This window comes from Cornus florida, unplaced genomic scaffold, assembly GCF_030987335.1.
Source record: "Cornus florida cultivar Cherokee Brave unplaced genomic scaffold, ASM3098733v1 CherokeeBrave_3.0.0_Hap2_Chr06, whole genome shotgun sequence".
Classification (NCBI taxonomy): domain Eukaryota; kingdom Viridiplantae; phylum Streptophyta; class Magnoliopsida; order Cornales; family Cornaceae; genus Cornus; species Cornus florida.
This window is the reverse complement of record NW_026775576.1, coordinates 16,978,172-17,100,724: the sequence shown is the minus strand read 5'-3', so window position 1 is coordinate 17,100,724 and position 122,553 is coordinate 16,978,172. Positions and strand designations below refer to the sequence as shown.

At 37.5% G+C, this 122,553-nt stretch overlaps 1 pseudogene; it reads right to left on the bottom strand.

The window, feature by feature from the left end:
* Positions 1-19,976: 19,976 nt before the first annotated feature.
* LOC132311130 (uncharacterized) lies at positions 19,977-104,951 on the bottom strand (annotated as a pseudogene).
* Between the last annotated feature and the right edge of the window lie 17,602 nt (positions 104,952-122,553).

The window sequence follows — 122,553 nt, the reverse complement described above, 5'->3', positions numbered from 1 at the left end:
TTGAAAAAAGAAGAAGAAGAAGAAGAAGAAGAAGAAGAAGTTGCAAAGCAATAAAAAAGTGAGGACTTCTCCCAAAAGGTGAGAAGTGGGAAATGATTAGATGGAGGTTATCTTGATTTGTAGCCTAGTTGATTTGAGTTTGTAAGTCCTTAGGGGTGTTTGTACACCTAATGCCTTAAAGGCGTCCGGTTTGGGGGTCATTGACCTAACGCTCGACCTCATGGATTGCTAGAAAGCTTAATAGATCAACACATTGCACCATGCTTCCATCTTTAATCCTTAGGATAGTCTTAAAAAAAAAAAAAAAAAAAAAAAATTGGGTGAAAAGAATAAGCGCACCTAGATTAATAAAGCTTTAATAAAATGTCTACTATTTGTCTTGATGATCGGTACTAGATTTGTGTACTAGTTTGAGGGTAAGAATGTGATCATTTCTTTAGTGGGCTTAGATAGCAACATACTTGATGCCGATCCACTCAAAAAGGATTCTAGTGTTGTTTTGATTTGCATGATCATTTTCTTAATGTGTGGAGGACCATACTTGCTTGCTTGATGTTGAGATTTTGGGAGATTGCTTGGAAATGGTTAAAAAAATCCATACTTAAGGTAGTTTTCTCCCAATGCTTGTTTGCAATATTGGTGCCTCTTTTGTAAAATGAGTTTAATGTTTGTGGATATCATTTCTGGAAACCCTCACGAGACTCGTTCACTAGGGGTAACCTAGGGGTTTAAAAGGCTTGTTGCATACGCTAAATGTAATCGTGTACCCTACGAAAGTGGCGTTATCCATTTATTGCTTTCTAGTTCATAGTTGTATAGTTGTTCATTTTATTTCCTTACTTTGTAGTTCATTGCTAGGGACTAGCAATATTTAAGTTTGGGGATGTGATAACCGCTGAAAAGTGCGCATTTAAACCCCTTAAGCATAAGTATTCTAGGACCTTTATCTATCTTACTTTTCTATTTTAGACTAATTTCGTATTATTGCCCTTTTTGGGTACTTATCCCCAAAATAAGCTAATTCAGCCAAATAAGAGCTTAAAAGAAGCTAACTCAAGTTGGATGGAAGAAAGGAGCAAAGTAGAAGCAGATTGAAGCAAAGTATGGGATTCAGCAGGTTCAATCGATCACAAGTACACTTCGATCGATCGAAAGTTCATCGATCTAGACATTTCAAGATGGATCAAAGCTCTTTTGTCCTTGTCCAAAGATCCCACAAAGTTCGATCGATCCAACAATTCTCAGATTGATTGGAAAGATTTCATCTTATCTTGTTGTACCACCCTACCTACCACTTTTGTCTCATTCCCCAAAATATCTCAGATCTGTCCTTATCCAAAAAGGTGCCGCCATTGGAGGATCGATCCAGCTTAAATTCGATAAATCTCAGCCATGTTCAATCGAGCTCATCACAAGTTCGATCGATCGAACTTCCCCAAGTGCGAGAAAATTCAATTTCCAGCTTATTAAAAGTTGTCTCATATCCAATCATTGGGAGGAATATTGGTGTACAAGCTCAGGTCATTGGGGGTGACATTTAACCTACCTATATAAGGAATATGAGCCATTCTTGAGACATACTTGAAAGAGACTTTTGACACAATTTCCATATCATATTCTTAGTAAGGAAGAAAAGAAGAGAGGAGGCTAGAGACACAAGCTTGGAGTTCTTCCATCAACAAAGAAGATGAGCAATTTCTACCATGGAGTATGCCCTTGAGGGTTGGAGGACACTATCCATGAGTGGCTAGACATCCTCTTGGGGCTAGAGTTAGCCCTAAGCATGCTTTCTACATCTTGATTTATGTATTTTTAGGGGATTTGTATTGTTATATATGTTTTAACAGTTTTATATACATAGATTTTGTTTATTCAATGATTTGTGTGGTTTAATGCTTCCAATTGATCATTTCATTTTATCCATATGTCTATGTATGCTAGAATAGATATTCATGTATTTGTCTCTATATTTTGTGTTATTGATGTATGTCTATGTGTATTGATGTTATAGATCTAGAGATTGTCAAGACATAGTGCTTAATAGAATGCTCTTGTGGTTTATTTGATGGTTCATACTCATTTCTTGATGGATTGTGCCTCTCCCTTAGTTTAATTAGTTTAATTTCATGTCATTAACTTAATTGTAGTATAGTTGTAGTTTAGATATTAAATGGGCGGACAATCCATGCTTGTTGTTTGATGTTCCATACTTATGAAAACAAGTAGCATATGTCTCTAACCTTGTGATGTGTTTGAATTGTGAGCTTAAAGAAATGATTAATGGCTTAGTTTGATATATTGTGCTATCCACTATGTTGCTTGGACAATATATACTTAATTAGTCATCTATGCTTGTTGAAACAACCACACACACACATTATTGTTGCAATACATGTTTTTCCCCTCATTAATCATTCATTAAAGGTGTAGAAAAGCTATGCTTAGTGGTGATCTCCAAACCCCAAGATCTCTCTCTCTTATTTTCTCTCTATTACATTTAATTGTTTACTTTAGTTTAAATTGCATCTTAGTATAATTCAATCACCAACTAATCTTTTGATCACTCAACCTACTAACCCTAATCTTGATTCCACAACCTAATATGACCCACTAATCCCTTGGGACGATCCCTACTCGTCCTAACTATATTTTTAGTGAAAGGTAGTAGTGGCAAATTATAAATGTAAAACTTGGCCACACTTATCTTAGTCCACTTTACAAGCTTTCGGTGCTTGACGACGAGGCACCACCACCTTCTACTGAGCTATTGTGCTCATCCCTTATTTTTAATATTTTCAGGACACGGTAAAGAATTAGCGGATGACAATCCACCTTTAGCTTAGTCGGGTTGCAAGGGACTTGGGCATTTTGTTTGGGATCAATGTGTATATTGTCTTGTGTTGTAAATCATGTTAAATGACATTTTGTATACAAGTCGTGGTTAGAAATGGTTCGGAGACCATCTTCTTGCATCTTGTTGTCTAATTATGATTTTGAAATCCATGTAAGGCCTTAAGGCCATATTTTGATGTCTGACGGACTTGTTTAACTTTAATTGTGTAATGGACTCATATATTGTTTTATTTGAATGTAATGTTTCCTAGTTGTATTAATTTCACCATCAAATGAAATATTTGGGACCGGTTTGGACTTTAGCTAAGGTCACCAGGGGCCCAAAGGGGTGCCTTTATGCACAAGTTCATAGTTTTTCTGGGGCATTTTTAAGGTTCTGGGCATCTTGAACCGGTTCAGCCTCATTAAACCGGTTCAAAGGGGTGTATTTGGTTCATGGGTGGGCACACTGCCCATCTTAAACCGGTTCAGCCCCACTGGACCAGTTCAAGTCCCCCAATGCACCCTTTTGGCTTCCTCAGTTTGACAACTTGGATCACTTAATTTCGGGTGGTCATAACTTCTTCGTTCCGAACCCAAATTGGGTCATTCTTGAGTCCATTTTCAAGGATTTTGAGTTGGCTTTCTAATGAGATCAACCTTATCTTGAAATTCCATTCATGTTTAGAGTTATGGTTGTTTTAGTGTAACAGTGTCAGAATTTCCCTTTAACCGATTAAGGGTACTTTTGGGAAATCATAACCAATGACTGTAGAACCTCACCAAGCATCATAGAATGACTAGAATGATTGTTTTAAACTTTATTTGACTGGTTTAAGGATAGATTATCCTTTTATATTGTAAAATGATCATTTTACCCCTAGTGTGTCCTCGGGTTTGGTTAAGGACTCGGTTAGCGATTTAGACCCTCGGTTTAGGTCGTTACAAAAAAATTAGGAGGAAGAAATTGTTGACCCCAAAGACAGAGGAAACTATTTAAGTTGAAGCTATTTTTATACCTCAGCCACACAATATGCAAGAAAAGTTAGTTACTGATTTAGGTTACTTTGGCATCACTTCATTCAATAGGCCAGTGGCCAATACAACAACATCATCTATTGCTGCTCGAATACTTCATACCTTAGTGAATGATCCAGGTTAGAACTAGCCAAAACAAGAGAAGGTCAAAGGAAGAAATTCAGGTAATTCCAGTGACACCAGGACAGGGAGGCTTGGATGAAGAAAAAGGTAAAAAGGAAGCCAGAATTGGATATTGGAGAAGCTCACTTCTGTCCGGAAAAGTTAACTTCTGCACAGGGAGAGGAAAGACACAAATCTAACAAGCAGTTTCCCGGTCTTCTCCAGAAACCTAATCTTCATTCCGTTCCTCCCCCTCCTTCTCCTCCAAGCTTTGACCAACATGGCTGACGAGATGTAGCTCAATTATGAAGTTTACACCCCCGAGATATAATTCGTGTAACAAGTAATTTCCCGATCTTTGCTCCTCCCCCTCCTCCTCATCCTCTTACAAGCTTTGAACAACAGGGCTGATGTAATGTGGCTCAATTATGAAGTTTACACCCCTGAGATATAATTCGTGTAACATTATTAATATTTACTTCTTGGCGGCTTAATTCGTTCTGACCAAATGATATTCGTCTAGTTTTGTAAATAAATGTTGTTTTACATGCATTGTTGATCCAAATTTTATCTCGAATAGATTTATCACAAAGCTGTAATTAATTCTAAATGCAATGTGTATGCATATTATATGACTGGAATTTTCTTTTCATCCATCTCTTTCCATTCTCATTAATTAGGGGTATATGAATATGAATTATTGTGGAGATATAGTAGTCTTTACCCTAGAAAAGAACATGCATATTGAGAGTCCATATGTATACATGTATATATATATTTTCTTATTTGGCTATGTTCGGTTGCATGTAATTAGAATTGGTATCATTGAAAATTTTAGTTTAATATTCTATAATTTTGAATTTAACTTTTTTCCAATTTCATTAATTCCATGCAACTGATTCATTAAATAATTGTAAAATTGATTCACCAATGGAGAATTATGAATACACAAACAACAAACATTTTTTTTAGAAACTTGTTCTTTTTTTATAGAAGTTTTAATAAATGATTTTATAAAAACTTATACATGAATTAAGCCACCCAAAAACTAATTCAAATTTCCTAAATGGGCATAGTGGGAGAAACTCAAGAAAACTAAGCATTTCTATTCAAATTCACAGTTACCTTTGCTTGCATTGATGAGGAAAAAACTGTGTAATGCAATTGGAAAGTAGACGAAGGGTTTAGTGGCCTAGTGGTATTTTCTCTACTTCCCACGGTGGATGAGGAGTGTTCTTAAAGAGGCAAAGTGGAAGTGAGTGGGTGGGTATGCATGTGTTTTTTACCAATGAGAAAAAGAAAAAGAAATAGAAAATATGACAATGCCAATGACAAATCAGCGAAATCGTATCATTCTTCTTTCCCATCACTTGCAAACTGAATTTCTCTAAATGATTTAAATTACTTTTAATAAATTTCCTTTCCAAATAATTTAAAGACAAAATTCAACGGTTATGAACGTGTTATGTCATTAGTTTTGTTGGAATTAAATTGTAAAGCGATAACTTGATATATTCCCAACAATGCAAAACTTTAAATGTTGTATTGTACAGAATTGGAGAAGAAACCCACTGAAGTATATCCATTTCCTTTCTCAAAAATGTCAAAAAGAATTTGTTGATCAAATTGACTAAGATGGCCATCATAAAATATCAAAATTGACATATTTAGATGAAGAGAGGATAAATCACAACTTGACGGTAGTGTATTATTTAATTCAAAAGACCAATAATCCAAGTTGATACATTGTCGTTATTTTGTTATCAAATTTGTCCTCTCATCATCTAAATATGTTGATTTTGATCTTTTCTGATGGCCATCTTAGTCAATTTGATCAACAAATTCTTTCTGACATTTTTGAGAAAGGAAATGGATATAGTTCGGTGGGTTTCTTCTCTAAGTATGTACAATACAACATTCAAAGTTTTGCATGGTTGGGAATATATCAAGTTATCGTTTTACAATTTAATTCCAACAAAACTAATGACATGACACGTTCGTAACCATAGAATTTTGTCTTTAAAATATTTGGAGAGAAAATTTATCAAAAGTGATTTAAATCATTTCGAGAAATTCAGTTTGAAAGTGATGGGAAAGAAGAATGATACGATTTTGCTCATTTGTCATTGGCATTGTCATATATTATATTTCTTTTTCTTTTTCTTTTTCTCATTTGTAAGAAACATATGCAAACCCACACACTCACATCCACTTTGCCCCTTTAAGAACACTCCTCATCCACCTTGGGAAGTAGAGAAAATACCACTAGGCCACTAAGACCCTTCATTTATGTTCCAATTACATTACACGATTTTTTCCTCATCAATGCAAGCAAAGATAACTGTGAATTTGAATAGAAATGCTTAGTTTTCTTGAGTTGCTCCCACTATGCCCCTTTAGGAAATTTGAATTAGTTTTTGGGTGGCTTAATTCATGTATAAGTTTTTATAAAATCATTTATTAAAACTTCTATAAAAAAAGAAAAAGTTTCTAAAAAAAATGTTTGTCGTTTGTGTATTCATGATTCTCTATTGGTGAATCAATTTTACAATTATTTAATGAATCAGCTGCATGGAATTGATGAAATTGGAGAAAAGTTAAATTCAAAATTATAGAATATTGAACTAAAATTTTCAATAATTCCACCAATTCTAATTCTATGCAACCGAACATAGCCAAATTAGAAAATATATATATACATGTATACATATGGACTTTCAATGTGCATGTTCTTTTCTAAGGTAAAGACAATTATATCTCCACAATAATTCATATTCATACGCACCTAATTAATGAGAATGGAAAGAGATGGATGAAAAGAAAATTCCAGCCAAATGATATCCACACATTTCCCATAGAATTAATTACAGCTTTGTGATGAATCTATTCGAGATAAAATTTGGATCAACAATGCATGTCAAACAACATTTATTTACAAAACTAGACGAATATCATTTGATTAAAATAAATTAAGCCACTAAGAAGTAAATATTAACAATGTTACACGAATTATATCTCGGGGGTGTAAACTCCATAATTAAGCAACAACTCATCAGCCCAGTTATTCAAAGCTTGTAGGAAGATAAGGAGGAGGGGGAGGAGCAGACTGAAGATTAGGTTTCTGGAGAAAACCGGGAAACTGCTTAGTACACGAATTATATCTCGAGGGTTTACACTTCATAATTGAGCTACATCTCATCAACCCTGTTGTTCAAAGCTTGGAGGATGAGTAGTTGACTAAAGATTAGGTTTCTGGAGAAGACCGGGAAATCGCTTGTTAGATTTGTGTTTTTCCTCTCCTTGTGCAGAAGTTAACTTCTCTGGATGGAAATGAGCTTCTCCCACATCCAATTTTGGCTTCCTCTTTACCTTTTTCTTCGTCAAAGCCTCCCCCGTCCTGGTGTCACTGGAATTACCTGAATTTCCTCCTTTGACCTTCTCTTGTTTAGGTTGGTTTAAGCCCAGATCATTCACTAAGGTACTAGGTATTCGAGTAGCAATAGATGTTGTTGTTGTATTGGCCACTAGCCCATTGAGTGAAGTGATGTCAAGGTTACCTGAATGAGAAACCAACTTCTCTTGCATATCTTGTGGCTGAGGTATAGAACTAGCTTCAACTTGAATAGTCTCCTCTGTCTTTGGGGTCAACAATTTCTTCCTCCTGATTTTTTCTTGATCCTAAACATAACAGAAAAAATATAGCCATTAGATAACATGAAGATTGGGTTTTAGGGAAACTATACATGAAGTCTCACATATATAAGCATTTGCAAAGTGGTTCATTTCGAACCCCTCCAGCCCCACCCTAACCTCACATCAAACACAAATAAAAGAGCTCAGAAATTAGTATCTTTGCATATTAAATCCCCCCTCCACTCTAATTAACCCTTTTGTTCAATGTTAGTAGATTTTGGGACTTTTAACCCAAAATATTACTAAACAATTAGCAATTTTCTGATATTGAATAACTTTTAGTAAAATTTCAAGGCATATATGCCTTATATTAAAATTCATTCACTTAATTATTTTTAAGCAGAAAACTCAAAATGTGCTGCTCTGTTATTTTTTTTATTACTAAAGTGTATTATAAAGCGTTCAAAAGGGGAACGTATCCTAAGAGCTAAACAAAAGCTGAAGCCAAAAGGGGGAGTCCTATGGATCCAATGAACCCAAAAAATACACGATTTCATCTATAGATATACAATTTATCCCTATCACCCAATTAAAAAGAGAAAAAATAATAGAAAATATCAACGCCCCAATGGAGGATTCCTCCACATCAAAAGGGCTTCTATTCCGCTCTTTCCAAAGACTCCACCAAACACAGAAGGAGGTCGCCCTCTAAGTGTCAAGAGCGTGGATCCCCCAGCCTCTGGCCCCTCTAAGCGTCAATCAAATCTCTTGAAGCCCGAGGCATAACCCAATGTATGCCAAACAGACCAAAAATAAGATTCGTGAGCCACGGGGTAATGCAAAAGAAAGTGATATATAGACTCTCTACCATTTTTACACAGAACTTTACTGTGATTTTCTCTTTCTCAAATTGCCTAGAGTCAAAATCATGCCCTAAGCTGCAGTCCAAACAAAAAAAAACCACCCTAGGAGGAGCCTTCGAGCGCCAAACCGTTTTCCATGGGAAGTAGGAACCGTAAAACCCAGAAAGGCAAAGGAAAAAGGAACGGACCTGAAACATCCCCTGAGTAGAAAGCACCCAAATCACGAAATCCAAACCAATACCATCCACCTTTTGTCTATACAAAATCTCCAGCAAACCAGTTATATCGTCTAACTCTCAATCCTTAAATGATCACCGGAATCACACGTCCTAAGTACGCTAACCACTGTCAAGTCGATAACAGTTAGCTACCAAAACATGCCTATCAACAAGCTTAAACAACCTTGGGAACAAATAAGACAATGGGTGATCTTCGCACCAAACATCCTCTCAGAACCAGACGTTCCTTCCCTCCCGAACTCTGAATCTAATGTGCTTAGAGAACTTATCCCAGCCCTTCCGAATGATTTTTCACACCCCCACATCGAAAGCAAATCTAACCAGCCTAGATGTTCGTCCCCATCTCTCCTCCCCAAAACAACACGAAATAACCTTTTTTCATAACCGGTGTCTTTCGCTACTGAATCCCCACAACCACTTGCCAATGAGCGCTATGTTGAAAGGGGCTAACCTCCTAATCCCAAGACCGCCCAACTGAAGAGGCTTATAAACCTGCTTCCACTGGACAATTTGATACTTAAACTCCTCCCATGGGCCACCCCAAAGAAAGTTTCATTGAAGAATCTCGAGTCTTTCAGCAATAGATGAAGGAATCTAGAAAATCGAAAGATAATAAGTTGGGAGATTGGACAATGTACTCTTCACCAAAGTAACCTTCCCGCCCTTCAAAGATATTGGTTTTTCCACCCAGCTAACCCTATTTTGAATCACTCTATCACCGGATCCCAACTTCCAAACTCTCTTTGACGAATCACGCAATGACAAACCCAAATATAAAATAGGGAAGGAGCTCATTCGACACCCTAAAACCGCCGCAAGAGTAGGCTGTAGCCACCTCCTGAACCTCCCCCACAAGGATAAGCACACTCTTTCCCTTGTTAACTCTCAAACATGAAACTGCCTAAAAGCAAACCAGAACACATCTCAATTAGGACACCTCCGCTTCACAAAAAACCAAAGTGTTTTTGGGGTGGCTATTTGCATTGCATTGCATTTTTATTCTAAGTATACAAAATTGTATTAATGCTATTGATTGGATTGATATGTAATTGACGAGGTCGCTTGTAAACGCCAAACTAAATATAGTGAATGTGTGGTTCAAGAAAAGCCTTTTATGTCAAATTTAAATTTATAAAAACCACTACCAACACCACTACTAACGTAGCAAGAGTGAGTAGGGATCGTCCCAAGGGATTATACGTGTTGGAATTTCAACTTCGACTCTAGCGTACCAAATGATTGCAAAAGAGAGTTGGGTTGGTTGATTACTTCTAGAAAAGAATTAATTAAAATGCAATAAAAATAAAACTAAGTAGAGATAGGGATTTAAGAGATGAGAAGAGAGGACTTAGGGTGTTGGAATCACCACTAAGCTCATGTAATTAACCACTTGCGTTCCATTAATGGGGAATACATTGTTGTGAACAAAATTGGTTCGACTAGCAAAGGTGACTCAACAAGTGTATAATGTCTAAACAACATGTGAAAGGCCACAATATATCTATTGGAAGAGGAATGTATTGTCTAGACAACATGTGAAGAGAACAAAATATCAAATCAAGTCATTAAACCTTTCATTAAGCTCATAGTCCAAATAATTCACAAGGATGACTTAGTTAAACATGTATTGTCTAAACATCATGTGAGAGGCCACAATATATCTATTGGGAGGGGAATAAATTGTCTAAACACATGTGAAAGATACAACATATCGTAACTAGTCATTAATCCTTCATTAAGCTCAAAATTCCATTATACCACAATATTAGAGCATATGCTTCTTGCATTCAAAAGCATGGAACATCAAAGAACAAGCATGAATTGTCTCCCCATCTAACACTATATTACAACTACACTGCTAGCATGAAAATAAACTAAAGGAGAGGCACAATCCATCAAGGAATAAGTATGAACCATTAAGAGACATAATAAGAGCATTCCATTAAGCACTAATGTCTAGCCATCACTAGATTCTCAATTCACCACACATAGACATGCAATTAATATAGAAAAACTAGTGTAGAGATCAATTCCCCAAATAATCACACATAAGACAACATGTAATTAAAATAGAGAATCAATGGAAGAATTAACTCATATGAATCATGTGAGACATAATTCTTAATTTAATCACACATAGACATGTAAATAAACTAGAGAATTAATAGGAAGAATTAGACCATGGAAGTCATAGAAATATACCAAGATTCATGAAATTCACAAGGCTAGAACACTAATCACAACAATATATATAAAAATCCCCAAAAATAGAAATACAAGGGTTTAGATTACACAAGACTTAGGGCTCATCCAAGCCCTAAGTGTAGATCTAGTCAATCATGGAGGAGGTGGATGTAGTCATGGAATCAAGCTCCAAACATGGCTCCATCTTCTTCTTCCTCTTCTTCTTCTTCTTCTTTGAAGCTCTAGAGATGGAGAGATAGTGGATTTAGAGATGTGTTCTTGAGATGTGCCTCCACTTCTCTCTTTTCTTCTAACCCTAATCTCTAATTTTTCTAGAGAGAGAAATAAAAATTACAATGTAGAAAATAAAAATGATAAAAGCTAAAAATCCTCCTTTACAAAATGGGTTGCTTCCCTTTATATAGAAGGTCCTTTTTTTAGTCACTAAGTCTAGAATATATGCCTAAAAATATCTAATCCCGCAACTTTTTGGTAGGTGAACTTTTGGGCGCGCACAAAAAAAGTGACAGCTTGCTGCCAGCATGTCTAGTTCGATCGATCCAACTTATTTTCGATCGATCCAACTTTTTCGATCGATCCAACTTTTCTGATCGATCCAACTTATTTTCGATCGATCCAACTTTTTCTGCGATCCATCCAACTTTTCAGCATTTCAGTATCAGCCTCTTTTTGCTCTGGATCATCGCTAAGACTTAGTTTGACTCCAAAAAGGCCTTAAGAACTCATTTTTAGCCCATTTTAACATTATTGACCTGAAATAGACAAAAACACAAATAAGTACTAAAACGGGTAAATAAGATAGATAAAGGTTCTAGAATACTCAAGCTTAAGGGGTTTAAATGTGTACTTTTTAGCGCTCATCAGTAATTTAAATGCTATAAAATTCTCCTAAGTATGATCCCGATTTCTCTTAATCTCCAATTGTGATGTGTGGCTCAGGTGAGTCCAAAGTTGGTGCCTTAAGAATTTTCTATTGAGCCTCTGTGCTCACCCCTTCTTTTAACATTTTTTAGGTCACGGCAAAGATGTGGTTGATGACGTTCTTCCATAAGCGTAGTTCAAATTGACGAGTCATCTTTTGTAAACTTTTGTAAACAATGCCTAGTTAATAACTAATATTTTGTAATGTGACGATGGTTTGTTATTTTTGTAGTAAAGTGTTGTAATTATGACCTTAAGGGTCTTAAACTTGTATTTCTATTCTTTTGGACTATTTCGGTATAATTTGGGCATGTAATTGAATCCTTTAGTATATATATATTCTAGTATACGGACGTAATCAGTACCTTAGACATCTTCTACACTATGTTATAACCTGGTTGAAAAGCATTTTAATGATCTTCCATGAGACCTAAGAGGTGTCCATAACCCCTTGCACTTAAATTAGGTTTTTATGGGTCATTTTTATCATTCTGGCCATTTTGAATCGGTTCAACCCCCTTGAACCTGTTCAAAAGTGAAATTAGGTTCCCAACATGGGCACACTTCCCATGTTGAACTGGTTCAAGTCTGCCAGAATCATGTTGTCTTGGCAAAACTCTAGTTTTGGACCCCTATCTTTTAGTTGTCATAACTCCTTCATCTTAAATCCAAATGGGGTCATTCTTGAGCCCAAATTAAAGAATTTTTTGTTAGATTTCCAATGGTACCAAATTTATTCTTAGATTCCACCTATACTACTTACTTAGAGTCACATTATATCCTCTTTGATGTAAATTGACCATTTTACCCTTGTGTGACCTCGGGTCAGGTTAGGTACTGATTAGCGATCCGGACCCCGGGAATTTGGTTACTACAAATTCAATGTGTTAAATTCATGTTTTTGAGTGCTAATATGTATATATATGTTGTATATGAATTATGGAAATCAATTGGGACATAAAAGCATGCTTTAGGACCCTTAACGACAGATTTTAGGACTTAAAATGGACCTGCCGAGCTGGTTCTATGAACTAGAGCTCAAGCACTGTCAAAATCTAGAACCAGTGCTCTAACACTGTACTGTGCTGGTGTGCTTGGGCACTGTATACCTGATTTGTCCCCAAAGTATTCTGAATGACCCCGAATTGATTTGTAAAGGTCCCGAACATGTTTTAAGGTCTCGGGAATAGTGTTATATGATTTAAATAGCATAGAACTTAATTATGCCGTTTTGATTCGAGATTGGTTAACTATTAAGTTATAAATTGAACCTTTGAGTCATTTAAATTTTGTAACTTACTGTATAAGTATGATTTATGATTTTAATCATATTAGTTTATGTAATAATGATCTATAAGTATGATCCATGGCTGTACTTTATAGTTTACCATTGTTAGATATGGTTTGATGCGTTTAGCATATATTTGTAACGGGATCATTAAGATAGCTATTAAGTTAGGCTCCTTGATATTTTGTGCCATTGTTAGATATGGTCTGATGAATTGATGAGTATAGGTGGACTGACTAATAAGTTAATTAGATCTATTCTATTTTGTGCCAATATCGGGATATGGCTATGCGATGTGTGTAGTGTGGGTGAGTTGGCTAATAAGTTTAGACTCACTCTATGTTGTGCCATTGTCGGGATATGGCTATGATATTTTATATGTATGTGTGCCATTGTTGAGATATGGCTATGATATATATATATAAAAGGAAGAGCTCGACGAGCTCTCCGACTTTGCCTTAAGTGGTAATAGCAAATTCTCAAGGATGCGTGGAAGATCAAGCCTAAATGATGTAGAAAGAAAAGAGAAATGGAGAGAGAGAGAACCTGCCGAGTGAGAGACATAAATGGGTAAGGGCATCTGATGGCCTTAAGGCCATTAAAATGTTTAAATGGGGGGTTGGCCCCACAAGCACTAAATATCTCCTTTATATATATATATATATATATATATATATATATATATATATATACCAATTAAACCACAACCACACCATTTAATAAACAACTATAGGTCATGCACAACATAAAAATGTAAGGAATGCAATGGACCCGTGACATAACCCCAGTGCACAATAACCGCGGTAGCGGGTCCCACCTGGACCTTCCGGTCCGAAAAATCAAAAAAAATGCCGAAATGACAACCATTGCGTTTCCAAGAGTCTTGAACTCCAGGAAATGCTCCAATCAACTCATAGACACACCCAGCACACCCCACGGTGTCCGGCATGCAAAACGAGAAAAGACAAAAATACCCTCGAAAAATCAAAAAATTCTAAAAAATAGAAAATGGTAAAAATTGGAAACATTACATTTTTCCTGATCCTAAACATAACAGAAAAAATATAGCCATTAGAAAACATGAAGACCGGGTTTTAGGGAAACTATGCATGAAGCCTTACATATATAAGTATTTGCAAAGTGGGACTGAATCCAATGCATTTCATTTCAAACATCTCTACCCCTACCCCAACCTCACCCCAAATATAAATGAAAGAGTTATAAATTAATGTCTTTGCATATCAAATCCCCCCTCCACCCTAATCAACCATTTTCTTCTATGTTAGTAGATCTTGGGACTTTTAACCCAAAATATTACTACAAAATTAGCAATTTTCTGATATTGATTAACTTTTAGTAAAATTTCAAAGCATAAATGCCTTCTATTAAAATTCCTTGACACAATTATTTTCAAGCAGAAAACTCAAAATGGGCTGCTCCGTTATTTTTTTTATATAAGTAAAGTGTATTATAAAGCGTTAAAAAGGGGAATGCATCCCAAGAGCTAGACAAAAGCCGAAGCCAAAAGGTGAAGTCCTATGGATCCAAAAAACCCAAAAAATATATGGTTTCATCTATAAATATACAATTTATCCCTATCACCCAACTAAAAAGAGAAAAAATAATAGAAAATTTCAATGCTCTAATGGAGGATTCTTCCCCATCAAAAGGTCTTCTATTCCGCTCTTTCCAAAGACTCCACCAAACACAGAAGGGGGTCGCCCTCCAAGAGTTAAGTGCATGGGCCCCCACCCTCTGGCCCTCTAAGCGTCAATCAAATCTCTTGAAGCCCGACGCATAACTCAATGTATGCCAAACAGACCAAAAATAAGACTCGTGAGCCACGGGGCAATGCAAAAGAAGGTGATCTACAGACTCTCCATCATTTTTACATAGAACTTTATTGTGATCTTCTCTTTCTCAAATTGTCTAGAGTCAAAATCTTGCCCCAAGCTATGGTCCAAAAACAAAAAGCCACCCTAGGCGGATCCTTCTAGCGCTAAACCATTTTCCATGGGAAGTAGGATCTGTGAAACCCGGAGAGGCAGAGGAAAAAGGAACGAACCTGAAACATCCCCTGAGAAAAAAGCACCCAAATCAAGAAATCTGAACCAATACCATCTAAGTACCATCTACCTTCTGTCTATACAAAATCTCCAGCAAACCAGTCACGTCGTCTAACTCTCAGTCCTGAAATGATCATCGAAATCGCACATCCCAAGTAGGCCTACCGCTATCAAGCCGATAACAGTCAGCTACCAAACATGTCTATCAATAAGCTTGAACAACCTTGGGAACAAACAAGACAATGGGCGATCTTCACACCAAACATCCTCCCAGAACCGAATGTCCCTTCCCTCCCGAACTCTGAATCTAATATGCTTAGAGTACTCATCCCAGCCTTCCGAATGATTTTCCACACCCCCACACCGAAAGTAGATCTAACAAGCCTAGATGTCCATCCCCCTCTCTCCTCCCCAAAATGACACGAAATAACCCTCCTCAATAACCTATGTCTTTCGCTACTAAATCCCCACAACCACTTGCCAAGGAGCGCTATGTTGAAATGGGCCAACCTCTTAACCCCAAGATTACCCAATTGAAGAGGCCCATAAACCTGCTCTCACCAGACAAGATGATACTTAAACTCTTCCCCTGGCCCACCCCAAAGAATGTTTCATTGAAGACTCTCGAGTCTTTCAGCAATAGAGGAAGGAATCTAGAAAATTGAAAGATAATAAGTTAGAAGATTGGACAATGTACTCTTCACCAAAATAACCTTCTCCCACTTCGAAAGATAGTAGTTTTTCCACCTAGTCAACCCGATCTTGAATCGATCTATCACCGGGTCCCAACTTCCCACTCTCTTTGACGAATCACCTAATGGAAAACCCAAATACAAAAGAGGGAAGGAGCTCATTCGACACCCTAAAACTGCCGCAAGAGTAGGCTGTAGTCACTTCCTGAACCTCCCTCACAAGGACAAGCACACTCTTTCCCACGTTAACTCTCAAACATGAAACTGCCTGAAAGTAAACTAGAACATATCTCAAATATCTCAATTGGAACACCTCTACTTCATAAAAAAACCAAAGTGTTTTTGGGGTGGCCATTTGCATTGCATTGCATTTTCATTCTAAGTACGAAAAATTATACTAATGCTAGTGATTGGATTGATATGTGATTTGAATACTATAAAATTCCCTTGAGTATGATCCCGATTTCTGTTAATCTCCAATGTGTGATGTGTGGCTCAAAGGAGTCCAAAGTTGGTTCCTTAGGAATCTTCTACTGAGCCTCTGCGCTTACACCTTCCTTTAACATTTTTCAAGTCACGACAAAGATGTGTTGATGACGTTCTTCCACAAGCGTAGTTAAAGTTGACGAGTCATCTTTTGTAAACTTTTGTAAACAATGCCTAGTTGATAACTATTATTTTGTAAAGTGACGACGATTCGTTATTTTTTTAGTAAAGTGTTGTAATTATGACCTTAAGGGTCATAAACTTGTATTTCTATTCTTTTGGACTACTTTGGCATAATTTGGGCATGTAATTGAATCCTTTGGTATATATATATTCTAGTATACGGATGTAATCAGTACCTTATACATCTTCTACACCATGTTATAACCCGATTGAAAAGCATTTTAATGATCTTCTATGGAACCTAAGTGGTGTCCATAACCCTTTGCACTTAAATTAGGTTTTGCTAGGTCATTTTTATCATTCTGGCCATTTTGAACCGGTTCATGAACCTGTTCAAAAGTGAAATTAGGTTCCCAACATGGGCACACTTCCCATGTTGAACCAGTTCAAGTATCCTGAACTGGTTCAAGTCCCCCAGAATTAGGTTGCCTTGGCAACACTCCAGTATTGGACCCCTAACTTTAAGTAGTCATAACTCCTTCATCTTAAATCCAAATGGGGTCATTCTTGAGCCCAAATTGAAGAATTTTTTGTTAGATTTCCAATGGTAACAACTTCATTCTTAGATTTCACCTACATTGAGAGTTATATCTATTTTAGTGAAGTTGTGTCGCAAAATTCTCCAAACCGAGAAGGGGTAGTTGTGGGGAACCATGACTAACTCCCATTAAACCTATTTGAATGTCATGGAGTGACTAGAACGGATTGTATACATCTCATTTGACTTATTTAGAGTCACATTATATCCTCTTTGATGTAAATTGACCATTTTACCCTTGTGTAACCTCGGGTCGGGTTAGGACCTGGTTAGCGATCCGAATCCGGGATTTTGTTCGTTACAAATTCAATGTGTTAAATTCATGTTTTTGAGTGCTAGAGTGCTAATATGTATATATATGTTGTATATGAATTATGAAAATCAATTGGGACGTAAAAGCATGCTTTAAGACCCTTAACGATGGATTTTAGGACTTAAAAATGGACCTGCCGAGCTGGTTCTACAAACTAAAGCTCGAGCACTGTCAAAATCCAGAACCAGTGCTCGAGCAGTGCTCTAACACTGTACTGTGCTGGTGTGCTTGAGCACTGTATACCTGATTTGTTCCCAAAGTGTTCGGAATGACCCCGAATTGATTTGTAAAGGTCCTGAACATGTTTTAAGTTCTCGGGAACAATGTTATATGATTTAAATTGCATAGAACTTAATTATGTCGTTTTGATTCGAGGTTGATTAACTATTAAGTTATAAATTAAACCTTTGAGACCATTGAGACATTTAAATTTTGTAGTTAATTGAATTAGTATGATTTATGATTTTAATCATATTAGTTGATGTAATAATGATCTATAAGCATGATCCATGGCTGTACTTTATGGTTTACCATTGTTAGATATGGTTTGATGCATTTAGTGTATATTTGTAACGGGATCATTGATATGGCTATTAAGCTAGGCTCCTTGATATTTTATGTCATTGTTAGATATGGTCTAATGAATTGATGGGTATAGGTGGACTGACTAATAAGTTGGATCCATTCTATTTTGTGCCAATGTCGGGATATGGCTATGTGATGTGTGTAGTGTGGGTGAGCTGGCTAATATGTTTAGACTCACTCTTTGTTATGTCATTGTCGAGATATAGCTATGATATTTTATATGTATGTGTGCCATTGTTGGGATATGGCTATGATATATATATATATATATATATATATTTATATGTGTGCCCTGATACGAGCTTGAGGTCTCGGGATTAGTGGTTACGATTGAGGCATATATTGCTGGTTGAGATGAGTAGCTGGATATAGGAGATGTGTGTGCCCTGGTAGAAGGGGACTCTTGACCAACCCATGTGCGATTTTCATGATATTCTCACTATCCGGTTGAGACTACCCAATAGTCCATTGAAAGCCCATAGTATGAATATATATATATATTGACTATGTAGATATTGCATGAGTTGGCTAGGGATATATCTCTTATCGATTCTTTGATTGGGTCGTTATAGAAAGAACTTGTTCATGAGTTTTGACCCACCTTTGTTATATTTTTTAGGTGTCAATCGATTCCAGACTTAGATGTTGTTCGTGTTGATCAGAGAGCATTCATCTTCACTCTTCCGGAGTCATTGATGTAGGATCATCTTCGTTGGTTGATTTAGTTTGTTTATCTTTTGTTCAGTAGATTTGGACGTTATTTCAGTTATGGGTTTTATTTGGGGTCCATGATGTTTGCATTCCGATTTGTCCTTTGGAGATTATTGATATAAGAGGGTTTGAGATTTGTTTATTATTTTAGTTTTCCTGCGTTATTATTTATTTTATTATTTCCTCTTGTATTATTTGTTCGTTTATTACCTAATTATTTTTTATATCCCCAGGTCTTTGGGTGTGGGTCTAGCCAACCTACATGTGGAAATTCATAGGTAGCACACTCACACTCTTACACTAATTGTTGTCCATTGTCGTGAGTAACTTTACTTGAATTTTTCGCTTCCGAAACCAAGACTCAAATAAATGGAAATATTATAACTCGATTTGGACTTCGTTTTGTTCATCGAAATATGCCAATACCAGTTTTATATCTCACACTAGCTGTGGTCGATGAACTGTTTAGCTGTTGGTTTCTTTTGTGTTACTATTGAAGTTCTTTAATGGAGTACAAGTGGCAGTTGAATGAACACTTAGCTTGTCGAAGTTGTAACCATGTACAGTCGTGTGTTATGTAAATCTCTGTAAAATATCAACTTGGTCTTTTGATGTATAAAAGCTGTGATTTTCTAGTTATGTGTGTATGCTTGTGGCTGAATCATAGCAGGTTAGAGAACTTAAAGTGAGCATATAAGGGTGAATATGCTTGTGGCTGAATCATAGCAGGTTAGAGAACTTAAAGTGAGCATATAAGAGTGAACACAAAATAGGGTTAGAAAACTTAAAGTGAGCATGTAAGAGTGTCTTTACGGTCATCTGAAAAGATTTTAATAGAAAGCACATTGACCTCGTATTGAAGAACAGATTGGTTCGACTTGGGACTCTTAATAAGTTCATTTAATTCCCAAGAAGAAGGTGAACTTTTCATCTAAGTAAATCAGTTATTTTCCGAGTTCCCAATGGGGCATAAATAAGGTGCTTAATGCATAGACATACATTAACATTGTCACATATAACCATAACCATACCTCCTGACAATGGATCCATCTACGCTACTCTTGTTAACATGTTGGATTCAGGTGGTGTGTCGGCTTTGCTTAAAAGCAAATTGTGGATAACGTTCCAATTTATGAGTTCAAGAGCTATTTGAGTTCAAAAATGAATATAAAGTGCAACACTGAACAGAAAAATAAGTGATGCTTATGTGTGTGTGTGTTTGTGTGTTTGTGGGGGGTGGGGGGAAGGTGGGGTGGTGAAATTGAAATAAATTTTTGGAACTGATTTTCATTAGATGCTTACTAACAAGCTTACAATATTACATAAATGTTCTACAAACATGGCATTTGAAGGTACAAGCAATACAGTTGTGACAGTATCATCAACTCCCTAAAAGAACCCTTCCTTTTAAGGGCATTGGCATGTAAATCCTTCAAGCGATGAATGCAAAATGAGAAATTTTTACGCTGCACTGGCCAAAAGCAGTTGAAGAAACATCAATCAATCAGCGCATAGGATTCGGAAAGTGGAGAGCCAATTTCAAAGTTCAAAACCTTCACTTCAGCATGTTCTTTCACCAGCTTCCTCTGTGCTGGTAACCTTTGGTTTTTGCCTCTAGTTCTTTTGTCCAATTAAGAGATCTTGGGGGTTCAAGTCATGCTACTCCGCGTTCGGACCCTATCTATTATCATTTGCCTGCTAGACAAATCCTCTTCATAACCAACAACCTGCATTTGCAACACAGTGCAATCGTCATGTAAAATTGAATGGGATCAGATCGGTTTCGTCTCATTTTATTTACATTATTCCTTATCGAGGAGATGCATTTTTCACGCAATATGAAGGTTATGGAGAATTGCAGTTATAAAAAACAACCAAAAACAACCGCAAAAGATTAGATGAAACCTGAGATTCTGTTTGTGTTTCGCTAAAACCATCATAAACGCCGGGATTTAGATCTTCAGAACGATTGCGGATGTCGTCCGTTTTATCAGCCCTGAAGCAAATTAAGCCCAAAGACACAGTTGAAAGAAAATGAGCAAGAGAAAGCACATAAATGTTACTCATCTGATTTTGATGTTTTAGAACTAATTATTTTACTATTTCATGACTTAAGTTCTCGGTGCAAATAATCTCTAGTAAGGTTATGATGGAAAGTCAAATGATTTCGCTAGCAATAACAAAAAAGCATAAAAATGCCAATACCATTTAGCTTCAAACTTCTGTTATATTTTTTTTTGGTGTCTTTTGGACATAACATTACAAATAAAGTAACTGTTTATAGAAAAGATATTCAAAAGTAAAGATAACCAATAAATAATAAAATAAAATAAAAAAGTCACCTGTTTATCCAGTGCTTAGACAACCCAAAAGCAGACTGAGGATCTGTTGGATCTCGACCAATGATTGAACAATCAGATGAGAAAAGCTGTTTTACAGTCATGGATTGAAACTTGTGCAAATGCCAAATGTCAACACTATTAGAAAAGACATAATGATCAAAACTAAAAAGAACACAAGGATACACTTTTATCACATGCAGTCCCCCCTGGTGACTTCAGATCGTGAATCTAATACCAAAAACCGGACAATCGATAAGTCACCAATCAACAGACTCAATACAGTTGAGAAAAGTCGTCATCTTTTACCTTAGTCGTTTGCTCTAACAAATCCTCAATAGCAGAAGCTACATCAGGTATGGCATGAGAAACTTCCTCAATGTTTTCTGCTATGTTGTTTTCCGTGGAACTCATCCTCCAGATAGGATCATTTTGATTAACTCCACAAGATAGTAGACCCCTTTGGCTGTCATCTCCCAAAAGCCTTGTCTTCTTATTGCAAATACTTGAATGATTTAACTCTTCCCTAAAGCTGTCACTTCTGCTACCAATACCTTGAGTTTGAATTCTCGGGTCCTGGGACTGACTTGGAAACTGGGATGCATTATCTCCAGATATCATTTGAATGGCTTCTGAAGGATACTGGCTCATAGTGCAGAATCCTGCCTCTTGGTCTTTAGAAGTAACTTCTTTTGGGCAAAATGAACTTGGAGAAACACCTTCATTCTGCACCCACAGAGATGATGAACAAACTAGATGAAGATGAAGCAAACACATGCATAGGTACAAAGTAAAACACACACGTGCGCAAGCGCGCGCGAGCGCGCGCGCGCACACACACACACACAGAGACTAACTTGCTTAACACAATCATAAATCCACTCAGATGCAACTGAATGTATCCCCCATTTGCAAGCAGCCTCATATTTCGGGCTGCTGGTGAACTTACATAATAAATGAGTGACTTTTTTCGTCAATTTTTCAACAAATTTGGCTCCAAGAACGAAGCACAAATTTCTTAATAGCAGTCTATCTTTCTCATCATACTGTGAAACACAGAACCGAAAGCCTTTGAACCCAGGTAAAGGAATGTGGCATGGAAGTGGAGAATGTAGAATGTGACTGCTAACATCCAGCAAGCATCCATCCTTTCATCCAGCAAGCATCCATCCTTTCATAGAAATTTTTTGAATGTTAATTATGAGGCTTATTGAGGCCACAAAACTATATTACGACTACAAAAGTTAAAAAGCAGAATAAGTCTAAGGAGAACAGAAACAACATCAATAGTAACATTGTGTGTATAAATGTTCAACTTACATTATAAAAAGGTAAGAGTAACAAGAACCAGTGAAATTATCAATATTATTATTATTATAAAACTAATAATAATAATATAATAATAATAATTATTATTATTTTTTGACGGCGAAAAATTACAATCACTGTTTCTCTAAGAAAAGATAAAATTGGACACCATTCAATTTGCCAAAGGTAAAATACACATAATGTACACAGGAAAGTATATCAGCATGAGTACATGTTGCATTCATCCAGTTATGGCATCAGCTCTCATTTGGACTTCAAGAAATGAGAGCTTTTTTCATAGGACATGAAGGTGAATACATGAATAGAGAAGAAGCAAGAAAAACAGTTGGGGCATTAATAATTTACGGAAGAAAAAGAAAATGACAATATTATCATCCATAACTGTGTCCTCAAATTTTCAATATAAATTGAACTAAGACTATTCCTAATGTAACAGGGCCTTGGGGGCTTTTATACAGATAATTCAATGAATGTGAAGCTTCTAGCCTGTGAAGAAGTGTATTACTTTTTACTAAGTATTCCATCATGATATTTTCTTTCCGCAGTATTTCATTGTGTAAATTACATTTCTCTCCAAAATTCTATCATAAGTTATATATGGTGAGGAGGGTGGGGAACACCTCAGAGAATAAACAACCTTCTGAAAGAAAACAGGGAAAAAATAAATTAAAATGTACACCTCTCCTAAACAAACATTTTCTCAGTATTCCATCATGATATTTTCTTTCTACAGTATCCACCATGTAAATTACATTTCCTTCCAAAATTCCGTCATGAATTATAAACGAAAAGGTCAAAAAAGAAAACTAAGAGAGGATATGACCTCTGACAGAAAACAGGGACATAATGAATATATACACATCTCCAAGACAAACTTTGTAACCATTGTCTTTAATACCTCCAGACTTGAGACCTGAGTTCGGTTGGGTCACCTCATAATCAGTTCCCTTATAGTTCATGTGATGTTTCCGATTTTCAGCATTTTTCATTTTTCCGAAATTTTGTCCCCGCGAGGGCATTTCCGTCTTTTCACATTTTTCGTACGGGATTTTAGATGAGTCCATTTGCATTTCACACATTTTAATTTATGTGATTTGTGTAGCATTTGTATGGTGGTGCATTGCATGTGTTTGTGTGGTGTAGATTCCATTTGCATTTCACACATTTTAATTTATGTGATTTGTGTAGCATTTGTATGGTGGTGCATTGCATGTGTTTGTGTGGTGTAGATTAAATCAAAGGAAAAAGGAAAAGTCAAAGGTTGGTGGTGGGACCCACCACCATTGTTTAAGTGGTTTAGAGACCACATTTGGTTTCTCAAAATCCCTCACTCCCGTAACCCTCTCTCTCACTTCCCTTATCTTGCATTTTCTTTTTCTTTTTCAACCAAAACTTTGAATCAAGATTGCTTCTTCAATCCTTTGAGTTTTCGGAAGCCGTTTGCGGCAAATCGAAGCCCACGACAAGGCCTTCGAATCCACACCAACAATTTCAGCTTTGATTCTCCATAGGGATTTCGAAATTTGGAACCCATTTCGAGGCATGATTAGATTATGTAGACTCTAGCAAATTGTTAGTAGTTATGTTTATATGTTAATTGTGATCATGTGTATTAAATGACCTATGTGAAGAACATGCTTAATTGTTGAGTTTTAAATGTTTATCATGCTAGATCTTTGTTGTATAAAAGCATGTTATGACCTTCTTGATGATCCTTGCGAATTATGCCTTGTTAATCAAAATTTGTACTAGTTATGGGATGATAATTACATACATGGCATTAACGCATCTATGCATTGGCATTGGGCAAGAAATGGGAAGAATTGTTTTGAAATGAAAATGGGGAATTTTGGGAAAGTTTTGATGAATTGGTTTTACAAAAACCCGGTCGCCGCGGGGGTACCAAAGGGCCGGAGGGTTAATATAGCCTAGAGGGAATTAGGGAGATTGCCCTAGCGTGGTTGAGTTAGCTGGGCCCAAAATGACGCCGCGGGGGTACCAAGGGTCAGGGACACTAGCCAATCCTTCTCTCATGTCGTTGCGGGGTCACCAAAGGACGGGTTATATTAACCGTTTGAAAGTGATGGTTTTGAATGTTGAAATTGGGGAGTGACATCGGCATGCATTGCATTTCATTGCATTACATTGTTTATACTTGAGATTGATTAGTATGTTGCTATATCCCGACATGGTATGATCCCATTCCCATTGCTCTATTCTTTGTATGGATTCACGGGGACACAAGAAGCGTGTCTTAAGTGCCATCTGCTGAGCAATTTGCTAACCCCATTATACATATCATTTTTCAGGTCATGGAAAGGAATCAGCGGATGATAATCCACCGCAAGCTTGAAAGTTGTTAGAAGACCATCTTGCTATTTTGTACTTAGGCCATTCTTTTGTATGTCTATTGTTTTGGAAATGTAACTAAGTTAGCAGTCATGGCCTTGTAAATTAAATGATGAATTCTATCCCTTATTTGGTGTAAATGAAACTAATGTAATCACTGTGTATCTCTCCATGTAATTGTAGCAAATGATGTTGTAAGATGATTATGTGATAGTACTCATGTTCATGATCGTAGAATGTCTCATTTTGATGGTTTAGTTCAAGTATGAATCATTCTAAAGTCTCCGTTTTAGTTCCCCTCCATTTCTAAAGTGCAGCACTTCAGTTCCAGGATTCAGGGCTCAAAGGAGTCATTTCGGTCGACCGAAATGGCTCATCGGTCGACCGAACCAGTTGCTAACTCTCGGGATCTTCTGTTTTGGTTGACCGAAATAGGGTTCGGTCGACCAAACCATTCACATGCTCTCAGGATCTCTTGCTTCGGTCGACCGAAGGGAGGTTTCGGTCGACCGGTTTGGAAGGGTTTGCTTCGGCCGACCGAAGCTCCACTTCGGTCGACCGAAGTGAATCTGCTTGGTCCAATTTGCTCTTCTCGTCAATGTATCCTTCTCTTGAACCTCGGGAAATTGTTTTAAACCTCGTGAAAGCCTAATGACTATCTTAAAGGTGATGTCGTAACACTAGAAATGTCGAGTTTGACGTAGGTGACCTCGGGTTCAAGTAAGGACCCAGCTAACGGTTCGGACCTCCGGGTTCGAGTCGTCACAGTTCAACCCTTTTAGAACATACAATTTCAGATTTTGGATTGCAATAAATCAAAATTAAGTTGTGTTGGAAACTATGTCTCAAATTCCTAATCTATTTAGGTTTCTATTTTAAAGTTGCATTTGTTTAGGTAATTTCTTGTTTGGCAAGTCTGGGCTCCAAGGAAATGTAATCCTTGCCCAACAAGGAATTGAGTATGGAACTCTGTAAATAGGCACCTAGGTTTTGGGTTGAGGCTTATGAGACAGAGAGATGTACTCTCATGAGGGAGTTGATGGGTAGATATAATTTATGGGTTGGTAGAGTAGAAAAAACACTGATGACGCTGGTAGCAAGGAGGTAGGCTTGTGAAAAAGACATGTAGGTGGTGTTGGTACTCTATTGTTGTAATATCTCTACAAGTCAATGAGAAATCTCTTCTCATCCGTGGATGTAGCTCTAGTTTTGGGTGAAGCACATTATATCTTGTGTTTGTGTGTGATTGCTTTGTCGACTTTCATTGGATCTCGATGTTCGCGCATTTCCGTTATCCCAACAAGTTGCTTCCCTAAGGAAGACAATTCCAAAACCTGAAAGGAGGTCACTGACATTTCAAAAATCACAGCAAAAGGCAATAATATGTTCACAAAACCTCGAGAGGTTGTTCTTGAATCTTGATTTGTCCAGTAATTATGTTATATCATTCATGCGAACGTGCATGTATTTCTTCATATACAAGTGATCATTCAGATTGGGATACAAAATCAATATGCAAATGCAAGCATGCAGAGATCCAAACATCAAACATAATCCAAAAATAAAGATCAATAAGGATCCGATCATCCAATGAATTTCTCAATCTTTATTTCCTGTTCTTTTTTAGTAGGTAACTCAATGTCTCTCTATAAATATTGTTGGAAAGTATAAGATTTATTCCCTCCATAGGTGGATTCGTAAGGAATGTATTTTATGTGTATCATTGACTTTCCTAGAATCATGGGATAATAAGTTAGAAAATCCCAATAATATAGAAATTCATTCTAATTCATTTTTTAGGAAGGTTAGTTTCCTATTTTATCTTCCTGTGATTAGCTTTGTACAGGCTGTAATTTGTGTATATAAGCCGTGTATTGGCTTTCTCAATTACAATACAATTTTAATCTTTTCTCCTAAATTTGTCATGGTATCAGAGCACTAGGCTCTTTTCTGGGAATCACAGTCTCTTCAGCCTTAATTGCCAAAGAGAGATTATTTTTTCCTTATCTTTTTCAGGAAACGCCCTGGCCTTCATTGCCATTTTTTTTTCTCTGAGTTTATTCTTTTCTTAAACCCAATCCAATATGTCTGAGACCAAATCATCTTCTGAGGAAGTCATTTTGCATCAAGCATCCGGTGATTTGCAAAACATTCAAGTGGCATACAAACTGAATGGGAAGAATTTTTTGAAGTGGTCCCAATTTGTTCAAACCTATTTGAAGGGAAAAGGGAAGCTCAGCCATCTCCTAGGGACAGGTCCAAAGAAAGGAGATCCAAAGTTTGATGCGTGGGATGAAGCAGATTCCATGATCATGTCATGGTTGTGGAATTCAATGAATCCAGAAATCAGCGACACCTACATGTTCTTGTCCACTGCCAAAGAGGTTTGGGATGCTGTTCGACAGACTTATTCGAAGGTTCGTGATGCAGCGCAAGTGTACGAGATTAAAATCAAGACTGGTGCGATGAAACAAGGTGGAAAGTCAGTCACGGAGTATGCGAATTCACTGCAGAATCTGTGGCAGGAACTTGATCATTACCGGTGCATTAAGTCTAAATGTCCAGAAGATGCTGCAATCTTGAAGGGCTTTATCGAAAAAGATCGAGTCTACGATTTTCTCGCAGGACTCAATGCTGAGTTTGATTAAGTCAGGGTTCAGATTCTTGGCAAGGAGGAGGTACCATCTTTAAATGAGACCATCTCTTTGATCCAGGCAGAGGAGAGTCGCAGGGGGGTTATGCTTGAACCCCAAGCCCTAGAAGGATCAGCTATGGTGACGAAGACAGAACGGCCATCAATTCAAGAAAGTGGTAAGGCAGATTTGTCACGGTTTCAAGGAAAGGGCAGCAAGGATACTCTTTGGTGTACCTATTGCAAGAAACCAAGACACACTAGAGAGAAATGTTGGAAGTTGAATGGTAAACCACCAAGCAGAGAGTGGGAATACCGAGGAGGACAGCAGAGAAGCCAAGCCAACTTCATCACAAATCAGCCGAGCCATGAAAAGTCTCAAGAACAGAGTGGGTTCAATGATGAGGAGATCGAGAAGATAAGGGGGCTTCTGGGATCATTGGAGAAACCAAGTGGTGCATGCTCTCTCGCACTCTCAGGTAAGTTTTCTGTTTCTCACGGATTACATGTCTCAGATGAACCTATTAGGAATCTATGGGTTATTGACTCAGGAGCTACAGATCACATGACTCACTCTTCACTAAATTTTAGCACTTATAACCCCTGTCCAAGCAATCGAAAAATAGCTGTTGCAGATGGTTCTCTCACTACCGTAGCAGGTCTAGGGGATATCCATATCAGTCCATCTCTCACACTAAAAAATGTCCTTCATGTCCCTAAATTGTCCACCAACTTGATATCCATACAAAAACTCACTCATGACATGAACTGTAATGTTTTGTTTTATCCTTCTTACTATACATTTCAGGACCAGGATTCGGGGAGGAAGATTGGACTTGCTAAGGAGAAGAACGGGCTCTACTATCTTGAAGAAACAGGAAAATCTTATATTGTCAGGAATAAATTATCTCTGTCATTTCTTTCATCATCCAATAAAGACACTATTTGGCTTCATCATTTTAGACTAGGACATCCATCTTTTGGAATTTTGAAAACTATGTTTCCATTGCGATGTGTGCGAATTTGCAAAACACAAGCGTGTACCCTTTCCGGTTAGTGATAAAAGAAGTTCAATTCCATTTTATTTAATTCACAGTGATATATGGGGGCCTTCCACAGTTAAAAATGTGTCTGGCTCACGATGGTTTGTTTCCTTTATCGATGATTGCACTAGAGTCTCCTGGATCTTTCTTCTTAAATCTAAATCGGATGTAAGTAGTGTGCTTCCAAATTTCCATAACATGATTCAAAACCAGTTTGGGGTTAAAATAAAGAGATTTAGATCGGATAACGCAAGGGATTATTTCAATCAAACCTTATCTCCATACTTTCAAAAAGAGGGAATTATCCATGAATCCTCTTGTGTTAACACTCCACAACAAAACGGAGTGGCAGAGAGGAAGAATGGTCATTTATTAGCTACAACCCGAGCCTTTCTCTTCCATCAAAATGTCCCAAAAACTTTCTAGGGGGAAGCTGTGCTTACAGCTACATACATAATCAACAGATTACCTTTGAGGGTGCTGGGGTTTCAAACACCAATGGAGACACTAGCCCGTTTTTATCCAGATCTAAGAACAACAAACAACCTCATTCCAAGAATCTTTGGATGCACTACTTTTGTTCATGTCCATAGCGATAATAGAGGGAAGCTAGATCCAAGAGCCACCAAGTGTATTTTTGTGGGTTATTCGTCTACTCAAAAGGGTTACAAGTGTTACCATCCACCTACTAGGAAGTTCTTAGTCTCTATTGATGTCACTTTTGAAGAAAAAATTCCATATTTCACTCAACCTTATCTTCAGGGAGAGTCTTTGGCATTCATTGAAGATAAGGACAGAGACTTTCCACCTGTTCCATTGGACTCCAACCCAGTTTTTGTGCCAATTCAACCTATACCTCCTGAACCATCATCACAGATACCTCCTGAACCATCATCACAGCCCGTTTCTGTGTCAAATACTACTCCTATTCAAAGTCCAATGATAGGGAATAATGAACTTCGTGACTCTATGAGGTTTTCACAGGTGTATTCAAGACAAAGAGACCGGCGTCCTAATCCTGTGCAAGTCCAAGATTCAACGCCTAATCCTGAGAATGAGGTAAATACAACTCCAGAAACTCCACATGATCATGATATTCCCATTGCCATTAGGAAAGGCACAAGAGAATGCACTAAACACCCATTGTACCCTTTAGCGAAGTTTGTGTCATTTAAAAAATTCTCATAAGCACATAGGAGCTTCCTAGTCAGCCTAAACACTATTCATATTCCTGATACATTATTTGAGGCATTATCTGATGAGAAATGGAAAGATGCTATGAGAGAAGAGATGCAGGCACTAGAGAAGAATCAAACGTGGGAAATTGTCAACCTACCACCAGGAAAGAAGACTGTAGGATGCAAGTGGGTGTTTACAGTGAAGTACAGGTCAGATGGATCTTTGGAGAGGTACAAAGCCAGGCTCGTGGCAAAGGGATACACGTAAACCTATGGTGTTGACTATCAAGAGACATTTGCTCCGGTGGCTAAAATGAGTACGGTAAGAGTCTTGTTATCACTAGCAGCCAACTTCAATTGGTACTTGGAACAATTTGATGTAAAAAATGCTCTTCTTCACGGTAATTTAGAGGAGGAAATATACATGGATATCCCTTCAGGCTTCAAGGGAAATCTGAGTAGCAACAGGGTTTGCAAACTAAAGAAAGCGTTGTATGGCCTGAAGCAATCACCAAGGGCATGGTTTGGAAGATTTGCCAAAGTAATGCTTGCCACTGGATATAAACAGAGTCAAGGGTATCATACTCTCTTTATTAAACACTCAGATGCAGGGGGAGTCACGGCTCTTTTGGTATATGTCGATGACATAATTGTGACAGGAAATGATGAGAAGGAGAAGGAAGCCTTGAGAAAATGCCTAATCAGAGAATTTGAGATAAAAGAACTAGGAAGATTGAAGTACTTCCTAGGAATTGAAGTAGCCCATTCCAAAGAAGGCATTTTCATTTCACAACAGAAATATGTAACTGATCTTCTAAGGGAGACAGGGAAGCTAGCATGTAAACCAAACTCCACACCGATCGATCCAAATCACAAACTCGGGGAAGCAAGTGAAGATCCAGCCGTTGACAAGGAAAGGTACCAGAGATTAGTAGGGAAGCTTATATACCTTGCTCACACAAGGCCAGACATTGCATATACCGTGAGCGTGGTTAGCCAATTTATGCACAACCCAAGAGAAGTTCACCTACAGGCAGTCTACAAAGTACTACATTATCTAAAAACTAGTCCTGGCAAGGGAATTTTATTTAAAAGGAACACTGGATTAGTCTTAAAGGCATACACTGATGCAGATTATGCAGGCTCACTCATTGATAGACGTTCCACCACGGGTTATTGTACTTTCCTTGGAGGCAACCTTGTAACATGGAGAAGTAAGAAGCAGAATGTGGTAGCTAGATCGAGTGCGGAGGCAGAGTTTAGAGCAATGGCTCAAGGAGTATGCGAGTTATTATAGCTCAAGATAATTCTGGAAGATTTAAGAATCAAGTGGGAAGGACCAATGAGGTTATTTTGCGACAACAAGTCTGCCATTAGCATTGCTCACAATCCTGTTCAACATGAAAGAACAAAGCACGTGGAAGTAGATAGACAGTTCATAAAGGAGAAGTTGGATAGTGGCTTAATTTGTACTCCATACGTCTCAACCAATGGTCAACTTGCTGATGTGCTTACAAAAGGACTAGGAAGTGCAGCGTTTCAAGAATCTATTTCCATGCTGGGAATGAAAGATGCATATTCCCCAGCTTGAGGGGGAGTGTTGGAAAGTAGAAGATTTATTCCCTCCATAGGTGGATTCGTAAGGAATGTATTTTATGTGTATCATTGACTTTCCTAGAATCATGGGATAAGAAGTTAGAGAATCCCACTAATATAGAAATTCATTCTAATTCATTTTTTAGGAAGGTTAGTTTCCTATTTTATCTTCCTGTGATTAGCTTTGTACAGGCTGTAATTTGTGTATATAAGCCGTGTATTGGCTTTCTCAATTACAATACAATTTTAATCTTTTCTCCTAAATTTGTCAAATATATAGATAACATTAAAGAATTAGTTCTCCAAGAATAACCTATTTCACTCCGTGCGCACGCGTGTATTAACTTAGGGCATTAAATTTCTTGCTAACAGGACCATTAACTGCATCACACCACCATTAACCTCCCCCCAACACACCACCACAAAATATATATATGAAGCTCATAGTTCCATTCTGAAAGTGACTATAACAGTAGGTTGCTTTATATATATCTCTCTAGTAATAAAGGATTTCAGAAGGTCACAGCAGTAGGCTGCATATTGATTGAGTCTTACCTATTGACTAGTATAAAAATGAATTGGATGAATATACAAAAAGTTCAGGCACCATGGCACATAGTTAAGGCAATGGACACAAAATCTAACAAGAAACACATTCATAAACTTTATGATTCTAAGTCTCTTATTGTTGTTATTAACTGGTCTCTGCACTTCACAGTTAGATTACCGAGATTTTGAATGAAAATGGATGTCATCCAAAACATACAGTTAGATTACCAAGATTTCGAAGGAAAATGGATGTAATCCAAAACAGTCACTTAGATAGTAAAATTATTCCAAACATGGACCACACAAACATTAAAAAATAAAATAGATGCTCCAACAAAATGATTTTCTCAGATAAATTTATATCCAATAGATTTTGAAGACGTGTTATAAGCAGATATAATCATACCGTAAAAAAAAAAAAAAAAAGAAGAAGAAGATAATTGAAAAATATTTCATTCACAAATTAGACATAAGTACCTCTAAACAAGATCTAATCCAGTGACTTGATATACTGATACTTCTGGTAGCACCAGCCACACTAGGTACCACACCATGACACTGAATGGTGAAGTGCACATTCTGATCAATCTGATCATCCACTACTTCTCCTCCCCCTTGATTGACCAATTCAACAATTTCAGCTCTCTGGACAGACAAAGTATAAAAAATTTAAAATCGAATGTATTGGAAGACAAACAAAGGCTATAGATTAAATGATAAGAGGAATGGCTCTGTTGCAAAGCATAAAACGGAAGCGAAGAGATAAATAAAACAAGTAGCACACAGATATTACATGGTTCAGCCACTATGGCCTACATCCACGGCACAAAGAGCCCAAAGGGCTACATCACTTTTATAATACTCTCTCAATTCATATACAATAAAATGGTGGAGGCTCCTTTATATATATGAGAATGGAAAGAATTAAAAAATAGGAAACAAAGAGGATTTTTCTCCACCAATTCCTCTAGTAACACCAAATCTTCAATAATAGGAAACAACATCAATTACTGAAAGATTTCTCCATTGATTCCTCCATTAAATCTTCAATACTCCCCCTCAAGTTGGAGCATGAATGCCCAACTTGCCATTGAGATGACGAGTAACAACAAGTGTGAATGATGAAGAGAGAGAGAAGACGAAGAACAATGCTACCGAACACACGACAGCCCAAACAAGTCAACAAAAAATTGCCGGAGACATGGCAAAGGCAAGGACAATGCTACCGAACACACCAGCAGCCCAAATAAGTAGATAAAAATTACCGGAGACAAGGCAAAGACGAAAACAATACTACCGTACACATCGGCAGCCCAAACAAGTCAATAAAAAACTGTCGGAGACACGGCAAAGGTGAAGAACATTATTGGAACAAACCTGTAGCCCAAACAAGTCACAAATAGCACCGAGAAATCCTTAGCAACATTTCAAATGCTAAGGGAACACCCCAAAATAGGGGTCCGAACCTAGGAAGAAAAATTAGGCTCTAAAAACATGTTGTAAAGCATAAAACGGAAGCGAAGAGATAAATAAAACAAGTAAAACACACAGATATTACATGGTTCAGCCACTAGGGCCTACATCCACGGCATAAAGAGCCCATAGGGCTACATCACTTTTATAATACTCTCTCAATTCATATACAATATAATGGTGGAGGCTCCTTTATATTTATGATAATGGAAAGAATTAGAAAATAGGAAACAAGGAGGATTTTTCTCCACTAATTCCTCTAGTAACATCAAATCTTCAATAATAGGAAACAACATCAATTACTAAAAGATTTCTCCACCGATTCCTCCATTAAATCTTCAACAAGCTCAATAAAAATCAATACAAGAAGTAATTAAAAAAAATAAAGAGCACTTTAGACAAAACAAATGTTGCACTCCAGCATAGTGAACAAACAAACAAATGTTCAACAGACATATTTAAATTAATGTCTTGAAATATCAAATTGGATATTAAAATATTGAGTATGTGTAGTATATCTATAATCTATCCAATATCTTCAGAATTCAGGTTGATGTTTTATTTTTATTTATTTTTGGATATGTAGAAATCATGTGAATGATAGCAAGACTATTAATATGATCAACGACATTTTTACTTTTATGTGGTTTGATTATATATCTATCCAATACCTTCAGAATTCATGTTGATGTTTTATTTTTATTAATTTTTGGATATGTAGAAATCATGTGGATGATATCAAGACTTTTAATATGGTCAACGACATTTTCACTTTTATGTGGTTTGATTACATACCCTTACACCTCTTTGTTTGTTTTGCTTTGAAATGAATTGGTTTTATCAACTGCTGAATAAGTTTTGGAACTTCACCTAAGTATGCCTTCGGTACCTAGAACCCTTAACCATCACCTTGCCGAAGAAACCGGCAACATGAAGACTCCTCTTCTTCAGAAAGCAACGAAGCTACTCAAGATCAGATACAAAATACAAAGAAACTGCTACTGAGCGAGAGCGAAGTGAGTAAGCCTCTTTAGAGTTAGGGGCGAGCCAAAGAAAAGTTGTAGCAACGAGCTACTAAGGAGTAACTGTGTTGAAGCTTCAAACGTAGAGCTCGCAAACTCAACTGCTCCACAACTAACCATCCTCAAACTGATGGGCAGACAGAACATGTGAATGGTCTCTTAGAAGAACATTTGAGACATTTGATTGCAGTCAATCAACAAAACTGGGTTGATCTTTTGGCTTCTTTGATCTTCAAGGTTTATTCAGATAATAAAGCCACACGTAACAATGGACATTCTTAAAAGAATTTTTCTGCAGCTTTTGAACTTAGTAAACTTCCCTCATAGGCTATTGTTATAATTCATTACTACATATGGATGTATAAATGGCATTTTATTTTGTGTTTGATTAGCATGCTACATGGCATGTCCTCATCCGAAAGCCTTCTTTATTCTTGACAAATCAACATAGAGTAGTGATGTAGAGCATATAACAAGAGGCAAATTGGAAATGTCCTATCAAGCACAACAGGAACCTTTTCAAATCAAGTTTTGGTTAATCCATATCTTATGTAATGTTTATTTTAGGTTACTATGCTACTAGTTTTTTTTTATTTTTTTACTAGATTTTAAGACTAATAATATTCTGATACTTTTCAAATTACTGGACATGGGCTGTAGCAGGCCATGGGTCTAATTTTGGGTCATGTTACTGGTTTCTAAATGGAGTCCTTAGTAAGTATATAATGGTCTTTAGAATTCGGTTTCTTAGTCCTAGTGTAATTAAGAGTAATCCAACAGCCTACAAACATCTACATAATTTTTCAATTCAGCAGGGTTGAGTATATTGAATCTGAGGAAAGGTTATGAAACATGGTGTGATATGTGACCCTAGATGGTGGATTCCTAAAGAATTCTAGGTGGACTCTTTGATTCTTCTTCTTCTTCCCATCTTCTTCAACTAGACACTTTGAAACCTAATGCAATTTCAAATCCCTTTTGTCTTCAAACTCACACCCTTTCAATCCTAACTTCACAAGCTTTTCACAACCCTAATCCACAATAAGTCACTCCTGAGTAGCACGATTTTAAGTTTCCTAAAGCTTTCATTCAAGTAGAATCAAAGCTAATGCTACTGGGGCCTTTGCCAGTTGTCTCCAACATTGTACCAATGAGATAATAATAATAATAATAATAAGGGTTAAGTGCAAAAAAAACCCTCATGATATACAAAATGTGCAATTAACCCCCTATTGTTCGCAAAACCCCCCTACATTATACAATTTGTGCAAATAAGGAAATTAGGTCAATTTGGTCATTGAAATGTCTAAAATACCCAAAAAAACAAAATTAAAAAATATATAATAATAAAAATTGAAATGTCCTCTCTCCTTTTTTTTTGGAAGGCCTCCCTCTTTCTAGCGACTTCCAAATTTGTCTGTCTCTCTATCTTTTCTTTTTCTTTTGCAGCAACTTTCATATATTTATTGATCTTGTCATATATATATATATATATATATATATATATATATATATATATATATCATGAATTCACACAAATAAGCTCCATGGTCATAGACGAAAACTGAAGCAAATTGAGATGATGCCAAAACCAACACAACATTATCTTATTGTAAAAATTTGTATGTATATAGATTCAGGACATATTGAAAATACACATCTTGAGGGAATATCAGTAATCTATATATTTCAAGTTACACAAAATAAACACGTTCATTGTTCGTCCTCTCTGTGTCTTTACCAATTAAATACAATTAAATATTTTGTGGTGTTATTTTCATATTATATATATATATATATATAATCTTGAAATTTTATATTGTTTTTTCAAGTAATTTGCTTTAGAAATTACCTGAATACATAGCTTTTTATCAAAGTAGTAATTTTTCGGCGAGAATACACACACACACACACACACATATATATATATATATATATATATATATTTATATATTATCAAAGTAGTGATTTTCTGACGAGAGTTGATTGGTTGTTGTTGTGGTGATCTTCTATAATGTAGAGAGAGAGAGACTTACCGAAAATATATATAGAGAGAGAGAGAGCTGAGAGAGACGGTTTAGAGAGAGAAAGTAAAAAGAGATTTTCTTTTCTTCTCTTTTCTTTTTTTTTCCCTATATCAGCAAGGGCATTTTGGGGTTTTTATAAAAAAAAAATTGGTCAAAATTGATGATTAGGGAGTAACTTGCTCAAAAGGTTGATAATACAGGGATTTATATGCACTTAATTTTTAGTGAGGGTGTTTCTTGCACATTTTTTTTATAGCAAGGGAGTTTTTTGCACTTAACCCTAATAATAATAATAACAATAATAATCAGATTTATCTTCAACTTGCTTGCTCTCTAAGGTTGAAAAGAATTTCAAATCAGTTTCAGGATACCATGTTTCTTGAATAATTTGACATATATTTGTTTCGCTCTCTCTGTTTGAATAATTTGACTTGCTCTAGTACTCAACATGCTAGTTACATAGAACATGTGGATCTCTACAAAGGGAACTCTTAAATTGTATTTGTATTTATAGTGTTCAAAAGGCATTTCCTAATCACATTTTATATAGATGTACCGCTAATGTTTAATGTCAAATGTTTATGCTTCACAAAGACTTCAAAAGTTAAAAGAGAACAATTTCCAATTTCCATACCTCACGGAAACTTACTAGGACAATAATTAGATTTTGTCATTTGCAAGATATACAGCTCACCAAACTTCTAAAAAATATTCAAAGAAATTATGTAGCCTTCTAAGAGTCAATAAAATAGAGCACATTCAGTTTTAAAAGCCACAAGTTTTGTCCATACTCCATATAGGCATCTTTCAAATGTCAAGATGCAGGCTTGCTATCCCACAAAAACTCAAGTATATGGATGGAAACGATGATCATTCGCATGACACCAAAATCCAAGCATAATGGGCAAATGCATCACATTTGCTCACCTGCGAGCACTTCCACCATCTAAAATATCACATATATGTTACTGCATAAATTTCTTTTGCAACATTATAGGATATTATTGCCTTCAAATCTTGAAGACTATGAATGCTGTCAACTAATTTAAATGATTTTTCAAAAGACTTTGACATGTAAAATATGTTGTAAATATAACTTCAGCTTCTAAATTATCTGAATCTCACCCGGGAAATAATTGTTTAGTATCGAAAACTACCATCAACTTGAAACATTTCTACATCAAAAGCTTGCTAATTTATAAAAATAAAATAAAAAATTAAGAACTGAAGAGCTTACCCTATCTTCAGGAAAGGAACTTCAAAAGTGAAATAGCCTCCCCTTGAATACATTGGATGAATTGCCATCCCGAATTTCATTACTGGAACCATGTTTTATCTCCTGTTGACCCTTACCATTGCCATTTAGAACAGAATGCTGGCTTTGTTTGGCAGATACTACTGTTGAGGAAATACTTTTCATGATAACTTCTGGTTCTTTGCGTTTCTCTGATGACATTTCAGATCCGGAATTTATATTTCCCCATAATTGATTTTCTGGCACGATGGACTGAACACTAGAGGTTTTCACTTGTTTCATACCAGCCATGCCCACTGCAGCTCCCTTAATGGAAAATACTGTATCTATGAAATAGGAAATTCAGTTAACAAACAAAATGAGGGTGCCAAATAGAGAAGCACAAAACACATACTGACCACAAGTGCAAACTCACTGCCATATAACTAATGCTAATCAAGAGGCGAAATATAATCAACTTGAATTCAGGACCGCTATTCAAAATCTTAGTGAAAGACTGGATTTGTTATCTCATGTCTGCTTTTCATGAAAACATACAGCGACATCCATACCAATAGGGCAAAAACATTAATGCAGGGCAACAAATAAAACAAAATTATAAATTTCATGAAATGGTTGTCAAACCTTTTGGAAGAAGTGAATCATAAGCATTGTGCCTCTGGAGCACCAGAAGTTCTTTCTTTTCACGATCACAATCTTCAAGCCACGTGGTTCTGACCACATGAATGACACCCAAAGCTGCAAGGCCCCTTACCTCCTTCTTTTCACTGCATAATTGATTAAGCATGTGAGAATTGCTAAAATTTAAACAGGATGACCTTTGAGTCAGTGTTGGGCCGTTCGCACAAATGAAAGGTATATCCAAAAAACAACAAATGGTTGCAATTATACAATAATTGATTGTGTATCAGGTACAAGTACAATAATATTGTTAAAAAGACATTTCCCACAAAATAAAAAGTACCCAATTTCACTAGCTTAAGTCAGCAACACAAATCTGCTTCAAATTCCAGAATCCAAATGAATAAACAAACTAAGAAAGTCAAGCATCAGAAAATAATACGGATCTTAGTCAATATGTGGGCTACATCAGTAGGTAAGACTGCTCACCAAATCTAATCCTAAATCTAAACTACTCTCTGAGACAACTAAGGAAGTTTCATTTACCAACGCCAACCAATATGGTTGTTGGTGAGATTCAAGTCGAAGATCTATTCTAGCGAAACCCAATCATCTTCCTTTGTCAATGATGATTTTACAGACATTATCCCCACATTTTGATAAATGTGCAAAATATTATGGCACATTTCCAATCATCTTTTCCTAGATGGAATGCAATACATGACATTGCTTCCTTTCGATTTTTTGTTTTTTTATTTTTTTAAAAGAGGTGGGGCAAACCCAGTGCACAAGGCTCTCGCCATTGCAAGGTCTGGGGAGGTTAGATGTACGCAGCCTTTTCTCCGCATGCGATGAGGCTATTTCCTCGTTTCGAACCCATGACCTCCGGGTCACAATGGAGAAACCTTACTGTTGCACCAAGGCTCGGACCTCTCCATTTTATTTTTTTTGTGGCAAAAAAATAGTCCAATCTCATCTAAGTCATCTAAGTGTTCAGGTGCTTACCCACATTCTAAGATCCATGGACTTCTCCTAGTAGGATTCAGGATTGAACTTTCCCTAAAGTTGGTTTCTCTCATTTAAGGGAGGATGGTCTTGGAAAAGAGAAATTGTCATGGTGATCTCAAGACTGTAGACTCGACGTGACTATGCTGCTTGTTATCTGTGAGGTCCCATCCAAGTCTTGGGGGAAAAACAATGTCACCCCTGTTGTTCTCAATAGTACGTTTTCATATAAATGTGGTTGATGGGGTAAGAATCAAAACCATAGGCTCTGATTTAAAGTTAAGCAAGGTCCATGATCTAGACCTAGAGGGGGTGAATATATCTTGCTTCAGACTTTAACTAATTTTAAATGCTTTTTAAATCTCAATTAAAATTACCAGATTTTTAAATTCAATTAAAACTAATATTAAATATTATTCAATGCAACACGCTAATTAACATACCGATCAAGCAGTAATGGATTAAAGCAGTAAAAAGCATGAATTTGGACACCAAGACTTTTACGTGGAAAACCTAAGTGGGAAAAACCATGGACCTAGTTCAAGCAAACCAAATCCACTATGAGAAAGAAGTATTACAACCTGGTTAACAGTTCTCTAAGCCAAGAACATCCAGTTACCTCTTAACACAGACTAATCCACCAAACTCTCCATTCGAGTCTCCAGGCACATAATCCACTCGTCAACAGATCCGCCAATAACATGATCCAATTCCCCAACCAGTGATTCGATCTCCAATGACTAGTCATCCAATCCAATGTTGGTTTGAATGAATAGATGTTTGTGTTGAACTAGCTTGTATTTGCTCCGCAGCAACTCTGTCGTAAACACACTTTAATAACACTCACCAACTAATGCACATGATGGATGCTAAAAGAAAAATATGCACTCTATTGTTAACGATAATATACCTCTCATTGTATTCTCTGTTTATATAGGATTTGCCCTACAATAAGTGTATATATAGGCAAAATAGCATTGTAGAAAGAATAGGATTTTTCACTGTTTTAAGCAGAAAATGAAACTGCTATCTCACACTGCTCAATCAATCAAGAGACACATCGATCGATGGACGCAACTCTAGTGGACCTCAATCAATACCTCGATCAATCAGTTAATTTCCAAAACACTTTATATGCAAATTAATTAGGATTTTCCAAATCAAATCATGAATCTCAAAGTCCTAATGTATGAATCTGTGAACCCTAATTTTAGTGAGTGCTTAAAAGTGTCAATTTACCTTTATACCCTTGCTGTAGAAAATTATGCTTTTACCCTTGAATGAAACTTACATCATATTCAACCAAGACCAAGAGGTAACTACCAGCCACTAAATTAACTTTTAAAGATTTATCTAAACTAGAAATAAAAATAATAAATACAGACTTAAGTTTTGAGACACAAAATATGCCAACATAAGTCCTATTGACCAAGCCCATTTCAGCCATCTTCTCAAGGATGATGAATGATTGTACTTCGTGGAAATTTGGTAGCCCAATAGATAATTACAAGTACAAAGTGAGATGTGCCTTTTGTGGTAAAGCAATTAATAGTGAAGTCAGCAAATTCCTTCATCCAATCCAATCTTGGTTTAATGGAATAAAAGTTGGTGTAGATAATTACTGAATCACCCCCCTTTGAAAGGTAAATTGAAGTCCATAACAGCAATAAAATCGGGAAGTTCCTTCATTGGTCTCGAAGACCTTTGACAATCTAACTGTTCACATGGGTACAAAACCACACTAAAATCCCCTTTTATGCATCAAGACTATTCCATATTCTTTTCATTGCTCCTTAATTTCTCTAAAGATGCCTCTCCCTCCTCATTCTTCATGAGATCACTCATTGGAAGCTACCCTCCACAAACCTCAGGGTTCATTTGGTTAGATGGAAACTAATAGGGAAAAGTGAAAGTAAAAGAAAGTTAAATGAATGAAAGAAAATAAATTTTCCAACATGAATTAGATTAGCATGAAATTTTTCAATAAAGTTATGGAAAATTACTATTTCGTGTGAAGGGCATTACTGTAGATTCATAAAACTTTCTTAAGAAATCAAAACTTTCCTAGGTTGCTTATACGAAAATTTTATGGGAAAATTTTCCTCTTCATGCTATTCAAACTCCTAAAGTTTTTTAAAGAATTCCATTTCTTTCATTTCTTGCTATTTCAATCTAATCAAATGGAGCCTTAACAACACTTAAAAAGTACCCATCCAAGTATTCAACCTTGACACCGCCCTAGAATTCTACATCATCAAATTACCCATCCTTCCCACAATTTACCTTTTGTATCGTCAATACTAGTTTCATTCTAGATTGTTCTTCAGTACATAGCTGCTATATACATGTTTAGATATTTGAGAACATTATGTCTACCCCATTGTCCTATGTTGGAAACTACCATCTCAATTGGATGGTTAGGGTTCAGTTTTCAAATAGAATGTCAACATTGGACTTCATAAGCATGTAAACATGTGTGTTTACCGTTCGGGGAAAAAAATAAAAATGTGTTCCAACATACTTCGAGCATCAATTTTAGAAAACTTTCTCAAAAGAAGCATGAAAGAAGAATGTTAAGAAATGCACTGATAAACAAGAATTTACATAAATTCAGAAGATCTTACCTCTCTGACGGAGTTCCAACAACTATGTGTGTCAGTTTATCATTGAGTGACATATGACGGGAACCACAACCTCTTCGGACCATGTTGACTAGTTTAGGCATTTCACATGCATCAAATCCAACAAGCAAAATTCTGCATTCAGACAAGTACAAATCATTGTCTTCAGTTTGTGAGTCATTGGCAACACAACCATCAAAATTTGCATCATTTTTAGGCTGCATAGCTGGTGCACCACTATCATCCTTCGTGAAGATGGGAGCATCTGAAAATGTAGATGACTTGTTCTGGGAGAGTGTAGCTTCTAGATCTGGATCTGCACTCCCAGCACATAAAACATCTTGCAAATTTGAATCTGCAGCAACCGAGGAAGGGGCACATTGCAAATTTCCAATACTCTTGTCTTGGCTATTCTGTGTTGTCGACAAAATCTTTCTAGTATTGATCAAAGATGCAGAACCACCTTGTAGAGGATAGGACTCCTCATTAAGACATGCTACTCATCAGAAAAAAATAATAAGGTTAATACCATATTGAGAATTCCACATGAGAAATAAAAGTAATCTTGTTAAGAAATTCACACAAAACCATAAATTACAGTGTGCCATCAAAATAAAGCATTACCTCTTCGAGCAACAGACTGATCAAACCATTTGCGACTAACAATATGAATGTGATCCCATCTTTTGGCAACTTTGTATTTGTCACCTTCAGGAGCTTATTAAAAGTCAAGGAGAGAAATGTTTCCTATATTTACATAATATTGAAGGACCCTTAACTTCAAATATGACAGGAAAATGTACTCAGAAAAGTCTGTCATAAGATGATTTCAGAATGAAGAAAATATAATTTGTCTCATAACAAAGCACAAACATAGCCATTATAGAGAAAATTCAAAGAAATGCTTTTTAGGCAACCTTTTATCTGTCACTCAAAGGAGTGCAAGAGAATTAGAAAGTACAGAGATGACTCAGCAATATAGTAAAGTCATCTAAAAGAAGTAATGTTGAAGGATTTATATATTTAAGTTACACCCTCTCTAATAGCTTAAGCTTTTGGAGTAGATGGTCGTTAAAATGGTATCAGAGCCAAAGGTCTCAAGTTCAAACCTCACCATCACCCTAATTAAAAATTTGAAAACACGTGTAAATCAAAAGAAGGCCACACGTGAGGGGGCGCGATGAAGGATTTATATATTTAAGTTACACCCTCTCTAACAGCTTAAGCTTTTGGAGTAGATGGTTGTTAACAACTAACAATAGAGTAGTTGCAATAATCTAATTAAAGATTCATTCAGATATCAATAGTAAAACATAAGGCCCTACAAGTCCAAAAATGAAATTAAAAGTGTATCTAAAATTTGTGAAAATTTAACAAGAGAACTGAAGAATTCTAACACTTCAAATAATAATAGTAATAAAGAAGAAAATGGACACTAAAGCACATGAAGAATTACATTGAACACAAATTCTTGAAGCAAAATATGAACAGATAAGTCACCACCTATTCATAATTAAATTGCATCTACTTAGACTCATAATTTAGTCACGGTTCCATGGACTTATGTTTAGCACCAGTATACCAAGTTTATTTACAAAAACTAATAATAATAATAAAATAAAATAAAAACTAATTGTGACTCTTCTATCAAATAAAATGGTTTTTTTACTTATCAAAAAAAAAAAAAAAAAATGGTTTTGACACAGTAAGAAATTAAAAAATGAACTACTGTTGAAGAGCCTAGTTTTGGCAGGCTTAAATCTAAATCCCCCCCTTTTCAAACTAAGGATAAAGCAAATCAATGTTGAAAAAATGTTTGCTTCACAACTAGGGGTCATTGCTTGGTGAAATACCAAAACCTAGCACTGACAAGGATGAAAAGGAAGGTCCGAGTTTGAGAACATTTTTTTATTATGAATAGGCGGAGACTTTTGCAAAATATCACTCAATTTAAAAATTGAATGCCACAAAATAAGGGCAGGTGAAATTAGGATGGTGTGATGAATAACTGATATGAGAAAATAGAGTAGTAACAAAATGAAAACAAATATATTAGTAATATAAATAAAGGTACCATCAATATATGACAGGATGGTGGAAAGTTAACTAAGAAAAGTAGGTCTCATTCAACAAAGTCCAGTAGTCACACCAACAGTATATAGGAATATGGTTAGTGTTAAAGGTGCTACAAGGAAGAAAAAATCCTAAACAATCCTGAGGACTGTAGTAGTAAAAAGAATGACCAAATAATATTATATTTGGAAGGATGGAGATCGTATAGGAGAAGTGGGGAGTGAAAAGGGGAAGGAGATCTCCCTTGTTTGATTAAGTGAAATATTCAAGGGAAAGGAAAGGCGAAGGAAGGATGTCTCCTCTGGACCCACCAAAAAGCTTTTGCTCAAAAGTGGATGGAGAAGAGAAGAGAAAAGCATATTCCTTCATTCTTTTACTTCTTACACATTCACAAACAAGTTTTCATTCTATTTTATAATTATTATGGTTGTCGAAAGGTGTATTGGTCAAGTCACATTACTATCTCTTCATTCATTCTTAATTTCTTCTCTACTCAATTAAGCAACATGAAGGAAAGGCTCCTTCCTTTCCCTAATGATACCTCTTCCATCTTCCCTTCCATCTCTTCGTTCCAATTTTACATCTTTTTGTATCAGAGCATAAACTATGACCATTGATAAAATAATGTGTAGGATATATCACAGACTAAATGTGAGCACTTCTTGGTCAGCTCAGCAGAATATTTGCCACCATTTTCTATGATAATCTTCTCCATCTCCTTCCGTTCATCTGAAGAGAAACAGGCACATTAACCTTACAAGAAACAATAACATATATTAATCAACACCAGAAGATTGATAATATTGATCCATTAATTTCAAAAACTACTATCTAACTTGTCAACCTGCAGGAATTCTGGTGACGCAAATTGCCAATCCAGAAAAAGGAAGAACCCTGTACGGGTCCTGAGGAACAACACGGTGCTCTTTCCAGCACTGATATAACCAATTTATTGTGACAACTGGTTTCTTTAGAATGTTTGAAGCCCACTGCAAATTGAATGTATAAAAAATCAGACAAACATTTAGGGTCCGATTGAAGTAAGAAAAGGAGAAAGAAAAAGTAAGAAGCAAATATATAAGACCATAATATGTATGCCTACCAGCTAAGAATACTTAGCTGTATGGTCAACATAAGAATCATTCAAATGTCAAGGAGAAAACAACAAAGAAGAGCTAAAGACCCTATTAGTAGAAAGACTCCAAGACTATCATACACCATACTGACAATAGGAAAAATGAACAACAAGTCCCACTTTTAGGTGATTACAAAAGGATTTCCAAAATTCCACAATGGATTTGAAGAAAGGGGGAGGGGGCTCAAAAAGGCTTAGTCATTTCCTAGCAACACAAGACAGACAAGAAAAGTGAGAGGGGCTATAAGATCGGTTTGGGGGAGGGATTTGGAGGGTTTAAATACCTCGTTTGAACCCAAACTAACAAGGTGTTATTTAAAAAACCACATGTGAGGAATTGAGCAGTGAAACCATTGATAAACCAACCACCATAATAAAAAAAATCGGTGTGGCCACCACCAACCAAACTGCCATTTTCACCAGGCTCCACCGCTATCAAGCAATCATCTGACCCTAAGAAGCATAGCCACAGACACCATGCCATAGACATAATGGTGTAGCAAATAGCAAATCTAAAAAATGTAAGAAAGGGCATGGCAACAACACAACTACATACAAGATATATTATTTCATAATAAGTAGATTTAATATTCCAGATTCCAGAACCAGAACGTGAAACTTTTTTTTTTTTTTTTTGATAAGTAAAAATATATTAACAAACGCACTCAGTGGGGAGTGAACTCTTAACAAAGCAAGCAAAATACGCAAAGTGCGTCATTACAACGATAAGTTGTCAACAAAATCCAAAAACCTATCTACAGGTGAGCAATTTTTCCCATTAACCCAAGAAAAAAGAGAATTCAAAAATATTCGCCTTGATAATCCACACCAGCGACTCCTGTCCTTCGAAAGATCTCCTATTCCGCTTGTGCCACAACCCCCACCAACTACAAAGAGGTGTAACCCTCCACGCCTTCCTAACCCAACTTCCCACTCGTCTCCCTCTCCAAGCTTCTAACAAACACCACCCAATCCACCCCAAAAACATTCAGGACCAAACTCCAAACATCCGCTGCCACTCTACAGTGCAGCAAGAGATGATTACCCGACTCACCCGCCTTCTTACACATGCAACACCAATTAACTGTTATTTGGCGTCTTTTTCTGAGATTGTCCAAAGTAAGAATGCTGCCAAGCACCGCTGTCCACGTGAAAAAAGCCACCTTTAGTGGAGCTGAAGTCCTCCAAACAGCCTTCCAAGGAAACCCGTTACTTATCAAATTCGTAAGACTTTTATAAAACAGCCTTACCTTAAACACCCCTCTAGAATCCCCCATCCACACCATCTCATCCCTTCCTTCCCCCTCCACCACTTGACTATTAATTAATCCCATTAAATCGGTAAACTCCAACAACTCTCAATCATTAAAGTTCCTGCGAAATCTCACATCCCAACTAGCTCTGCAACCTAAAATAATCTGCCATCACCGCATGCCTCTCCTCAACCATCCTATAAAGTCTAGGAAACCTACAAGCCAACGCCACATCCCCACACCAAACATCCGTCCAAAACCTCACATAACGACCATCCCTAACTCGAAACCGTATCCGCTTAGAGAATTCGTCCTACCGCCTCCTAATACCTTTCCATGAACCCATACCTGCTGATGAAGTCACACCTCTAGACACCCAACCTCCCTCCTCTTCCCCAAACCGACAAGCAATAACACGCCTCCAAAGCATAGACTTTTCGCACCCAAATCTCCATAGCCATTTCCCTAACTGAGCTTTGTTAAACATTTTCAACCTGCGAAGTCCCAAGCCGCCTCCTTGAATCGGGGTGCACACTTTCTCCCATTTCACAAGGTGGTATTTAAATCCTCCCCTGTACCCCACCACAAAAAGTTCCCCTGAATCTTATTAAGTCTACAAATCACTGTTTTATGGTTTGGAAACAAAGACATGAAATATGTAGGAAGATTAGATAGGGTACTCTTCAGCAATGGAAGTTTACCCTCTTTCGACAAGTATTGCTTCTTCCACCCAGATAACCTCCTTTGAAAACGTTCCACCACTGGATCCCAAACAGCAAATCTCCTCGAGGAAGCACTCAAAGGCAGCCCCAAATAAGAAAAGGGAAAAGCCTCCACTCCACAACCCAAGCTGCCTACTCATGAATATGATCCACATCCCCTTACTGGAACAATCACACTCTTCCCAATATTAATCTTCAACCCCGAAACCACTTGAAAACAGGCCAAAACACACCTCAAGTATCTCACTTGATTCACACTCGCATCACAAAAAACAATAGTGTTATCAGCAAACAGCAAGTGAGATGTAACAATCTGATTTGGTACACGGCCCACTGCAAAACCTTGAATAAAGCCCAGAACCTCTGCCATTTTCATGAGTCTACTAAAAGCTTCCATTACAATAATGAATAAAATGGGGGACAATGGGTCCCCCTGACATAAACCTCTCGAACTGGCAAAGAAGCCTGCTGGTGACCCATTCACTAAGATAGAAAACTGAGCGGTCGAAATACATTGATGAATCCACCCCTTCCATTTGGTACCAAACCCCATCCTCTCCAACACATATAATAAGAACGCCCAATTCACATGATCATATGCTTTCTCTATGTCCAATTTACACACAATCCCCGGTTCACCACTCTTAACTCTTGCATCAATACATTCACTAGCAATAAGAACCGGGTCGAGAATTTGCCTTCCTCCAACAAACGCATTTTGAGACTCCGAAATGACCCCATCCATCACTTTCCTTAACCTAGTAGCTAGAATCTTCGCAATAATCTTATAAACCGCACCCACCAAACTAATTGGTCTGAAGTCCTTAGCATCAACCGCTCCACCCTTCTTAGGTATAAGAGTAATGAAAGTGGCATTCAAACTCTTCTTAAAACACCCTTCCTCGAAAAAAGCATGCATAACTGCCATCAGATCCTCTCTCACCACCTCCCAGTTCTTTTGAAAAAATGCAATTGTAAACCCATCAGGCCTTGAAGCTTTATCTCCCCATCACAACTCCTAAGAGCTTCCAACACTTCCTCCTCCCCAAACTGCCTCTCCAAATCCCCTCTATCCTCATCAGAAATTGTATCAAACTCAATATCATCCATCCCCGGCCTTCAAGAGACGGACTCCGTGAACAGCTCCTGATAATATGCCACAAACCCTGTCCGGATCTCCTCTTCAGTTTCAGCCATGACACCATCAAAACTTATCCTCCCAATGTTGTTCCCTCTTCCATAAGCATTAGCTAATCGGTGAAAAACTGAGTTTTTTGGTCACCTTCTTTAAGCCACAAGACTCTCAACTTCTGTCTCCACAAAACTTCCTCCATCACTGCAATCTCTTCAAACTCAACCATGAACTCCTCCCTTCTACTCCTCTCCAACACTGAAATCCCCTCAGCCCCTTCTTTCCTATCCAACTCTGAAATCTCCAAAAGTAACTGATTCTTCCTCCACTCCAACTTACCAAACACCTCCTTATTCCAGACCTTAATATCACCCTTTAAGTATCTCAGCTTATTTGCCAATTGGAAGCTTGGATTACCCCTAACATCATAAGCACCCCAGTTCATAACCCTTTCTTTGAAGTCATCCACTCGTAGCCACATGTTTTCAAACTTGAAAGGGGTTCTTCCGGAATTGCCCACAATCAAGCAAAATATGAATATGATCAGAAATTGCCGGCACATACGCCACTTGAGCCACTTCCGGGAATTTCTCCTCCATCTCTACTGAAATAAGAAATCTGTCCAGCCTAGAAAAAGGAGGATCCCGCCCACCCGACCATATAAATGCGCCTCCCACCATGGGAAGGTCCAACAATCTGTTAACTTCCACAAACTCAGAAAAGTCAGCCATTGCTCCATCCCACGCACCCCTGGAAGATCTCTCATTCGTGTTAAGGACAGCATTAAAGTCCCCCCCAACACACCACGGAACCCCCCATCTGCTTCTAATTGTACCCAATTCCACCCACATCACTCTACGCTCCACATCACCTACAGGCCCATAGACCCCCGAAAAACCCCACTTTGACCCATCTTCCTCAAACTCAAACAATAATGATAATGAATGTCTCCCTTTCCAAACATCAACCTTCGACACCCATCTCCTATCCCAAAGAACAACAATTCCCCCTGCAGTCCCCACTACATCAATAACCTCCCAATCCACAAATCTACACCCCCCCCCCCCCCCCCCCCCCAACAAACTTTTCATAACCTTAGCCTCCTCCACATCCAATTTGGTCTCCTGCAAGCAAACCACATGCACCCTCCATTTCCGAATCAAGGCCTTCACCACCTTCCTCTTCCTCAGGTCATTCAGTCCCCGAACGTTCCAAGACACTATATTGAGCTTCACTGACAACCAGTGAGTCTTCCACTCCCCCTCCTTCCCCCACTCCTCTTCACTCTCCCTGCTCCACTCCTTCCCTCATAATTCACTTCAGAAAATAGGCCTTTCAGCTTTCTCACCCCTTTCAATACAGTCAAGATCTTCTCCTTCTTCCTCACCCATTCATCCTCCACTGCTTAAAACAACTCCTTCACTTGTATATCCTCCCCTTTCCACGTCAACCCCAACAGCTTACTTTCCTCTTCAAAACCCTTTATAAACCAGTTCTCATCAACACCATCCAACTCCGAGAGTCTCTGACCATCTCTGATCACTGCCAAAGGAGTATGAAATCCCACTATACTCTCTCCACCCTCATCCCCGGTGTCCCATAACGGATACGAGTTCTCCACAACAACCTCATTAACATCTAACTCATCCTTTTCACTGTCTACTCTGAACTCTGGTCTCAAATGTTCAGAGCCTACATCATCACTCAACATACAACTACACCCCACCCTAAGATAAACATTCCTCTGTTCAATAGCATTCGCCAACAACTTGATCAAACCCACTCCATGACTGAAGATACTAAACCACTCCCTTCACCATCCACTTCTGGTATCGTCGCAAGTCTCTGGACCACCGGTGACCTCCCCCTTCCCTCCCTCTCACCCACTATCCTCACCACCCCAGAAGGAGTAGAAGAAAAAGAAGCATGTGTAGAGAGAGGAGTTCTCCGAGTTTAAGGCAGAGAACATACCTAAGCCACCACCTCCAGCAACAACCCATTTCCGTTTTTGAACTCTCGACCACTTTTTGCCTATCAACCGGCTACGAACTTGAAATTCACGGCGTGATCAGACATGGTGACCTGATGCCTCGCCTCTTTCCTCTTGCCCTTCACACCCCGACTTGGCCAATCTTTGCGTATAATCCTTCACTGTACCCATTCCTTCTGATAATATAACTGTATCCCTAAAATTACTTCCGTATTGGTCCAGGCCGAAATACTGAGCCCCCATTTGTACATCAACAAGCCCATTACCATGGACCTCCCCTACAGGCCCACTCTCATTAACCCTAGATAACCCAAATGACTTCACCCCCACTCCCCCAAACCTTGGCCCATACAGCTGGCCCATAATATTCAAATTGCCTTTTTGACCCACTTGTGTAAACCCATCCTTATATCTCTCCCCATCCCTCACCTGGCCCATCCGCCCATTAATAGGCCTCAACCCAAACTTCCTCCTCACCATGGGCTCATCTCGAGCCCTCCCTACCAACCTCTGGCCCAAACTACCACCTTCCCTAGCTCGTTTAAATATAGCATCATGGTCACGCGCCCACCTAACCTTATCAGCTAAAGATAAGGGGATGCAATCTGGCATAGCACCTCTACGTTCTCCACGTTGATCCTTACTCCACTCCTTCCTCACTCTCCTGTCCGGCGCATGACTCCCCCGTCTTCTTCCTCCCACATACCTAACTGCTCTTTGCCTCTCCCTTTCCTTTAACCATTCTTGAGAAGAAACAATATTTGTCGAAGGCGGGGAAAGTTATTCGGAAGGGTTGGGATGTTTTTTCCTCACACATCAGATTCAAGGTTCATATTGGAAGGCGTGTTCGCTTCTGGGAGGATTTATGGCGCGGAGATCAGTTGTTGTCTTATTCCTTTCTTAGACTTTATAGTATTGCTGAAAATAGACACATTTACATAGCTGACTGTTATCAGCTTGATAGCAGTGAGGTTACGTGGGATGTGCGGTTTAGGCGTTCTTTTCAAGATTGAGAGATGGACGAGGTATGTGTTTTTTTGGATTTATTGTATCAGCAGAAGGATGTTGGCAGAGGTAGTGATGACATTTTGTGGGTCCCTTCCACTCATGGTAGATTTGGTGTTTGGTCCATGTTCTCTTGTTTGTACAATTTCGATAGTCATGATTTCCCGTGGAAGACTATATGGCATTCTAAGGCTCCACTTAGAGTCACATTCTTTGTTTGGACTGCCGTATGGGGTAAGATTTTAGCGTTGGATAATTTGAGAAAGAGGGGCAACACTATCGTTAATTGGTGCTGCCTATGTAAAATAGATGGTGAGTCTGTGGATCACATTCTTATGCATTTCCATATGGCATACGATTGTTGAAACCTCATCTTTGGCATTTTTGGAGTACAATGGGTAATGCCTCGGTCCTCTATAGGACTGATTAACGCGTGGAGAAGATGCCCAATGAAAAACCAAGCTCGTGACTATTGGAGGATACTTCCACACTGAGTTTGGTGGTGCATATGGAGAGAGGAACAACAGAAATTTCGAAGGAATCGAATCGTCTTTGGCGACCTTGAAAATTCATATTCTTCGTTCTATTTTTTGTTATGTAAAAGGGAGCACTTACTCCTCGACTGATTACTTAGTTGATCTTTTGGACTCTATCGGTCCTTAGGTTCAATTTTCATTTTTTTTAAACGCTCTTGTAATCAACTTTTACTTATCAAAAAAAATAAAATAAAATAACCCCTTTCTCTCCTTTACTAAGAATCCTAATCCACTCTTCCTCCGTCGTAAGATGAGCCCTATCGCTGCCTTCTAAGCTTTCCGTTGTGGGAACAAGCTCCGGCATCACCTCTCCCCAAATCGGAACTCTGTAACAAAAACTATTATCATGTATGAACACAAATTTTGGACAATTTGTTCCAATTTTCACTATAATCCTTACACTTTCAGCATCCCTCATTTCATCCGCCTCCGCACTGACAAAACCACCACATAAATCCCCCACTTTGACAAACAGTGCCTGACACTAGAGATGCAACGGAAGCTCGAACAGCCGAATCCGCTTAAGCCCTCTGTCCTTAAGCACCTCACAACAACCGACCCGAAAAGACCATACATCAATCCTTAGTGTAGAAGATCCCCACTGTCGCCGTCCTTCCTTCAGCACCCTTCACGCCTCCGCCGGGGATGGAAACCTGAACAGAAGGAGAGAATCCGATAATGGTGTCACACCCACCCCACACGACGTATTCCACGCCCTTGCCGCCCACTCCTCAATTCGACCACAACCTCCAACCTCTTTATCAAAATGTCCTACCAAGCAGAACTAGAACGTGAAATTTGTAACGTATAACTCATATAATTGGCCAAAGATTACGCTTAACAAGATGGACATCCTAGTTTCAATTATTGTCCCTTGGAACCAACCTGCATTAGTTGTTTCTGTATTTAACCCAGAACAGCAATTAAGGGTATGTTGTGTACCCTAGGAAGACTAACTTGACCCGAGAGGCTAGGATACCAAACGGTATCAAATACATGTGTGTACAAAACTTTTATAACAAAATAAATATTATATTGGTAAAATATTTCACCCAAATAAAAATGTTTTGACCAAGATATTGAGAAATTCAAGTATACATTGGCACATTAACTTCAAACCCACATTGTTGTACCAACTTGTTTGAAGTGGTGGAGCCAGAAATTTACATTCGTGGGGCCGACCATGAACAATAGTACGATAAAAAATAATAAATAAATAAATAATTGAACCAAAACAATAAATTATCCAATTTAAACATTAATTTTAATATTTCCATTCAATACATTTATAACTATCCTAAATGACTTTTCACCAGTTGAACGTATTGCATTATATCTCATTATCAATGTCATTAAATGTTTTCTTATTACATACAATCAACAATCTATTGATTTTTTTTTTTTTTTAAAAAGTAAATGTAGAATAGAAAAGAAAGGAGCGTTCAAAAGGGGAACGCATCCAGAATATAAAAGCAAAGCCAAAACCTAAGGACCCAGAGAATCCAAGAAATCCACGAAATCATCATTAGAAGAACAGTAACTCCCTCCCCTTCACCCAGCTAAAGATGGAGCGAAGAATATAAAGTTTCAGAGTCGCCATGGAAGACTCCTTTCCTTCAAAAAATCTGTTGTTTTGCTCTTTCCAAATGCACCACTAAACACAATGCAGGACAGTCGTCCAAGAGTCACAGGAAAGACCCCCCACATAGCATCCCCTCCACACATTAATCAAACCCCTTGAAGACCGTAGCATTACCCAATAAATACCGAATAACCCAAAGATAAGGTTCCAGCAATCATACGCAGGGTAGTGCATGAGGAGATGATCCATAGACTCACCATCTTTTTTGCATAGGCAACACCAATTGACAATAATATTGCCTCTCCTCCTCAGATTGTCCAACGTCAAATCCTTACCCCAAACGGCTGTCCATACAAAGAATGCCACTCTAAGGGGAACCTTAAAGCGCCAAATTGTCTTCCAAGGGAAATCAAAGCTAGTAAAATTGGAGAGGCTCAAGAACATGGACCGGACATCGAATCTACCGTGGGAAGAGGGAACCCACAGGAGATCAACAATCTATTGATGTTAACAGAATCCTAATCCAATTTTCTTTTTTTCCCAAAATTAAAAATCTTATTTTGTAAAAAGAACAATATTGGATAAAAAAGTCGATTAGGGTTTCTAGCTTACGATCAAGAACTCTATTGAATTTATATATACATACATACATATATATAGATATATTTCTCACTCTGTGTTCTGCTTTGGATAGAAATTGAGAGATTAAGGAGAGAAATCAATGTTCGAAATAGAGAAGAGAAACTTTGTGTGATCACGAGATTGATTGGTATGGAGAATTTGGCAAAGCAATAGTGTGGAAAGGTCTAGGTTGAATTGTTAGGAAATTAGTTAGGGAGGATTTTTAGGAATTATGCATAGTTAGATAGTTGACTTTTTTAAAATTATAATCTGTATATATCTTTTCCTTAGATAGATTTTGTAATACACTTCTATATATATAGGCCTGTAAACTAACATACGATCTATGAAAAGAGACTATCAGAACTTATTCTTTTCACCATTGTGTCCATGGTATCAGAGCCGCCCTCACAAGGACGGTAAATTACTCCATTATTCTGCTAATTATCCTATAAAATCAGCAAATATTCATCGTTAATTGTAGTCATTTATACCAGAATTATAGAAGACTTATTCTTCTATTTCCCTTCATCATTTCTGGACGATTTCTTTGGTTAAATCCGCGATGTTTGGAATCTCCACTAAAGAAGTTTCGGTCGATTCTTCAAATGCTCGGAAATCCCAGATCACTTCATCCGGTTCAGGTGACAACCCAATCCTCCAAATTACCACTCATCGACTGATTGGACAGAATTTTCTACAGTGGTCTCAATTTTGTAAAGTTGTTCGTCCAAGGGCAGGGGAAGATTGGTTATTTAACTGGTGCAAAGCAGGCCCCAAAGGAAGATGATCCAGCATATGCCTTTTGGGATGCAGAAAATTCCATGATTATGTCATGGCTAGTGAACTCCATGGAATCGGAGATAGGCCAGACATTTATGTATCTCTCCATCTCTCCACTGCCAAAGAATTCTGGGACGCAGTGAGTGAGACATACTCAGACTTATAGCAATTCCGCAGAAGTCTATGAAATTAAAACAAGGATCCAAGAAACAAGACCAGGAGATCAGACTGTTACAAAGTATTACAACATATTACAAGGTTTGTGGCAAGAACTTGACCTCTTTTATGATTTTGAATGGAAGTGTGCAAGTGATAGTACCCAATTCAAGAAAACAGTTGAGAAGGACCGTGTTTTTGAATTTTTGGCTGGACTCAATGCTGAGTTAGACGAAGTGAGAGGACGTATTCTATGCAAAGAGCCACTGCCTACCACTAGAGAAGTCTTCTCGGAAATTAAGAGGGAAGAAAGCCGCAGGTTAGTGATGATGGGAAAGAAATCTTCTAGCACTCATAGTGAGAATTCTGCACTCAATGTAACAGCCACTGAAATGGCAATAGTTGTAGTTAATCCAAAACCAACAAATCACCCACAGCGGAAGATTGAAGAGAAAACCAAGATCTGGTGTGATTTCTGTAACAAACCAAGGCACACGCAAGAAACATGCTGGAAACTACATGGAAAACCAGCAAATTGGAAGGTAGGCGGATTTGGAGATAAGAATGGGCGTGGAATGCAGGCTTCTACTAAAACCGAGACATCTCCATTCAGTAAGGAACAGTTTGATCATCTCTCCAAACTGCTGAACCAAACTCAGGTTTCAAGTGTCTCCTCAGGTTCTCTTGCCCAAAAAGGTAGCTCTTTAAGTGCTCTCACTAGTTCTTTAAATCTGGCACCTTGGATCATTGATTCTGGTGCATCTGATCACATGACTAGTTTATCACATTTGTTTAGTACATATTTTCCAAATTCTGGTCACTTAAAAATTCGTATTGCTGATGGTAGTTTGTCTCCAGTTGCAGGAAAAGGTTCTATAGTTTCTCAGAAAACCTTGTTTTAAAATCTGTCCTCCATGTGCCTAACTTTTCATGCAATCTTTTATCAGTTAGTAAACTCACCAAAAATTCTAACTGTGTTGTCAAATTTCTTGATTCTCACTGTGAATTTCAGGACCTATATTCGAGGAAGATGATTGGTGGTGCTAGGATGGTTAATGGACTCTATTATTTTGATAATGAAATCTTTAAGAGTGGACAAGCTCAAGTTGCAAGTAGTAGTGATATTTCTATTTCTGTTAAAAGTCAAATAATGTTATATCACTATAGGTTAGGCCATCCCAGTTTCTCTTACTTAAAACATTTGTTTCCATCCCTGTTCAAAAATTTAAATCCTTTGTTATTTCAATGTGAATCTTGTCAATTATCAAAGCATGATCGTGTTTCTTATCCTTCTCATTTATATCAAGCATCCAAACCATTTTATTTGATTCATAGTGATGTGTGGAGGGCCTTCTCGGGTTACTAATGTGACTGAAACTGGGTGGTTCATCACTTTCATTGATGACCATACTAGAGTGTGTTGGGTATATCTTTTGAGAGAAAATCTGTGGCTGCGAGAGTGTTTAAAGAGTTCTATGCCATGATTGAAAACCAGTTTCAAACCCGGATTGAAGTATTTAGAACCGACATTAGAAAAGAATTCTTTAACTCTATTCTTGGTGATTTTTTGAAAGAAAACGGTATTTTCCATCAGTCCACTTGCTTTGATACCCCACAGCAAAACGGGATATCTAAGAGGCAAAACCGCCTGAGGTTGCTAGGGCAATAATGTTCACTATGGGGGTTCCTAAATATCTATGGGGTGAGGCTGTTCTTACAGCTTCATACTTTATCAACAGAATGCCAACTAGGGTGTTGAAATTTGAGACGCCCCTAAACAACTTGCTATCAGTTTTTCCCCATATTAGGATCTTCACCTCATTACCTCTTAAAGCGTTTGGATACACTGCTTTTGTACATGTTCATACATGGGATCATTCAAACTTGATCCTACGGCTAAAAAGTTCGTGTTTGTTGGGTACTCTCCTAAACAGAAAGGGTATAAATGTTATAATCTCACCTCTAAAAAATTCTTTGTGAGTATGGACGTGACCTTTTTGAGACTCAGCCCTATTTCACCAAAAATACTCTTCAGGGGGGAGAGTAATGAGAGGGAAAAGGCGATCCTATTACAGGAATCGCTTCAGGCACACCCATTAACCAATTTTGGGAAGTTTTGGGCTCTTTACCATTGCCGAGTGTTCCACCAAACTCTACCTTGCCTACTGAACCCACTATTTCAACCTCTCTGAAGCCTATTGAGTCAAACATTATAGACTACACTTCAGGGGGAGAACCACTTCAAATCCAACCTCAATCTGAGCTCCGTGTTTACTCTCAAAGAAGGAAGGATCAAAATAAAGAGCACTAACCTACTAACTGCCAAGAAAATTCTCCGAATAAAGGCAACTCGAATGAAACAGGTATTTCTGTCTCTAATCCATCTTTAATTCCTGAAACCAGCAATGAAGAAAGCCTTTCTTATGACCTTGATATTCCTATTGCACTTAGAAAGGGTACTCGCTCTTGTACCATGCATCCTATTGCTAAATATGTGTCCTACCAAAGATTGTCTCCAAATTATAGAGCTTTTACCACTAATCTCACTAGTGTTTCAATTCCTAGAACTATACAGGAGGCCTTGAATCATACTAAGTGGAAGGCAACAGTTATGGAAGAGATAAGGGCTCTTGATAAGAACAAAACTTGGGAGATTGTTGAGTTGCCAAGGGAGAAGAAGATCGTAGGCTGCAAATGGGTGTTCATGGTCAAATATAAGGCTGATGGTAATATTGAGAGATACAAGGCGAGACTCGTAGCTAAAGGCTTCAACCAAACATATGGAATAGATTACCAGGAAACCTTTGCCCCGGTGGCAAAGGTAAATTCCATACGGGTGCTGTTGTCTCTTGCTACAAGCTTGAGTTGGCCATTGCAACAGTTAGATGTAAAGAATGCATTCTTAAATGGTGAGCTAGAGGAAGAAGTGTTTATGAATCTACCACCAAGATTTGAAAATGATTATGGAGCTAGAAAGGTGTGTAAATTGAAGAAATCGCTATATGGTTTCAAACAATCACCCAGAGCATGGTTTGATCGATTCACTAAAGCTATCAAGGGTCATGGATATCGTCAAAGTCAGGCTAATCACACTCTGTTCTACAAACATTCAAGTGATGGTAAGATAGCCATATCTATTGTTTATGTGGATGACATAATCTTGACCGGAGATAATAAAAGAGAATTGGAGGATTTGAAGTCTTTTCTTGCAAAGGAATTTGAGATAAAAGATCTTGGAGCTTTGAAATACTTCCTAGGAATGGAATTTGCTAGATCCAAGAGAAGGAGTATGTGTTGGATTTACTTATGGAAACTGGTTTACTTGGCTGCAAACTGGTGGAAACACCTATGGAGCTCAATTTAAAGTTGCAAGCAGCAAGTGTAGAAAAAGTGGTGAACCGAGACCAATTCCAAAGGCTGGTTGGAAGACTCATTTATCTTTCACACACTCGGCCAGATATCGCCTTTGCAATGAGAGTAGTGAGTCAATTTATGCACTCACCAGAAGAACACTTTGAGGCAGTCTACCGGATTCTCAAATACCTAAAGGGATCACCTGGAAGAGGCTTGTTGTTTGAAAACCACGGCCATCTAAGGATTGAAGCCTATACCGATGCTGCTTGGGTAGGTAGTGTGACAGATAGAAGGTCTACTTCAGGTTACTGTACTTATGTTGGTGGAAACTTGGTAACTTGGAAGAGCAAGATGCAAACCGTTGTAGGAAGTACTAGTGCAGAAGCTGAGTTCAGAGCAGTTGCTCATGGAATTTGTGAACTTTTGTGGCTAAAAAGATTACTTGAAGATCTTAAAATCTCAAGTCCGATGCCTATGAAGATTTACTGTGATAATAAAGTTGTAATCAACTTAGCTCACAATCCTGTCCAACATGATAGGACTAAGCATATGGAAGTTGGTCGACATTTTATTAAGGAGAAATTGGAAGGAGGAGTGATATGTATGCCCTATATTCCTACAAGAGAACAAGTAGCAGATATCCTCACTAAAGGATTACTGAAGGGGAAATTTGACAATCTTGCATGCAAGTTGGGAATGCAAGATATTTTTTCGAGCCAGCTTGAGGGGGAGTGCAGAAAAGATCTAAGTTGAATTGATAGGAAATTAGTTAGGGAGGATTTATTATCCATAGTTAGATAGTTGGCTTTTTTTAAATTATGATCTGTATATATCTTTTCCTTAGATAGAATTTGTAATACACTTCTATATATATAGGCCTGTAAACTAAAACAGAATATCAGAATTTATTCTTTTTCACCTTTGTGTTCAAAGATAAATAGTGTTAGCATCAATATGTGGAAGATGACAAGAATTACGTGGATCATTAAAAGATACAACACCAACTTACACGAACCCATAAGTCAAACCATTTGCTGACATGGTAATTTATGTCTAGAACCCAAACAGCACATATTCAAAGAGATGATCTAAAGGATGTTACACCTATACTAACGGGTCAATTTTCATAAAGCGCGAATGGTCAGGGGTTGGCCCAAGGCCCAACACTTCCAGCTCAAAATCATCATTGGGCTACATGGGGTTACTAAAGGACACCCACCGAAATCCTTCAAACAAATCAGTCAAAGTAAATCAGGAGAGATGAAAAAATAGTTGATCCTAATAATCCAACTACCCACTCTGAATTCTTCCATCAATTTCTATTCATTGCTATTCAAAATCATATGAGAGAGAAAGAGAGAGAGAGAGACAGAGCAACCATTTCTGTATATTCAACACCTTAAACCTAATAAGCCTATGTAGGCTTATATAAAGGGTACAAGTCTTACTTAATAACACAAGGGCCCTATCAACTATATGTAATTACATAATAACCCAACACATGTATATATATATATATAACATTCTAACACTCCTCCTCAAGCTGGAGAATATATATCAAATAATCCCAGCTTGGAACAGATAGTTCTTAGCCGGTTATGACCCAATGCTTTGGTAAACATATCAACTAATTGATCTTCAGACTTCACGAATGGAGTAGAGATGCTCCCACGTAATATTTTTTCTCGAATGAAGTGACAATCAACTTCAATATGTTTGGTCCTCTCATGAAACACAGGATTTGATGCAATGTGAACTGCTGCTTGATTATCACAGAACAGTGGAGTAGGAGCTTCAACTGTCAACCCAAGTTCTTTTAGAAAATTTTGTATCCATGTCAACTCACTACTGGTATGGGCCATTGCCCTATACTCAGCTTCAGCACTAGATCGAGCTACCACCGTTTGCTTTTTACTTCGCCATATAACAAGATTTCCTCCTACAAATGTGCAGTAACCTGTAGTAGATCTCCTATCTGAAGGAGAACCAGCCTGGTCAACATCTGTAAAACCTTCCACCCTGAGATGACCATTTGATTTATATAGTAACCCAAAACCTGGAGCTCGCTTGAGATATCTAATAATCCGAAGAACAGCAATCCAATGTGGCATTCCAGGGGCTCCCATGAACTGACTTACAACACTAACTGCATATGAAATATCAGGTCAAGTGATAGAGAGATAAATTAATTTCCCAACAAGGCGACGAAATCTGCCCGGGTCATTAAATAAATCACCCTCATCAAACACAAGTTTTGTATTTGAATCCATAGGAGCATCAACCAGACGACCACCCAACATACCTGTTTCTTCTAATAAGTCCAACACATATTTTCGTTGGTATAAACTTATACCCTTCTTGGATCTAGCAACTTCAATATCCAAGAAATACCTAAGTTTACCCAAGTCTTTAGTGTGGAATCGATATTGTAGAAACAACTTCAACTTAGCAATGCCTTCAGAATCATCACCTGTGATCGCAATATCATCTACATACACCACAAGAAATATGAAGCCAGCCTTAGTGCGCTGGTGAAACACCGAATGGTCGGTCTGACATCTGTTAAAACCAAATTTTAATGCCACCTCAGAGAATTTTCCAAACCAAGCCCGTGGAGATTGTTTCAATCCATACAGGGCCTTTTTAAGGCGACAAACAGTGTGAAGATACTCCCCCTGAGCAACAAACCCAGGTGGTTGCTCCATATAAACCTCTTTTGCTAAGTCATTATGCAAAAAGGCATTTTTAACGTCTAACTAAAACAAAGACCAATTTCGATTAGCAGCAAGAGAAATCAAAACACGAATAGAAGAAATCTTAGCAACGAGGGCAAACGTCTCATCATAGTCAATACCATAAGTCTGGGTATAACCTTGGCAACAAGACGTGCTTTTAAAAGCTCAACGGACCCATCTGAAAGATACTTCACAGTATATACCCAGCGACAACCAACAGGTTTGGCACCTGGAGGTAATGGAACAAGATTCCATGTGCCATTCTGATGCAAAGCATCCATTTCATCTTGCATTGCTTTCCTCCAGCCTGAATCAGACAAAGCATCCTGCACAGTCTTAGGAACAAATGCAGTAGACAACTGAGAGGAAAAACATGAGAATGATGGCGATAAGGAATTATAAGAGACATATTGAGCAATGGGATGATTAGTGACACACGAGCGAGTACCTTTACGAAGTGCAATAGGCAAGGAATCAGACACAGTGGAATGTGTTGGATACAAAACTCTGAAAACGATGGATGAGGCACGACAGCAGATGGCTTTGGTCTTCGAGTGTACACCTGTAACGGGGCAGGCGAAGGAACCAGAGATTTAGGTTGAAGAGAAGGTGAGGGAAGAGGAACTGCAAAAAGAGGCGACTCAAGAGTGATATTAAGAAGTGAATCAGTATCTGAAAAATATGGGATGGACTCACAAAAGGTTACATCCGCGCTAACAAAGTACCGTTGAGAAACAGGACTATAGCAGCAATAACCTTTATGAGAACGAGAGTAGCCAAGAAATACACACTTTGTGGCACGTCGGTCTAGTTTATCAAAACCAGGACTAAGATTGTGGACATAATATACACATCCAAAAACTCTAGGAGTAAGAGAAAACAAGGGAGAATCAGGAAATAAAATAGAATTTGGAGATTTGCCATCTAATACAGATGACAGCATACGGTTAATAAGATGACAGGCAGTAAGAACAGCATCACCCCAAAACCGTTTAGGCATATGCATATGAAACAAAAGAGCACGAGTTACTTCTAAGAGATGTCGATTCTTACGTTCTGCAACTCCATTTTGTTGAGGAGTATAAACACATGAATTTTGATGAATAATTCCATTATCACAAAGGCTCAGTTTGGTAAAGTGGAAACGGGAGGAAAGGGAAGGGAAGGTGATGGAGGGTGATTAAAAAATTGTGTTTGGGTAAAATTAATGGAAGGAAAGGAAAGGAGAGGGAAGGGTTTGGAGGGTTAACACAAGGCTTCTACAGTAGATTTCTTAACCTCCCAAAAATGGACGGAAACGGAAGGAAAGGGAAGGAAAGGCTTGGTGAGTGATTTCTTATGCCAAATTTGCCCTTAATTACACACAAAACCCATACGTACAAGTTAGCAGTTGCAGAGAGAGAAGGGGGCAAGCTTGAGAGTTGACAGAAAGAGGGCTGGCTGAAGCTTGCGAATGGCGAACCCGAATTGGAAGGGCGATGGAAACTGAAAGATCGATATGGCTGAAATTGGGTTTTGATTTTTTAAACAATCTGAAATGATGCCGATATGGGTTTTGTAGTTTTGATTCTTGCAGACAAATATATAAACTGAAAGAAATGGGTTTTGAACTTCTGATTCTTGTATTTGCAGTTACAGAGAGAGAGAGAGAGAGGGCAAGTTCAGAGTTAGGACGAGAATAGAGATGGAGGCAGAGAGGCTAAAATGATTGGCCCTAAAAATATTATATATATATTATATACGTTTTGTTCTAGGGTTTTTTTTTTTTTTTTTTTTTTTTTTGAAAATATTACATATTTAAATTTATAAATTTTTCCTTTAAAAATTAAAAGGGTATAATAGTAAATTTACTAAAATACTTCCCTTCCCTTTCTTTTCCCAAACATGATCATTATCCTTTCCATTCTTTTCCTTCATTAACCAACCAAACATGACAGGGGGTTAAAATTATCCTTCCCTTCCCTTCCCTTTCCCTCATAACTAATGTTATCCTCCCCCTTCAAACCCACCGTACCAAACATAGCCTAAGATATGTATCAAAGGGAGTGGAAGAATATTCCTTAGCATTATCAGAACGTAGAATACGAATTGGGCATCCAAACTGAGTTTTGATTTCTTTTCGAAATTTTTGAAAAATTAAAAATAACTCAGAACGATCTTTCGTTAGAAATAACCAAGTCAGGCGAGAATAATCATCCACAAATGTCACAAAATAATGAAATTTATTGATTGAAGAATGCTTTATTGGACCCCATACATCTGAATGAACTAAATGAAAAGGACTAGAGACACGATTATTAACCCTAGACTTGAAAGACACGCGATGGTGCTTACTAAGTTGACAAACTTCTCATGACAAGAATTTTAAATGACTAAGACTAGGAACTTAACACTGCAAAACTTGAAGTGACGGGTGACCAAGACGACAGTACCACTGGAATGGAGACAGAGAAGACTGAAGAGCCACAGGATAAGGTTCCAAATCAAAATAATATAAGCCACCAGCTTCATGCCCCGTACCAATCTTCTTCTTCGTCTTGAGATCCTGAAACACACAAGAAGTAGGATGAAATTTAACAGAGTACTGGAGAGACTTAGTAAGCTTACTGATAGACATTAAATGAAAGGGAAATTGAGGAACATGTAAAACAGATGAGAGAGACAAGGAATCACTAAGTTGAGTTGTCCCCAAACCTGAAACCTTAGTGGATGAACCATTAGCAAGAGTAACACTTTGAGAAGGAGGTACAGAATTAAAATCAGATAGAAGAGAAGAACATCCAGTCATATAATCAAATGCTCCAGTGTCTATGATCCAAGGACTGCAAGTGGAAGACAATAGACATATGTGTGCAGTACCTGACTGGGCAATGGTAGCCGTGGAAGATGAATTAGATGCTTACTTATAAGACAAAAACTGAGTATACTCATCCCGTGGAACAGGGACCGTATCTGATTCAGCTACATTGTGAGATCCAGAAGCAACATCATTCGGAGAGAAGGAAACTTGATTTGCATAACTAGATGGTTTCCCATGAAGGTCCCAACAAAAGTTCACAGTATGATTAGAAAGACCACAATGAGTACATTTTCTTGATTCCCTACCACGGCCATGTCCTCCTCGTGAATCATGACCACCACGTGTGGAGCGTCCCCCACGACCGCAACAGTAAGCATTATGTTCACCCTTTGAAACTACCAATGCTGAACGCTCACCACTCTGTCCAGTATTCAAAGTTGAGGTGTCACTTGCAAGTGTAGCACGCTGAAGGCGAGAAAACACCTCAGCAAGAGATAGAAGTGTTGGACTGCCCATAATCTGTGCACGAAAAGGCTCATATGCTGATGATAAACCAGTAAGAAAACGAACAACATTAAAGTCTGCATGCTGTTGTTGCATACTTCGAACATCAGAAATAATGGGCTGATACATATTCAGCTCTTCACAGACTCCCATAACTTTGGAATAAAACTCTTCTATACTGTAAGTACCTTGTTCAAGATTGAAGTACTGCTTACAGAGCTCATAAACACGAGTGATATTACCTGTTCCAGAATACAATTGCTGCAATTTGTCCTATATCTCCTTGGCAGTATCCAAATAAAGTAAAGTTGAACTGATTTGGGGTTCAATACTGTTTATCATCACAGAGATGATCTGAGCATCTTCCTTGTCCCATGCAGCAAAAGAAGCATCAGTTTCCTTGAGTTTATCTTTAGTCAGATAAGTACCAAGACCTCTGCCTTTGAGAAAAATTGCAACAGATTTAGCCCACAGTATGTAATTCTTCCCATTAAGTTAAACTAAAGTCACGGGAGAATGAAGACTGGACGTGGGAGAAAGCAAATCGGAACTAAACGCTATGGTGAATGCAGCAAAAACAGAGAAGAACAAAAAAAAATAATTGCAGAATCTGTATTCTGGATGAACCTGTCGAATGGGCCGGATCTGGTCGAACAAGCCGGATCTGGTCAAACCAGGGTTGGAATAGCATAACCGTGTAGCCAAACACGGGTCTTCTTCTTCACACCTTCACAAACGCCAGTGAACAACGCAGCGGAGGCGACGGCAACTCAATCACAAGCAACGGCCGAATCAATAAGCAGCGACCGCAGCAACTTCCGACCAAAAAAGACGAACCTTATCTCTGCAAATCGAGACTGCAGATGTCGGCAAGCTCGCTGACAACCAAAGAAGAGCTGCCGGCAACGACGAACAAGGCAGAGACGACGACGAACAAGCTTCAGATCTGACGACGATGACCGAGGCTGCAGATCTGACGACGACAGTGAACGATCTTCAGATCTGACGACGAACAAGGAACTACCGACAGAGACCACCAACACCACAATCTCGATGCCTATCTTATACAAGAAAAACCCAATTACAGACTCTCACACCCATGATCGTGTTGCTCTGATACCATGTTCAAAATCATATGAGAGAGACAGAGACAGAGCAACCATTTTTATATATTCAACACCTTAAACCTAATAAGCCTATGTAGGCTTATATAAAGGGTACAAGTCTTACTTAATAACACAAGGGCCCTATCAACTATATGTGATTACAAAATAACCCAACACATGTATATATATATATATATATAACATTCTAACAATTACCACTATGGAAATCTTGTGTAAATGGTTCAAACTTGTTTTGGCCCAGTGTTTTTACCATTTTGGCATTTTGCAACCATTAGAATGGCTAGTACTCCAGTAACATGCATTTCTTAAAGTATGAATGGGGTTAATGTCCAGGATGCCAACTAAATACCCTATCTGGAATGCCCATGTGCTCATTAGATGGTTTTGAAAGGTTCACAACATTGCCTATTAATATCTATTTAAAAGCATATATGACGAAACTTTGTGCATGAACAGATATTGAGATCGCCTTACATCATTGTCAACTAGCATAATATTCTAAAAACAATCTGGTGCATATGCCCTTCTACAGGCATAAGACCCAACTTCCAAGTCCTTGTTCTTTTCCATTTCTATATAAGTCCTTGTTCTTCACTATTTTTATATAAATCCTTGTTCTTTGCCATTTCTATACCCTAAAACACCAATCAAGCCATCTTCCTGCAATAACGGATTTGCACACCACTTAAAAAACCTCCCATGCCTCTGCTTGCCAATTGTGGCAAATAAGACACTTTAAGTGATGAGTTATGTGCAGAATGCACTCCCCTCAACAAGTTTACTGATGCATCAGATTCAACTTCACTGTAGGAAGGCCGGTCACTGAATGCAACCCTAAGAGTCTTATTGTTGATTCCGTGATTGAAGACATTTCTCCAATGGAATTGAATTGCAACAAGTGGATTTCAACTGTGTTGTGGATTTAGCTTCCTTCATGGCTATATTCTGCTCCACAGCTACCTCTTTCCTCAATCCACTATGTAACATGTTTAGCTTGATTTGATCTTGTCTTGTCAACTGTGATGAACTCATCAAAGGCTTTATATGCATGACAAAGTTTCCCATGCTTCAGTTAAACCCACTTTCAATCCAGTTCTGTTCTCCAAGTTTGAATTCTCAAGCCACAACATGACGCAAACTAGTGGGTTTAACAATCAACTCAGAGAAACTTCTACAGAAACAACAAACCTGAGCTTCTTAATTGGTAAGTAACCTACCAACAGTGAACCCGAGTTCTGAATGGCAGAGATGTAGAAATCGGTGATAGTGACAGAATCAAATTTCGTTCAACTATATTGTTTCCAAATGTTGCCATGTGTTTTTAAGTTTGTCCTTGTTTAATTTAATTTTGTTGCAAATCAAAAGAGTTCATTTTCACTACAAAATGGAACTCAACCCATGGAAGCATGAAGGATGATAGAATCAACATGATGGCATCAAATGGACCAGCATAAGCACGTAGTTCTGGGCCCTCTACATGAGTTCGATGCGTCATATTGATCTAAAAGTAGCTTCTGAGATGATACAGAAAGTGAAACTTTAAGAGTATCTATTTATCAATAAATATATAAAAGGACTTACAGGACCAGTGAGTACTCATAATAGTAAAACTTAAGCCCAACACTTGACATTGCCACACCCACCCCACCCCGCCTGGCCATCTTTGTGACACTTAATTATAATTTAGAACCGTAATACTTCCACTGCAACAATCTTTGACTTTCTTGCAGAGATTTAGTGAAAACGACAAGTTAACAACTGAAGGAAATAAATTTACTTTGTTAAGAAAGGTGAAGAAATCAGTCATGATTAATACAAGGATTAAGATTGCAGCAAGGAAGATTTAATAATTGACAAAATTATTGAAATTGGTAATCGAATCAATTAATTAAAGAATTGAGAATAGACTGTTATATGTACAACAAAATAATGCTATTCTAGGAAACTAACTAATCCTGGAGATACACATTAATACATATAAAAAACTGATCCCTAGAAATCAGCGATTACAATAACTAATAAATCCCTAGCTATTAAAACCTGTACACGATTTCCTTATACAAGGAAAGAATCGTATTTTCCCACACTCCCCCTCAAGCTGGTGAATGGATGTCATCCATTCCAAGCTTGCTGGTTATTCTCTGAAAAACGGTACCAGGCAATCCTTTGGTAAACACATCTGCTAGTTGTTCTCCAGTAGGAACAAAAGAAGTACAAATGAGGCCACTATCCAACTTCTCTTTAATAAAATGCCTATCCACTTCAATGTGTTTTGTGCGGTCATGTTGCACAGGATTGTGTGCAATATTGATGGTTGATTTATTATCACAGTAAAGCTTCATTGGACCTTCCCATCTGACTCTCAGATCTTCCAAGATTATCCTTAGCCATAGCAGTTCACATATCCGGAGTGCCATTGCTCTAAATTCGGCTTCTGCGCTGGACCTTGCAACCACATTCTGTTTTTTGCTTCTCCAAGTAATGAGGTTACCACCTAGGAAGGTGCAATAGCCCGAGGTTGATCTTCTGTCAATCACGGATCCTGGTGTACTTCCCCATCTGTGTAGGCTTCAAGAGTCAGTCCTTCCCCTTTCTTAAACAGAATTCCTCTTCCTAGTGTACCCTTCAAGTACTGCAGAATTCTATACACAGCTTTGAGATGTGATTCTTTGGGATTGTGCATGAATTGACTCACAACACTCATAGCATAAGCTATATCCGGCCTGGTATGTGATAAATAAATTAACTTCCCCACAAGTCTCTGAAAAGAGCCTTTATCCATGGCCACGTCTTTTGGAGCATGTGATGGCCCAAGTTTTTCAACCCGGTGCGTCAGTGATGACTCGAAAGTTGACCCGATAACGGATCCGAAATGCGAAAGCGAAAGACAAACCAAAGTCTTTAGAGATATAAACCATCTCTAAGACACCAATGTGACCTTCCATGAAGTTACGGAGCTCAAGTTAAACGAAAGAGCAACCGAGAGTCAAAACGGGCAAAATTCGTTAATCAATGGTCAATTCACGAATAAAAAGAGAAAATTAACTCTAAACTAGTCAAACAAGATGAATACAACCTAATCTAATCATTTCACAACATTCCAAGAGGTTCTAAGAACTTTGGCCAAGAATCCCACAAAATGCCCTTTCTCGGTTTAAGCGAAAACTGACACTACCTCACTAAAATATGAATAACTCCCACTGTGATTTGAATCTGAGAATGGCATTGGTACCATTGGAAAGCTGACTCAAAATCCATGAATTTAGGCTCAAGAATCACCCCATTTGGATTAGAAATGAAGGAGATATGACCGTTTGAAGTCAGAACAACAGTGCTGAAACAGAACTGAAGAAGCTGGAGTGTGGAAGCTATTTAGGTAGGCCGAAATAGCCATTTCGGTAGGCCGAAATAGCCATTTCGGTAACAGAAATTTTGCCCAAAAACTGATTTTGAAGAGAAGCCACTTTAGTCGACCGAAATGAAGAACCGGTCGACCGAAATAGGCCCGAACAGTGCCTAAGCTAGTGGAATATGCACTTAAACTATTCAAATGAAAACCTAAAGGCTTCAGTCGACCGAAATGGCATTTCGGTCGGCCAAAATGACCCGAGAAAGAGCTGAAACACTTGCTAAATGCCAAAAATGAAGAAAACTTCTCAAATCTCAAATGAATCCCCCATGGCATGATCAAACTGAATTATATGCAAGTGTGTGATGATGTGAACATACACGCAAGTGTAATATGACATTTTAAACATGTTACAATGGCCTACGACCTCATTACATTTCATTTACAAGATTTTACATGCCAACCCTCAAAGTTAGGAAGATTACATCCCAAAGACAAAACTTGGAATCTAAATGCATACACTTGAACTTTAAGGATTTCGGCCTTTGGCCTCAAGTCATACATATCAAATAGGTTCCAAATAATGTATCTAGATACACTTTACATATCATAAAGCAAAAATGGCATAATTGAACCTAATTAAGCATTACATCTTCATAAGCAAAACTTAAACATGCTAACACTTGCATGTAAACAAGAATACTTTAAAAGAAGCTTCAAATCTACAAATCACCCAAGGCAAGTGCAAATCTCCAATCTTGAATCCTGTACCTGAACAATACCCCCAGTAACTGCGGGGTCAGTAAACAAATTTACTCGTAGAGAATGAGCATGCATAGACTTGATTTCTTACAGATTTTTAGACTATCATGAAACAGTTCAAAAGGGTCATGCCACCTAACGTCTATGTCAAAGGTGAGACTCAGGGAGTATCCTAAGCTACCTTAAATCATTTCTAGTATAAAACACATCCTTTATGCAATTTCAACAACATAGGTGCATGCTATACAAAGCATCAAGACATAGATTCTCAAAGCCATCAACTTGAAATCTAAAATGTAATAACAACTAAATATAACAATTTCGTATAATTAGAATTTCTAATACCACACATCAAGACATAGATTCTCTAAGTTATCAACTTGAAATCTAAAAGTGTGAAAACAACTAAATATAACAATTTAGTATAGATGTACTTAACAATATCAAATCGCCAATAGCCAAAACCACAAATCACAATTAAACATGATTGTCAACTTGGAATTGAATGCGAAATCAAATAGTGGAAGACTTGGACCTCAAATCTTGGATTTCCGCCGAGAACTCAATGGTTATTCCGGGCATGAACCCGCTGGGAAGACCACCCTAAGTGCGCATTATAAATGGGAAGAACTCATACCCCCCGCACTAGAGCCAAACTCTAGCCATGTCACATGTAACAATGTCCCAAGATTCCAAAATAAACCAAATAAGTTCACAACTTATACATAATTTATAGAATGCATGAAATCACCATCCATGCACAAGTAGGTTGAAACCACACAATCCATGCCTTAGAGTTTAAATTCTAAAATGGCATATATAATGTCAATTACAAAGTGTGCAATTCATTACACAAGGCAATCATAGACTCCATAAAAGAAAAAATGTTCTCATGAATATAAATATAACAACAATGTTATCCAATACTCAAAACACAACTATATGAACCACAACAAGTCCAAACCCATAATTTGAATATAGAAACAACTTCTACAACATGATTAAAATCCATGGAACAATGAGATAGAATTTAATTAAATCATGATAATTAAATCTCTAATTTCTAAAACAACTCGAAATGGCCCCAATTTAATATATGATAGTAAACAAGTCCTAGTCATCACAAATATCAAGTTAAAAACTTAATTAAGCCAATAGAGTCACTAAATAGATTTTAATTAATCTTTTTAATTAAAATCTCTAGATTTTCAAACTCATCCAAATGCTCTCAAATTAAAGTATGTTAAAGAACATGCCAAGACTTAATTTAAAAGTATATCACAAGTTAATTTCATACAAGGTACGTCCATGGGAATTAAACTTTCACCAAAGAAAATTATTAAATAAAAAGTGCAATTCTTATTCAAATAATCCCAATTTAATATATGTTAACCAACATATCAAAGCATAATTTTCTAGCATACCACAATTTAATTCTAAGCTATACATCATCATGAGAATTAAATCTTAACCATAGAAATTAATTAAATTAAATTCTATATTATGAACAAAAACATGTATACAAGTTGTATAAGCATCAATAGCATGGAAGACAACCAAAATATAAACTATAATACCCCCTACCTCAATTTGAGATGAAATCTCAAATCCCCACTGAAAGAAAAGTGCTCCGAATCCGACGCAATTTCGGGGTTTTGTCGGGGACAACACGATGAACATAACCCCCAAGGAAGCCCCATCAAAATCACAACTTGATTTCAAACCCGAACTCAAGAAATGGCCAAAAATGAACTCTAATAAGGGAGAAAGATGCACGTCGTCAAGACAAGCATTAAACACTAAGGCACTACAACTTTTTACTAAAGGGAAGTGGCCGGAAAAGAACAGAGAAGGGTGGCAGCCCCTTGGCAGCCATGGCTGCCGGCCAAGAGAGAGGAAAGAGAGAGAAAAATCTGATTTTTCTTCTTAAGACCTATTTACAGAAAAACCCTAAAAGTGTCCCGAAAGGGCCCCGCCGGGTCCGGAAAAATGGAATTTGAGCAGATGCGCTCAAAAGGCAAAACACCGTGAACGAAAAAGGACTGAAATGAGAAAATATAAATAACGGAAGAAACGGCGTCAAAAACTGAGTCCCGAGCAGAGAGATATACCCTAAACAAGTTTGACAGCAACTGGGGTCAGAAACCATGAAACTAGAGAAAAACAACCAGAAGGAAATTCTAAGAGTACATGACCCGACAAAAAGTAAAAACGAATCCCGTACGAGAATCCAGGCTCAAAACAAGGCATTTAGCAATAACTTTCATTAATTGCACAATGGCCCCTCCAAAAAGTAAAAAGTGCACAACTAGCCCAGAATGAAAATATCTTCCCAAAATATATTCTTAAAAACCCCTGAAATAAAATATCTTCAAAAGATATTTATAAAAAACACCCCAAGAAAAGGAAATGTTTCTGAAGAACTGTGCATCCATACCCCTATAGACACCAGGAGCAACCAGAGTACTTTTCTCCAAAAGTAAAGATACGTATTTCGTGGAAACCACTTAGAATGGAGATACGTGAAGTCAAAAACTAACTCCGAACACAAGAGGTGAGGCTATGCCAACAAAGTGACAAATAGGGAAAAGACGAAATAGGAAGAATGACGGAAGTGAATAGTGTCGAAAAATGAAAAATGTGGAAATGACGCGGTCCTCAAAGGAAGTTGTCAATCTAAGGAAAAGAGTCTCGGAAACCATTCCAGAGCACTCGAGACAACACTAAATGACGAGAAACCGAACTCAAAAAGGAAAAGATCAACAGAAAAAAAATATCCGTGAAAATATGGGAAAGAGGAAAGGAAGGAAACTGACCGGGTCATTACAGAGCATCACAAAGTTTGTGGTTTGACTCCATAGGTGTCTCAACTGGCTTACATCCCAGCTTGCTTGTATCAGCCAATAAGTCTAACACATATTTTTGCTGTGATATAAAAATCCCTTACCGTGGGCTACTTCAATACCAAGAAAGTATTTCAGTTTTCCTAGCTCTTTGATATCAAATTCCTTCACTAACTGTTTCTTCAAGCTCTCCATTCCTTCCACGTCATCTCCTGTTACTATGATGTCATCCACATAGACCAATAATACTGTCACTCCCCCTGATGCTGAGTGTTTTACAAACTATGTATGATCACCTTGACTTTGCTTATATCCCATACTCACCATCACTTTGGAAAATCTCCCAAATCAAGCTGTTGGGGATTGTTTCAGTTCATACAAAGCTTTTTTAAGCTTACATACCATTCCTTCCTTTTCATTTGAGCCAAACCCAGGCGGAATCTCCATATAGATCTCCTCCTCAAGATCGCCATGTAAGAAGGCGTTCTTAACATCAAATTGTTGTAATCTCCAGCGAAAATTTGCAGCCACTGATAACAGGATTCTCACAGTATTCATCTTAGCAACTAGAGCAAAAGTCTCAAGATAATCTATGCCGTAGGTTTGTGTATACCCTTTGGCAACTAATCTTACCTTGTACCTATCCAAAGAGCCATCTGAGTTGTATTTGGTTACGAACACCCATTTACACCCAACCGGCTTCTTCCCTCTAGGCAGTCTCACCAAGTCCCAAGTCTTGTTTTTCTCAAGTGCTTCCATCTCAACCTTCACAGCATTTTCCCAATTCTCATTTCCTAATGCATCGGATAAAGTTTTGGGAATAGGGACTGTATTTAGGCTAGTAAGAAAGGCCATGTGGTTGTGAGAAAGATTCTTATATGACATGAACAGATAAAGAGGGTGTTTGGTACAAGTTCGAGTTCCTTTTCTAATTGCAATAGGGACATCATAATCATTTTGTTTAGAGGTTTCATTAGTGTTATCATTAGGTTGAGTAATTACCTCGACATTACCAGGAGCAGATTTGGGTGATTGAACTTGCACAGGTTGAGAGATTGGTGCTCTTTTCTTTGAGTAAATCTACAATGGACGAGTAGTCTTGAGTTTGCTTCCTATGTAACACTCCTTGTGATTTGGGTGTATGAGGCTCGGCTTCTTACTGTGTTTTTGGCTCGGACTGAATGTTTGGGAGTATGTTTGACTCGGATTGATGAGAGATAGGGGCTGGAAATTCAAGGAAAAAAAGATCCTTGTCCTTATCTTCTATGAAAGATGTCTCCCCCTGAAGATAAGGACCGTTAAAGTACTGATCTTGTTCAACAAAAGTAACATCAGCAGACATATAAAATCTCCTTATCGGACGATGATAGCATTTGTAGCCCTTTTGGGTGGAGGAATAGCCAAGAAAGACACATTTAAGAGCTCGAGGATCAAGTTTTCCCCTGTTTTGAGAATGCACATGAACAAAGGCAACACAACCAAATATCTTTGGAACAAGATTATTAGATGCGTTAAAATAGGGAAAGAACTGTGTAAGGACCTGCATTGGACTTTTAAAACCAAGGACTCTTGTAGGAAGCTGATTGATGAGATGAGCAGCTGTTAAAACAGTCTCCCCCCAATATTGTTTTGGAACATTTTTTTAGAACAAGAAAGCTCTTGTAATAGCGAGAAGGTGACCGTTCTTTCGTTCGGCCACCCCATTTTGTTAAGGTGTGCTAACACAAGAGGATTCGTGTATTATGCCCTGTTTTTGGAAATACAGAGATAGAATTTGATTAAAGTAGTCCTTAGCATTGTCAGATCGGAATCTCTTTATCCCAACACCAAACTGAGTTTTAACCATATTGAAAAAAGTTGGAAACACATAACTCACATCCGATTTATTTTTTAATAGAAAAATCCAAGACACACGAGTGCAATCATCAATAAATGAGACAAACCACCTTACCCCAGAAACATTAGCAACAGTGGAAGGTCCCCAAATGTCACTGTGAATCAAGGTAAATGGAACATAAGTTCTTTTATTGTTGATTTGAAAAGAAGTATGTTTGTGCTTTGCAAGTTCACATACATCGCAATGAAAATTTTCAATGGATAAACTTTTGAACAATGAAGGAAACATTATTTTGAGAACACTAAATGATGGGTGACCAAGACAAAGGTGTTGAAGCCATATCTTGTCTTTATTGGATTTGAATGACTCGGAAAGAAATGATAATGGTGACAAACTCTGTACTCTATTTCGTCCATTTGATTCTTCAAGGTAGTATAGACCATCCCTCTCCCAACCATGTCCAATCATCCTCTTCATGCCCTGTTCCTGAAATATACAACGGAGAGGATAAAACGTCACACTACAATTAGAATCTGTAGTGAGTTTATGGATTGACACAAGATTGGTGCATAGTTTTGGGACATAAAGGACATTCTCAAGTGTAAGGTGGTCATTCAAAAAAACATCTCCTTGACCAGCCACGGTTGTCACTGATCCATCAGCTGTTATTATTTTCCTATTGCTAGGACAAGGGGTATTTGAAATAATTTTTTTTGAGGAATGGGTCATGTGATCTGTAGCTCTTGAGTCAATGACCCAGGAGCTTGCGGAGACTATATCCGAAGCACTAAAAACATGAGAAGAGGGGGAAGGAGAGGAAATACCTGAGAACACCAAAGAACAAGTACCTGTTGTAGACGGTTTCTCCAATTTTCCCAATAGGCTCCTTAATTTCTCCATCTCTTCTTTGTTGAATTCGGCAAATGGGATTGAAAGATTGTCTTCACTGTTTGATTGTGGGGTTGCCACATGTGCCTGTCCCTGTCCTCTTGGCTATCCACTCTTTTCTGACCAGGCTTTGTTCACAGTTTGAGGCTTGCCATGGAGCTTCCAGCACTTCTCCTTAGTATGGCGGATTTTTTTGCAGTATGTACACCACAGAGAATCCTTGTTGAATGGTCTTGACATGTCTGCTTGCCCATTGCCTTCTCCAAAACGTTGTTCGGAGCCATAATTCTTCGCAACCGTGTTTTTTGACACCAAGGCCGAACTCTCTACTGTGTGAGTTTCAATCATGACACCCCTTCTTCCTTCCTCAGCAAGAACAATTGCAATTGCCTCATTTAAGGTTGGCAAATCTTCTTTTCCAAGTATTTGCACTCTTACAGCATCAAATTCGATGTTTAAACCTGCAAGAAAATCATAAATTTTGTCTTTTTCAACAAACCTCTTAAGGATAGCTGCATCTTCACTGCACTTCATCTGAATGCACTGATAATGATCCATCTCCTGCAATAGACCCTTCAAGAGGTTGGAATATTCGGTGACTGACCGATTACCCTGTTTGGTAGCAAAGATTTTGGTCTTCATCTCATAGATCTTGAAGTATCACGTACTTTGGAATAGGTCTGCTTGACTGCTTCCCATATCTCCTTGGCCGTGCTCAAAAACATACAAGTGTCGCTGATTTCTGGTAACATAGAGTTCCATAACCAGGACATACCCATTGAGTCTTGTTCATCCCAACTTCCCAAGCATCAAACTTAGGATCCTCCTTCTTTGGACCATTACCAAGCAAGTGGCTCAGTTTCCCTGTTCCCTTCAAGAACGTGCGGACCATTTGAGACCACTTTAGATAATTTTTCCCGTTCAACCTATACGACGCCTGGATATTCTGCAATTCTCCTGTTGGGACAGAGCCGTTGCTTCCAGTTACAGGGATCTCTGAAGTGTCGCTGGTTTCGGTGGATGCTGACATGGCTTAGAGAGAGAGGTGGAATCCACAGATTTGATAACACTGGATTTTCACAGAACAAGAACACGAAGAAAAGGACTAGCAAAGAAGGCCAAGAGAAGACGATTACCCAGAAAACGAGCCTAGAGCTCTGATACCATGACAAAATTATTGAAATTGGTAATCGAATCAATTAACTAAAGAATTGGGAATAGACTATTATATGTACAACAGAATAATGCTATTCTAGGAAACTAACTAATCCTGGAGATACACATTAATACATACAAAAAACTGATCCCTAGAAATCAGGGATTACAATAACTAATGAATCCCTAGCTAATAATAGCCTGTACACGATTTCCTTATACAAGGAAAGAATCGTATTTTCCCACAATAATATATCCTTTACGAGGGGATTGGGATTGCAGCAAGGCAGAGTAAAAAAAAAAAAAAAAAGCCTCCGATAAATACTAACAAAAAAGTATACAAAAGTTATCCAGTGCCCACAATTGATTAAATGGACAACTACAATTAGTATCAAGTTACAACAGAAGATTTTAGGGTCTGTGAACGAAGATGTGAGCTATTAGGATCTACAGATTGATCATGATTAGAATTCACTATTGACTTAAAATTAGTATTGCTGCATTGGAGAAAAAAGGGTACAAAAAGCTGACAGGATCATCTAATGAAGACATCATCATTAAGAAATAATGAGAAGATAACGGCAACAAAAAGGTGATAACAATTAATTGAAAGAACAAAAAAAAAAAAAAAAAAAGGATGCTGATCTCTTGAATTCTTCTTAGGTAAATGTAATCCATTTAAATTCAAATATAGAATCTACTCAAAAATAAAAAATAAAAAATTAGCCCAGAAATAATGAAAAGAATAGGAAATAGACCTTTCAAGGCTGCAACTAAGACCCAGATAGAAATATGGTAATACAAATCCCATAACCTGCACATAACGGCTTAGGCACAAAACAATCACAGTCCATTAAATTACTTCAGTTCATTCACACACACTAAAGAATGTCCTCTATAAGGTCGCATGATGGTGTTGTAGAGATGAAAATTTGTATATATTGAACATAGACATACAGAGAGAAGGAGAGACAGCGAGAGAGAGAGAGACTAAATTGCTCAGCCCATTTTCTCATATATTTTTAACCCTAAAATATAAAGGGAGTTATATACAATACAATAAAGACCTAATTACATAATGGCCACAAACCCTATATCTAATTACAATAAGACCCCAGCATAAATACATATATACATATAAGTGTTTCAACACTCCCCCTCAAGCTGGAGAATATATATCATATAATCCCAGCTTGGAACAAATTATTTTTAACCGATTATGACCAAGAGCCTTAGTAAACATATCAGCTAATTGATCTTCAGACTTCACGAATGAAGTAGAAATGTTTCCACTCAATATTTTCTCTCGAGTGAAGTGACAATCAACTTCAATGTGCTTGGTTCTTTCATGAAAAACCGGATTGGATGCGATGTGAATTGCTGCTTGGTTATCACAGAACAGTGGAATAGGAGTCTTGACTATTAACCCAAGTTCTTCAAGAAAATGTTGTATACACGTTAACTCACTAGAGGTTTGGGCCATCGCCCTGTACTATGCTTCAGCGCTAGACCGTGCTACAACTGTTTGCTTCTTACTTTTCCATGTAACAAGGTTTCCACCAACAAGTGTACAATAGCCTGCAGTAGATTTCCTATCTGAGGGAGAACCAGCCCAGTCAGCATCTGTGAAACCTGTCACATTAAGATTACCATTAGATTTATATAGTAATCCAAAACCTGGAGCTTGTTTGAGATATCGAATAATTCAAAGAACAGCATTCCAATGTGGTACTCTCGGAACACTCATGAACTGACTTACAACACTAATTGCATATGAAATGTCAGGTCGGGTGATAGTGAGATAAATTAGTTTCCCAACTAGGCGTCGATATCTGCCATGATTGTCAAATAAATCACCCTCATCAGGTAATAATTTTATATTTGGGTCCATAGGAGCATCAGCAGGGCGAGTACCTAACATACCTGTTTCTTTTAACAAGTCTAACACATATTTTCTTTGAGATAGACTCCTTGGATCTAGCAACCTCAATACCCAAGAAATATTTGAGTTTGCCTAGATCCTTTGTGTGAAACCGATTCTGGAAGAACAATTTTAACTTTGCAATACCGTCAGAATTATCACCTGTTATAACAATATCATCTACATATACCACAAGAAATATAAAGCCAGTCTTAGTATGTTGGTAAAATACCGAATGATCTGTCTCGCATCTGTTAAGGCCAAAGGAAAGTACCGCCTCGGAGAATTTTCCAAACCAAGCCCTTGGAGATTGTTTCAATCCGTACAGGGCCTTTTTAAGCCGACATACAGCATAACGAGACTCCCCCTGAGCAACAAATCCAGGTGGTTGCTCCATGTAAACCTCTCATGTAAGTCACCATGTAAGAAAGCATTTTTCACATCTAATTGAAACAATGGCCAATTGCGATTGGCGGCAATAGAGATAAGGATTTGGATAGAAGAAATCTTCACAACAGGAGAAAAAGTCTCATCATAATCAATACCATAGGTTTATGTGTATCCCTTTGCAACAAGGCAAGCCTTCAATCGCTCAACAGATCCATCATGGAGATATTTGACAGTGTAGACCCACTTACAACCAACGTTTTGGAACCGGGGGGTAAGGAAACAAGATCCCATGTCCCATTATGATGAAGAGCATCCATTTCATCTATCATGGCGTTGCGCCAAGCTGTATCAGATAGAGCATCCTGCACAGTTTTGGGAACAGCAGTAGCAGATAACGTGGATAAAAAACAAGAAAATGAGGGCGATACCTTTTTATAGGAAACAAAGTTAGATATGGGGTGTGCAGTGACACATGAGCGAACACCCTTACGTAATGCAATAGGAAGATCATCAGTAGCAGGAGGAGCCTCAATGGAAGTAGACAATTGGGGGGGGGGGGGGCTACTCGTGATCGACGGCTATACACTTGAAGTGGCGGTGGCACATAAGGTGATTGTGGTGGGTCACAGGGTAATGAATGTGACACAACAGGCAACGGAAGCAGTAGCTCGGTTTCTAAAGACGAACTATGTGAAGAAAAATAAGGAGTATCCTCAAAAAAGGTAACGTCCATGCACACAAAAGTCTTACGAGTGCTAGGATCCTAACATTTATAACCTTTTTGAGTCCGAGAGTACCCAATAAAGACACACTTGATGGCACGAGGAGACAATTTATCAGCGTCAAGGCGTAATATGTGAGCAAAACACACACACCCAAAAACACGAGGCAGAAATGCAAATAATGGTCAAGTAGGAAAAACAAAGGAATAAGGACATTTCCAATTAAGAACGGAAGATTGCATACGATTAATTAAATAACAAGCAGTTAAAACAGCATCGCCCCAAAATGCTTTTGGTAGATGCATATGTATCATCAATGTACGAACTATTTCAATTAAATGCCTATTTTTCCGTTCAGCTACGCCATTTTGTTGAGGAGTATAAGAACAAGAAGTTTGGTGCAAAATACCACGAGAGTCGCAAAAACTAGAAATAGCACCTTTGACATACTCCATAGCATTATCAGATTGTAAAGTACGTATAACACACCCAAATTGGACCTCAATTTCTTTTAAAAATATTTGAAATATGGAAAACAGTTTAGAACGGTCTTTTATTAAAAACAACCAAGTCATCCTTGAATAATCATCAACAAAGGTAACAAAATAAGAAAAACCTGAGTGACTAGTGTGACGAGCGGGACCCCAAATGTCCGTATGTACTAATTCAAATAAAGAAGACCGACGATTAACAATACGAGGAGGGAAAGGCACTCTATGGTGCTTACCCAACTGACAAGATTCACAATTTAAAATAGACACCGACTCAAGGAAAGGCAAAGCAGACTTCAAATACCGCAACGAGGGATGACCTAACCGATAATGCCACTGGTACACAGACATCTGGGAATGTAAAGCAACAGTGGAAGGTTTGCAATCCAAATAGTTAAGATGCCAAATCTGTAGCGAGGAACCAAAGAAGTTGTTGCACCTGAGAAGGCCAGACCAGAGTTGAACCGGGAACAAAAGAAGACTCGGAGCAGAACAGACCCGGTAAGTAAGTCGAGCCGGATCTTGAATCGGGTTAAACGGGTCGGATCTTGAGTCGGTCAAATGGCCCGGATCTTGGATCGGGTCTAACGGTCTGGATCTTGGATCGGGTCAAACGGACCGGACCTTAAACCGGGTCGGAACAAATCCGGATTATATTAATCTGGATTAGGATAGCGAGCACCCTGTAGCCAAACACCATTCGTCTCTCAGCTCTCCGGCAAGTACGCAGCGGCAGCAGCGATGCACCTCGCGACAGCCGTCGGTGACCAAACAACCAGCAGCAACGACAACGACAGCCGCCGGTGAGCAGCAGCAAGCATCGACGGCAAGAGAAAACGGTGAATTCGTTGACAACTGAAACGGCAACAACGCGAGTAACCAAACTGGGTTTTAGATCTGAGACCAAGCAACGAGCAGCGACAACAAGAGAAGGCTGCGAGTTCGTCGACAACCAAAAAACGGCAACACCACCACCGTCACGAGCTCTAAATAGATCTACAGATTAGATCTATACAAGAACAATGCAATTGTAATTTCCCACACTCACAATTTCGATCCGCTCTGATACCATGTAGAGATGAAGATTTGTATATATTGAACATAGAGATACAGAGAGAAGGAGAGACAGCGAGAGAGAAAGACTAAATTGCTCAGCCCATTTTCTCATATATTTTTAACCCTAAAATATAAAGGGAGTTATATACAATACAATAAAGGCCTAATTACATAATGGCCACAAACCCTATATCTAATTACAATAAGACCCCAGCATAAATACATATATACATATAAGTGTTTCAACAGGTGTAATCCTCTATTAATTTGCCAGAAAAAATGTTGTGAACTAATGATTGACTGCTTCTTCATTTCATCCTTCTGTTTCTATTTGCCTACTTACTCTAAGCACACTAAATTAACTGTAATAGATTGTCAATTTCCAGCATCACCATGAGGTAAGGAGGTAATGAAACAAGGTTTTCTAGTATGGGATCATGATAGAGTAACCCCACAAGGCCACACCCCTCAGAAACCCACTACATGGAGCCCCTCGGAAAGCTCAAGAGAGTGGTCCGACAATCTTATAAACCAATGTGGCAATTAAGTCTATCTAAAAAGATGAGAAAATAACTATAGTCATTAGAGTGTGAGATTTTGAAACTTTAGAAGCTCATTCCTCATACGATAGATGATAGTCAGATATTAAACACAGAAAGAGAGAAAGTAGGACACTAAATAGAACACTTGATAGAAAAAATGGAAAGGAAAATTGAAAACCTTGTACTTTGCAGCCAAAACATTCTTCACAATAACAAAGCTAACATCCATAGACGCTTTAGCATGCAACACTCCTCCCATAGAAGTCACCAACTTTCCAATCTCAACCTACAAGTAGTTCATGAACCAAAGAATCAACACTAATGTTAGGGTTCAAGAGGAAGGGAAGGGAGTGACAGAAAGAGAATCATATATAAGAGCAGGGGGGTAGTTTGTCCAGTGCCATATAGCATAAAGAAAGGTTGTAGAAAAATACCCACATTACAGAACCCAACATTGCAAAGTATAAAAACCGATATTAACATACAACCAAAGGATGCTTGTTTTTAAGATCAGAAGTGTTATATCAAATTCAACTCATTCAAGTTCCAATACATACAATATTTATAATGAAACAAGAGACTCCCACAGTAATTAAGAAAAAAAAATTCCCATACTATAGAATACATTATCATTAAGAAAATCACCCCTTTCGAGTAAGGATCTGATTAGATGTTTTGATTATGAAATCCTTGGGCAATTCTTCAATTTATCATTTCATAATATGCAATGTAGCGGACACACCAGCCAAGTGTTCTCCACCTTTCGAACAGAGATATCTTTAATGTCTCATATGTCTAAATGCTGTTGCAAAATAATAATAATTTCTAACCAAAAATAATAATAGTAAATAACAGTCTAAATGTTGGGAATTTAACAGTCACAGTCTGAACATCTAATATAGAAAACTGAACCTAGGTTTTAAATTGTATACATGGATATTAATATCTGCCTTCAAATTGAAGTTAATGTGCACCAAATTCAAAAAGCTAAACCTTGGCACATGAGAATCAATTGAATGAATCCCTTAAAATATATATGTGTGTGTGTTCATCAACTATCAGTGGTTGATCCGTTTCTGGAGTTCCGATCATAATTTATTCAGGATGTTAATTACTTTCTGTTACCTATTCCAGATTGAGTCACTCATAACAGAGAAGCAAAATCAAACTTCCACGCAAAATCTGAAACCGTTCATAAAAATGAGTAATGGTTTGACACTTATAATACCCACAGTGTGCCATGATTTTTTGCATCTTTCCAGAATAAAAAGAATGCTATTCCACAAGCCTCTTCAATGTGACAGTTCAGGATGAATTTTCAAATTTCAGAACCAGTAACTGGATGTAAATAAGCCTTACGCAAAATGGAGAATGTGATGCCCTATTTGATTTTTTTTTTATTTATTAAAAAAATAATAATAATAAAGAAAAGAACAAGAGGAAGAAGAAAAGTCAAATAAGTTACAAGAAAATTTTAATAGAATGGTGGTCACTCATCAGGCCTAATATATAGAGTATAATGTCTTATGATATCATACTGTTCTATTTTGGTGCGTTTATTCTATGGCTCTCGTATTCTTGCTGTCTATTATTTTAGCATGATGATGTTGTTTATTCTCTTAGCCCAATGGGGGCACATGTTTACTCTTACATGGTAGTCCCGAGTTGTCTATCTTGACAGGTTTTTGGTTACAAGTTTGGGGGTGTGCCACCTTGCTTGTTGCTTTCCATTAATTGTTCGGTTTGCCTTTCTGACACTCCTCATTGCCATGGTAACATTGTTCTATCTCATTATCTTATTTTTGTTCTCATTGCACATTGAGGACAATGCGCCATTCAGGTTTGGGGTTAAGGCAATAGAATTGCAAATTTTGGGTTACTTGGAAATTTTGTTCATCTTTTTGCTGTATTTGAAATCTTTTTGTGCTTAAATGATGTAGTTGAGAGCATGAGCTTATTTTGCAATGATATTGCTTCTATGGAATTTATGGACTCGTATTGCATATCATGTCATATTTAGCGGACTATTGTATCATGTATGATTGGGAATTGATATTTTTGGGGAGTTTCGCATTTTTTTTTCATGTTTTGGCATTTGTGGTCCACGTCATTGTTCAGTTAGGCTTTTGTTGGTGGTTATTCATCTATAGTATACTTCACGTCTCACATGTGCACAAATTTCGCATATGGAGGGATTTGCTTGATGACATCGAGGAGAGGTAGATTGATTTTTAATTGCTTGAAGACTTCCATCATGTCTTGAATTTTCTCCCCTTGTTTGTCAAAGTAGGAGGGTTCCTTGAGACGTTGAGGAAATGGAGCTCTTTGTTCATATGATGTCTCAAGGATGGGAGTAGATGAAGAGGTGACTTCATCTTGGACTCCTTTGGTGATGGATGGATCATGGATTTGAATCCTTGGGCATAAAAAAAGAAACAACAACATTGCATTTGTGTAATTGAAATGAGAATGTTGAGATGGATAATAGGAGTGACAAGAAGATATAAGCTTAATAATCAACATGGAAGGAGAAATGGTGCCCATTAGTTAAAAATAAGAGAATAAACTTTCTTTTTCTTTCTTTTTTTGATAAGTAAGCCTTCATTAGAAGTGCTCAAAAGGAGAGTGCACCCAGAGATTACAGAAAACCAAGGTTCTCTATCTAGCCACAATAACTATACATTTAAGCCATCAACAAAATCAACAACTCCATCTAAAGATTTACAATTCCTCCCTTTTACCCAAAAGAATAAAGAACTCAAAATAGCAAACTTTAAGGCCGGACTCCCCTTCAAAAGCCCTCCTATTCCTCTCCTTCCACGAGCCCCACCACACACAGAGGAACCACCCACCAAACATCACAAGCCAAAGGACCCACTATACAACTCCTCTAAGACTCGAGCATGCTCTGTGTGGAACTCGGTGACAGCCAATGGACTCCAAACAACACAACTCTAGCAACTGAGCAATGTAAAAGAAGATGATCCATTGTCTCTTCATCCCTTGCACATGTAACACGCTTCACCAGTATCTTTCACCTCTCTCTCAGATTATTAATAGTCAGAATTCTCCTTAGAGCCACCATCCATCCTAAAAAAGCCACCTCGATGGAGGCTTTTCTGCACCAAACTACCTTCCATGGGAAGGAGGGGCCCTGAAAGCCCATCAGCCGCCAGTAGAAAGAGCGCACCTCAAATCTACCATTGATAGAGTCCACCTAAGACCACTCGTTTACACCCTCCTCCATCAACCTCTGACTATATAGCAAATCCAAAAGGCCAATGATCCCCTCCTTCCGCCAATCTTGAAACTACCTCCAAAACTGCACATCCGAAGTCACTCTTCCGCCATCAAGCCGATAACAGTCCGTGATCGAGATCATCATCTCCACCGCAATTCTATAAAGTCTCAGAAAGACACTAGGAAGAGCCCGATCCCCACACCAATGATTTGTCCAAAACCAGATATGCCTCCTAATTCTCGCCCTAGAGTGAATATATTTTAAAAATTCATTCCACCCTTTTCGAGTGAATTTCCAAAACATATAGGGTGGAATGAATTTTCAAAACATATACACCCACCGGGCCCTCCAAAGTGCACCACTCACCCCAATCCTCGCCATATCTACTCTAAACGACTCTCCCCCCAAGCCTATCCCTCTCTGACCCAAGCCTCCACAGCCATTTGCTTAGTAGAGTTTTGTTGAAAGAATCAACCTCCTAACCCCCAACCCTCAATCTAAATAGACTACACACCCTCTCCCAGTTCACGAAATTATACTTAAACTCATCACCCATACCTCCCCACAAAAAGTTCCTCTACAGATGCACGATCCTCCTCACGACTACTACTTGAATCTAGAATAACGATAGATAGTAGGTAGGAAGACTGAAAGGGTACTCTTTATAAGGGTTAAGTGCCCCCATTTAGAAAGATACTGTTTCTTCAACCTGCCAGTTAAGTTTGCACAACACTTACAATGAAGATACATAGATGCACTGATGAGGAAAGGAAGATTAGTTTGCATAACACGCAAAAGACAAAAGGCCAACAAAACTAACATGAAATGAACTAATTAGAAATTAGTTTGAAAATTTAAATACAATAGGAGATCTGACTTGTAATAAAAAAAGAATGGAAGTGGCCAACCCAATTCATATAAGATAAACGCAATGATGATAATGATGAAATAGCCCTATGTGAAATATGTCTATAGTTTAAAACCAATCCAATAAAAAAGGAAAACATAAATGGGATCCTTCTAGTTAGCTAATGACAAAAAGAACCACACAAAAATTTAAACACAATTATCCAGTGACAAATATGGATACTGTTAATGTATTAGAAACCAAAATGAACAAGAGCACTAAAAACGATAAAGTGATAGACTTTTAAATTGTGCAAGAACAAAGTCCAGGACAATCCTATTCAACTAGATAATAGAAAGTATCAGAAAAAAGAATGGGACCATACTATTAGTGTTAGCATATATGATAGCCACGATTTATGGAATAACTTACCATAACAGCAGAGATTTGACTATGCCATAGAATATGCTTTAGAATAGGTTGTGATTTTATTTAGATTTGATTTAGTTTCCTTTCTTGTAATATGAGCATGTGTTCCCTGTGAGACATGTCATATGGCTAAACATCTTCGTTCCAATTATCCTGCTAGTAGTAATAAATCTGTTTTAACACCTTTTGATCTTGTTCATTCAGATGTGTGGGGTCCTTGCCCAATTACTTCTAGTCTTGGATTTCGATATTTCATGTTGTTCTTTGATGATCATAGTCGTGTTACATGGGTTTATCTTATGAAAACCAAAAATGAGGTATACACCATTTCTAAAAATTTTATGACAATGGTTCAGACTCAATATGGTCGTACCATTAAAAAATTCAGATCTGACCAGGGTACAGAGTACATTTATGGGGAGGTACAACGGTTATGTATAGAATTTGGGATTGAGCATCAAATGGCTAATGTTAAAACTCCTCAACAGAATGGTCGTTCTGAGAGAAAGAATCGCCACATCCTTGACTTAGCCAGACCAATCTGCATTGGCATGAATGTTCCCCAGTCATTTTTGGGGAGATGCAGTTCTTACAGCTGTTTACATCATTAATAGGACTCCTTCTGGGGTTCTTAACTTTGCAGCCCCACTCTTAATCTTACATCCCGATTCATCTCTTTTTTTTATTCCTCTGCGAGTCTTCGGGTGTAATGTTCCCGATTTTTATCATTTTCCATTTTTTGGGATTTTCCTGATTTTTTAGGGTATTTTCGTCTTTTCTCGTTTTGCGTGCCGGACACCGTGGGGTGTGCTGGTTGTGTCTAAGAGTTGGTTAGGGGCATTCCATTGAGTTCATGACTCTAAAAAATGCAATGGTTTCCATTACGGCATTTTTCTGTTTTTCGGGCAGGGAGGTCCCACGTGGGACCCGCTACCGGAATTGTCATGTACGGGAGTTGTGTCATGGGTCCATTACATTTCATGTGTAATTATTTTGTGCATAAGTTAATTGTTAAATGTTAAATTGTGGTTATAATATGATTAGTATATATATATGAATTTTTGTGGTAGCAAACAATTAATGTTAAAAGAAAATCAATTTTTGGGGCCCACCATTATCTTTCATTTTATAATGGCCATGAGGCCATTATCAGGCCTCAATTACTCTCTCTCTCTCTCTCTCACGAAATATCTGTCTCTCACTTTTCTTTTTTCTCTTTTTTCCTTCTCACAAATTCAAGCCTTGATCTTGGATTTGTTGTTGGGAATTTGCTAGCACCGCTTTAGGCATTGTTGGAGAGCTCGTTGAGCTCTTCGTTTTGATCAGAGCCGATTCTTGATTTGGTGACCTAGGGATTTCGAATTTGGGGCTTGGAATTGGGGCTTTTTGCATCCTTTGAGGTAAAGGTTTCTAATATACACATTCTTTGATTTTAGTGAATTAATTTCTCTAAATTTGGTCTTAGCATGCCTAAATTGAATTAATTTGTTTATGGTTATGAGGGTTTTGTGTATTTAGTATGATAATTGTATATTAAGTAAAGATTGAATTCATCTATATATTAATTTAAATTATGTGAAAGAGCATGCTAGATTTAAAGTGTTTTGTGCTTTGATCAAAATCATATGAGAGAGAGAGAGAGACCATGTCTTGTATATATTCAACACACAGACCTAATAAGCTTATGTAGGCTTATATAAAGGGTACAAGTCTCACCTAATAACACAAGGGCCCTATCAACTATATGTAATTACATAATGACCCAACACATGTATATATATATATATATATATATATATATATATATATATATATATAAAACATTCTAATACTCCCCCTCAAGCTGGAGAATATATATCAAATAATCCCAGCTTGGAACAGATAGTTCTTAACCGGTTATGACCCAATGCTTTGGTAAACATATCAGCTAATTGATCTTCAGACTTCACGAACGGAGTAGAGATGCTCCCACGTAATATTTTTTCTCGAATGAAGTGACAATCAACTTCAATATGTTTGGTCCTATCATGAAACTCAGGATTTGATGCAATGTGAACTGCTGCTTGATTATCACAGAACAGTGGAGTAGGAGCTTCGACTGTCAACCCAAGTTCTTTTAGAAAATTTTGTATCCATGTCAACTCACTACTGGTATGGGCCATTGCCCTATACTCAGCTTCAGCACTAGATCGAGCTACCACCGTTCGCTTTTTACTTCGCCACGTAACAAGATTCCCTCCTACAAATGTGCAGTAGCCTGTAGTAGATCTCCTATTTGAAGGAGAACCAACCCAGTCAGCATCTGTAAAACCTTCCACCCTGAGATGACCATTTGATTTATATAGTAACCCAAAACCTGGAGCTCGCTTGAGATATCGGATAATCCGAAGAACAGCAATCCAATGTGGCATTCTAGGGGCTCCCATGAACTGACTTACAACACTAACTGCATATGAAATATCAGGTCGAGTGATAGAGAGATAAATTAATTTCCCAACAAGGCGACGAAATCTGCCCGGGTCATTAAATAAATCACCCTCATCAAACACAAGTTTTGTATTTGAATCCATAAGAGCATCAACCGGACAACCACCCAACATACCTGCTTCTTCTAATAAGTCCAACACATATTTTCGTTGGGATAAACTTATACCCTTCTTGGATCTAGCAACTTCAATACCCAAGAAATACCTAAGTTTACCCAAGTCTTTAGTGTGGAATCGATATTGTAGAAACAACTTCAACTTAACAATGCCTTCAGAATCATCACCTGTGATCACAATATCATCTACATACACCACAAGAAATATGAAGCCAGCCTTAGTGCGCTGGTGAAACACCGAATGGTCGGTCTGACATTTGTTAAGACCAAATTTTAATGCCACCTCAGAGAATTTTCCAAACCAAGCCCGTGGAGATTGTTTCAATCCATACAGGGCCTTTTTAAGGCGACAACCAGTGTGAAGATACTCCCACTGAGCAACAAACACAGGTGGTTGCTCTATATAAACCTATTTTGCTAAGTCACCATGCAAAAAGGCATTTTTAACGTCTAACTGAAACAGAGGCCAATTTCGATTAGCAGCAAGAGAAATCAAAACACGAATAGAAGAAATCTTAGCAACGGGGGCAAACGTCTCATCATAGTCAATGCCATAAGTCTGGGTATAACCTTTGGCAACAAAACGTGCTTTTAAACGCTCAAGGGACCCATCTGGAAGATACTTCACAATATATACCCAGCGACAACCAACAGGTTTGGCACCTGGAGGTAATGGAACAAGATTCCATGTGTCATTCTGATGCAAAGCATCCATTTCATCTTGCATTGCTTTCCTCCAGCCCGAATCAGACAGAGCATCCTGCACAGTCTAAGGAACAAATGTAGTAGACAACTGAGAGGAAAAACATGAGAATGATGGCGATAAGGAATTATAAGAGACATATTGAGCAATGGGATGATTAGTGACACACGAGCAAGTACCTTTACGGAAACGAGAGTAGCGAAGAAATACACACTTTGTGGCACGCGGGTCCAGTTTATCAAAACCAAGACCAAGATTGTGGACATAACATACACACCCAAAAACCTAAGGAGTAAGAGAAAACAAGGGAGAATTAGGAAATAAAATAGAATGTGGAGATTTGCCATCTAATACAGAGGATGGCATACGGTTAATAAGATGACAGGCAGTAAGAACAGCATCACCCCAAAACCATTTAGGCATACGCATATGAAACAAAAGAGCACAGGTTACTTCTAAGAGATGTCGATTCTTACGTTCTGCAACTCCATTTTGTTGAGGGGTATAAACACATGAATTTTGATGAATAATTCTTTTATCACTAAGATATGTATCAAAAGGAGTTGAAGAATATTCCTTAGCATTATCAGAACGTAGAATACGAATTGAGCATCCAAACTGAGTTTTGATTTCTTTTCGAAATATTTGAAAAATTAAAAATAACTCAGAACGATCTTTCATTAGAAACAACCAAGTCAGGCGAGAATAATCATCCACAAATGTCACAAAATAATGAAATTTATTGATTGAAGAATGCTTTATTGGACCCCATACATCTGAATGAACCAAATGAAAAGGACTAGAGACACGATTATTAACCCTAGACTTGAAAGACACGCGATGGTGCTTACTAAGTTGCCAAACTTCACATGACAAGAATTTTAAATGACTAAGATTAGGAACTTGACGCTGCAAAACTTGAAGTGACGTGTGACCAAGACGACAGTGCCACTGGAATGGAGACAGAGAAGACTGAAGAGCCACAGGATAAGGTTCCAAATCAAAATAATATAAGCCACCAGCTTCATGCCCCGTACCAATCTTCTTCTTCGTCTTGAGATCCTGAAACACACAAGAAGTAGGATAAAATGTAACAGAGCACCGGAGAGATTTAGTAAGTTTACTGATAGACATTAAATTAAAGGGAAACTGAGGAACATGTAAAACAGACAAGAGAGACAAGGAATCACTAAGTTGAGTTATTCCCAAACCTGAAACCTTAGTGGATAAACCATTAGCAAGAGTAACACTTTAAGAAGGAGGTACAGAATTAAAATCAGATAGAAGAGAAGAACATCTAGTCATATGATCAGATGCTCCAGTGTCTATGATCCAAGGACTGCAAGTGGAAGACAACAGACGTGTGTGCAGTACTTGACTGGGCAAAGGTAGCCATGGAAGATGAATTAGATGCTTGCTTATAAGACAAAAACTGAGTATACTCATCCCGTGGAACAGGGACCGTATCTGATTCAGCTACGTTGTGAGATCCAAAAGCAACATCATTCAGAGAGGAGGAAACTTGATTTGCATAACTAGATGGTTTCCCATGAAGGTCCTAACAAAAGTTCACAGTATGATTAGTAAGACCACAATGAGTACATTTTCTTGATTCCCTGCCACGGCCATGTCCTCCTCGTGAATCACGACCACCACGTGTGGAGCGTCCCCCACGACCGCCACGGTAAGCATTATGTTCACCCTTTGAAACTACCAATGCTGAACGCTCACCACTCTATCCAGTATTCAAAGTTGAGGTGTCACTTGCAAGTGTAGCACGCTGAAGGCGAGAAAACACCTCAGCAAGAGATGGAAGTGTTGGACTGCCCATAATCTGTGCACGAAAAGGCTCATATGCTGATGATAAACCGGTAAGAAAACGAACAACATTAAAGTCTGCACGCTGTTGTTGCATACTTCAAACATCAGCAATAATGGGCTGATACATATTCAGCTCTTCACAGACTCCCATAACTTTGGAATAATATTCTTCTATACTGTGAGTACCTTGTTCAGGATTGAAGTACTGCTTACAGAGCTCATAAACACGAGTGATATTACCTGTCCCAGAATACAATTGCTGCAATCTGTCCCATATCTCCTTGGCAGTATCCAAATAAAGTAAAGTTGAACTGATTTGGGGTTCAATACTGTTTATCATCACAGAGATGATTTGAGCATCTTCCTTTTCCCATGCATCAAAAGAAGTATCAGTTGCCTTGAGTTTATCTTTAGTCAGATGAGTACCAAGACCTCTGCCTTTGAGAAAAATGGCAACAGATTTAGCCCACAGTATGTAATTCTTCCCATTGAGTTTAACTGAAGTCATGGGAGAATGAAGACTATTCGTGGGAGAAAGCAAATCTGAACTAGACGCCATGTTGAATCCAGCCAAAACAGAGAAGAGAAAAAAAAAAATATATTACAGAATTTGTATTCTGGCCGAACCTGGAAAACGGGCCGGATCTGGTCAAACGGTCCGAATCTGGTCAAATGGGTCAAATCTGGTCAAACGGTCCGGATTTGGATCTGGTCAAACGGGCCGGATATGGGCTATCCAGGTTTAATAAACCAGGGTTGGAATAGCATAACCGTGTAGCCAAACACGGGTCTTCTTCTTCACACCTTCACAGACGCCGGAGAACAACGCAGTGGAGACGACGGCAAACCAATCACAAGTAACGGCCAAATCAATAAGCAGCGATCGCTACAACTTCCGGCCAAAAAGGATGAACCTCACCTTTGCAAATCAAGACGGCAGATGTCGGCGAGCTCGCTAACAACGAAAAAGGCCGGCGACGACGAACAAGGCAGAGACAACGACGAACAAGCTTCAGATCTGACGACGCTGCAGATTCTGACGATGGTGAACAAGGAGCTGCGGATGACGACGAACGAGAAGCTGCCGGCAGAGACCACCAACACCACAATCGCGAATCGCGATTCCAATCTTTTACAAGAACAACCCAATTACAGACTCTCACACCCATGATCGTGTAGCTCTAATACCATGTTCAAAATCATATGAGAGAGAGTGAGAGAGAGAGAGAGACCATGTCTTGTAGATATTTAACACATAGACCTAATAAGCCTATGTAGGCTTATATAAAGGGTACAAGTCTCACTTAATAACACAAGGGCCCTATCAACTATCTGTAAATACATAATGACCCACCACTCATATATATATATTATATAAAACATTCTAACATGCTTAAAGTGTTTATGTGCCATGAATGTGAGGTTGACTAATTGGAATTTAAATGCGTAAATTTTATTCCAAAGCATGCCTTGTATGTCTAAATTGCCATAAATGATAAATTGTGGTATGTGGTGTTAGAATAGTTATATGTAAATAGGAATTTATGTTGGGATCATATTGTAATTAGACATAGGATTTGTGGCCATTATGTAAATAGGCCTTTCTTGTATTGTATATATATATGCTGTAGTATATGTAAGGGTTGGAAATATATGAAAATGAGAAAAACAGTGAGGGCTGCGCCTCTTTCATCCTCTCTCTCTCTCCCAGCCATCCTCTCTCTCTCTCTCTAATCTATAAAATTGACATGGTATCAGAGAGTAGATCCGGCTATTGAAGTCGCTACTGCAGTGCTAGGGTGTGTACTAGCTTGTGAAGGGATCGCTGTTCATCGTCGATCCGGCCTCTGTTGGACAACTTCGCCGTTCGCTGTTCGCTGACGCCGGTGGCTGTCGTAAGTGTGGTTCCTTGCTGCAGTCGAGATTTGTGGTTGGGGCCTCGCCTTGTGTTGGTGAGGATCTCGTTGTTGACAGTAGCAGGTTTTAGCTCTCGCCGGCGTTGATTGAGAAGGAGAAGGGTAGTGTTTGGTTGCAGGCGCAAGGCTATCCCGATCCAAGTTCACCTAAACCCGTTTTTCAGATCCGGTCCAGATTCGACCAGTTTTTCAGATCCGACCCAGATCCGACGACCTGTCTTAGATCCGATCCAGATCCGACCCGTGTTCATATTGGGCTCAGATCCGACCCATTTTCAGATTCGGCTCAGATCCGACCCGTTTTCAGATCCGGGTCTGGTTCGACCCTTTCTTCCTGTTCTGGCAGTTTCTTCTATTTTTTCTTCTGTTCCTCTCGGGACAGATTCGGCAGCAGTGACTTTGACCTGGGCCAGATAAGTTTTTTTTTCTTCTCTGGTCAGTTTACATATACATTTGAGACATGGAGTTGGATTATTCAACTGTTTCTTCTGAGTCTACTGAAAATAAAACTCCTGCAACACATGTTGATCGTGTCGGGCTGCAAATTACAACTATGAAATTGAGTAATTCAAATTACTTACTTTGGGCTCAAGCAGTGAAGACATATTTAGGCGCCCGACGAAAGCTGAAGTTTATTACACAAGCTCCTCCACCTCAAACATCCACAACATATGATGATTGGGAAGCTAATAACTATATGGTTATGTCCTGGTTGTGGAATAGTATGGAACCTACTATTGCATCTACTTTTATGTTTCTCACCACTGCAAAGTGAATATGGGATGCAGTTAAAGAAACCTACTCTATGGACACAAATGTCTCTCGCATATACTGCCTATATGAGAAGATGTTCCATTCTCGTCAATCTGATCCCTCTGCTCAAGGCATCAGTGAGTATTACAGTACTTTCAAAAACTTGCTAGATGAGGTGAATCAGTACCATCCCTTAACTACTGATCTTGACGTTCTCAAGAGACAACGTGAGGAATTTTCAGTTTCTAATATTCTTGGTGGTTTGCACCCTAGCCTTCAAAATATTCGGGATCACATCCTTGCTGGTGATGGAGGACTCCCATCTCTGGGTAACATTTATGCCAGATTGCTTCGTGTTTCAGAACAATCACATGGGACGTCCACAGTGAAAGAAAATTCAGCTATAATGGTTCATTCTATCTCTCCACAGTCCTCTAAAGTAAAGGCCGTGATGCTCCCAATAACAACAGAGGGTATGGAGGAACTTCGAGAGGTTCTCGTGGTGGTGGTGGTGGCCGTGATAGAGGTCGTGGACGTACTGATACTCGCTACTGCAGCCACTGTAGGGGTACTAACCACTCTGTTGAGCATTGTTGGGCTCTCCATGGGAAACCAGCATGGGCAAATCAAGTAGTGGCTTCTTCTGATAGTGCTGGGTCTCATCCCCCTCCTGACCACCACCACCCATCTGCTCCAAACTCTGTATTGCCATCATCTGCACCTACTAGTGACAGTGTGATACTCTCCCAAACTGAGTTCAGTGCCTTGGTTAACCGTACACATCCCCACTCTACTGATATGGTTAACTTTGCGCAATCGGGTAATATCGCATGCTTATCCGATTTACAGACTTCAGCCTCCCTTGGGTTATTGACTCTGGGGCGTCTACCCATCTCACAGGTGATGAATCTCTATTTTCTACCTTTCAGAAGTCTCGTTTCCCCTCTTTTGTTACTTTGGCTGATGGTAGAACATGTTCCATTATTGGCCAGGGAACAATAAAACTAACCCCATCCATTTCTTTATCTTCTGTGCAATTGGTCCCAAAATTTCCTTTTAATTTATTTTCTGTCAGTAAACTGACTCAGGCACTCAATTGTTTTGTCACATTTTATCCTTCGTTTTGTGTCTTTCAGGACCTCAACACGAAGAAGACGATTGGTGGGGGCACTAACAGAAATGGCTTATACTATCTAGATTGCACACCTTCCACTACTGTTGCTGCTTTGCATTCCCAGATGTCTGTATACAAGTGGCATTATCGGTTAGGTCATCCCTCGTTGCAATACTTGAAGTCTGTATTACCTTTCCTTGAGTCGGTATCTACTTTAAATTGTGAGTCGTGTCAGTTGGGGAAGCACCATAGAGTGTCTTTTCCTCCTCGTATTGTTAATCGTCGGTCTCTTTATTTGAATTGGTGCATACGGACATTTGGGGTCCTACTCGTCAACCTAGTCAATCAGGTTTTTCTTATTTTGTTACCTTTGTTGATGACTATTCAAGGATGACTTGGTTGTTTTTAATAAAAGACCGTTCTGAACTTTTTTCCATATTTCAATTATTTTTAAAAGAAATTGAAGTTCAATTTGGTTGTGTTATACGAACTCTACAATCTGATAATGCTATGGAATATGTCAAAGGTGCCATTTCTACCTTTTGTGACTCTCGTGGCATCTTACACCAAACTTCTTGTTCTTATACTCCCCAACAAAATGGTGTAGCCGAACGGAAAAATAGGCATTTAATTGAAATAGCTCGGACATTGATGATTCATATGCATCTTCCAAAGGCATTTTGGGGAGATGCTGTTTTAACTGCTTGTTATTTAATTAATCGTATGCCATCTTCTGTTCTTAATTGGAAATGTCCTTATTCCCTTGTTTTCCCTACCCGGCCGTTATTCGCATTACCGCCTCGTGTTTTTGGGTGTGTGTGCTTTGCTCACGTATTACGCCCTGGCACTGATAAATTGTCTCCTCGTGCCATTAAGTGTGTCTTTATTGTGTGCATGGACGTTACCTTCTTTAAGGACACTCCTTATTTTTCTTCACCTGGTTCGTCCTTAGATACAGAGTTGTTGCTTCCGTTGCCTGTTGTGTCACCCTCATCTGCTGATGTTCCACCACCTCAAGTGCCATCGCCACCTCAAGTGCCACCGCCACTTCAAGTGTATACACAGGGCGATGGCTCATACCTCTAGTGAGTTAATGTGGATACAACACTTTCTTGAGGAACTTGAGTTAATAGTCAAGACTCCTATTCCATTGTTCTGTGATAACCAAGCAGTTGTTCATATTGCATCCAATCCAGTATTTCATGAAAGAACCAAGCATATTGAAGTTGACTGTCACTTCACCCGCGAAAAAATATTGAGCAGGAACATCTCTACACCATTTGTGAAGTCTGAAGATCAATTAGCTGATATGTTTACTAAGGCTCTTAGTCATAATCGGTTAAAAGCAATTTGTTCTAAGCTGGGATTATATGATATATATTCTCCAGCTTGAGGGGGAGTGTTAAAATAGTTATATGTAAATAGGTATTTATGTTGGGATTATATTGTAATTAGACATAGGATTTGTGGCCATTATGTAAATAGGCCTTTCTTGTATTGTATATATATATGTTGTATTATGTGTAAGGGTTGGAAATATATGAAAATGAGAAAAATAATGAGGGCTGCGCCTCTTTCATCCTCTCTCTCTCTCTCAGCCATCCTCTCTCTCTTTCTCTAATCTATAAAATTGACATGTGGGATTATTGTATCAATTACCTCAAAGCATGCAAATGTAATTGATGTTGTATATATGGAAATTGTAAATTGTGTTGGCATTGAAAGGCATGAAGCATTCATGCATGGCATTGAGCAAGAAATGGGTATAATGATTTAAAAGAAAATTGAAACTTGTTTTTAGGAAATGATTTTGGAAAAAGGGGTTGCGAAAACCCGGACGCCTATGAGGTGCCTAGTGGTCCATGGTGTTAATGTGATCTAGAGGGAGCTAGAGAGAGACTCTAGTGGGGTTGAGCTACCTAGGCCCAGACGACGCCATGGAGGTGCCATGTGGTCGAGGAAAGCTAGCTAATCCTTCCCTCGTGGCGCCATAGAGGTGCTATAGGCCGGATTGCATTAACGGTTTGGAACGGCAAAAAGGAATTGTTTTGGAAAAATGGGGAGCGACATTGGCATGACATTGCACCTCATTAGCATATTTGGTGTATTTGTGCTTTGATGACATTATTATATACTTGTTGTGGTTATTGATGTGTATCTCATATAGCTTGATCCCGTCTACGTTTTCCCCTATTCTTTGTATGGATTCACAGGGTCATAAGAAGTGTGTCTTAGACACTTCCTACTGAGTGTTTAGCTCACCCCATCATTTTAACATTTTTTTCAGGATACGGAAAAAAAGTGGCGGACGACGCTCTTCCACAGGTTTTGACGGGTTAGTGGACTGTTTTGACATATTTTGTAACTATGATCCCATTTTTTTATTATTATTATTATTATTATTATTATAAACCCTGGGATGACACATATATTATGTATTGACATAGGAAAGGACGGTAATATCCTTAGTTGACCTCGGGTTCGGGTAAGGACCCGGTTAGCGATTCGGACCCTCGGGTTCGAGTCATTACATTGAGTGTGTGTGCTTTGTTCAGCAGTTGGGGCAGACTCGTACAAAGCTTGACCCCAAGGCTTTGAAGTGTGTATTTTTGAGCTATTCTCACTCTCAAAAAGGTTATAGGTGCTACCATCCTCCTAGTTGTCAGCGGTTTATATCCATGGATGTTTCTTTCTTTGAGCACACACCATACTATAGTGGTTCAATTGGTTCTCAAAGTGAATGGTTCCCATTGAATATAATAGATGATCACCTTCTTCCGTCTTCAACTCCTCTACTGTTACCTGTTTCATCTTCTATGATTCCTCCTCGTGATACCCCTCCAACAAGGGGAATTGTTCCTTTGTCACAAGTTTATAGTCGGAGACAACAGGTACAAGCTTCTACTCCCACGATCGACTGCCCTAGCACCAGCTCCGCCTTCTCAAGCTATTGTTTCGCTTGATGATCGCTCATTATTCTTCGAAAGGGTAAACGTTCTTGTACATACCTTATTTCTAATTTTGTTTCTGATTATGCTCTCTCACCCTCTTATCGGAGTTTTCTTATTTCTGATGCCTCGGTTCCTCTTCCTTCTAATATTGCAGGTGCACTAGCACAACCTCAATGGCGTGATGCTATGACAAAAGAACTACAAGCACTTGAGAAAAATCAGACTTGGGACATGGTTCCGCTTCCTATTGGACAAAAGGCTGTGGGTTGTCGTTGGGTGTTTACATTTAAGCATAATCCAGATAGGTCAGTTGCTCGTTACAAGGCCCGATTGGTTTCCAAGGGTTATACTCAGACTTATGGCATAAATTATCAGAAGACTTTTGCCCCTGTTGCCAAGATGAATACCATCCGTGTATTATTTTCCGTTGCTGCGATTCGATCTTGGCTTCTATTTCAGTTAGATGTCAAGAATGCCTTTCTCAATGGTGGTTTGCAGGAGGAGTGTACATGGTTCCTCGTCCGAGCTTTCGTTCTCCTGCTCATTTGGTATGGTATGTCGTCTTCGTCGTTCTTTGTATGGTCTCAAGTAGTCTCCTCGAGCTTGGTCTGATCGCTTTGGCACTGACATCTCAAGTTTGGTTTCCATCAAAGTGCAGCTGATCATACCTTGTTTTTACGTCATTCAGGCGGTAAGACAGTTGCTCTCATTGTGTATGTCGATGATATTGTTCTTATCGGCGATGATACTAACAGAATTGATGAGGTTAAGAGCTATCTTGGCCGTCAGTTTGAGATTAAGGATCTTGGTCCCCTACGGTACTTCTTGGGCATTGAGGTGGCTCGCTCCAAGGCTGGCATTTTCGTCTCTCAACGCAAGTATGTTCTTAACTTGCTTTCTGCTTCTAGTCAGCTTGACGCTCGTCCTGTTGATACTCCGATTGAGCAGAATCATCGGTTGGCTGATTCTGAGGGGGAGTTGTTGTATCAACGACTTGTGGGGAAGCTCATCTATTTATCCATGACGCGACCTGACATTGCTTAAGCCGTGAGTGTCGTGAGTCAATTCATGCACTCTCCTCGTGCCCCTCACCTTGATGCAGCTATTCGGATCCTTCGCTACTTAAAAGGGTGTCTAGGCCGCGGTATTTTGTTTACCAATCATGGTCACTTACGTATTGAGGCTTGGACAGATGCTGATTATGCAGGATCAATTTCAGATAGGAGGTCAACTTCGGGTTATTGTACCACTATTGGTGGTAACTTGGTTACTTGGCGCAGTAAGAAGCAGGATGTTGTCTCTCGATCTAGTGCAGAGGCAAAGTATAGGGCTATGGCTCTTGGGGTAGGTGAGTTGCTATGGTTGAAAACCTTGATGACAGACTTGTGCCTTCCAATGTCGCTTCCATTCTCACTCTACTGAGACAACAAGTCTACCATAAGCATAGCAGCAAATCCCATTCAGTATGACAGGATTGAGCATATAAAGGTGGACCGTCACTTCATTCGAGAGAAGATCATCTCTGGTCAAATTTGTACTCCATTTGTCACAAGCTCTCAGGAGCTTGCAGACATTCTTACAAAGGGCGTCAGCAAGATTGTGTTTGAGAATGCATTGTCCAAGTTGGGCGTTTTAGATATCCACGCACCAACTTGAGGGGGAGTGTTATCATATATGATCCCACGATTTATGGAATGACTTACAATAATAGCAGAGATTTTACTATATGTTAGCATATATGATAGCCACGATTTATGGAATGACTTACCATAATAGCATAGATTTGACTATGCTATAGAATATGCCATAGAATATGCCATAGAATATGCTTTAGAATATGTTATGATTTGATTTAGATTTGATTTCGTTTCCTTTCTTGTAATATAAGCATGTGCTCTTTTTAACTATAAGTACTAGAGCTGTGAATGAGTAATTCATCTCATTCAAGCCTTTATGCAATTCTCTCCTTTCTCTTCTTTTTATATTTCTACTATTAGGGTTACAAATGAACCAAGCTGAGCCGAGCTGAGCTTCAAGATGTTCGGGCTCAAGTTGCCAAATTCGAAGCCGTATTCAGGCTCGATAAATGTTCAGACAAGCTTGACATAGCTAAGCTTGGGTTTAGCTAGGCATTGTTCAACCGAGGTTGGGCTAGGCTTTGTTCAAGCTCGTTTATATACATACATACATACATATATATATATATATATATAGACACAAATATACACAGCCACAAAGACAGCCAGCATGTTTATTTTGCTCCTTCATGGTCATAGCATATATGGGTTTCTCGATTTTTCTCTCTTTCATAGCATATGATCTCCAACGGGCTTTTCCAATGTTTTCATGATGATTGCAACAATGGTGAGAGTGAGAAAGATGGAAAGAACCCTTTGATCTGCAAAAAGAGAGAAGAGACCAAAAAGAATGATGAGAGAGAGAGAAAAGGGGTGAGGTGACTAGGGTTTTATTATTTCTTGATGGGTAAAATTCAACTGTAGCTATTATTTATTTCAATCAAATGGCCTACAATTGATAGAACGTATGGGCCTTCAAACATGGGTTCTATTTGTATAAGGCTAGTGGTATTTAAAATTTTAAATAAACCTCTAGGTTGTTTATAACTTTATATTAAGCTATGGGCCTTATATAAATAAGCTTCCAGACTATAGAGTAGTAAATTTAAATAACCTAAGGACCAAGCCTGTTCACGATTATGGGTCTGTTCAAGCTAAGCTTGTTTATGAAACGAGCTTGAATATCAAGGTCAAGCTCAACTCATTTGTTAATCGAAAAGGCTTGAACAAGCTCATTGACAAACCAAGCCCCAACTATTCAAGAACAACTTGGTTCATTACTTCATTTGCGTCCCTCCTACTATAACACCAGTAGAAAGAAATGGCCAACACTACATTCTACAATTCATATATTTTTAGCCAATAATCCCATTCCAAGCCAATACAAGACTAGTCACTAAAATGACCATACTCTTTTCAACTCAACAAGGCTTTTCCAACCATTTGAGGTCAATTACATGAAAATTGTTTCGTCATTTCACTTCATCAGAGGTCATAACATTAGTGGAACATGTGTCACCATATTTTTTTGCTATCATATCCATCTTTGTTATTTAACCATATTAGTTTTGTCTTCCCCTTCCCCTTCCCCTAACATTATCTTCGATATGAACCACGCCAATTTTCCTCACTATAGCAATTATTGGTCATCCTGCAGATGGTGAAACCATTTTAATAAATTTCATGTCATTTAACACCGATGGTTGCTGCTTCAACTGTCTCAGAAATACCACAAAGGTTTGTGACCTAGTAGCATCTCCTCTACCTCCCAAAGTGAAAGGTCAAGGTTCAAGTCCCATACGGAAAAAGTGGGTCAGTGTGTTATTTGACAGGTTTTTGATAAAATAAAATTTGTCTCAGAATTGTGCTCATTTCTAATTTCATTTTTTCTGGTCTTGCCACACATCCATATCAATATTTGCATTTTGGCACTCATTTCTTGAAAACATTGTTTCTTAACTGAATAACATTTTGTCCTACTAAATATAGCAGCTCTAAGAACGCTCTTATACAATTTATCTTTCAATTTTAGACGTAATGTCATCACACAATGTGCTAGAAGCACTCCTCTATTTAATTCATCCTGCTTTAATTTTATTGCTAACATCATCTTCAATTTCTCTTTGTGAGAATAATAATCAAGCCGACATAACAAAAATATCACTTTTTAGAATCTAGTAACAGTTGAGTACTCAAATATATCCAAACTTGTATTTCTATTTAAGTTAAAGTTACATCTCATATATTCAAGTTTGGTCTAACTTATCTTAAACCCTCTTGAGTCTAGAGCTTCTTACTATACCTCTAATCTAGCACTTTTCCTGCTCTAATTTCATCAATTAAAACAATTTATCAACATATATGATATCTCGTCAACCTCATTCAGAATGTGTTTTGTCAATTCATCTATAATTATGTAAAAAGATATGGGATTAATGCTTATTTTTGGTGTGTACGCATAAATTTACTGGAATTTCACTTCTTCTCCCAGAACTGTTCTAACTATCCATGCTCACAGGTCCATTATTTTATTCTTAACCATGTCAATCTATATGGTTGTTACTCCTTTCTATTCTAAATTTTACCATATCAAATATTTAGAGACTCCACCATAAGCATTCTTCAAATCTATAAAAATCACATAATGATCTTTATTTTTCTCAAAAATATCTTTTCATTAGTCTCATCAGTAGATAAATAGCATTTATTGTGGACCATTCGAGATTCTTTATTCTTTCTTGTTTAGTCTAACTGCATAGGCTGCACAAGGAGGGGAAGCCACCCTACCCAAAGCCCCACACCTGATGGGAGTGGGACTTCAAACCTACACGGTCTACTCCTTTCCCTACGTTGTGTTAGGAGTGAGGTAGGTGGAAAGAAAAGAAGGAAAATAAAAGGAAGGAAAAGGTAATGTTCAGTTAAAATTTGAGGAAGGAAAGGCAAGGTTTCTTAACCCTTTAAAGTCTTTTTGTTTTCCTCCCAAAAAGTAGGTGAAAATGGAGGGAAAGATCATGGAAATAAGTGAATTCTCATTTAACACTTACTCCTCAAAAAAAAATATGATCCTTCTTTTTCTCCCTATGTTTCTCATATAAGATGAGAAACAAGAGATACTCAACTAATGGCAGGTAAATTCTCCTCATTAATTTTGTCCTTCCCTTTCTTTTCCTTCCAGTTTATCCAAACATACTAGTAATGAAGGAGTAAGACATACTACCTGAATTATAGCTAGTGTTTTAAAGTTAAATTATGCAACAATAAGATCAAATAATATTGGACATATAGATTATAGGAGTAGAAGACTTAAATAGTAAAATTTTTGTCTTCAAAATTGCAAGATTCAACAAACATGTAAGGCATGCATTCATCATAATATAGAGCTTAAAGGAATCATAGTTGTCAAAAGACGCCCCTAGACCACAAAGACCCCTAGACTCGTCAAAGGCTCCACTAAATTGCCTCAACATACAACATATAAGGCCCTCAATTGCGTGCTTCATAATAGGCTCCAGTTTCAAAATAGCACACCTTGTTTAAAACATTAAGTAGCTTTTCCTTCTCTGTAAATAGCCATTATTGACAGACTCTACATCATATGCAGTCATAGCTGCTAGATCAAATTGTCTAAACCTTATTGGATTTTGTTTCTTCTAAAGTTCATGAGCTTATGATTGACTACTTGCATTAAATGTGTCTAATACTTAAACCTAAATATCAATAATAATACAATATGTTCAAGCACAAGAATAATACCTTTTCATCCATCTCAAAACCAGATGCTAGTAATTTGACCCCATCCATTGCGAAGCAACATGTGAACCCTTGATTAGGCAGTGCTCTGTGTTCTTTTGCACAGGAAAGCACGCATTGAGGACCTGAACAAAATAAAATATACATCAAAATCAACATTTCTTACAACCACCTTTTCTTTGGGCTAATGGACATGAAGTAGCCCTCTCCCCACCCAAATCCCCCCCTAACACAGATGAAGGTGGGATTCTATCTCATTTCTCTAATATGACTGCTTACAGACTTTACCAGATATGCTATCTAGCATCTTTTCTTAGCACCTTTTTATGTAACAGTCCCTCTCATTCTCAACAAATTAGACATGAAGAACAGAAATTTAATGGACCATTTCAATGCACGCGCTTCTATCCCAAATTGATGACTGTGTGTTCCAAAATCACTGTAGGGGCACTTGACATAATCAATCACACTATTTGGTTACTGAAAAACATGACCATCCCTGCTCACCAGGACACCTGACAGCTAATTCAAGTATACAAAAATTTACGATCGTAGTTATACGTATTTGGGAAATGGCTTTGTTGAGTTGAGTTGAGTTGAATTATAAACATTTATGGGGAAAGAATATATGTGCTGAATCATGAAAGTGTCCGTATGGCTCTTGGAAATAATGTGAGAAATAAAAAAGAAAACAGCACCAACAATGGAATAAATTCAAGAAAACAACAGAAACTACAAAATATCAAATGACACTTACATAAATATATTAAAGTAATCTCTAATCCAAAACCAACAATTTGAAATACTTAACATCAGGGTATACAAAACTCTAAGTATCACAGTGGAGATTTAAAAGGGGAAAACAATGTGACAATCTTTATAACAGTACAGTAATAGATGCATATATAGACGAAATTGTTAGGATAAAGTTGCAACCATACCAAGCAAATTACAGCCCTTAGATCTGAGATCGTCAAACTTCTCCTGCAAACCAAAGAATGTCTGTCAGAAACGGAAAATTAGACTGAAATTCAAGTGAAATGAATTGTGATTTGGTACATGGTCGTTGGAGGAGATGATATGGTAATCGTTTGGGCCGTTTCGCGAAGGATCGGAGCAGAGGAAAACCTCAGCTCCGTTGTGCTTGAGATCGTCGTGAAGCGAATCAAAGATTTCAGGCGGCACTAGGTTTCGAGAAATGAACACATTCGCTCCTTTAAATGTCTTCGTCATCATCTTTCCTATATGTATGTATAGTGTGTGTGTATATATAGAGAGAGAGATTTATAGAGTTCTCTGAGCTCTGAATTGGGGAGATTAGTGACTGAGTCCGGTGACCACATTCGCAAAGCCCCCAAAACCCTCTTCTCAACCTCACTGTTCAACCACCATCACCACCTGCCACCTCCTTCTACCTCCATCCACGGCCTTTTTCAAAAACTAAAGTTGCAGAAACCCTACACTCTGCACCCAACAAATTTGAAATTAAGAGGCAATCAGTTTTTTCCCATCGCAATCGAAGAAGCCCAAATTGAAGCAAGAGCCGAACAAATGGGGGAGAAGAAGAAAACGACGGCGGATGAGGGTAGCAAAAGCAATCACTGTCCTTCCACTGTCTTCGTCTCCAACTTTCCTGAAGGTTCTTAATGAAAATTTTACTTGTGTCCTTTACCTTCAAATCTTGTCAGATTTGGAGGGAATTCCCAATCCTTTATTTTCTATCCAATCTCTTTCATCCAAACACACTGTACACTGTCCTTTCCTTTCCTTTCCCATCTCTTCAAATCACTCTAATAAATCCCTCCATTCAAACAAAGCCTAAAAGGTATATTTGGTACAATGACAAAGAAAAGAAAGGATAATATAAGTTACAAAAAAAAAAAAAAAAAAGAGGAGAAGGGAAGGATAAGTTTAACGGTGTTTAGTTAATTAATGAAGAATAAGAGACGAAAGACTAATAATCATATTTGAAAAAAGAAAGGAAATGAATGTATTTTTATAAATTTATTATTATACTTTTTTATATTTTAAAAAATAAATTTATGGCCTCAAAATTTACAGGCCCATGGATGATGGGCCACCAGAAAAACAAATATATTTTTAGGGCAAATAATTTCAGCCTCCCCAAACGCCTCCATCTCTATTCTCATTCTCATTCTCAAGTCTAAACTTGCCCCCTCTCTCTCTCTCCAACTGCAAACTACAAAATCTACAAGAATGAGAAGTTCAAAACCGATATATTTCAGAACCAACAGTGAAGTAGTAGGTCTTCCATGAGCGGTGAAGAGGTCTGGTCAACCACAAAATTGAAATTAGCTTGCCCTCTCTCTCTCTCTCTCCAACTGCAAACTACAAAATCTACAAGAATGAGAAGTTCAAAACCGATATATTTCAGAACCAACAGTGAAGTAGTAGGTCTTCCATGAGCGGTGAAGAGGTCTGGTCAACCACAAAATTGAAATTAGCTTCATCCATGTAACTATCTGCCAAACTTGATTCATCGTCGGATTGAACTTTGCCGCCCACTCGCAGTCACGCGTGCATGTGAGTAGATCTAACGCGTCTTTCATGCGCACACGCGCCCCTTCTTCTCTGATGACTGCAATTTTGCCCTCAACATCAACTCTTAGCCGTCTAGCACCAGACCCAGAACTGGTCCGGCCTCCGTTCCTCTCCTCAACGCAAAGGTTGCAAAGATTGCAGTGAATTTTGGCTCCCTAAAATCAAGGGTAAAATTGGTATTACAATAGTCTCTCCTGCTCTATCCTTCCCTTTTCATTCATTTCCTCCCATTTTTAGGAAGATTACAAAAGTTACTGTTTAAGTCTAGTTCTATCCCTCCAAAACCCTCCATTTTCTTTCATTTCCTTCCAACTTTCCATACCAAACACGTTTTTTTTATCACCCTTCATAACCTTTCTTTTCTTTTCCAGCCATTTCCACCCTACCAAACTGGGCCTAAAAGTCTGCAAAATGTTTCAGCATTCTAAGTCTCAAATTTCTAACATTATCTATCACTAATCTTATGGCTGATTTTTCCGACCGGTAAACAAGGTAGTTTTGTTTAAAATTTAAAATTCTTATTGGTATATTACTATTAAGTTTTAGTTAATAAATTAATAAATCATTTGATGTAAGTGTGGTGTATACAATTTTACAAATTTCTTTTTATTTTTTCTATGAAATTATTCATAGACACAATCATTCATAAAAACAAAGATAAATGTGTCGCTAAGTGTGTTATACTAATGAAGAAGGTGTGTTGTATAGCATATGTAATATGTGTTGCACTAATAACATAATTGTGTTGTATAACATGTGTGTTGTATTAACAATTAAAATATGTTATGTAAAGTCAACCTGCCCGATACTTCTTCGGCCAAATACGATATACAAGAGGGAAACTGTGACATTAATGATTTAACATTTTGATTATAGTGATGTATGGGTTGCTATATATTTTTATTAAAATGTGTTACATCTTTGATGTATGAGTTTCCCTCGTCTTTTCAACAAAAAATATGATCAATAGAAACATGCATTAGATATACACCTTTCAATATATATTGCATGATAAACCCTACCACATTAAATACAGAGTGTCAGGATGGGGATGTGTACAATATTTGTTTCTAAAATCTTCTTGAAATGATCTCTCATTTTTTGTTACAATGAGAGTTGAACAGACGTTAAAGAGAATGAATTTGACCAACGGGCTTTATATTTTTTTGACGGTATATAAATATGATATTATTTTTTTGATATTGATATTTAAATTTGGTTGTATATTGTTTGGACAACTGGTATTGATTTGGAATAACTCACAAGATTTTTTTTTTATTCAAAATAATTTATAACATATTAAATTTTTTTTTACTAAAACTCATATTACTAAATTAGTGATATTATGTATTTTGATAAAACTAAATTAAATCGATATTAGGATTATCCACAAAGATTTCTCTCATTCAAAAATCCAAAACCAACACATACACACCACGACGATCCACACACATATTCTCTCTCTCTCACACACACACAGGGTATAGTACATAAAACCCCCCTTAACTTGTAACCTTTTATAGTAAACTCTCCTTATCTATTTTTTTACCAAAAAACCCCTCTCGACTTATAACATTTTTCCAATAAATCTCTCTTGTATAATTTTTTACCAAAGAACCCCCCTAGAGGGGTTAAAATAGTTAATATTTAGACCAAAATGCCCTTTTATTTAAATCTTAATCCTCCCGAATTTCAAAAATTCATATCTCACAAACTGTACATTTAAAAATTATAAATAATACATGCACGGAAAGCTTATTAAATAAAGATTCTAGAAATATAAGATTTGCATAACAAACCTTCATAACCAGAAAGAAATAGGCAATCTAAAAATATACTCCAACAATCTTTTTTTATTTTTTAAAAATAAAATACTCGAGATATTTATAAAAAAAAACTTCAAAATTATTCATTTATATATAGAGCTGAATATATAAAAAATCTAAACCCCAATAGAGATCAATTTCATGAGATATCATATTTTGCGTCAAAGCATTTTAGTTCTTTTTATAGACTTACCATTTTAAAATAAATAAAAATGAATATTCGGTCTCTATTAGGGCTAATTTTTTTATATGTTATACTCCATATGAAAATGAATTATTCTAAATTTTTTTTGCAAATAACCCGAGTATTTTAAATAAAATAAAATAAAATAAGATTGTTGTAGTAAATTTTTAGATTGTCTATTTCTCTCTGGTTATGAAGTTTTGTTAAACAAATCTTATATTTCTGAAATCCTTTTTTATAAGTTTTCTGTGCATATATTATTTGTAATAATTGGATGTACGGTTTGTGAGATATGAATTTTTGAAGTTTGGAAAAATTAACATTTAAATAAAAGGGTATTTTGGTCCAAATATCAACTCTTTTACCCCCTCAGATAGTTGAGAGGGGTTTTTTGGTAAAAAAATTAGACAAGGGGGATTTATTGGAAAGAGTCGAAGGGTGTTCTTTGCTAAAAAATTAGAAGAAGGGGATTTACTGGAAAAGATTACAAGTCGGAGGGGGTTTTATGTACTTTGCCCTATATATATTACATATATGTATACACACCAGCAATTATTTCTATTTCCATGGTGGCATGGCATGTGTCTGGTCACGCCACGTGTCCGTCCCCGACATGAACTGGTTAGTTGCTAGAAATTATTAAATGATCTTGATTTGTTTTACATTTGGTGGACTAATTTAATGAAACCCTTTGATCATAAAACTTTGTAATTTATTAATACACTCTTGTGGGATTATTTTCTCAATCCGAGAGTTTGTATTTAACTGATCCACCAAGTGTTAATGGATCAAGACTATCTAATAATTTCTCGTCAGTTGCCGTCTCCGGAGCAACCCATCATCTCTGCTGCTTCCAATTCCACTAGTCTCACCACCATTTTAGGGACACCAAGAGATCACAAATCAAAGTGCTCGAATGGCGTCGTCTTAGGTCCGTTGTCAGTTGGGTGTCTTCAAGACCGTTTTCTATTTCACATGGTTCGGACACTCCTCAAGTGATTTGCTCGTTTCTCTACATAATGTGAATTTACTTAGTATTATATATGTGTTCATAGTTCATACATATACAATTACACACACATATATGTGTCTATAGTTGAAGAAATATGTTTAACTAAATGAGTAAATCACCAAATTCTTAGCCCCCAAAGGCAGCATAGCTGGTAAGGCTGTTTGGATTTAACTGATGTCAATAGTTTGGGAGCGATTGCGTCCAAATCATGTGAGATTCCAAAGTGACTAATGGGTAGATTGATTCTTCATTATCAAAGAAAAGAAAAAAAAAACACCAAATTTTTATGTTAGTTTTTATTTACCCCATGTCCCAAAATTTGGGTTTTTTTTTTGAAATCAAGCTTTATGTTAGTAATTTTTAATGTTTTTTTATTGTATTGATAACGAGTCAATTTCCAAATTTATCTTTGCTAAAGGATACTCTGTAATTGGTGCATTTGTTTAATTAAGTCTAAAGTGACTAGCGGATGAATTGATTATCCGTTACCACATAAAAGAAAAAGACCAAAATTTTATGTTACGTTTTATTTATCACATTTACCCCTCTGTCCCAAAATTTGGGTTTATTTAGAAATCCAACTTTATATGTTAGTAGTTTTTTAGTCTCTTTTATTGTATTGATAATGAATCAATTTGTAAATTTATCTTTGATAGGATACTATGTAATTGGTGCACTTGTTTAATCAAGTAAATGCGAGGGATAGTTTGGAAATGTTATAAAAATAAATAAATAAATAAAAAGTACATTTATTTTTGAGATGGGACATGTATTAAAATGGTGTTACTGTTAAAATAAAATAAAATAATAAAAATAAAATAAAATAAAATAAAATTATATCAAAACACTTTAAACTACATCATATGATTTGGTCGTTCAGTTTAGTTAAATTCAGTCAAAGGATAGGGAAGGCAAAAGTTTGATTTGAATGTGTGACTAATTTTTTTTTCCTACTCGGTACTCACACACACTTGTCTCTTCTGAGACTTGAATCTTTGATATCTCTTTGGGAGGTAAGAGATTGATACCGCTAGGCTACTGGCCCGTTAATAATGTATGAACTACTATAATTTAAAAACAGAGTGCTCATGTATACTGTAATGAAGTCAGTTTATAATAGCTCTTCTCCAGAATTGGATGTCAATTAGATGATCATTCTAGTTATTATAGATTGAAAAGGGGTGAATTGATTAGCACTTCCTCTTTTTTTTTTTTTTTCTTTTTTTCTTTTTTTATGCAAATGTGCATATTTTCAATTGAATTATACTGAACATTATTAGTATGAACGTTTTACATTTATACCATTGCTGAATTTATCCATAGGGGAAATTTCTCGGTTCCTCTTCTTTTATTTTATTTTACTTTACTCTTTTTTTTTTCTTACTTTTTTTTTTTGCAATTTTATTATTTTAAATTATTTGTCCCTCAAACTTGACTGTATTAAGTTTGGTTGTCAAACTATGCTTTTTCGGTGAGCCTGCTGCCTTACAATGTGGCTTGGAGGACACTTCTATTTGGTCTCTTAAATACAGTATATTGTATACTTTATTATTGTTATTATTATTTTTGGGTTAACAGACGTAATTGTAAATCTTTAGGGGATTTTTGGAATTTGTGGATAGTTTAATATTTTAGTTGTCGTCTTTGGCGTTTTGTGTATTCTTTTGGCAGCGCTTCTCTCTTAAAAAAACATGCTAATGTAACTAATATGCGCTTAAGCTTGAAACATTCTTCAAATTGTTCTTCGAGCTTGTTGTTATATGGCTTTAGTAATTTGCCCTTTTAGATTATTTATTGTGCATCTTTCCATCTTATTGCATTCTTTGCTACCCATTTCATGCTACGGTAAATTGTTTTCCATTTTATTCAGTATTTGAGATTGCTTTATAGCCTTTATTGTTTCTTTTCTGATGGAAGAGATTACGAGTTGATTATTCTACGTTATAGACTGACAGTGCTTTAGGATGATATTGTTGTTAGGGTTATGTAGTTTGTTGGCTTGGAGAGAGGACCTGATCTTCTCCATCGGTTTGGTAATCGGCTGTTTTCCATGAGTTTGGGTGAGATGGATCGTACAATTTGGTTGGTGTGGGCTTCTTTTGGGGCCTTGTGGATGTGGTTTTAGTGGATATAGTGGCGGTTTCTTAGTGGTGGTGAGTGGTGGCTCTGAAGTTGAGATGGTGAGAACGGTGGTTTGAGGTGGTTCAGGATGGGATTTCTGGTGGAAGGTTTTTGGTTCATGTTGGAAACCTCATTAGAACACACATACATCTTTATTAGGATTGAATATATTGGTCAATACAAGTTCACAATTAAGACACCCAAGAGGACCCATACAAGTAATCTCATTATATTAATTTTAATGTTTTGACTTTAATTTATTTATTGTATTAATTATTATCAAATAAATACAATTACTCTTCCATTGGTCAATACAATTTGGCAATTAAGGCACCCTAAGGCCCTCAATTAGAGAAGATGACCCATACAAGACATCTAATTATATTAATTATATATTTCTTTTAATGTACTAATTATACTTTATTTATTGTATTAATTACTAGTAAATATATTGAACTACTATTATATGAAAAATGATTTAAAGGCTGATTAGTTTGGCCTACTTGTCAAAGCAAATTAATTAAAGTCATTGATTGCCAACAAATATCCAATTTTTTTTTTTTTTTTATCTTATAATTAATTCATTTTCCTCTTAGCAATCTCACACAATTTAAATTTTTCTAATTTTTCAATGAACAATACTTAGGTCCTCACTAATGAAAATCTACACCATACTGACAGCTGATGTAGATCCATAATAAATGGACACATTCTATTTTAATTACCAAATCATTGATGGTAATCAAATCACCATCTCTGATTTGGTAAGTGGTATCTACCCCACCATATTTAATTTGGTAATTAAAAATGACATGTACATTTATTATTGATCCACATCAACAGTGAAAATGGTGTAGATCCTCACTAGTGAGGACCTAAGTATTGTTCATGTGATCACCCTAGTTTTTCAAGCCTGTGCGTCCTGTGATGAATCAAAGATTGACCCGATAACGGATTTGAATGCGAAGCAAAAGTAGAAAACAAGACTCTAAGAAGTCAAAGTGACCTTTCCATGAGGCCATGGATCTCAACGAGAACAATGCAGAAGTGAAAGATCGGAAAAAATACTGAACAAGCCCCCAAGGGCAAAAATTGTGTTTTTACAAGAAGCAACGTCTCTGGAAATGTATATCATTCCCAAGATACAACTGTGACTTCTGAAGTCACGGAACTCAAAAGAAAGTAGCGGAAGCGAATTAAAAGAAAATCGGACAAATTTAGCCCTAAGGGCAAAATGGTCATTTCTGAAAATATGAAATCGGGTGCTACCGAGTACACCACTGGAAAGACTGCCAAAAACTAATCACGATGGACTCAAGAATCGTATGATTCGGATTCCAAACGAAGGAGTTATGGTCTAACGATGAAAAATGAGCAAATAAAGCTAAAAGGGTAAACTGGTAATTATCTAGGAATACCCAGGTGAAACCAAGCACACCATTGGATAGACAACGAAAGAATAGTTAAGTTCAAAAAAAAAAAAATTCACTTGATTTGGAGTCCAGACGAGGGAGAAACGAAGGTTTGAAATTGTGACGTCGCTGCGGCTCGACGAAGGGGCCACGACAGCCCTATGCGCACGCACGCGCCCACCGGCGCCCTATGGCATGGCACGGCTAACAGCTAGGGAAAACAAAAAACAAGTTTTCCAGAATTGAGGCTTGAAACGGAGGCCGAAACAAATTTTTCTGGAAAAACACGAAGAAGAAAACCTCCCCTCCCCCCCCCCCCCCCCCCGAAATCAAGTTTTCTACCTAATTACGCAGAAGAAACAAAAAAAACACACTATGAAATGTCCAGAATGCCCCCCAAGAAAAATCAGGTCAAGGGTGCCTAAAAGCTGCTATAGGAACTTTTTTGAAATTTGCCAAAACAGAGAGCAAAAATGGGGCCCTTAACGACATTTTCTGGAAAAACATAAAGAAGAAACCCCCCTCACGAAATCAAATTTTCTACCTGGCTACGTGGAAGAAAATGAAAAAAACACACTATGAAATACCCAGAATGCCCCTAGATCAGAAAAAGGGCAAAAACTAAAAAAGATGCAACTTTGCACCAAGTATGCATTTGACCCTAAATGCATTTCTAGGCTGAAACGAATATGCACGCAAGCGTAATAAATGATTTCAAGCACGCGGGAATGGTCCGCAGCTCCCGAGAAGACCCGATGCAAAATCCGACCCCCCGACGGCCAAAAAAGGCAAAAATGCACATGAAATGAAAAATTTGAAATTCAAAATTATGAAATGGTTTCAAATTACTGTTTGGCCCTTGGCCACACTTCATACATGATTAATGAGACTCTATGGAAGAATAAAAATGGAATTCCCACACCCGATGCAACCATGGTGAAACAATGACTTGTCATTTTTTAATATTTTCATAGTATTTCATGAAGTCAAAAGTTACATAGGATACAAAATAATTGTCATTGGCCTCCGACCTCATCTCATACATGTCAAATACATTACAAAAGGTGTACTTATGTACACATTACATAATTAGAATCAAATATACAAGTTTTAACATATAAAGTTACAAATAGCACTTCATGCTAACATTTGCATGAGTCATGAACTTCAAATCTACAAATCATCCCAAGCATAATGTGAATCTTGAATCTTGATTCATGTACCTGAAAAATGTCCCCACTACGTGGGTGAGTAATATAAAGCTACTCGTAGGAGATGAGCATGCATAGACGTAGCGTTTTACTGTTCATTAAATTGATATGAATCAATATAAACGGTCCATGCCACCTAGTGTCTATGTCTAAGGTGAGACTCAAGGAGCATCCTAAGCTACATAGAGTATTCCTGGCATAAACCACATCATTCATGTAATTTAAACAACATAGGAACATGTGGTACAACGTAACAAGGTAATCAATATACAAGTATACGTACACAAGTATACAATCAATATTGAAATGCATTTAAGACAAGTATACAAGACACAAGTATACTACGTTATCTCAAAAGTAAATCATCAATACACAAGTGTACACACTAAGTACGCTAAGCAATATTGAAATGGAAATGCAACATATATATTCAAGTATACATTTATAAGTATATTGAGCAATTTTGACATACATGGCATACAAGTATAGAAATCTAAGTATACTAAGCATTTTATATATATAAAGTGTACAAGTATACAAATCCAAGTATACTAAGCAAGAAATGAAGTATCATGCACCTAAGTACAAGTTAACAGTAATCCACAATTATAACAAGGAATTGAATGCGAAATCAGCCAATGGCGAAAGACCAAGGACATAAGGTCTCAATGACCAAACAAGTGATTTTGGGTACTAGCCCGCAAGGTACTGCCTAGTGCGCACTAAATCTAGAATAAAATCGTTATATTGGTGTTTTTGGGTTACTAGACCTCACGGTACCACTCAGTGCACACTATATGAAATAAAGGGAACTCTCATCCCCCGTACTAGAGTCATGCCCTAACCACAACAAATTTCAATGTTCATACAAGCTTTCCAAAAATCATTAAGTTGTGCAACAAGTATCTCATATATACACAATACACAAAATCAATTACCATGCACAACCAATTCATGGAATACACACAAGCTATGCCCTAGGCATTCAAGCTACAATGACATATTAAATTTCATAGTAAAATGTGAATACTTACAAGTTAAATCATAACTTCAACTCATGGAATACTATCATGTAATCACATAACAAGTTTTAAACTACAAATTAAGCAAGTATACAACATTAATGCCTAATTACCTTAATGGAAGCATAAAAGGGAATTTAATTAACTTAAATAATTAAATTCTTAAGATTACAAAGTAATTCCAAAAATTTTACAAATCATATATGTCAAAGGTCATATCAAGGCCTATTTTAATTTCATGATACAAGTTAATTCTACACTAAGCATCACTAGGTGAATTAAATTCCATACAAGGAAATATTTAAATTGTAATGACTCGGTCTTTTTCCTCCTTTTCCCTTTTCGGTGATTTTCTTTTTTTGTCTTTTCCCTATTTCATCTTTTTTCCATTTATCATTTTTTCTTGAATAACCTCACCTTTTGTGCTCAGATTTGATTACGGTTTTGCATGCATTCATGATATTTGATTTCCATGATATTTGTATTTTTACTTTTGTAGAAAATACATTCCAGTTGCTTACTTTTTCGTAAAAGGGTATGAATGCATACTTATTGTAATTATTCTTTATTTTAGGGGTTTTAGTGTAATTATGTAAAATAATTATTTTTCGTCTTAGGGACCTTTTGCAATTTAATTTAAAAGATATTTTGAAAAAAGATTTTTTTTTGTAATTTTTGAAAAATGTGACAAGTGTCACATTCTCATGGAGCCACTTGTTGGCATTTGGGTGGGGAGACTTGGGAGCATTATTTATTGGCATTTAGAGGGTGGAGATTTACCCACTTGTTGGCCTAGGATTGGAGCACTTGTTGGCTTAGATGGTTGATAAATGTAGGCTTAAGATTAAGCCTAGGAAGGAGCCATTGATTTGTGACAAGTGTAGGCACCAAAATTAGTCTTGCATTGTGTGTGTGTGAGAGGTAGTGTAAGAACACATAGTGAGTGGAGAATTTCTAGACCTTCCACTCACCATTTTCACTTTATCCTCTTCATTTTCATTTGCTTCAAGAACCCTAACCTAGCTACCATTGGAGACAAGCTTGGTTAATAGCTTTGACTTCATTTTTGGCTTTTTTTCACTCACCTTAGACCAAAAACCTTGGAAAACAAAAGTTTCCTCTCACTCTCCTCTTCATTAACCCTAAACTTGTTTTCCATTTTGAGCTTGGTTGCTTGGATTATGGAGATTCAATTCTTTATTGAGGTAGGGGTGGTAGTATGTTTATATTTTAAGTGTTTTAAAATCCTTTAGGGTTTAATATATATTGTGTACATGCTCTTAATATGATAGTCTTGCATATTATAGGAAATCCTTATGATTGACTTAGGATTCATTGAATTAAGCATGTATTTTGTGTATGTATCTTGAGTATGATTATAAATGTTGTATAGAACTCTTATTGATTTGAATTACTATACTATTGTGATGTTAATCCTACATTCTAGTTGATTACTATTGGTAATTTTAATTATTATAGAAGCTTGTTACTATAATGTTGCAATCTAGTATATAAAGCTTATTATTGAGGCATGATTTAAAATGATAAGATAGTGGTATGGTATTGTGCATAATATTATGATGAGAACTTGTCATTTGGTATGCCATTTTAGAGTTGAAACCCTAAGACATGGTTTATGTGGTTTCAAAATACTTGTGCATGGAAGGTGGTTTATATGCCTTAATTATAGTGTGTGAGTTTTGAACTTGATTATGATTTTGGATTCTCTCGAGACATTGTTATAAGTGACATGGCTAGAATTTGGCTCTAGTGCGGGAGGTATGAGTTCTCTCCAATTGAGATAGTGCGCATTAGGGTGGTCTTCCCAACGGGTTAATGCCCGGAATAACCATTTTGATCTTGGTTTAGTCCTAGACGTGATGTCCAAGTATTCCACTAATTGATTTCGCATTAAATTCCAAGTTAACAACCAATGCTTAATTGTAACTTGTGATTTTTGTTATTGGCGAATTTATATTGTTAAGTACATTGATATTGATATATGTTGTTAAAGAATCATTTAAGTTAGTTTAAGATGATCCCTTGGAACACCTTGAACATAGACGTTAAATGGAATGCTCCCTTCTATTTGTCTATATTGATCTTGCAATGATATTGAAACTTTAAGGTATACGCCTATGCTTCTTCTTACGAGTAACTTTATTACTCACCCTAGTGGTTTAGGTTGTTTTTCAGGTAAAAAGATTATGTTCTTGGATGCTCATCATCCTTAGAGGCTTATGAGTAATTTGGAACATTTTTGTATATTGTCATGCACGTGTTTAGCATGCTTTACTTTTGAAGTCATATTTTGTATAGCATGGGTATATAGTATTTTAAAAGCTAATGTAGCTTTCTTAATGTGTAATGATACCTAAGCATTTACTTTTGATATTATAAGCATGTATGTAAAGAGGCCAAGGGCCAAACATATTTACTTTAGCTCTTGTGTTCATTTGGTACCAACTTTTGCTATAAAAATGTACTTTTACCAATTTTGGAGGTTTGGTGTATGAAAATCTTGTAATGAACATGTATGAGGCTAAGAGCCATTGTTTTACATTCAAATATTCATATGAAGTTTGTTGACATGTTCATATATATACTTAAATCTCATTGAAAATCACATTTAAACTTTCATTTTTGAACCATTACATAAGGGGATTTGAAGCATGGGTTGAACCTTTACACATTTGGCATATAACAGGTCTTACAACAGGTTTTCGAGGTGTTTTGGTCGACTGACACTCCATTTTGGTCGACCGATGGCTTTTAGAAGCTTCATTGTACAGTAAATCATCAATTCCAGTAGGCTTTTTCACTGTTCAGGATCATTTCGGTCGACCGATGGCCTATTTCGGTCGACCGATGGTCCAATTTGGTCTACCGAACCAAACTCACCTTAAAAACAAAACTTTAGCAAAGTTTCTGTGAGTTTCGGTTGACCAAAATAGCCCTCATGCACCTACCTTCCAGGTTATGTTTCAGCACTGAAGTTCCAACTTCAAAAGGTCATAACTCCTTCATTCCTAATCCAAATGGGGTGATTCTTGAGCCTAAACTCAAGGATTTTGAGTCAGCTTTCCAATGGTACCTATGCCATTATCATATTCCAATTACAATGGGAGTTATTCATGTTTTAGTAAGGTAGAGTCAGTTTTTGCTTAAACCGGGAAAGGGCGATTTTATGGGATTCTTGGCCAATGTTCTTGGAACCTCTTGGAATGTTGGGAAATGATTAGATTAGGTTGTATTTACCTTGTTTGACTTATTTGGAGTCAATTTTCTCCTTTTAATTGTGAATTGACCATTTTGCCCTTAATTGATGGATTTAGCCCGTTTTAACTCTAGTTTCCTTTTTCGCTCTTCTTAAGTTACGTGACATCATGGAATGTGTAACGGGTGGGCATTTGCCCATTTACCCAAAAGCTCGAACTATTGGGTAGTGCTGCATACCCACCCATTTATACCCATGTCACTTCTCATCCGGATCCGATATGGGACAAGTCTCCCCTTGTAACATTCTCCCTCACCCGAACTCGCAACGCCCTCGTTGTGGTCGGGCCACCCTGCCTACCCGCGGTGGCTCACTCGGACGCCTTCCGGGCCGGGCACTTGGCGTGGCACCGGATCAAGGATTGGGTCTGGCTCTGATACCAACTGTAACGGGTGGGCGCTTACCCATTTACCCAAAAATTCGAACTATTGAGTAGTGCTGCATACCCACCCATTTATACCCATGTCACTTCCCATCCGGATCCGATGTGGGACAAGTCTCCCTTTGTAACAGAATGTTACATTGGTGTCTTAGAGATGATTTATATCTCAAAGGACTATAGTTTCATCTTTTGCTTCCGCATTTTGGATCCGATATCTAGTTAACTTTCGGGTCATCACTGACGCACCGGGTTGAAAAACTTGGGTAGTCACATAAATAAAGTATTCAAGGCTCATTCAAATATTCTCAATTCAAAGGATGTTAATGAACATATCAAGGCCTACTTTAATATCACATTGTAAGTTCATTCCAAACTAGGTACAACCATGTGAATTAAATTCCATACAAAGAAAATAATTAAATAAAAGTCTCAAAACTTATCCGTTTATTCTCTATTTAATATGTGAGAAGGAACTTGCTAAGATAATCAATGATATCAAGTTAGAAACTTAAACAAGTCATTGGAGCAATAAAGTAGAATTTAATTAAATCATGATAATCAAGTCTCTAAAAAACTCTGAATGGCTTCGATATTAATACATGCTAGTAATCAAGTCCTAGTCATAACAAGTATCAAGTTAAAAGCTTAATCAAGTCCATGGAACCATTGAATAGATTTTAATTAATTCATTTAATTAAGATCTCTAGATTTTTTTAAACTCATTCAAATGCTCTCAAATTAAAGTATGTTACTAAACATGCCAAGACTTAATTAAATAGTAGAACATAAGTTACTTCCATGCAAGATACAACCATGAAGATTAAACATCTATACAAGAAAATAATTAAATGAAAGGTTTCAAAATCTAATAAAAAATTCTCAATTTAATATATATGAAAGCACATAGCATGCTCATTAACAATATCAAGTCAGAAATCCGATAAAGTGAATAATACACTTAAAAAGAAATTAATTAATTATTACTAGATTTTAAAACATCTCCGAATATTCTCAAATTCACATATGTTAAAAAGTATGCTAGGGCTTAATTTAATATCACATTACATGTTGATTCCATGCTAGATACAACCACAAGATTTAAATTTTCATTCAAGAAAATAATTAAATAAAAGTTTCAATACTTATTCAAATGCTCCTAATTTAATATATGTTAATGATCATATCAAGGTGTAATTTAATGTCATGCCACAATTTCATTCCAAGCTATAATTAACCATGAGAATTAAATCTTGTACAATGAAATAATTAATTAAAGTTTATAGATTTGATACAAAGACATGTAAATAAGTTGTATAAGCATCAATAGCATGCAATACATCAAAAATACAAACCTATAGCATCTCCTACCTCCATTTGAGATGAATCTCAAATCCCCATCGAAAGAAAAGTGCTCCAAATCCGACGATACTCCTAAATTATGTTGGAGACAACGAGGGAAGCAATTTTAACCTTTGAGGCTCCACCAAAATTCAATCTCGAACTCGAAACCTGAACTAAAAAATTATCGAAAATGGTTTCGAATAAAGGGGAAAGGTGCGCCTCGCCAAGGCCTTCAATAAATGCTAAGGCCCGAGGCAAATAACAAAGGGAAATGAGTGGAGAAAAAGAAAGAATGTGGCAGCCCAAGGGGTTGCCATGGCTGCTGGTCAAAGAGGGGAAGAAGATGTTGAAAATCTGATTTTTCACTTTAAGTCATTCTATTTATAGTAAAACCTAAAACCCTAAAAAGGCCCCGTCAGGTCCAGAAAAGTAAAATTCGAGCAGACGCGCTCAAACGGTAAAACACCATGAACGAAAAAGAACCAAAATGAAAACAAATGAACAACGAAAGAAACAACGTCAAAAACTGAATCCTGTGCAGGAAGATATGCCCGATCAAGTTTGGCGGCTACCGGGGCCGAAAACCCTAAAATTGGAAAAAACGACCAAAAAGAAATTCTAAGAATACACGACTCAATGAAAAGTAAAAAGGAATCTCGTATGAGGATCCAGGCTCAAAATGAGGCATTTTGTAATAATTTTCATTATTTACACAATGGCCCCTCCAAGAAAGGATAACTGCAAAACTAGGCCAAAATGAAAATATCTTCCAAACATACTTTCTTAAAAACCCCCGAAATAAAATATCTTCAAAAGATATTTATGAAAAACACCCCAAGAAACATCAATGTTTCTGAAGAAATTTTTCATCCACGCCTCTACAGGAGAAAGAAACAACCGACGAGCTTTTCTTCAAAACTAAAGTTACGCGTTTCGAAAAAATCAACTGGCGTGAAAACTCGTGAAGTCAAAACTTAACTCCGAACATGGAGAGTGAGGTTGTGCCAACAAAGTGACAAACGGGAAAAGGACGAAAAGTGAATAGTGTCAAAAAATGAAAATGTGGAAATAACTCGGTTCTTAAAGGAAGTTGTCAATCCAAAGGAAAGAGTCTCAGAAACTATTTCCGAGCATTCGAGACGATACTAAGTGATGAGTAACCGAACTCAAAAAAGAAAATTCAATGGAAAAAAATTTATCCATAAAATTTCAGAGAAAGGAAACGAAGGAAAATGACCGGATCATTACAGTTCAGGTCCTCACTAGTGAGAATTTACACCATACTGACCACTAATATGAACCAATAATAAATAGTTGCATTTATACACACAAATTTTGTAGTCTGTAAATAAGAACAAAATATGGAGCAAAAAATAATATTTTATTAATTTGAAAAAATTGGAGTACAATCCTCTATAATATTCTTTACAAAGAATAAGGTTCTCTGATTCGATTTTGTTTTTTGTTGGTTGGATCTAAGGGCTGCATGAGCTTGATCTTGAATCACCGTGGAATTTGATGAAGAATGACACGATTTGATGTGCTTGGTGTCTTCGCTTTTGGGTTTAGATGTTGGGAATAATTATTGGCAGAGTTTCTGTATTTCCCTCTGGAATTCTGGATTTCTGAATTCTGAATTTGTCTCACTTCTTTCTTCCTTCAGGCCTCTATTTATAGGCTTCTTGGATTAATAGGATGATGACACGTGTAATCTCCTGATAAGGATAAAATTATAACTGGCCGGGCCAGTTATATTATGATAATTATCCTTAAATATAATTATTCCAAATATATTTTATTAGGATTAATTATCTTTCATTTAATCATCTGGGCTGGGCTAATTAAATAATTTAAGTAGACCAAGTTTGGACCAATTAAATAACTTAATTAAACATTAGACCCATATTTGATGGGTACATTTGTCAAAACCAAAGCTCACTAAAATTTTAGTGTCTACAAATTGCTTCCACTTCAAGTCCCAAGTTTGAGAGAACTTGTGACGGCCCTGATTTTTATGTTAGTGCGTCATGTGATAAACCGAACATAGATCCGATAACAAATCCAAATGCGGAAGTAAAAAAATGAAACAACAGTCTCTAGAGATACAACGCGTCTCTAAGACACCAAAATGACACTCAATGAGGTCACGGAACCCAAAGAAAATAAATGCCGAAGCGGCGTTTCAAAAATGGACAAGAATGAACTTAGGGGAAAAATGATCATTTCTAACAAGAAAGTATGTGCTACCGAGAACACCATTGTAAAGACAACAGAAAATTAATCAAGATGGACTCAAGAATCGCATGATTCGGAGTCCGGATGAAGGAGAAATGACAAGACGAAGAAAAACGAGCACTTAAGACTAAAAGGGTAAACTGGTAATTATTCATGAATATCTGGGTGCAATTGAGCACTCCATTCGATAGACGACAAAAAATTAGTCAAGTTCAAAAAAAAGTTCACTCAATTTGGAGTCCGGATGACAAAGTTATGATCAAATGAAGAAAAGAGTCAAAAGATGCAACTCAGGACTATCTAATCGATTAAATGATCCATCTAATTGATTAGATGCCAAAACAGAATGCTGGAAATCCCACGGAAGACTATCTAATCGATTAGATGAGGCTGATAACAAGCAAATTTTTTTCTACCAGAAAACTAAATTTGAAATAGGGTTTTCGTGTCCGAGACGACGCTTTTTGGAAAAACACAAAGAAGAAACCCCCCCTAAAGGGGGGGAGTGTTTTCTATATGACCATGTCAAGAGAAGTTTTTATTTTTCAAGTGAAATACTCAAAATACCTTTAAACCAAATTATGCAATAAAAATACAAAATGAGTCCATAGGAAGCTCAAATCACCAAGGATGAGGTTTTTCTTGAAAACGATCATGCACGCAGACGTAACTTACCTATTAGGATGTGCTACGATGGTCGATGGCTTAAAAATACCACCGATGCAAAATTTGACCCCCCAACGGCCAAAAAGGCGAAAATGCATATGAAATGGTAAATTTGAAACCAATATTGACAAATGATTTCAAATTACCGTTTGGCCATTGGCCACACTTCAAACATGATTAATGAGACCCTAAAAAAGAATCAAAATGGAATTCCCACGCCCGATGCAAACATAGTGACACAATAACTTGACATTTTTCAACATTTTCATAATATTCCATGAAGCCAAAAATTACATACGATACAAAATAATGATCATTGGCCTCCGGCCTCATTTCATACATGTCAAATACATTGTAAAGAGTGTACTCATGTACACATTATATAAATGGAATCAAATAT